Genomic DNA, 144,179 nt, shown 5'->3' with positions numbered 1-144,179 from the left:
CATAAACATGGAAATACCTACACCGCCATCTCTATGAACATGGAAATATCTACAACGCCATCTGTACGAACATGGAAATATCTACACCGCCATCTGTATGAACATGTAAATATCTACACCGCCATCTGTATGAACATGGAAATATCTACACCGCTAACTGTAGGAACATGGAAATATCTACACCGCCATCTGTATGAACATGCAAATATATACACCGCCATCTGTACGAACATGGAAATATCTATACCGCCATCTGTATGAACATGTAAATATCTACACCGCCATCTCTTTGAACATGGAAATATCTACACCGCTATCTGTATGAACATGGAAATATCTACACCGCCATCTCTATAAAGGTGGAAATATCTACACCGCTATCTGTACGAACTTCGAAATATCTACACTGCTATCTGTAAAAATTTGAAATTATCTACACCACTATCTCTATAAACATGGAAATATCTACATCGCTATCTGTATAAACACGGAAATATCTACACCGCTATCTGTATAAACATGGAAATATCTTCACCGCTATCTGTATGAACATGGAAATATCTACAACGTTATCTGTATGAACATGGAAATATCTACACCGCTATCTATATTAACATGGAAATATCTACACCGCTATCTGTATGTACATGGAAATATCTACACCGCTATCTGTATAAACATGCAAATATCTACACAGCTCTCTGTATATCAACGGAAATATCTACACTGCTATCTCTATAAACATGGAAATATCTACAGAGCTATCTGTAAAAACATGGAAATATCTACACCGCAACCGGTATGAACATGGAAATATCTACACCGCCATTTGTATGAACATGGAATATCTACACCGCCATCTGTATGAACATGGAAATATCTTCACCGCCATCTGTACGAGCATGGATATGTCTACTCTGGCATCTGGATGAACATGGAAATATCTACACCGCTATGTGCATGAACATGGAAATATCTACACAGCTATCTGAATATACATGGAAATATCTATACAGATTTCTCTATAAATATGGAAATAACTACAGTGCTATCTCTATAATCTTAGAAATATCTACACCGCCATCTGTATGAACATGGAAATATCTACACCGCCATCTGTACGAACATGGACATATCTACACCGCCAACTGTATTAAGATGGAAATATCTACACCGCCATCTGTATGAACATGGAAATATCTACACCGCCATCTGTATGAACATGGAAATATCTACACCGCTAACTGTATAAACATGGAAATATCTAAACCGCTATCAGCATGAATATGGAATTAACTACACCGCTATCTGTATGAACATGCAAATATTTACACAGATATCTGTACATCAATGGAAATATCTACACTGCTATCTCTATAAACATGGAAATAACTACACTGCTATCTGTATAAACATGGAAATATCTACACCGCCACCTGTATGAAGGTGGAAATATCTACACTGCCATCTGTACGAACATGGAAATATCTACCCCGCCATCTGAATGAACATGGAAATATCTACACCACTCTCTGTATGAACATGGAAATATCTACACCGCTATCTGTATGAACATGGAAATATCTACACCGCTATCTGAATGAAAATGGAAATATCTACACCGCTATCTGTATGAACATGGAAATATCTACACCGCTATCTGTATGAACATGCAAATATCTACACAGCTATCTGTATATCAATGGAAATATCTACACTGCTATCTCTATAAACATGGAAATATCTACACTGCTATCTGTATAAACATTGAAATATCTACACCGCCACCTGTATGAACATGGAAATATCTACACTGCCATCCGTACTAACATGGAAATATCTACGCCGCCATCTGTATGAACATGTAAATATCTTCACCGCCATCTGTACGAGCATGGATATGTCTACACTGGCATCTGGATGAACATGGAAATATCTATACCGCTATGTGCATGAACATGGAAATATCTACACAGCTATCGGAATATACATGGAAATATCTATACAGATTTCTCTATAAATATGGAAATAACTACAGTGCTATCTCTATAATCTTCGAAATATCTACACCGCCATCTGTATGAACATGGAAATATCTACACCGCCATCTGTACGAACATGGACATATCTACACCGCCAACTGTATTAAGATGGAAATATCTACACCGCTATCTGTATAAACATGGAAATATCTGCCCAACTATCTGTATAAACATGGAAATATCTTCACCGCTATCTGTATAAACATGGAAATATCTACAACGCTGTCTCTATAAAGTTGGAAATAACTACACCACTATCTCTATAAACATGGAAATATCTAAACCGCCATCTCTATAAACATGGAAATATCTACACCACCATCTGTATAAACATGGAAATATCTATACCGCTATCTGCATAAACATGAAAATATCTACACCGCCATCTCTATGAACATGGAAATATCTACACCGCCATCAGTACGAACATGGAAATATTTACACCGCCATATGTACGAACATGTAAATATCTACACCGCCGTCTGTATGAACATGGAAATATGTACACCTCTAAGTGTATGAACATGGAAATATCTAAACCGCTATCTGTATGAACATGGAAATATCTACACCGTTATCTGTATGAACATGGAAATATCTACACAGCCATCTGGATGAACATGGAAATATCTACACCGCCATCTCTATAAAGGTGGAAATATCTACACCGCTATCTGTACGAACTTCGAAATATCTACACTGCTATCTGTATAAATTTGGAATTATCTACACCACTATCTCTATAAAAATGGAAATATCTACAACGCTATCTGTATAAACACGGAAATATCTACACCGCTATCCATATAAACATGGAAATATCTTCACCGCTATCTGTATGAACATGGAAATATCTACACCGTTATCTGTATGAACATGCAAATATCTACACCGCTATCTGTATTAACATGGAAATACCTACACCGCTATCTGTACGAACATGGAAATATCTACACCGCAATCTGTATGAACATGCAAATATCTACACAGCTCTCTGTATATCAATGGAAATATCTACACTGCTATCTCTATAAACATGGAAATATCTACACCTCTATCTGTAAAAACATGGAAATATCTACACCGCAACCGGTATGAACATGGAAATATCTACACTGCCATCCGTACGAACATGGAAACATCTACACCGCCATCTGTATGAACATGGAAATATCTACACCGCCATCTGTATGAACAAGGAAATATCTACACCGCCATCTGTATGAACATCGAAATATCTACACTGCTAACTGTATAAACATGGAAATATCTACACCGCTATCAGCAAGAATATGGAATTAACTACACCGCTATCTGTATGAACATGCAAATATTTACACAGATATCTGTAAATCAATGGAAATATCTACACTGCTATCTCTATAAACATGGAAATAACTACACTGCTATCTGTATAAACATGGAAATATCTACACCGCCACCTGTATGAACATGGAAATATCTACACTGCCATCCGTACGAACATGGAAATATCTACACCGCCATCTGAATGAACATGGAAATATCTACACCGCTCTCTGTATGAACATGGAAATATCTACACCGCTATCTGTATGAACTTGGAAATATCTACACCGCTATCTGAATGAAAATGGAAATATCTACACCGCAATCTGTATGAACATGGAAATATCTACACCGCTATCTGTATGAACATGCAAATATCTACACAGCTACCTGTATATCAATGGAAATATCTACACTGCTATCTCTATAAACATGGAAATAACTACACTGCTATCTGTATAAACATGGAAATATCTACACCACCATCTCTATGAACATGCAAATATCTGCACCGCCATTTGTATGAACATGGAAATATCTACACCGCCATCTCTATGAACATGGAAATATCTACACCGCCGTCTCTATGAACATGGAAATATCTTCACCGCCATCTGTATGAACATGGATATATCTACACCGGCATCTGGATGAACATGGAAATATCTACACCGTTATCTGCATGAACATGGAAATATCTACACAGCTATCTGCATATACATGGAAATATCTACACAGATTTCTCTATAAATATAGAAATAACTACAGCGCTATCTCTATAAACTTCGAAATATCTAAACCGCCATCTGTATGAACATGGAAATATCTACACCGCCATCTGTACGAACATGGACATATCTACACCGCCGTCTGTATTAAGATTCAAATATCTACACCGCTATCTGTATAAACATGGAAATATCTGCCCAACTCTCTGTATAAACATGGAAATATCTACACCGCTATCTGTATGAACATGGAAATATCTACACCGCTATCTGCATAAACATGGAAATATCCACACCGCTATCTGTGTAAACATGGAAATGTCTACACCGCTATCTGTGTAAACATGGAAATATCTAAACGGCCATCTGTGTAAACATGGAAATATCTACACCGCCATATCTATAAACATGGAAATATCTATACCGCCATCTGTATGAACATGGAAATATCTACACCGCCATCCCTATAAATGTGGAAATATCTACACCGCTATCTGTATGAACTTGGAAATATCTACACTGCTATCTGTAAAAAATTGAAATTATCTACACCACTATCTCTATAAACATGGAAATATCTACACTGCTATCTGTATAAACATGAAAATATCTACACCGCTATCTGTATAAACATGGAAATAACTTCACCGCTATCTGTATAAACATGGAAATATCTACAACGCTGTGTCTATAAACTTGGAAATAACTACACCACTATCTCTATAAACATGGAAATATCTAAACCGCCATCTCTATAAACATGGAAATATCTACACCACCATCTGTATTAACATGGAAATATCTATACCGCTGTCTGCATAAACATGGAAATATCTACACCGCCATCTCTATGAACATGGAAATATCTACACGGCCATCTATACGAACATGGAAATATCTACACCGCCATCTGTATGAACATGTAAATATCTACACCGCCATCTGTATGAACATGGAAATATCTACACTGCTAACTGTATGAACATGGAAATATCTACACCGCACTCTGTATGAACATGGAAATATCTACACCGTTATCTGTATGAACATGGAAATATCTACACCGCTATCTGTATGAACATGGAGATATCTACACCGCTATCTGTACGAAGATGGAAATATCTACCCCGCTATCTGTTTGAACCTGGAAATATCTACACAGCTATGTGTATATCAATGGAAATATCTACACTGCTATCTCTATAAACATGGAAATAACTACACTGCTATCTGTATAAACATGGAAATATCTACTCTGCCATCTCTATGAACATGGAAATATCTACACCGCCATTTGTATGAACATGGAAATATCTACACCGCCATCTCTATGAACATGGAAATACCTACACAGCCATTTGTATGAACATGGAAATATCTACACCGCCATCAGTATGAACATGGAAATATCTACACCGCCATCACTATAAACGTGGAAATATCTACATCGCTATCTGTATGAACTTGGAAATATCTACACTGCTCTCGGTATAAAATTGAAATTATCTAAACCACTATCTCTATAAACATGGAAATATCTACACTGCTATCTGTATAAACATGGAAATATCTACACCGCTATCTCTATAAACATGGAAATAGCTTCACCGCTATCTGTATAAACATGGAAAGATCTAGACCGCCATCTCTATAAAGATGGAAATATCTACACCACAATCTGTACAAACATAGAAATATCTATACCGCTATCTGCATAAACATGGAAATATCTACACCACCATCTCTATGAACATGGAAATATCTACACCGTCATCTGTACGAACATGGAAATATCTACACCACCGTCTGTATGAACATGTAAATATCTACACCGCCATCTGTATGAACATGGAAATATCTACACCGCTAACAGTATGAACATGGAAATTCCTACACCGCTATCTGTATGAACATGGAAATATCTACACAGTTATCTGTATGAACATGGAAATATCTACACTGCTATCTGTATGAACATGGAAGTATCTACACCGCTATCTGTACGAACATGGAAATATCTACACCGCTATCTGTATGAACATGCAAATATCTACACAGCTATCTGTATATCAATGGAAATATCTACACTGCTATCTCTATAAACTTGGAAATAACTACACTGCTATCTGTATAAACATGGAAATATCTACACCGCCACCTGTATAAACATGGAAATATCTACACTGCCATCCGTACGAACATGGAAATATCTACACCGCCATCTGCATGAACATGTAAATATCTACACCTCCATCTGTATGAACATGGACATACCTACACCGCAAACTGTATGAACATGGAAATATCTACACCGCTATCTGTATCAACATGGAAATATCTACACCGCTCTCTGTATGAACATGGAAATATCTACACCGCTATCTGTATGAACATGGAAATATCTACACCGCACTCTTAAGATGGAAATATCTACACCGCTACCTGTATGAACATGGAAATATCCACTCTGCTATCTGTATGAACATGGAAATATCTACATCTCTGTCTGTAAGAACATGGAAACATCTGTATAGCTATATGTATATACATGGAAAACTCTACAGCGCTATCTCTATAAACATGGAAATAACTACACCGCTATCTCTACAAAACTGGAAATATATAGAGCGCCATCTGTATGAACATGGAAATATCTTCAGCGCCATCAGTATAAACATGGAAATATCCACACGGCCATCTGTATTAAGATGCAAATATCCACACCGCTATCTGTAGAAACATGGAAATATCTACAGCGATATCTGTATAAACATGGAAATATCTACACCACTATCTGTATAAACATGGAAATATCTACACAGCTATCTGCATATACATGGAAATATCTACACAGCTTTCTCTATAAACATGGAAATAACTACACCGCTATCTCTATAAACATGTAAATATCTTCACCGCTGTCTGTATAAACATGTAAATAACTACACTGCTATCTCTATAAACATGTAAATATTTACAATGCTATCTGTGTAAACATGGAAATGTCTACACCGCTATCTGTGGAAAGATGGAAATGTCTACAACGTTATCTGTGAAAACATGGAAATATCTACACCGCTATCTGTGTAAACATGGAAATATGTACACCGCCATCTCTATAAACATGGAAATATCTACACCGCCATTTGTATTAACATGGAAATATCTACACAGCCATCTCTATACACATAGAAATAACTACAACGCCAACTGTATGAACATAGAAATATCTACACCGCCATCTCTATAAATGTGAAAATATCTATACCGCTATCTGTATGAACTTGGAAAAAATCACACTGCCGTCTGTACGTACATGGAAATATCTACACCGCTATCTCTATAAACATGGAAATAACTACACCGCTATCTCTGTAAACATGGAAATAACTACAGCGCCATCTCTATGAAAATGCAAATAACTACACTGCCATTTGCATGAACATGGAAATATCTAAACCTCCATCTGTATGAACATGGAAGTAACTTAACCGCCATCTGTATGAACATGGAAATATCTACACCGCTATGTGTATGAACATGGAAATATCTACACAGTTAACTGCATATACATGGAAATATCTACACAGCTTTCTCTATAAACAAGAAAATGACTACACTGCTATCTTTAAAAACATGGAAATATCTACACCGCTATGTGTATCAACATGGAAATATCTACACCGCTATCTGTGTAAACATGGAAATATCTACAACGCCATCTGTATGAACATGGAAATATCTACACCGCCGTCTGTATAAACGTTGAAATATCTACACCGCTATTTGTATGAACTTTGAAATATCTACACTGCTGTCTGTATAATACTGGAATAATCTACACCGCTATCTGTATAAACATGGAAATAACTACACCGCTATCTGTATAAACAAGACAATATCTGGACCGCCATCTCTATAAACTTGTGAATATCTACACCGCTATCTGTATAAACATGGAAATATCTACACCGCTATCTGTTTAAACATGGAAATATCTTCACCGCTATCTGTATAAACGCGGAAATATCTACAACGCTGTCTCTACAAACTTGGAAATAACTACACCACTATCTCTATAAACATGGAAATATCTAGACCGCCATCTCTATAAAAATGGAAATATCCACACCGCTATCTGTGTAAACATGGAAATACCTACATCGCTATCTGTATGAACATGGAAATATCTACACCGCTATCTGTATGAACATGGAAATATCTACACTGCTATCTGTATAAACATGGAAATATCCACACCACTATATGCATAAAGATGGAAATACCCAAACCGCTATCTGTATAAAGATGGAAATATCAACACCGCTATCTGTATAAACATGGAAATATCTACACCGCTCTCTGTATAATCATTGAAATATCCACACCGCTATCTGTAATAAACATGGAAATATCAGCACCGCTAACTGTATAAACATGGAAATATCTACACAGCAATCTCCATATACATGGAAATATCTACACAGCTTTCTGTATAAACATGGAAATATCTAGAACACCATCTCTATAAACATGGAAATATCTACACCGCTATCTGTATAAACATGGAAATATCTACACCGCTATCTGTATGAACATGGAATTATCTTCACTGCCATCTGTATGAACATGGAAATATCTACACCGCTATCTGTATGAACATGGAAATATCTACACCGCTATCTGTATGAACATGGAAATATCTACACCGCTATGTGTATGAACATGGAAATATCTACACTGCCATCTGTAAGAACATGGAAATATCTACACCGCCAACTGTATGAACATAGAAATACCTAAACCGCCATCTCTAAAAAGGTGAAAATACCTATACCGCTATTTGTATGAACATGCAAATATCTACAATGCTATCTCTGCAAACTTGGAAATATCTACACCGCTTTGTCTATAAACTTGGAAATATCTACACCGCTATATGTACCAACATGGAAATACCTACACCGCTATCTGTGTAAACATGGAAATATCTAAACAGCCCTCTGTAAAAACATGGAAATAACTGCACCGCCATCTCTTTAAGCATGGAAATATCTACACCGCTATCTGTATGAACATGGAAATATCTACACCGCTATCTGTATGAACATGCAAATATCTACACAGCTATCTGTATATCAATGGAAATATCTACACTGCTATCTCTATAAACATGGAAATAACTACACTGCTATCTGTATAAACATGGAAATATCTACAACGCCATCTGTATTAAGATAGATATATCTACACCGCTATCTGTATAAACATGGAAATATCTACACCGCTATCTGTATAAACATGGAAATATCTACACTGCTATCTGTATAAACTTGGAAATATCTACAACGCCACCTGTACTAAGATGGAAATATCCACACCGGTATCTGTATAAACATGGAAATATCTACACCGCTATCTGTATAAACATGGAAATATCTACACCACTATCTCCATAAACATGGAAATACCCACACCGCTATCTGTAATAAACATGGAAATATCAGCACCGCTATCTGTATAAACATGGAAATATCTACACAGCTATCTGCATATACATGGAAATATCTACACAGCTTTCACTCTAAACATGGAAATAACTACACCGCTATCTCTATAAACATGGAAATATCTTCACCACTGTCTGTATAAACATGGAAATAACTACACCGCTATCTCTAAAACATGTAAATATTTACAATGCTTTCTGTGTAAACATGGAAATGTCTACACCGCTATCTGTGGAAAGATGGAAATGTCTACACCGTTATCTGTGTAAACATGGAAATATCTACACCGCTATCTGTGTAAACATGGAAATATCTACACCGCCATCTCTATAAACATGGAAATATCTACACCGCCAACTGTATGAACATAGAAATATCTAAACCGTCATCTATAAAAAGGTGAAAATACCTATACCGCTATTTGTATGAACATGGAAATATCTACAATGCTATCTCTGTAAACTTGGAAATATCTACACCGCTTTGTCTATAAACTTGGAAATATCTACACCGCTATATGTACCAACATGGAAATATCTACACCGCTATCTGTGTAAACATGGAAATATCTAAACCGCCCTCTGTATAAACATGGAAATATCTGCACCGCCATCTCTATAAGCATGGAAATATCTACACCGCTATCTGTATGAACATGGAAATATCTACACTGCTACCTGTATGAACATGCAAATATCTACAAAGCTATCTGTATATCAATGGAAATATCTACACTGCTATCTTTATAAACATGGAAATAACTACACTGCTATCTGTATAAACATGGAAATATCTACACCGCCACCTGTATGAACATGGAAATATCTACACTGCCATCCGTACGAACATGGAAATATCTACACCGCCATCTGTATGAACATGTAAATATCTACACCGTCATCTGTATGAACATGGAAATATCTACACCGCAAAATGTATGAACATGGAAATATCTACAATGCTATCTGTATGAAAATGGAAATATCTAAATAGCTATCTGTATGAACATGGAAATATCTACACTGCTCTGTGTATGAACATGGAAATATCTACACCGCTATCTGTATGAACATGGAAATATCTACACCGTTATCTGTATGAACATGGAAATATCTACACCGCTATCTGAATGAAAATAGAAATATCTACACCGCTCTCTGTATGAACATGGAAATATATACACCGCTATCTGTATGAACATGGAAATATCTACACCGCTATCTGTATGAACATGCAAATATCTACACAGCTATCTGTATATCGATGGAAATATCTACCCTGCTATCTCTATAAACATGGAAATAACTACACTGCTATCTGTATAAACATGGAAATATCTACAACACCATCTCTATGAACATGGAAATATCTACACCGCCATTTGTATGAACATGGAAATATCTACACCGCCGTCTCTATTAACATGGAAATATCTTCGCCGCCATCTGTATGAACATGGATATATCTACACCGGCATCTGGATGAACATGGAAATATCTACACCGCTATCTGCATGAACATGGAAATATCTACACAGCTATCTGCGTATACATGGAAATATCTACACAGATTTCTCTATATATATGGAAATAACTACAGCGCTATCCCTATAAACTTCGAAATATCTACACCGCCATCTGTAGGAATATGGAAATATCTACACCGCCATCTGTGCGAACATGGACATACGTACACCGACATCTGTATTAAGATGGAAATATCTACACCGCTATCTGTATAAACATGGAAATATCTGCCCAAATATCTGTATAAACATGGAAATACCCGCACCGCTATCGGTATAAACATGGAAATATCTACACCTCTATCTGCATAAACATGGAAATATCTACACTGCTATCTGCGTAAACATGGAAATATCTACACCGCCATCTGTGTAAACATGAAAATATCTACACCGCCATCTCTATAAACATGGAAATATCTACACCGCCATCTCTATGAACATGGATATATCTACACCGGCATCTGGATGTACATGGAATTATCTACACCGCTATCTGCATGAACATGAAAATATCTGCACCGCTATCTGTATAAACATGGAAATATCTGCCTATCTGTATAAACATGGAAATATCCGCACCGCTATCTGTATGAACATGGAAATATCTACACCGCTTTCTGCATAAACATGGAAATATCCACAACGCTATCTGTGTAAACATGGAAATTTCTACACCGCTATCTGTGTAAATATGGAAATATCTACACCGCCATCTGTGTAAACATGAAAATATCTACACCGCCATCTCTAAAAACATGGAAATATCTACACCGCCATCTGTATGAACATGAAAATATCTACACCGCCATCTCTATAAACGTGGAAATATCTACAACGATATCTGTATGAACTTGGAAATATCTACACTGCTATCTGTATAAAATTGAAATTATCTACACCACTATCTCTATATACATGGAAATATCTACACTGTTATCTGTATAAAAATTGAAATATCTACACCTCTATCTGTATAAACATGGAAATATCTTCACCGCTATCTGTATAAACATGGAAATATCTACAACGCTGTCTCTATCAACTTGGAAATAACTACACCACTATCTCTATAAACATGGAAATATCTAGACCGCCATCTCTATAAAGATGGAAATACCTACACCACCATCTGTATAAACATGGAAATATCTATACCGCTATCTGCATAAACATGGAAATATCTACACCACCATCTCTACGAACTTGGAAATATCTACACCGCCATCTGTACGAACATGGAAATATCTACACTGCCATCTGTATGAACATGTAAATAGCTACACCGCCATCTGTATGAACATGGAAATATCTACACCGCCATCTGTACGAACATGGACATATCTACACCGCAATCTGTATTAAGATGGAAATAACTATACCGCTATCTGTATAAACATGGAAATATCTACACCGCTATCTGCATAAACATGGAAATATCCACACTACTATCTGTGTAAACATGGAAATGTCTACACCGCTATCTGTGTAAACATGGAAATACCTACACCGCTGTCTCTATAAACTTGGAAATATCTACACCGCTATGTGTATCAACATGGAAATATCTACACCGCTACATCTGTAAACATGGAAATATCTAAACCACCCTCTGTATAAACATGGAAATATCTACACCGCCATCTCTATAAACATGGAAATATCTTCACCACCATATGTATGAACACGGAAATATCTACACCGTCATCTCTCTAAAGGTGGAAATATCTAAACTGCTATTTGTATATACATGGAAATATCTACACTGCTATCTGTATAAACCTGGAAATATCTACACCGCCACCTGTATGAACATGGAAATATCTACCCTGCCATCTGTACGAACATGGAAATATCTACACCGCCATCTGTACAAACATGTAAATATCTACACCGCCATCTGTATGAACATGGAAATATCTACATCGCAAACTGTATGAACATGGAAATCTCTACACCGCTATTTGTATGAACTTCGAAATATCTACACTGTTATCTGTATAATATTGGAATAATCTACAACGCTATCTGTATAAACATGGAAATATCTATACCGCTATCTGAATGAAAATCGAAATATCTACACCGCTATCAGTATGAACATGGAAATATCTACACCACTATCTGTATAAACATGGAAATATCTACACCGCTCTCTGTATAATCATTGAAATATCCACACCGCTATCTGTGTAAACATGGAAATAACTTCACCGCTATCTGTATAAACATGGAAATAACTACACCATTATCTCTACAAACATGTAAATATCTACAATGCTATCTGTGTAAACATGGAAAGGTCTACACCACTATCTGTGTAAACATGGAAATATCTACACCGCTTTCTGAATAAACATGGAAATATCTACACCGCCATCAGTATAAACATGGAAATATCGACACCGCCATCTCTATAAACATAGAAATATCTACACCGCCATCTCTATGAACATGGAAATATCTGCACCGCCATCTGTATTGACATGGAAATATCTACACCGCCATCTGTATTAAGATGCAAATATCCACACCGCTATCTGTAGAAACATGGAAATATCTAAACCGATATCTGTATAAACATGGAAATATCTATACAGTTTTCTCTACAAACATGGAAATAACTACACCGCTATCTCTATAAACATGGAAATATCTTAAAAGCTGTCTGTATAAACTTGGAAATAACTACACCGCTATCTCTATAAACGTGTAAATATTTACAATGCTATCTGTGTAAACATGGAAATGTGTACACCGCTATCTGTGGAAAGATGGAAATGTCTACAGCGTTATCAGTGTAAACATGGAAATATCTAGACAGCTAACTGCATACACATGGAAATATCTACACAGCTTTCTCTATAAACAAGGAAATAACTACACCGCTATCTCTATTGACACGGAAATATCTACACTGCTATGTGTATCAGCATGGAAATATCTACAACGCTATCTGTGTAAACATGGAAATATCTACCCCGCCATTTGTATGAACATGGAAATATCTACACCGCCATCTCTATAAACGTGGAAATATCTACACCGCTATTTGTATGAACATGAAAATATCTACACTGCTATCTGTATAAAATTGGAATTATCTACACCGCTATCTCTATAAACATGGAAAGAACTACATCGCTATCTGTATAAACAAGAGAATATCTAGACCGCCATCTCTATAAACATGTAAATATATACACCTCTATCTGTATAAACATGGAGATATCTACACCGCTATCTGTATAGACATGAAAATATATTCACCGCTATCTGTATAAACATGGAAATATCTACAATGCTGTCTCTACAAACTTGGAAATAACTAAACCACCATCTCTATCAACATGGAAATATGTAGACCGCCATCTCTATAAACATGGAAATATCTACACCGCTATCAGTATAAACATGGAAATATCTACAACGCTATCTCTATAAACAGGGAAATATCTACACCGCCATCTGGATGAACAGGGAAATATCTACACCACCATCTGTATGAATATGGAAATATCTACACCCCTACGTGTATAAACACGGAAAGATCTACACCGCTATGTGTATGAACATGGAAATATCTACACAGCTAACTGCGTATACATGGAAATATCTGCACAGCTTTCTCTATAAACAAGGAAATATCTACACCGCTATCTCTATGAACATTTAAATATCCACACTGCCATTTGTATGAACATGGAAATATCTACACTGCCATCTCTAGGAACATGGAAATATCTAGAACGCCATCTGTATTAAGATGGAAATATCTACACCGCTATCTGTATAAACATGGAAATATCTATACCGCTATCTGTATAAACTTGGAAATATCTACAACGCCACCTGTATAAACATGGAAATATCTACACCGCTATCTTTATAAACGTGGAAATATCTGCACCGCTATCTGTATAAACATGGAAATATCTGCACCGCTATCTCTATGAACATGGAAATATCTACACAGCTATCTGTATGAACATGGAAATATCTACACCGCTATCTGTATGAACATGGAAATATCTACACCGCCATCTGTATGAACATTCAAATATCTACACAGCTATCTGTATATCAATGGAAATATCTACACTGCTATCTCTATAAACATGGAAATAACTACACTGCTATCTGTATAAACATGGAAATATCTACACCGCCATCTCTATGAACATGGAAATATCTACACCGCCATTTGTATGAACAAGGAAATAACCACACCGCCATCTCTATGAACATGGAAATATCTACACCGCCGTGTGTATGAACATGGACATATCTACAGCGCCATCTGTATGAACATGGAAATATCTTCACCGCCTTCTGCATGAACATGGAAATATCTACACCGCCATCTGTATGAACATGGAAATACCTTCACCGCCATCTGTATGAACATGGATATATCTACACCGCTATCTGTATGAACTTGGAAATATCTACAACGCCATCTGTACTAAGATGGAAATATCCACACCGCTATCTGCATAAACAAGGAAATATCTATACCGCTATCTGTATAAACATGGAAATATCTGCAATGCTATCTCTATAAACTTGAAATATCTCCACCGCTTTCTCTATAAACTTGGAAATATCTACACCGCTATATATACCAACATGGAAATATCTACACCGCTATCTGTGTAGACATGGAAATATCTATACCGCCCTCTGTATAAACATGGAAATATCTGCACCGCCATCTATATAAGCATGGAAATATCTACACCACCATCCGTATGAACATGGAAATATCTACACCGCCATCCGTATGAACATGGAAATATCTACACCGCCATCTCTATGAACATGGAAATATGTACACCGCCATCTGTATGAATATGTAAATATCTTCACCGCCATCAGTATGAACATGGAAATATCTACACCGCTATCTGTATGAACATGGAAATATCAACACCGCTAACTGTATGAAGATGGAAATATCAACACCGCTATCTGTATGAACATGGAAATATCAACACCGCTATCTGTTTGAACATAGAAATATCTACACTGCTATCTGTATGAACGTGGAAATATCTTCACCGCTATCTGTATGAACATGGAAACATCTACACCGCTATCTGTATGAACATGGAAATATCAACACAGCTATCTGTATGTCAATGAAAATGTCTACACTGCTATCTCTATAAACATGGAAATAACTACACCACCATCTGTATGAACATGGAAATACCTACAATGCCATCTCAATGAACATGGAAATATCTACACCGCCATTTGTATGATCATGGAAATATCTACACCGCCATCCGCATGAACATGGAAATTCCTTCACCGCCATCTGTATGAACATGGATATATCAACACCGCCATGTGGATGAATACGGAATTATCTACACCGCTATCTGTATGAACATGGAAATATCTACACAGCTATCTGCATATACAAGGAAATATCTAAACAGCTTTCTATATAAACATGGAAATAACTACACCGCCATCTCTATAAACTTGGAAATAACTACACCGCCATCTATAGGAACATGGAAAAATCTACACCGCCATCTGTAGGAACATGGAAATATCTACACCGCCATCTGTATTAAGATGGAAATATCTGAACCGCTATCTGTATAAACATGGAAATATCTACACCGCTATCTGTATAAACATGGAGATATCCACACCGCTATATGTATAAACATGGAAATATGCACACCGCTATCTGTATAAACATGGACATATCAGCACCGCTATCTGTATAAACATGGAAATATCTTCACCGCTCTCTGCATAATCCATGAAATATCCACACCGCTATCTGTGTAAGCATGGAAATAACTTCACCGCTATCTGTATAAACACGGAAGTAACTACACCACTATCTCTATAAACATGCAAATATCTACAACGCTATCTGTTTCAACATGGAAATGTCTTCACCACTATCTGTGTAAACATGGAAATATCTACACCGCTTTCTGTATAAACATGGAAATATCTACACCGCCTTCTCTATAAACATGGAAATATCTACACCGTCATCAGTATAAACGTGGAAATATCTACACCGCCATCTCTATAAACATAGAAATATCTACACCGCTATCTGTATGAACATGCAAATATCCACTCTGCTATCTGTATGAACATGGAAATATCTACATCTCTGTCTGTAAGAACATGGAAATGTCTGCATAGCTATATGTATATACATGGAAAACTCTACAGCGCTATCTCTATAAACATGGAAATAAATACACCGTTATCTCTATAAACATGGAAATATCTTCACCGCTGTCTGTATAAACATGTAAATAACTACACCGCAATCTCTATAAACATGTAAATATTTACAATGCTATCTGTGTAAACATGGGAATGTCTACACCGCTATCTGTGGAAAGATGGAAATGTCTACACCGTTATCTGGGTAAACATGGAAATGTCTGCACTGCTATCTGTGTAAACATGGAAATATCTACACCGCCATCTCTATAAACATGGAAATATCTACTCCGCCATCTGAATAAACATGGAAATATCTACACCGCCATCTCTATAAACATAGAAACAACAACGCCAACTGTATGAACATGGAAATATCTACACCGCCATCTCTATAAAGGTGAAAATATCTATACCACTATCTGTATGAACATGGAAAAAATCACACTGCTTTCTGTATATACATGGAAATATCTACACCGCTATCTCTATAAACATGGAAATAACTACACCGCTATCTCTATAAACATGGAAATAACTACACTGCCATCTCTAAGAACATGCAAATAACTACACCGCCATTTGTATGAACATGGAAATATCTAAACCGCCATCTGTATGAACGTGGAATTAACTTAACCACCATCTGTATGAACATGGAAATATCTACACAGTTAACTGCATATACATGGAAATATCTACACAGATTTCTCTGTAAACAAGAAAATAACTACACCGCTATCTCTAAAAACATGGAAATATATACCCCGCTATGTGAATCAACATGGAAATATCTGCACCGCTATCTGTGTTAACATGGAAATATCTACACCGCCATCTGTATGAACATGGAAATATCTACACCGCCATCTGTATGAACATGGAAATATCTACACCGCTATTTGTATGAACTTCGAAATATCTACACTGCTATCTGTATAATATTGGAATAATCTACAACGCTATCTGTATAAACATGGAAATATCTACACCGCTATCTGCATAAACAAGACAATATCTAGACCGCCATCTCTATAAACTTGTGAATATCTACACCGCTACCTGCATAAACATGGAAATATCTACACCGCTATCTGTTTAAACATGGAAACATCTACACCGCTATGTGTATGAACATGCAAATATCTTCACAGCTATCTGTATACCAATGGAAATATCTACACTGCTATTTCTATAAACATGGAAATAACTACACTGCTATCTGTATAAACATGGAAATATCTACACCGCCACCTGTATGAACATGGAATTATCTACACTGCCATCCATACGAACATGGAAATATCTACACCGAAATCTGTATGAACATGTAAATATCTACACCGCCATCTGTATGAACATGGAAATATCTACACCGCTAACTGTATGACCATGGAAATATCTACACCGCCATCTCTATAAAGGTGGAAATATCTACACCGCTCTCTGTACGAACTTCGAAATATCTACACTGCTATCTGTATAAAATTGGAATTATCTACACCACTATCTCTATAAACATGAAAATATCTACACCGCTATCTGTATAAACATGGAAATATCTACACCGCTATCTGTATAAACATGGAAATATCTTCACCGCTATCTGTATAAACATGGAAATATCTACAACGCTGTCTCTATAAACTTGGAAATAATTACACCACTATCTCTATAAACATGGAAATATCTAGACTGCCATCTCTATAAACATTGTAATATCTACACCACCATCTGTATAAACATAGAAATATCTATACCGCTATCTGCATAAACATGGAAATACCTACACCACCATCTCTATGAACATGGAAATATCTACACCGCCATCTGTATGAACATGGAAATATCTACACCGCCATGTGTACGAACATGTAAATATCTACACCGCCATCTGTATGAACATGGAAATATCTACACCTCTAACTGTATGAACATGGAAATATCTAAACCGCTATCTGTATGAACATGGAAATATCTACACCGTTATCTGTATGAACATGGAAATATCTACACCGCTCTCTGTATGAACATGGAAATATCTACACCGCTATCTGTATGAACATGAAAATATCTACACCGCTATCTGTATGAACATGCAAATATCTACACAGCTATCTGTATATCAATGGAAATATCTACACTGCTATCTCAATAAACATGGAAATAACTACACTGCTGTCTGTATAAACATGGAAATATCTACACCGCCACCTGTATGAACATGGAAATATCTACACTGCCATCCGTACGAACATGGAAATATCTACACCGCCATCTGTATGAACATGGAAATATCTACACCGCCATTTGTATGAACATGGAAATATCTACACCGCAAACTGTATGAACATGGAAATATCTACACCTCTCTCTGTATGAACATGGAAATATCTACACCACTATCTGTATGAACATAGAAATATCTACACCGTTATCTGTATGAACATTGAAATATCTACACCGCTACCTGAATGAAAATGGAAATATCTACACCGCTATCTGTATGAACATGGAAATATCTACACCGCTATCTGTATGAACATGGAAATATCTACACCGCTATCTGTATGAACATGCAAATATCTACACAGCTATCTGTATATCAATGGAAATATCTACACTGCTATCTGTATAAACATGGAAATATTTACACCGCCACGTGTATGAACATGGAAATATCTACACTGCCATCCGTACTAACATGGAAATATCTACACGGCCATCTGTATGAACATGTAAATATCTACACCGCCATCTATAGGAACATGGAAATATCTACACCGCCATCTCTATAAACATGGATAAACCTACACCGCTATCTGTATGAACATGGAAATATCTACACCGCTATATGTATGAACATGGAAATATCTTCACCGCTCTCTGTATGAACATGGAAATATCTACACCGCTATCTGTATGAACATGGAAATATCTACACCGCTATCTGTATGAACATGGAAATATCTACACCGCTATCTGTATGAACATGCAAATATCTACACAGCTATCTGTATATCAGTGGAAATAACTACACTGCTATCTCTATAAACATGCAAATAACTACACTGCTATCTGTATAAACATGGAAATACCTAAACCACCATCTCTATGAACATGGAAATATCTACACCGCCATTTGTATGAGCATGGAAATATCTACACCGCCATCTCTATGAACATGGAAATATCTACACCGCCGTCTCTATGAACATGGAAAAGTCTTCACCGCCATCTGTATGAACATGGATATATCTACACTGGCATCTGGATGAACATGGAAATATCTACACCGCTCTCTGCATGTACATGGAAATATCTACACCGCCATCTCTATGAACATGGAAATATCTACACCGCCATCTGTACGAACATGGAAATATTTACAACGCCATGTGTACGAACATGTAAATATCTACACCACCATCTGTATGAACATGGAAATATCTACACCTCTAACTGTATGAACATGGAAATATCTAAACCGTTATCTGTATGAACATGGAAATATCTACACCGCTCTCAGTATGAAAATGGAAATATCTACACCGCTATCTGTATGAACATGGGAATATCTACACCGCTATCTGTATGAACATGCAAATATCTAGACAGTTATCTGTATATCAATGGAAATATCTACACTGCTATCTCTATAAACATGGAAATATCTACACTGCTATCTGTATAAACATGGAAATATTTACACCGCCACCTGTATGAACATGGAAATATCTACACTGCCATCCGTACTAACATGGAAATATCTACACCGCCATCTGTATGAACATGTAAATATCTACACCGCCATCTGTAGGAACATGGAAATATCTACACCGCCGTCTCTATGAACATGGATATACCTACACCGCTATCTGTATGAACATGGAAATATCTACACCGCTATCTGTATGAACATGAAAATATCTTCACCGCTCTCTGTATGAACATGGAAATATCTACACCGCTATCTGTATGAACATGGAAATATCTACACCGCTATCTGTATGAACATGGAAATATCTACACCGCTATCTGTATGAACATGCAAATATCTACACAGCTATCTGTATATCAGTGGAAATATCTACACTGCTATCTCTATAAACATGGAAATAACTACACTGCTATCTGTATAAACATGGAAATATCTACACCACCATCTCTATGAACATGGAAATATCTACACCACCATTTGTATGAGCATGGAAATATCTACACCGCCATCTCTATGAACATGGAAATATCTACACCGCCGTCTCTATGAACATGGAAAAGACTTCACCGCCATCTGTATGAACATGGATATATCTACACCGGCATCTGGATGAACATGGAAATATCTACACCGCTCTCTGCATGTACATGGAAATATCTACACCGCCATCTCTATGAACATGGAAATATCTACACCGCCATCTGTACGAACATGGAAATATTTACAACGCCATGTGTACGAACATGTAAATATCTACACCGCCATCTGTATGAACATGGAAATATCTACACCTCTAACTGTATGAACATGGAAATATCTAAACCGCTATCTGTATGAACATGGAAATATCTACACCGTTATCTGTATGAACATGGAAATATCTACACCGCTCTCTGTATGAACATGGAAATATCTACACCGCTATCTGTATGAACATGGAAATATCTACACTGCTATCTGTATGAACATGCAAATATCTACACAGCTATCTGTATATCAATGGAAATATCTACACTGCTATCTCTATATACATGGAAATAACTACACTGCTGTCTGTATAAACATGGAAATATCCACACCGCCACCTGTATGAACATGGAAATATCTACACTGCCATGCGTACGAACATGGAAATATCTACACCGCCATCTGAAAGAACATGGAAATATCTACACCGCCATTTCTATGAACATGGAAATATCAACACCGCAAAATGTATGAACATGGAAATATCTACACCTCTCTCTGTATGAACATGGAAATATCTACACCACTATCTGTATGAACATAGAAATATCTACACCGTTATCTGTATGAACATTGAAATATCTACACCGCTATCTGAATGAAAATGGAAATATCTACACCGCAATCTGTATGAACATGGAAATATCTACACTGCTATCTGTATGAACATGCAAATATCTACACAGTTATCTGTATATCAATGGAAATATCTACACTGCTATCTCTATAAACATGGAAATATCTACACTGCTATCTGTATAAACATGGAAATATTTACACCGCCACCTGTAGGAACATGGAAATATCTACACTGCCATCCGTACTAACATGGAAATATCTACACCGCCATCTGTATGAACATGTAAATATCTACACCGCCATCTGTAGGAACATGGAAATATCTACACCGCCGTCTCTATGAACATGGATATACCTACACCGCTATCTGTATGAACATGGAAATATCTACACCGCTATCTGTATGAACATGGAAATATCTTCACCGCTCTCTGTATGAACATGGAAATATCTACACCGCTATCTGTATGAACATGGAAATATCTACACCGCTATCTGTATGAACATGGAAATATCTACACCGCTATCTGTATGAACATGCAAATATCTACACCGCTATCTGTATGAACATGGAAATATCTACACCGCTATCTGTATGAACATGCAAATATCTACACAGCTATATGTATATCAGTGGAAATATCTACACTGCTATCTCTATAAACATGGAAATAACTACACTGCTATGTGTATAAACATGGAAATATCTACACCACCATCTCTATGAACATGGAAATATCTACACCGCCATTTGTATGAGCATGGAAATATCTACACCGCCATCTCTATGAACATGGAAATATCTACACCGCCGTCTCTATGAACATGGAAAAGTCTTCACCGCCATCTGTATGAACATGGATATATCTACACCGGCATCTGGATGAACAAGGAAATACCTACACCGCTCTCTGCATGTACATGGAAATATCTACACCGCCATCTCTATGAACATGGAAATATCTACACCGCCATCTGTACGAACATGGAAATATTTACAACGCCATGTGTACGAACATGTAAATATCTACACGCCATCTGTATGAACATGGAAATGTCTACACCTCTAACTGTATGAACATGGAAATATCTACACCGCTATCTGTACGAACATGGAAATACCTACAGCGCTAACTGTATGAACATGGAAATACCTACACCGCTATCTGTGTTAACATGGAAATGTCTACACCGCTATCTGTATGAACATGGAAATATCTACACCGCTATCTGTATGAACATGGAAATATCTACACTGTTATCTGTATGAACATGGAAATATCTACACCGCTATCTGTAACAACATGCAAATATCTACACAGCTATCTATATATCAATGGAAATATCTACACTGCTGTCTCTATAAACATGGAAAAAAATACACTGCTATCTGTATAAACTTGGAAATATCTACACCGCCATCTCTATGAACATGGAAATATCTACACGGCCATTGGTATGAACACGGAAATATCTACACCGCCATCTCTATGAAAATGGAAATATATACACCGCCATTTGTAGGAACATGGAAATATCTACACCGCCATCTGTATGAACACGGAAATATCTTCACCGCCATCTGTATGAACATGGATATATCTACACCGGCATCTGGATGAACATGGAAATATCTACACCGCTATCTGCATGAACATGGAAATATCTACACAGCTGTCTGCATATACATGGAAATATCTGCCCAACTATCTGTATAAACATGGAAATATCCGCACTGCTATCTGTATAAACATGGAAATATCTACACCGCTATCTGCATAAACATGGAAATATCCACACTGCTATCTGTGTAAACATGGAAATGTCTACACCGCTATCTGTGTAAACATGGAAATATCTACACCGCCATCTGTGTAAACATGAAAATATCTACACCGCCATCTCTATAAACATGGAAATATCTACACCGCCATCTGTATGAACATGGAAATATCTACACCGCCATCTGTACAAACATGGACATATCTACAAAGCCATCTGTATTAAAATGGAAATATCTACACCGCTATCTGTATAAACATGGAAATATCTACCCAACTATCTGTATAAACATTGAAATATCTGCACCGCTATCTGTATAAACATGGAAATATCTATACCGCAATCTGCATAAACATGGAAATATCCACACCGCTATCTGTGTAAACATGGAAATGTCTACACCGCTATCTGTGTAAACATGGAAATCTCTACACCGCCATCTGTGTAAACATGAAAATATCTACACCGCCATCTCTATAAACGTGGAAATATCTACACCGCTATCTGTATGAACTTGGAAATATCTACACTGCTATCTGTATAAAATTGAAATTATCTACACCACTATCTCTATAAACATGGAAATATCTACACTGTTATCTGTATAAACATGGAAATATCTACACCGCTATCTGTATAAACATGGAAATATCTTCACCGCTGTCTGTATAAACATGGAAATATCTACAACGCTGTCTCTATAAACTTGGAAATAACTACACCAGTATCTCTATAAACATGGAAATATCTAGACCACCATCTGTATAAACATGGAAATATCTACACCACCGTCTGTATAAACATGGAAATAGCTATACCGCCATCTCTATGAACATGGAAATATCTACACCGCCATCTGTACAAACATGGACATATCTACAAAGCCATCTATATTAAGATGGAAATATCTACACCGCTATCTTTATGAACATGGAAATATCTACACCGCTATCTGTATGAACATGGAAATATCTACACCGCTATCTGTATGAACATGGAAATATCTACACCGCTATCTGTATGAACATGGAAATATCTACACCACCATCTGTATAAACATGGAAATATCTATACCGCTATCTGCATAAACATGGAAATATCTACACCGCCATCTCTATGAACATGGAAATATCTACACCGCCATCTGTACAAACATGGACATATCTGCAAAGCCATCTATATTAAGATGGAAATATCTACACCGCTATCTGTATGAACATGGAAATATCTACACCGCTATGTGTATGAACATGGAAATATCTACACCGCTATCTGTATGAACATGGAAATATCTACACCGCTATCTGTATAAACATGCAAATAACTACACAGCTATCTGTATATCAATGGAAATATCTACACTGCTATCTCTATAAACATGGAAATAACTACACTGCTATCTGTATAAACATGGAAATATCTACACCGCCATCTCTATGAACATGGAAATATCTACACCGCCATGTGTATAAACATGGAAATATCTACACCGCCATCTCTATGAACATGGAAATATCTACACCGCCGTTTGTATGAGCATGGAAATATCTACACCGCCATCTCTATGAACATGGAAATATCTACACCGCCGTCTCTATGAACATGGAAAAGTCTTCACCGCCATCTGTATGAACATGGATATATCTACACCGGCATCTGGATGAACATGGAAATATCTACACCGCTCTCTGCATGTACATGGAAATATCTACACCGCCATCTCTATGAACATGGAAATATCTAAACCGCCATCTGTACGAACATGAAAATATTTACACCGCCATGTGTACGAACATGTAAATATCTACACCGCCATCTGTATGAACATGGAAATATCTACACCTCTAACTGTATGAACATGGAAATATCTACACCACTATCTGTACGAACATGGAAATACCTACACCGCTAACTGTATGAACATGGAAATACCTACACCGCTATCTGTGTGAACATGGAAATATCTACACCGCTATCTGTATGAACATGGAAATATCTACACCGCTATCTGTATGAACATGGAAATATCTACACTGCTTTCTGTATGAAAAAGGAAATATCTACACCGCTATCTGTAAGAACATGCAAATATCTACACAGCTATCTATATATCAATGGAAATATCTACACTTCTGTCTCTATAAACATGGAAAAAAATACACTGCTATCTGTATAAACTTGGAAATATCTACACCGCCATCTCTATGAACATGGAAATATCTACACGGCCATTTGTATGAACACGGAAATATCTACACCTCCATCTCTATGAAAATGGAAATATATGCACCGCCATTTGTAGGAACATGGAAATATCTACACCGGCATCTGTATGAACACGGAAATATCTTCACCGCCATCTGTATGAACATGGATATATCTACACCGGCATCTGGATGAACATGGAAATATCTACACCGCTATCTGCATGAACATGGAAATATCTACACAGCTATCTGCATATACATGGAAATATCTGCCCAACTATCTGTATAAACATGGAAATATCCGCACTGCTATCTGTATAAACATGGAAATATCTAAACCGCTATCTGCATAAACATGGAAATATCCACACTGCTATCAGTGTAAACATGGAAATGTCTACACCGCTATCTGTGTAAACATGGAAATATCTACACCGCCATCTGTGTAAACATGAAAATATCTACACCGCCATCTCTATAAACATGGAAATATCTACACCGCCATCTGTATGAACATGGAAATATCTACACCGCCATCAGTACAAACATGGACATATCTACAAAGCCATCTGTATTAAGATGGAAATATCTACACCGCTATCTGTATAAACATGGAAATATCTACCCAACTATCTGTATAAACATGGAAATATCCGCTCCGCTATCTGTATAAACATGGAAATATCTACACCGCTATCTGCATAAACATGGAAATATCCACACCGCTATCTGTGTAAACATGGAAATGTCTACACCGCTATCTGTGTAAACATGGAAATCTCTACACCGCCATCTGTGTAAACATGAAAATATCTACACCGCCATCTCTATAAACGTGGAAATATCTACACCGCTATCTGTATGAACTTGGAAATATCTACACTGCTATCTGTATAAAATTGAAATTATCTACACCACTATCTCTATAAACATGGAAATATCTACACTGTTATCTGTATAAACATGGAAATATCTACACCGCTATCTGTATAAACATGGAAATATCTTCACCGCTATCTGTATAAACATGGAAATATCTACAACGCTGTCTCTATAAACTTGGAAATAACTACACCAGTATCTCTATAAACATGGAAATATCTAGACCACCATCTCTATAAACATGGAAATATCTACACCACCATCTGTATAAACATGGAAATAGCTATACCGCCATCTCTATGAACGTGGAAATATCTACACCGCCATCTGTACAAACATGGACATATCTACAAAGCCATCTATATTAAGATGGAAATATCTACACCGCTATCTTTATGAACATGGAAATATCTACACCGCTATCTGTATGAACATGGAAATATCTACACCGCTATCTGTATGAACATGGAAATATCTACACCTCTATCTGTATGAACATGGAAATATCTACACCACCATCTGTATAAACATGGAAATATCTATACCGCTATCTGCATAAACATGGAAATATCTACACCGCCATCTGTACAAACATGGACATATCTGCAAAGCCATCTATATTAAGATGGAAATATCTACACCGCTATCTGTATGAACATGGAAATATCTACACCGCTATGTGTATGAACATGGAAATATCTACACCGCTATCTGTATGAACATGGAAATATCTACACCGCTATCTGTATAAACATGCAAATAACTACACAGCTATCTGTATATCAATGGAAATATCTACACTGCTATCTCTATAAACATGGAAATAACTACACTGCTATCTGTATAAACATGGAAATATCTACACCGCCATCTCTATGAACATGGAAATATCTACACCCCCATGTGTATAAACATGGAAATATCTACACCGCCATCTCTATGAACATGGAAATATCTACACCGCCGTTTGTATGAGCATGGAAATATCTACACCGCCATCTCTATGAACATGGAAATATCTACACCGCCGTCTCTATGAACATGGAAAAGTCTTCACCGCCATCTGTATGAACATGGATATATCTACACCGGCATCTGGATGAACATGGAAATATCTACACCGCTCTCTGCATGTACATGGAAATATCTACACCGCCATCTCTATGAACATGGAAATATCTAAACCGCCATCTGTACGAACATGAAAATATTTACACCGCCATGTGTACGAACATGTAAATATCTACACCGCCATCTGTATGAACATGGAAATATCTACACCTCTAACTGTATGAACATGGAAATATCTACACCGCTATCTGTACGAACATGGAAATACCTACACCGCTAACTGTATGAACATGGAAATACCTACACCGCTATCTGTGTGAACATGGAAATATCTACACCGCTATCTGTATGAACATGGAAATATCTACACCGCTATCTGTATGAACATGGAAATATCTACACTGCTTTCTGTATGAAAAAGGAAATATCTACACCGCTATCTGTAAGAACATGCAAATATCTACACAGCTATCTATATATCAATGGAAATATCTACACTTCTGTCTCTATAAACATGGAAAAAAATACACTGCTATCTGTATAAACTTGGAAATATCTACACCGCCATCTCTATGAACATGGAAATATCTACACGGCCATTTGTATGAACACGGAAATATCTACACCGCCATCTCTATGAAAATGGAAATATATGCACCGCCATTTGTAGGAACATGGAAATATCTACACCGGCATCTGTATGAACACGGAAATATCTTCACCGCCATCTGTATGAACATGGATATATCTACACCGGCATCTGGATGAACATGGAAATATCTACACCGCTATCTGCATGAACATGGAAATATCTACACAGCTATCTGCATATACATGGAAATATCTGCCCAACTATCTGTATAAACATGGAAATATCCGCACTGCTATCTGTATAAACATGGAAATATCTAAACCGCTATCTGCATAAACATGGAAATACCCACACTGCTATCAGTGTAAACATGGAAATGTCTACACCGCTATCTGTGTAAACATGGAAATATCTACTCCGCCATCTGTGTAAACATGAAAATATCTACACCGCCATCTCTATAAACATGGAAATATCTACACCGCCATCTGTATGAACATGGAAATATCTACACCGCCATCAGTACAAACATGGACATATCTACAAAGCCATCTGTATTAAGATGGAAATATCTACACCGCTATCTGTATAAACATGGAAATATCTACCCAACTATCTGTATAAACATGGAAATATCCGCTCCGCTATCTGTATAAACATGGAAATATCTACACCGCTATCTGCATAAACATGGAAATATCCACACCGCTATCTGCGTAAACATGGAAATGTCTACACCGCTATCTGTGTAAATATGGAAATCTCTACACCGCCATCTGTGTAAACATGAAAATATCTACACCGCCATCTCTATAAACGTGGAAATATCTACACCGCTATCTGTATGAACTTGGAAATATCTACACTGCTATCTGTATAAAATTGAAATTATCTACACCACTATCTTTATAAACATGGAAATATCTACACTGTTATCTGTATAAACATGGAAATATCTACACCGCTATCTGTATAAACATGGAAATATCTTCACCGCTATCTGTATAAACATGGAAATACCTACAACGCTGTCTCTATAAACTTGGAAATAACTACACCACTATCTCTATAAACATGGAAATATCTAGACCACCATCTCTGTAAGCATGGAAATATCTACACCACCATCTGTATAAACATGGAAATATCTATACCGCTATCTGCATAAACATGGAAATATCTAAACCGCCATCTCTATGAACATGGAAATATCTACACCGCCATCTGTACAAACATGGACATATCTACAAAGCCATCTATATTAAGATGGAAATATCTACACTACTATCTTTATGAACATGGAAATATCTACACCGCTATCTGTATGAACATGGAAATATCTACACCGCTATCTGTATGAACATGGAAATATCTACACCGCTATCTGTATGAACATGGAAATACCTACACCACCATCTGTATAAACATGGAAATATCTACACCGCCACTTGTATGAACAAGGAAATATCTACACCGCCATCTCTATGAACATGGAAATATCTACGCCGGCATCTGTATGAACACGGAAATATCTTCACCACCATCTGTATGAACATGGATATATCTACACCGGCATCTGGATGAACATGGAAATATCTACACCGCTATCTGCATGAACATGGAAATATCTACACAGCTATCCGAATATACATGGAAACATCTACACAGATTTCCCTATAAATATGGAAATAACTACAGCGCTATCTCTATAAACTTCGAAATATCTACACCGCCATCTGTATGACCATGGAAATATCTACACTGCCTTCTGTACAAACATGGACATATCTACACCGCCATCTGTATTAAGATGGAAACATCTACTCTGCTATCTGTATAAACATGGAAATATCTGCCCAACAATCTGTATAAACATGGAAATATCCGCACGACTATCTGTATAAACTTGGAAATATCTACACTGCTATCTGCATAAACATGGAAATATCCACACCGCTATCGGTGTAAACATGGAAATGTCTACAGCGCTATCTGTGTAAACATGGAAATCTCTACACCGCCATCTGTGTAAACATGAAAATAACTACACCGCCATCCCCATAAACATGGAAATATCTACAACACCATCTGTATAAACATGAAAATATCTATAACCCTATCTGCATAAACATGGAAATATCTACACGGCCACCTCTATGAACATGGAAATATCTACACCGCCATCTGTACGAAGATGGAAATACCTACACCGTTATCTGTATGAACATGGAATATCTACACTGCTATCTGTATGAACATGGAAATATCTACACCGCTATCTGTACGAACATGGAAATATCTACACCGCTATCTGAACATGCAAATATCTACACAGCTATCTGTATATCAATGGAAATATCTACATTGCTATCTCTATAAACATGGAAATAACGACACTGCTATCTCTATAAACATGGAAATATCTACACCGCCACCTGTACGAACATGGAAATATCTACACTGCCATCCGTACGAACATGGAAATATCTACACCGCCATCAGTATGAACATGTAAATATTTACACAGCTATCTGTATGAACATGGAAATATCTACACCGCTAACTGTATGAACATGGAAATATCTACACTGCCATCCGCATGAACATGGAAATATCTACACCGACATCTGTATGAACATGGAAATATCTACACCGACATCTGTATGAGCATGTAAATAGCTACACCGCCATCTGTATGAACATGGAAATATCTACACCGCTAACTGTATCAACATGGAAATATCTACACCGCTATCTGTATGAACATGAAAATATCTACACCGCTATCTGTATGGACATGGAAATATCTACACCGCTATCTGTAAGAACATGGAAATATCTACACCGCCCTCTGTATGAACATGGAAATATCTACACCACCGTCTGTATAAACATGGAAATATCTATACCGCTATCTGCATAAACATGGAAATATCTACGCCGCCATCTCTATGAACATGGAAATATATACACCGCCATCTGTACGAACATGGAAATATCTACACCGCCATCTGTATGAACATGGAAATATCTACACCGCTTACTGTATGAACATTGAAATAACTACACCGCTATCTGTATGAACATGCAACTATCTACACTGCTATCTGTATAAAATTGAAATTATCTACACCACTATCTCTATAAACATGGAAATAACTACACTGCTATCTGTATAAACATGGAAATATCTACACCGCCATCTCTATGAACATGGAAATATCTACACCGCCATTAGTATGAACATGGAAATATCTACTCCGCAATCTCTATGAACATGGAAATATCTTCACCGCCATCTGTATAAACAGGGAAATATCTACACCGGCATCTGGATGAACATGGAAATAACTACACCGCTATCTGCATGAACATGGAAATATCTGCACAGCTATCTGCATATACATGGAAATATCTACACAGATTTCTCTATAAATATTGAAATAACTACAGCGCTATCTCTATAAACTTCGAAATATCTACACCGCCATCTGTATGAACATGGAAATACCTACACCGCCATCTGTACGAACATGGACATATCTACACCGCCATCTGTATTAAGATGGAGATATCTACACCGCTATCTGTAAAAACATGGAAATATCTGCCCATCTGCAGAAACATGGAAATATCCGCACCGCTATCTGTATAAACATGGAAATATCTACACCGCTATCTGCATAAACATGGAAATATCCACACCGCTATCTGTGTAAACATGGAAATGTCTACACCGCTATCTGTGTAAACATGGAAATATCTACACCGCCATCTGTGTAAACATGAAAATATCTACACCGCCATCTCTATAAACATGGAAATATCTACACCGCCATGTGTATGAACATGGAAATATCTACACCGCCATCTCTATAAACGTGGAAATATCTACACCGCTATCTGTATGAACTTGGAAATATCTACATTGCTATCTGTACAAAATTGAAATTATCTACAACCTTATCTCTATAAACATGGAAATATCTACACTGTTATCTGAATAAACATGGAAATATGTACACCGCTATCTGTATAAACATGGAAATATCTTCACCGCTATCTGTATAAACATGGAAATATCTACAACGCTGTCTCTACAAACTTGGAAATAACTACACCACTATCTCTATAAACATGGAAATATCTAGACCGCCATCTCTATAAACATGGAAATATCTACACCACCATCTGTATAAACATGGAAATATCTATACCGCTATCTGCATAAACATGGAAATATCTACACCGCCATCTCTATGAACACGGAAATATCTACACCGCCATCTGTACGAACATGGAAATATCAACACCGCCATCAGTATGAACATGTAAATATCTACACCGCCATCTGTATGAACATGGAAATATCTACACCGCTAAATGTATGAACATGGAAATATCTACACTGCCATTTGTATGAACATGGAAATATCTACACCGCCATATCTATGAACATGGAAATATCTACACCGCCATTTGTATGAACATGGAAATATCTACACCGCCATCTGTATGAACATGGAAATATCTTCACCGCCATCTGTATGAACATGGATTTATCTACACCGGCATCTGGATGAAAATGGAAATATCTACACCGCTTTCTGCATGAACATGGAAATATCTACACAGCTGTCTGCATATGCATGGAAATATGTACACAGATTTCTCTATAAATATGGAAATAACTACAGCGCTATCTCTATAAACTTCGAAATATCTACACCACCATCTGTATGAACATGGAAATATCTGCACCGCCATCTGTGCGAACATGGACATATCTACACCCCCATCTGTATTAAGATGGAAATATCTACACCGCTATCTGTATAAACATGGAAATACCTGTCCAACTATCTGTATAAACATGGAAATATCCACACCGCTATCTGTATAAACATGGAAATATCTACACCGCTATCTGCATAAACATGGAAATATCCACACCGCTATCTGTGTAAACATGGAAATGTCTACACCGCTATATGTGTAAACATGGAAATATCTACACCGCCATCTGTGTAAACATGAAAATATCTACACCGCCATCTCTATAAACACGGAACTATCTACACCTCCATCAGTATGAACATGGGAATATCTACACCGCCATCTCTATAAACGTGGAAATATCTACACCGCTATCTGTATGAACGTGGAAATATCTACACTGCTCTCGCTATAAAATTGAAATTATCTACACCACTATCTCTATAAACATGGAAATATCTACACTGCTATCTGTATAAACATGGAAATATCTACACCGCTATCTGTATAAACATGGAAATATCTTCACCGCTATCTGTATAAACATGGAAATATCTACAATGCCGTCTCTATAAACATGGAAATAACTACACCACTATCTCTATAAACATGGAAATATCTAGACCGCCATCTCTATAAACATGGAAATATCTACACCGCCATCTCTATGAACATGGAAATATCTACACCGCCATCTGTACGACCATGGAAATATCTACACTGCCATCTGCATGAACATTTATATATCTACAACGCCATCTGTATGAACATGGAAATATCTACAACGCTAACTGTATGAACATGGAAATATCTACACCGCTATCTGTATGAAGATGGAAATATCTACACCGTTATCTGTATGAACATGGAAATAACTACACAGCTATCTGTATGAACATGGAAATATCTACACCGCTATCTGTACAAACATGGAAATATCTACACCGCTATCTGTATGAACATGCAAATATCTACACAGCTATCTGAATATCAATGGCAATATCTACACTGCTATCTCTATAAACATGGAAATAACTACACTGCTATCTGTATAAACATGGAAATATCTACACCGCCACCTGTATGAACATGGAAATATCTACACTGCCATCCGTACGAACATGGAAATACCTACACCGCCATCTGTATAAGCATGTAAATATCTACACCGCCATCTGTATGAACATGGAAATATCTACACCACTAACTGTATAAACATGGAAATATCTACACCGCTATCTGTATGAACATGGAAATATCTACACCGCTATCTGTATGAACATGGAAATATCTACACCGCTATTTGTATGAACATGGAAATATCTACCCCGCTCTCTGAACATGGAAATATCTACACCGCTATCTGTATAAACATACAAATATCTACACAGCTATCTGTATATCAATGGAAATATCCACACTGCTATCTCTATAAACATGGAAATATCTACACTGCTATCTGTATAAACATGGAAATATCTACACAGCCATTTCTATGAACATGGAAATATCTACAACGCCATTTGTTTGAACATGGAAATATCTACACCGCCATCTCTATGAACATGGAAATATCTACACCGCCATTTGTATGAACATGGAAATATCTACACCGCCATCTGTATGAACATGGAAATATCTTCACCGCCATCTGTATGAGCATGGATATATCTACACCGGCATCTGGATGAACATGGAAATATTTACACCGCTATCTGCATGAACATGGAAATATCTACACAGCTATCTGCATATACTTGGAAATATTTACACAGATTTCTCTGTCAATATGGAAATAACTACAGCGCTATCTCTATAAACTTCGAAATATCTACACCGCCCTCTGTATGAACATGGAAATATCTACACCGCCATCTGTACTAACATAGACATATCTACACCGCCTTCTGTATTAAGATGGAAATATCTACACCGCTATCTGCATAAACATGGAATTATCTGCCCAACTATCTGTATAAACATGGAAATATCCGCACTGCTATCTGTATAAACATGGAAATATCTACACCGCTATCTGCATAAACAAGGAAATATCCACACCGCTATCGGCGTAAACATGGAAATGTCTACACCGCGATCTGTGTAAACATGGAAATATCTACACCGCCATCTGTGCAAACATGGAAATATCTACACCGCCATCTCTATAAACATGGAAATATCTACACCGCCGTCTGTATGAACATGGAAATATCTACATCGCCATCTCTATAAAAGTGGAAATATCTACACCACTATCTGTATGAACTTGGAAATATCTACACTGCTATCTATATAAAATTGAAATTATCTACACCACTATCTCTATAAACATGGAAATATCTACACTGCTATCTGTATAAATATGGAAATATCTACACCGCTATCTGTATAAAGATGGAAATATCTGCAACGCTGTCTCTATAAACTTGGCAATAACTACACCACTATCTCTATAAACATGCAAATATCTAGACCTCCATCTTTATAAACATGGAAATATCTACACCCCCATCTCTACGAACATGGAAATATCTACACCGCAATTTGTATGAACACGGAAATATCTACACCCCCATCTCTATGAACATGGAAATATCTACACCGTTATTGGTATGAACATGGAAATATCTACGACGCTATCTGTATGAACATGGAAATATCTACACCGCTATCTGTATGAACATGGAAATATCTACACCCCGATCTCTACGAACATGGAAATATCTACACCGCTATCTGTATGAACATGGAAATATCTACACCGCTATCTGTATGAACATAGAAATATCTACACTCCTATCTGTATGAACTTGGAAATATCTACACCGCTATCAGTACGAAGATGGAAATATCTACACCGCCATCTGTATGAACATGCACATATGTACAGAGCTATCTGTATATCAATGGAAATATATACACCGCTTTCTCAATAAACATGGAAATAACTATATTGCTATCTGTACAAACATGGAAATATCTACACCCCCATCTCTATGAACACAGAAATATCTACACCGCCATCTCTATAAACATGGAAATATCTACACCGCCATCTGTATGAACGTGGAAATATCTACACCGCCATCTCTATAAACGTGGAAATATCCACTCCGCTATCTGTATGTACTTGGAAATATCTACACTGCTCTCGGTATAAAATTGAAATTATCTACACCACTATCTCTATTAACATGGCAGTATCTACTCTGCTATGTGTATAAAAATGGAAATATCTACACCGTTATCTGCATAAACATGGAAATACCTTCACCGCTATCTTTATAAACATGGAAATATCTACAGCGCTGTCTCTATAAACTTGGAAATAACAACACCACTATCTCTGTAAACATGGAAATATCTAGACCGCAATCTCTATAAACATGGAAATATCTACACCACCATCTTTATAAACATGGAAATATCTATACCGCTATCTGCATAAACATGGAAATAACTACACCGCCATCTCTATGAACATGAAAATATCTACACCGTCATCTGTACGAACATGGAAATATCTACACCGCTAACTGTATGAACATGGAAATATCTACACTGCCATCCGCATGAACATGGAAATATCTACACCGACATCTGTATGAGCATGTAAATAGCTACACCGCCATCTGTATGAACATGGAAATATCTACACCGCTAACTGTATCAACATGGAAATATCTACACCGCTATCTGTATGAACATGAAAATATCTACACCGCTATCTGTATGGACATGGAAATATCTACACCGCTATCTGTAAGAACATGGAAATATCTACACCGCCCTCTGTATGAACATGGAAATATCTACACCACCGTCTGTATAAACATGGAAATATCTATACCGCTATCTGCATAAACATGGAAATATCTACGCCGCCATCTCTATGAACATGGAAATATATACACCGCCATCTGTACGAACATGGAAATATCTACACCGCCATCTGTATGAACATGGAAATATCTACACCGCTTACTGTATGAACATTGAAATAACTACACCGCTATCTGTATGAACATGCAACTATCTACACTGCTATCTGTATAAAATTGAAATTATCTACACCACTATCTCTATAAACATGGAAATAACTACACTGCTATCTGTATAAACATGGAAATATCTACACCGCCATCTCTATGAACATGGAAATATCTACACCGCCATTAGTATGAACATGGAAATATCTACTCCGCAATCTCTATGAACATGGAAATATCTTCACCGCCATCTGTATAAACAGGGAAATATCTACACCGGCATCTGGATGAACATGGAAATAACTACACCGCTATCTGCATGAACATGGAAATATCTGCACAGCTATCTGCATATACATGGAAATATCTACACAGATTTCTCTATAAATATTGAAATAACTACAGCGCTATCTCTATAAACTTCGAAATATCTACACCGCCATCTGTATGAACATGGAAATACCTACACCGCCATCTGTACGAACATGGACATATCTACACCGCCATCTGTATTAAGATGGAGATATCTACACCGCTATCTGTAAAAACAAGGAAATATCTGCCCATCTGCAGAAACATGGAAATATCCGCACCGCTATCTGTATAAACATGGAAATATCTACACCGCTATCTGCATAAACATGGAAATATCCACACCGCTATCTGTGTAAACATGGAAATGTCTACACCGCTATCTGTGTAAACATGGAAATATCTACACCGCCATCTGTGTAAACATGAAAATATCTACACCGCCATCTCTATAAACATGGAAATATCTACACCGCCATGTGTATGAACATGGAAATATCTACACCGCCATCTCTATAAACGTGGAAATATCTACACCGCTATCTGTATGAACTTGGAAATATCTACATTGCTCTCTGTAGAAAATTGAAATTATCTACACCCTTATCTCTATAAACATGGAAATATCTACACTGTTATCTGAATAAACATGGAAATATGTACACCGCTATCTGTATAAACATGGAAATATCTTCACCGCTATCTGTATAAACATGGAAATATCTACAACGCTGTCTCTACAAACTTGGAAATAACTACACCACTATCTCTATAAACATGGAAATATCTAGACCGCCATCTCTATAAACATGGAAATATCTACACCACCATCTGTATAAACATGGAAATATCTATACCGCTATCTGCATAAACATGGAAATATCTACACCGCCATCTCTATGAACACGGAAATATCTACACCGCCATCTGTACGAACATGGAAATATCAACACCGCCATCAGTATGAACATGTAAATATCTACACCGCCATCTGTATGAACATGGAAATATCTACACCGCTAAATGTATGAACATGGAAATATCTACACTGCCATTTGTATGAACATGGAAATATCTACACCGCCATATCTATGAACATGGAAATATCTACACCGCCATTTGTATGAACATGGAAATATCTACACCGCCATCTGTATGAACATGGAAATATCTTCACCGCCATCTGTATGAACATGGATTTATCTACACCGGCATCTGGATGAAAATGGAAATATCTACACCGCTTTCTGCATGAACATGGAAATATCTACACAGCTGTCTGCATATGCATGGAAATATGTACACAGATTTCTCTATAAATATGGAAATAACTACAGCGCTATCTCTATAAACTTCGAAATATCTACACCACCATCTGTATGAACATGGAAATATCTGCACCGCCATCTGTGCGAACATGGACATATCTACACCCCCATCTGTATTAAGATGGAAATATCTACACCGCTATCTGTATAAACATGGAAATACCTGTCCAACTATCTGTATAAACATGGAAATATCCACACCGCTATCTGTATAAACATGGAAATATCTACACCGCTATCTGCATAAACATGGAAATATCCACACCGCTATCTGTGTAAACATGGAAATGTCTACACCGCTATATGTGTAAACATGGAAATATCTACACCGCCATCTGTGTAAACATGAAAATATCTACACCGCCATCTCTATAAACACGGATCTACACCTCCATCAGTATGAACATGGGAATATCTACACCGCCATCTCTATAAACGTGGAAATATCTACACCGCTATCTGTATGAACGTGGAAATATCTACACTGCTCTCGCTATAAAATTGAAATTATCTACACCACTATCTCTATAAACATGGAAATATCTACACTGCTATCTGTATAAACATGGAAATATCTACACCGCTATCTGTATAAACATGGAAATATCTTCACCGCTATCTGTATAAACATGGAAATATCTACAATGCCGTCTCTATAAACATGGAAATAACTACACCACTATCTCTATAAACATGGAAATATCTAGACCGCCATCTCTATAAACATGGAAATATCTACACCGCCATCTCTATGAACATGGAAATATCTACACCGCCATCTGTACGACCATGGAAATATCTACACTGCCATCTGCATGAACATTTATATATCTACAACGCCATCTGTATGAACATGGAAATATCTACAACGCTAACTGTATGAACATGGAAATATCTACACCGCTATCTGTATGAAGATGGAAATATCTACACCGTTATCTGTATGAACATGGAAATAACTACACAGCTATCTGTATGAACATGGAAATATCTACACCGCTATCTGTACAAACATGGAAATATCTACACCGCTATCTGTATGAACATGCAAATATCTACACAGCTATCTGAATATCAATGGCAATATCTACACTGCTATCTCTATAAACATGGAAATAACTACACTGCTATCTGTATAAACATGGAAATATCTACACCGCCACCTGTATGAACATGGAAATATCTACACTGCCATCCGTACGAACATGGAAATACCTACACCGCCATCTGTATAAGCATGTAAATATCTACACCGCCATCTGTATGAACATGGAAATATCTACACCACTAACTGTATAAACATGGAAATATCTACACCGCTATCTGTATGAACATGGAAATATCTACACCGCTATCTGTATGAACATGGAAATATCTACACCGCTATTTGTATGAACATGGAAATATCTACCCCGCTCTCTGAACATGGAAATATCTACACCGCTATCTGTATGAACATACAAATATCTACACAGCTATCTGTATATCAATGGAAATATCCACACTGCTATCTCTATAAACATGGAAATATCTACACTGCTATCTGTATAAACATGGAAATATCTACACAGCCATTTCTATGAACATGGAAATATCTACAACGCCATTTGTTTGAACATGGAAATATCTACACCGCCATCTCTATGAACATGGAAATATCTACACCGCCATTTGTATGAACATGGAAATATCTACACCGCCATCTGTATGAACATGGAAATATCTTCACCGCCATCTGTATGAGCATGGATATATCTACACCGGCATCTGGATGAACATGGAAATATTTACACCGCTATCTGCATGAACATGGAAATATCTACACAGCTATCTGCATATACTTGGAAATATTTACACAGATTTCTCTGTCAATATGGAAATAACTACAGCGCTATCTCTATAAACTTCGAAATATCTACACCGCCCTCTGTATGAACATGGAAATATCTACACCGCCATCTGTACTAACATAGACATATCTACACCGCCTTCTGTATTAAGATGGAAATATCTACACCGCTATCTGCATAAACATGGAATTATCTGCCCAACTATCTGTATAAACATGGAAATATCCGCACTGCTATCTGTATAAACATGGAAATATCTACACCGCTATCTGCATAAACAAGGAAATATCCACACCGCTATCGGCGTAAACATGGAAATGTCTACACCGCGATCTGTGTAAACATGGAAATATCTACACCGCCATCTGTGCAAACATGGAAATATCTACACCGCCATCTCTATAAACATGGAAATATCTACACCGCCGTCTGTATGAACATGGAAATATCTACATCGCCATCTCTATAAAAGTGGAAATATCTACACCACTATCTGTATGAACTTGGAAATATCTACACTGCTATCTATATAAAATTGAAATTATCTACACCACTATCTCTATAAACATGGAAATATCTACACTGCTATCTGTATAAATATGGAAATATCTACACCGCTATCTGTATAAAGATGGAAATATCTGCAACGCTGTCTCTATAAACTTGGCAATAACTACACCACTATCTCTATAAACATGCAAATATCTAGACCTCCATCTTTATAAACATGGAAATATCTACACCCCCATCTCTACGAACATGGAAATATCTACACCGCAATTTGTATGAACACGGAAATATCTACACCCCCATCTCTATGAACATGGAAATATCTACACCGTTATTGGTATGAACATGGAAATATCTACACCGCTATCTGTATGAACATGGAAATATCTACACCGCTATCTGTATGAACATGGAAATATCTACACCCCGATCTCTACGAACATGGAAATATCTACACCGCTATCTGTATGAACATGGAAATATCTACACCGCTATCTGTATGAACATAGAAATATCTACACTCCTATCTGTATGAACTTGGAAATATCTACACCGCTATCAGTACGAAGATGGAAATATCTACACCGCCATCTGTATGAACATGCACATATGTACAGAGCTATCTGTATATCAATGGAAATATATACACCGCTTTCTCAATAAACATGGAAATAACTATATTGCTATCTGTACAAACATGGAAATATCTACACCCCCATCTCTATGAACACAGAAATATCTACACCGCCATCTCTATAAACATGGAAATATCTACACCGCCATCTGTATGAACGTGGAAATATCTACACCACCATCTCTATAAACGTGGAAATATCCACACCGCTATCTGTATGTACTTGGAAATATCTACACTGCTCTCGGTATAAAATTGAAATTATCTACACCACTATCTCTATTAACATGGCAGTATCTACTCTGCTATGTGTATAAAAATGGAAATATCTACACCGTTATCTGCATAAACATGGAAATACCTTCACCGCTATCTTTATAAACATGGAAATATCTACAGCGCTGTCTCTATAAACTTGGAAATAACAACACCACTATCTCTGTAAACATGGAAATATCTAGACCGCAATCTCTATAAACATGGAAATATCTACACCACCATCTTTATAAACATGGAAATATCTATACCGCTATCTGCATAAACATGGAAATAACTACACCGCCATCTCTATGAACATGAAAATATCTACACCGTCATCTGTACGAACATGGAAATATCTACACCGCTATCTGTATGAACATGTAAATATCTACACCACCATCTGTATGAACATGGAAATATCTACACCGCTAACTGTACGAACATGGAAATATCTACACCGCTATCTGTATGAACATGGAAATATCTACACCACTATCTGTATGAACATGCAAATATCTACACCGTTATTGGTATGAACATGGAAATATCTACACAGCTATCTGCATATACATGGAAATATCTACACAGATTTCTCTATCAATATGGAAATAACTACAGCGCTATCTCTATAAACTTCGAAATATCTACACCACCATCTGTATGAACATGGAAATATCTACACCGCCATCTGTACTAACATGGACATATCTACACCGCCATCTGTAATAAGATGGAAATATCTACACCGCTATATGTATAAACATGGAAATATCTGCCCAACTATCTGTATAAACATGGAAATATCCGCACTGCTATCTCTATAAACATGGAAATATATACACCGCTATCTGCATAAACATGGAAATATCCGCACCGCTATCTGTATAAACATGGAAATATCTACACCGCTATCTGTATAAACATGGAAAAATCTTCACCGATATCTGTATAAACATGGAAATATCTAGACCGCCATCTCTATGAACTTGGAAATATCTACACCGCCATCTGTATAAACATTTAAATATCTATACCGCTATCTGCATAAACATGGAAATATCTACACCGCCATCTCTATGAACATGGAAATATCTACACCGCCCTCTGAACATGGAAATATCTACACCGCTATCTGTATGAACATGCAAATATCTACACAGCTATCTGTATATCATTGGAAATATCTACACTGCTATCTCTATAAACATGGAAATATCTACACAGCTATCTGTATAAACATGGAAATATCTACACCGCCATCTCTATGAACATGGAAATATCTACAACGCCATTTGTATGAACATGGAAATATCTAAACCGCCATCTGTATGAACATGGAAATATCTTCACCGCCATCTGTATGAGCATGGATATATCTACACCGGCATCTGGATGAACATGGAAATATCTACACCGCTATCTGCATGAACATGGAAATATCTACAGAGCTATCTGCATATACATGGAAATATCTACACAGATTTCTCTATCAATATGTTAATAACTGCAGCGCTATCTCTATAAACGTCGAAATATCTACACCGCCATCTGTATGAATATGGAAATATCTACACCGCCATCTGTACTAACATGGCCATATCTACACCGCCATCTGTATTAAGATGGAAATATCTACACCGCTATCTGTATAAACATGGAAATATCAGCCCAACTATCTGTATAAACATGGAAATATCCGCACTGCTATCTGAATAAACATGGAAATATCTATACCGCTATCTGCATAAACAAGGAAATATCCACACCGCTATCGGCATAAACATGGAAATGTCTACACCGCGATCTGTGTAAACCTGGAAATATCTACACCGCCATCTGTGCAAACATGGAAATATCTACACCGCCATCTCTATAAACATGGAAATATCTACACCAACGTCTGTATGAACATGGAAATATCTACACCGCCATCTCTATAAACGTGGAAATATCTACACCGCTATCTGTATGAACTTGGAAATATCTACACTGCTATCTGTATAAAATAGAAATTATCTACACCACTATGTCTATAAACATGGAAATATCTACACTGTTATCTGTATAAAAATGGAAATATCTACACCGCTATCTGTATAAACATGGAAATATCATCACCGCTATCTGTAAAAACATGGAAATATCTGCAACGCTGTCTCTATAAACTTGGCAGTAACTACACCACTATCTCTATAAACATGCAAATATCTAGACCTCCATCTCTATAAACATGGAAATACCTACACCACCATCTGTATAAACATGGAAATATCTATACCGCTGTCTGAATAAACATGGAAATATCTACACCGCCATCTCTATGAACAAGGAAATATCTACACCACTAACTGTATGAACATGGAAATATTACACCGCTATCTCTATGAACATGGAAATATCTACACCGCTATCTGTATGAACATGGAAATATCTACACCGCTATCTGTATGAACATGGAAATATCTACACCGCCCACTGAACATGGAAATATCTACACCGCTATCAGTATGAACATGCAAATATTTACACAGCTATTTGTATATCAATGGAAATATCTACACTGCTATCTCTATAAACATGGAAATATCTACACTGCTATCTGTATAAACATGGAAATATCTACACCGCCATCTCTATGAACATGGAAATATCTACACCGCCATCTGTATGAACATGGGAATATCTACACCGCCATCTGCATGAACATCTAAATATCTACACCGCCATCTGTATGAACATGGAAATATCTACAACGTTAACTGTATGAACATGGAAATGTCTACACCGCTATCTGTATGAACATGGAAATATCTACACCGTTATCTGTATGAACATGGAAATATCTACACCGCTATCTGTATGAACATGGAAATATCTACACCGTTATCTGTATGAACATGGAAATATCTACACCGCTATCTGTATGAACATGCAAATATCAACACAGCTATCTGTATATCAATGGAAATATCTACATTGCTATCTCTATAAACATGGAAATAACTACAATGCTATCTGTATAAACATGGAAATATCTACACCGCCACCTGTATGAACATGGAAATATCTACACTGCCATCCGTACGAACATGGAAATATCTACACCACCATCTGTATGAACATGTAAATATCTACACCGCCATCTGTATGAACATGGAAATATCTACACCGCTAACTGTATGAACATGGAAATCTCTACACCGCTATCTGTATGAACATGGAAATATCTACACCGCTATCTGTATGAACATGGAAATATCTACACCGCTATCTGTATGAACATGGAAATATCTACACCGCCCTCTGAACATGGAAATATCTACACCGCTATCTGTATGAACATGCAAATATCTACACAGCTATCAGTATATCAATGGAAATATCTACACTGCTATCTCTATAAACATGGAAATATCTAGACTACTATCTGTATACACATGGAAATATCTACACCGCCATCTCTATGAACATGGAAATATCTACAACGCCATTTGTGAACATGGAAATATCTTCACCGCCATCTCTATGAACAAGGAAATATCTACACTGCCATTTGTATGAACATGGAAATATCTACACCGCCATCTGTATGAACATGGAAGTAGCTTCAACGCCATCAGTATGAGCATGGATATATCTACACCGGCATCTGGATGAACATGGAAATATCTACACCGCTATCTGCATGAACATGGAAATATCTACACAGCTATCTGCATATACATGGAAATATCTACACAGATTTCTCTATAAATATGGAAATAACTACAGCGCTATCTCTATAAACTTCGAAATAACTACACCGCCATCTTTATGAACATGGAAATATCTACACCGCCATCTGTATGAACATTTACATATCTACACCGCCATCTGTATTAAGATGGAAATATCTACACCGCTATCTGTATAAACATGGAAATATCTGCCCAACTATCTGTATAAACATGGAAATATCCGCACCGCTATCGGTATAAACATGGAAATATCTACACAGCTATCTGCATAAACATGGAAATATCCACACCGCTATCTGTGTAAACATGGAAATGTCTACACCGCTATCTGTGTAAACATGGAAATATCTACACCGCCATTTGTGTAAACATGAAAATATCTACACCGCCATCTCTATAAACATGGAAATATCTACACCGCCATCTGTATGAACATGGAAATATCTACACCGCCATCTCTATAAACGTGGAAATATCCACACCGCTACCTGTATGAACTTGGAAATATCTACAGTGCTCTCGGTATAAAATTGAAATTATCTACACCACTATCTCTATAAACATGGAAATATCTACTCTGCTATCTGGAAAAACAAGGAAATATCTACACCGCTATCTGCATAAACATGGAAATATCTTCACCGCTATCTGCATAAACATGGAAATATCTACAGCGCTGTCTCTATAAACTTGGAAATAACTACACCACTCACTCAGTAAACATGGAAATATCTAGACAACCATCTCTATAAACATGGAAATATCTACACCACCATCTGTATAAACATGGAAATATCTATACCGCTATCTGCATAAACATGGAAATATCTACATCGCCATCTCTATGAACATGGAAATATCTACACCGCCATCTGTACGAACATGGAAATATCTACACCGCCATCTCTATGAACATGGAAATATCTACACCACCATCTGCATGAACATGGAAATATCTACACGGCTAACTGTATGAACATGGAAATATCTACACCGCTATCTGTATGAACATGGAAATATCTACACCGTTATCTGTATGAACATCGAAATATCTACACCGCTATCTGTATGAACATGGATATATCTACACCGCTATCTGTATGAACATGCAAATATCTACACAGCTATCTGTATATCAATGGAAATATCTACACTGCTATCTCTATAAACATGGAAATAACTACACTGCTATCTGTAAAAGCATGGAAATATGTACAACGCCATCTCTATGAACATGGAAATATCTACACCGCCATTTGTATGAACTTGGAAATATCTACACTGCCATCTCTATGAACATGGAAATATCTACACCGCCATTTGTATGAACATGGAAATATCTACTCCGCCATCTGTATGAACATGGAAATATCTTCACCGCCATCTGTATGAACATGGATATATCTACACCGGCATCTGGATGAACATGGAAATATCTACACCGTTATCTGCATGAACATAGAAATATCTACACAGCTGTCTGCATATGCACGGAAATATCTACACAGATTTCTCTATAAATATGGAAATAACTACAGCGCTGTCTCTATAAACTTCGAAATATCTACACCGCCGTCTGTATGAACATGGAAATATCTACACCGCCATCTGTACGAACATGGACAAATCCACACCGCCATATGTATTAAGATGGAAATTTCTACACCGCTATCTGTATAAAGATGGAAATATCTGCCCAACTATCTCTATTAACATGGAAATATCCGCACCGCTATCTGTGTAAACATGGAAATGTCTACAACGCTATCTGTGCAAACATGGAAATATCTACACCGCCATCTGTGTAAACATGAAAATATCTACACCGCCATCTCTATAAACATGGAAATATCTACACCGCCATCAGTATGAACATGGAAATATCTACACCGCCATCTCTATAAATGTGGAAATATCTACACCGCTATCGGTATGAACTTGGAAATATCTACACTGCTCTCGTTAAAAAATTGAAATTATCTACACTACTATCTCTATAAACATGGAAATATCTACACTGCTATCTGTAAAAACATGGAAATATCTACACAGCTATCTGTATAAACATGGAAATATCTTCACCGCTCTCTGTATAAACATGGAAATATCTAGACCGCCATCTCTATAAACATTGAAATATCTACACCACCATCTGTATAAACATGGAAATATCTATACCGCTATCTGCATAAACATGGAAATATCTACACCACCATCTGTATAAACATGGAAATATCTATAACGCTATCTGCATAAACATGGAAATATCTACACCGCCATCTCTATGAACATGGAAATATCTACACCGCCATCTGTACAAACATGGACATATCTACAAAGCCATCTATATTAAGATGGAAATATCTACACCGCTATCTGTATGAACATGGAAATATCTACACCGCTATCTGTATGAACATGGAAATATCTACACCGCTATCTGTATGAACATGGAAATATCTACACCGCTATCTGTATACACATGCAAATAACTACACAGCTATCTTTATATCAATGGAAATATCTACACTGCTATCTCTATAAACATGGAAATAACTACACTGCTATCTGTATAAACATGGAAATATCTACACCGCTATCTCTATGAACATGGAAATATCTACACCGCCATTTGTATGAACATGGAAATATCTACACCGCCATCTCTATGAACATGGAAATATCTACACCGCCATTTGTATGAACATGGAAATATCTACGCCGGCATCTGTATGAACATGGAAATATCTTCACCACCATCTGTATGAACATGGATATATCTACACAGGCATCTGGAGGAACATGGAAATATCTACACCGCTATCTGCATGAACATGGAATTATCTACACAACTATCCGAATATACATGGAAACATCAACACAGATTTCCCTATAAATACGGAAATAACTACAGCGCTATCTCTATAAACTTCAAAATATCTACACCGCCATCTGTATGAACATGGAAATATCTACACTGCCATCTGTACAAACATGGACATATCTTCACCGCCATCTGTATTAAGATGGAAACATCTACACTGCTATCTGTATAAACATGGAAATATCTGCCCAACTATCTGTATAAACATGGAAATATCCGCACGACTATCTGTATAAACTTGGAAATATCTTCACTGCTATCTGCATAAACATGAAAATATCCACACTGCTATCTGTGTAAACATAGAAATGTCTACAGCGCTATCTGTGTAAACATGGAAATATCTACACCGCCATCTGTGTAAACATGAAAATAACTACACCGCCATCCCCATAAACATGGAAATATCTACACCACCATCTGTATAAACATGAAAATATCTATACCCCCATCTGCATAAACATGGAAATATCTACACCGCCACCTCTATGAACATAGAAATATCTACACCGCCATCTGTACGAAGATGGAAATATCTACACCGTTATCTGTATGAACATGGAATATCTACACTGCTATCTGTATGAACATGGAAATATCTACACCGCTATCTGTACGAACATGGAAATATCTACACCGATATCTGAACATGCAAATATCTACACAGCTGTCTGTATATCAATGAATATATCTACATTGCTATCTCTATAAACATGGAAATAACGACACTGCTATCTGTACAAACATGGAAATATCTACACCACCACCTGTACGAACATGGAAATATCTACACCGCAATCAGTATGAACATGTAAATATTTACACCGCCATCTGTATGAACATGGAAATATCTACACCGCTAACTGTATGAACATGGAAATATCTACACCGCTATCTGTGTGAACATGGAAATATCTACACCGCTAACTGTATGAACATGGAAATATCTACACCGCTATCTGTGTGAACATGGAAATATCTAAACAGCTAGCTGTATGAACATGGAAATATCTACACCGCTATCTGAAGGAACATGGAAATATCTACACCGCTATCTCTATGAACATGGAAATATCTACACTGCTATCTGTAAGAACATGAAAATATCCACACAGCTATCTGTATATCAATGGAAATATCTACACTGCTATCTCTATAAACATGGAAATAACTACACAGCTATCTGTATAAACATGGAAATGTCTACACCGCCATCTCTATGAACATGGAAATATCTACACCGCCATTTGTATGAACACGGAAATATCTACACCGCCATCTCTATGAACATGGAAATATATACACCGCCATTTGTATGAACATGGAAATATCTACACCGCCATCTGTATGAAGATGGAAATATCTTCACCGCCATCTGTATGAACATGGATATATCTACACCGGCATCTGGATGAACATGGAAATATCTACACCGCTATCTGCATGAACATGGAAATATCTACACAGCTATCTGCATATACATGGAAATATCTACACAGATTTCTCTATAAATATGGAAATAACTACAGCGCTATCTCTATAAACTTCGAAATATCTACACCGCCATCTGTATGAACATGGAAATATCTACACCGCCATCTGTACAAACATGGACATATCTACAAAGCCATCTGTATTAAGATGGAAATATCTACACCGCTATCTGTATAAACATGGAAATATCTGCCCAACTATCTTTATAAACATGGAAATATCCGCACCGCTATCTGTATAAACATGGAAATACCTACACCGCTATCTGCATAAACATGAAATATCCACACCGCTATCTGTGTAAACATGGAAATGTCTACACCGCTATCTGTGTAAACATGGAAATATCTACACCGCCATCTGTGTAAACATGAAAATATCTACACCGCCATCTCTATAAACATGGAAATATCTACACCGCCATCTGTATGAACATGGAAATATCTACACCGCCATCTCTATAAACGTGGAAATATCTACACCGCTATCAGTATGAACTTGGAAATATCTACACTGCTATCTGTATGAAATTGAAATTATCTACACCACTATCTCTATAAACATGGAAATATCTACACTGTTATCTGTATAAACATGGAAATATCTACATCGCTATCAGCATAAACGTGGAAATATCTTCACCGCTATCTGTATAAACATGGAAATATCTACAACGCTGTCTCTATAAACTTGGAAATAACTACACCACTATCTCTCTAAACATGGAAATATCTAGACCGCCATCTCTATAAACATGGAAATATCTACACCACCATCTGTATAAACATGGAAATATCTATACCGCTATCTGCATAAACATGGAAATATCTACACCGCCATCTCTATGAACATGGAAATATCTACACCGCCATCTGTACAAACATGGACATATCTACAAAGCCATCTATATTAAGATGGAAATATCTACACCGCTATCTGTATAAACATGGAAATATCTGCCCAACTATCTGTATAAACATGGAAATATCCTCACCGCTATCTGTATAAACATGGAAATATCTACACCGCTATCTGCATAAACATGGAAATATCCACACCGCTATCTGTGTAAACATGGAAATGTCTACACCGCTATCTGTGTAAACATGGAAATATCTACACCGCCATTTGTGTAAACATGAAAATATCTACACCGCCATCTCTATAAACATGGAAATATCTACACCGCCATCTGTATGAACATGGAAATATCTACACCGCCATCTCTATAAACGTGGAAATATCCACACCGCTACCTGTATGAACTTGGAAATATCTACAGTGCTCTCGGTATAAAATTGAAATTATATACACCACTATCTCTATAAACATGGAAATATCTACTCTGCTATCTGTAAAAACAAGGAAATATCTACACCGCTATCTGTATAAACATGGAAATATCTTCACCGCTATCTGCATAAACATGGAAATATCTACAGCGCTGTCTCTATAAACTTGGAAATAACTACACCACTCACTCAGTAAACATGGAAATATCTAGACAGCCATCTCTATAAACATGGAAACATCTACACCACCATCAGTATAAACATGGAAATATCTATACCGCTATCTGCATAAACATGGAAATATCTACACCGCCATCTCTATGAACATGGAAATATCTACACCGCCATCTGTACGAACATGGAAATATCTACACCGCCATCTCTATGAACATGTAAATATCTACACCACCATCTGTATGAACATGGAAATATCTACACGGCTAACTGTATGAACATGGAAATATCTACACCGCTATCTGTATGAACATGGAAATATCTACACCGTTATCTGTATGAACATCGAAATATCTACACCGCTATCTGTATGAACATGGATATATCTACACCGCTATCTGTATGAACATGGAAATATCTACAACGCTATCTGCATGAACATGCAAATATCTACACAGCTATCTGTATATCAATGGAAATATCTACACTGCTATCTCTATAAACATGGAAATAACTACACTGCTATGTGTATAAACATGGAAATATCTTCACCGCTGTCTGTATAAACGTGGAAATATCTACAACGCTGTCTCTATAAACTTGGAAATAACTACACCACTATCTCTATAAACATGGAAATATGTAGACCGCCATCTCTATAAACATGGAAATACCTACACCACCATCTGTATAAACTTTGAAATATCTATACCGCTATCTGCATAAATATGGAAATATCTACACCGCCATCTCTATGAACATGGAAATATTTACACCGCCATCTGTACGAACATGGAAATATCTACACCGCCATCTGTATGAACATGTAAATATCTACACCGCCATCTGTATGAAAATGTAAATATCTACACCGCTAACTGTATGAACATGGAAATATCTACACCGCTATCTGTATAAAACTGGAAATATCTACATCGCTATCTGTAAGAACTTGGAAATATCTACACTGCTCTCGGTATAAAATTGAAATTATCTACACCACTATCTCTATAAACATGGAAATATCTACACTGCTATCTGTATAAACATGGAAATATCTACACCGCTATCTGTATAAACATGGAAATATCTTAACCGCTATCTGTACAAACTTGGAAATAACTATACTGCTATCTGTAAACATGGATATATCTACACCGCCTCCTGTATGAACATGGAAATATCTACAATGCCATCCGTACGAACATGGAAACATCTACACCACCATCTGTATGAACATGGAAATATCTACACCGCTAACTGTATGGACATGGAAATATCTACACCGTTATTGGTATGAACATGGAAATATCTACACCGCTATCTGTATGAACATGGAAATATCTACACCGCTACTTGTATGAACATGGAAATATCTACACCACTATCTGTATGAACATGGAAATATCTACACCACTATCTGTATGAACATGCAAATATCTCCCCAGCTATCTGTATAAAATTGAAATTATCTACACCGCTATCTCTATAAACACGGAAATAACTACACTGCTATCTGTATAAACATGGAAATATCTACACCGCCATCTCTATGAACATGGAAATATCTACACCGCCATTTGTATGAACATGGAAATATCTACACCGCCATCTCTATGAACATGGAAATATCTACACCGCCATTTGTATGAACATGGAAATATCTACACTGCCATCTGTATGAACATGGAAATATCTTCACCGCCATCTGTATGAACATGGATATATCTACACCGGCATCTGGATGAACATGGAAATATCTACACCGCTATCTGCATGAACATGGAAATATCCACACAGCTGTCTGCATATGCATGGAAATATCTACACAGATTTCACTATAAATACGGAAATAACTACAGCGCTATCTCTATAAACTTCGAAATATCTACACCACCATCTGTATGAACATGGAAATATCCACACCGCCATCTGTACGAACATGGACACATCTACACCGCCATCTGTATTAAGATGGAAATATCTACACCGCTATCTGTATAAACATGGAAATATCTGCCCAACTATCTGTATAAACATGGAAATATCTACACCGCTATCTGCATAAACATGGAAATATCCACACCGCTATCTGTGTAAACATGGAAATGTCTACACCGCTATCTCTGTAAACATGGAAATATCTACACCGCCATCTGTGTAAACATGAAAATATCTACACCGCCGTCTCTATAAAGATGCAAATATCTACAACGCCTTCAGTATGAACATGGAAATATCTACACCGCCATCTCTAAAAACGTGGAAATATCTACACCGCTATCTGTATGAACTTGGAATTATCTACACTGCTCTCGGTATAAATTTGAAATTATCTACACCACTATCTCTATAAACATGGAAATATCTACAATGCTATCTGCATAAACATGGAAATATCTACACCGCTATCTGTATAAACATGGAAATATCTAGACCGCCATCTCTATGAACATGGAAATATCTACACCGCCATCTGTATAAACATGGAAATATCTATACCGCTATCTGCATAAACATGGAAATATCTACACCGCCATCTCTATGAACATGGAAATATCTGCACCGCCATCTGTACCAACAAGGAAATATCTACACCGCCATCTGTATGAACATGTAAATATCTACACTGCCATCTGTATGAACATGGAAATATCTACACCGCTAACTGTATGATCATGGAAATATCTACACCGCTATCTGTATTAACATGGAAACATCTACACCGTTATCTGTATGAACATGGAAATATCTGCACCGCAGTCTGTATGAACATGGAAATATCTACACCGGCATCTGCATGAATATGGAAATATCTACACAGCTATCTGAATATACATGGAAATATCTACACAGATTTCCCTATCAATATGGAAATAACTACAGCGCTATCTCTATAAACGTCGAAATATCTACTCCGCCATCTGTATGAACAAGGAAATATCTAAACCGCCATCTGTACTAACATGGACATATCTACACCGCCATCTGTATTAAGATGGAAATATCTACACCGCTATCTGTATAAACATGGAAATATCAGCCCGACAATCTGTATAAACATGGAAATATCCGCACTGCTATCTGTATAAACATGGAAATATCTACACCGCTATCTGCATAAACAAGGAAATATCCACACCGCTATTGGCGTAAACATGGAAATGTCTACAACGCGATCTGTGTAAACCTGGAAATATCTACACCGCCATCTGTGCAAACATGGAAATATCTACACAGCCATCTCTATAAACATGGAAATATCTACACCGCCTTCTGTATGAACATGGAAATATCTACACCGCCATCTCTATAAACGTGGAAATATCTACACCGCTATCTGTATGAACTTGGAAATATCTACACTGCTATCTGTATAAAATAGAAATTATCTGCACCACTATGTCTATAAACATGGAAATATCTACACTGTTATCTGTATAAAAATGGAAATATCTACACCGCTATCTGTATAAACATGGAAATATCTTCACCGCTATCTGTGTAAACATGGAAATATCTTCACCGCTATCTGTATAAACATGGAAATATCTGCAACGCTGTCTCTATAAACTTGGCAATAACTACACCACAATCTCTATAAACATGCAAATATCTAGACCTCCATCTCTATAAACATGGAAATACCTACACCACCATCTGTATAAACATGGAAATATCTATACCGCTATCTGAATAAACATGGAAATATCTACACCGCCATCTCTATGAACAAGGAAATATCTACACCACTAACTGTATGAACATGGAAATATTACACCGCTATCTCTATGAACATGGAAATATCTACACCGCTATCTGTATGAACATGGAAATATCTACACCGCTATCTGTATGAACATGGAAATATCTACACCGCCCACTGAACATGGAAATATCTACACCGCTATCAGTATGAACATGCAAATATTTACACAGCTATTTGTATATCAATGGAAATATCTACACTGCTATCTCTATAAACATGGAAATATCTACACTGCTATCTGTATAAACATGGAAATATCTACACCGCCATCTCTATGAACATGGAAATATCTACACCGCCATCTGTATGAACATGGGAATATCTACACCGCCATCTGCATGAACATCTAAATATCTACACCGCCATCTGTATGAACATGGAAATATCTACAACGTTAACTGTATGAACATGGAAATGTCTACACCGCTATCTGTATGAACATGGAAATATCTACACCGTTATCTGTATGAACATGGAAATATCTACACCGCTATCTGTATGAACATGGAAATATCTACACCGTTATCTGTATGAACATGGAAATATCTACACCGCTATCTGTATGAACATGCAAATATCAACACAGCTATCTGTATATCAATGGAAATATCTACACTGCTATCTCTATAAACATGGAAATAACTACAATGCTATCTGTATAAACATGGAAATATCTACACCGCCACCTGTATGAACATGGAAATATCTACACTGCCATCCGTACGAACATGGAAATATCTACACCACCATCTGTATGAACATGTAAATATCTACACCACCATCTGTATGAACATGGAAATATCTACACCGCTAACTGTATGAACATGGAAATCTCTACACCGCTATCTGTATGAACATGGAAATATCTACACCGCTATCTGTATGAACATGGAAATATCTACACCGCTATCTGTATGAACATGGAAATATCTACACCGCCCTCTGAACATGGAAATATCTACACCGCTATCTGTATGAACATGCAAATATCTACACAGCTATCTGTATATCAATGGAAATATCTACACTGCTATCTCTATAAACATGGAAATATCTAGACTACTATCTGTATACACATGGAAATATCTACACCGCCATCTCTATGAACATGGAAATATCTACAACGCCATTTGTGAACATGGAAATATCTTCACCGCCATCTCTATGAACAAGGAAATATCTACACTGCCATTTGTATGAACATGGAAATATCTACACCGCCATCTGTATGAACATGGAAGTAGCTTCAACGCCATCAGTATGAGCATGGATATATCTACACCGGCATCTGGATGAACATGGAAATATCTACACCGCTATCTGCATGAACATGGAAATATCTACACAGCTATCTGCATATACATGGAAATATCTACACAGATTTCTCTATAAATATGGAAATAACTACAGCGCTATCTCTATAAACTTCGAAATAACTACACCGCCATCTTTATGAACATGGAAATATCTACACCGCCATCTGTATGAACATGGACATATCTACACCGCCATCAGTATTAAGATGGAAATATCTACACCGCTATCTGTATAAACATGGAAATATCTGCCCAACTATCTGTATAAACATGGAAATATCCGCACCGCTATCGGTATAAACATGGAAATATCTACACAGCTATCTGCATAAACATGGAAATATCCACACCGCTATCTGTGTAAACATGGAAATGTCTACACCGCTATCTGTGTAAACATGGAAATATCTACACCGCCATTTGTGTAAACATGAAAATATCTACACCGCCATCTCTATAAACATGGAAATATCTACACCGCCATCTGTATGAACATGGAAATATCTACACCGCCATCTCTATAAACGTGGAAATATCCACACCGCTACCTGTATGAACTTGGAAATATCTACAGTGCTCTCGGTATAAAATTGAAATTATCTACACCACTATCTCTATAAACATGGAAATATCTACTCTGCTATCTGCAAAAACAAGGAAATATCTACACCGCTATCTGTATAAACATGGAAATATCTTCACCGCTATCTGCATAAAAATGGAAATATCTACAGCGCTGTCTCTATAAACTTGGAAATAACTACACCACTCACTCAGTAAAAATGGAAATATCTAGACAGCCATCTCTATAAACATGGAAATATCTACACCACCATCTGTATAAACATGGAAATATCTATACCGCTATCTGCATAAACATGGAAATATCTACATCGCCATCTCTATGAACATGGAAATATCTACACCGCCATCTGTACGAACATGGAAATATCTACACCGCCATCTCTATGAACATGGAAATATCTACACCACCATCTGCATGAACATGGAAATATCTACACGGCTAACTGTATGAACATGGAAATATCTACACCGCTATCTGTATGAACATGGAAATATCTACACCGTTATCTGTATGAACATCGAAATATCTACACCGCTATCTGTATGAACATGGATATATCTACACCGCTATCCGTATGAACATGCAAATATCTACACAGCTATCTGTATATCAATGGAAATATCTACACTGCTATCTCTATAAACATGGAAATAACTACACTGCTATCTGTAAAAGCATGGAAATATGTACAACGCCATCTCTATGAACATGGAAATATCTACACCGCCATTTGTATGAACTTGGAAATATCTACACTGCCATCTCTATGAACATGGAAATATCTACACCGCCATTTGTATGAACATGGAAATATCTACTCCGCCATCTGTATGAACATGGAAATATCTTCACCGCCATCTGTATGAACATGGATATATCTACACCGGCATCTGGATGAACATGGAAATATCTACACCGTTATCTGCATGAACATAGAAATATCTACACAGCTGTCTGCATATGCACGGAAATATCTACACAGATTTCTCTATAAATATGGAAATAACTACAGCGCTGTCTCTATAAACTTCGAAATATCTACACCGCCGTCTGTATGAACATGGAAATATCTACACCGCCATCTGTACGAACATGGACATATCCACACCGCCATATGTATTAAGATGGAAATTTCTACACCGCTATCTGTATAAAGATGGAAATATCTGCCCAACTATCTCTATTAACATGGAAATATCCGCACCGCTATCTGTGTAAACATGGAAATGTCTACAACGCTATCTGTGCAAACATGGAAATATCTACACCGCCATCTGTGTAAACATGAAAATATCTACACCGCCATCTCTATAAACATGGAAATATCTACACCGCCATCAGTATGAACATGGAAATATCTACACCGCCATCTCTATAAATGTGGAAATATCTACACTGCTATCGGTATGAACTTGGAAATATCTACACTGCTCTCGTTAAAAAATTGAAATTATCTACACTACTATCTCTATAAACATGGAAATATCTACACTGCTATCTGTAAAAACATGGAAATATCTACACAGCTATCTGTATAAACATGGAAATATCTTCACCGCTCTCTGTATAAACATGGAAATATCTAGACCGCCATCTCTATAAACATTGAAATATCTACACCACCATCTGTATAAACATGGAAATATCTATACCGCTATCTGCATAAACATGGAAATATCTACACCACCATCTGTATAAACATGGAAATATCTATAACGCTATCTGCATAAACATGGAAATATCTACACCGCCATCTCTATGAACATGGAAATATCTACACCGCCATCTGTACAAACATGGACATATCTACAAAGCCATCTATATTAAGATGGAAATATCTACACCGCTATCTGTATGAACATGGAAATATCTACACCGCTATCTGTATGAACATGGAAATATCTACACCGCTATCTGTATGAACATGGAAATATCTACACCGCTATCTGTATACACATGCAAATAACTACACAGCTATCTTTATATCAATGGAAATATCTACACTGCTATCTCTATAAACATGGAAATAACTACACTGCTATCTGTATAAACATGGAAATATCTACACCGCTATCTCTATGAACATGGAAATATCTACACCGCCATTTGTATGAACATGGAAATATCTACACCGCCATCTCTATGAACATGGAAATATCTACACCGCCATTTGTATGAACATGGAAATATCTACGCCGGCATCTGTATGAACATGGAAATATCTTCACCACCATCTGTATGAACATGGATATATCTACACAGGCATCTGGAGGAACATGGAAATATCTACACCGCTATCTGCATGAACATGGAATTATCTACACAACTATCCGAATATACATGGAAACATCAACACAGATTTCCCTATAAATACGGAAATAACTACAGCGCTATCTCTATAAACTTCAAAATATCTACACCGCCATCTGTATGAACATGGAAATATCTACACTGCCATCTGTACAAACATGGACATATCTTCACCGCCATCTGTATTAAGATGGAAACATCTACACTGCTATCTGTATAAACATGGAAATATCTGCCCAACTATCTGTATATACATGGAAATATCCGCACGACTATCTGTATAAACTTGGAAATATCTTCACTGCTATCTGCATAAACATGAAAATATCCACACTGCTATCTGTGTAAACATAGAAATGTCTACAGCGCTATCTGTGTAAACATGGAAATATCTACACCGCCATATGTGTAAACATGAAAATAACTACACCGCCATCCCCATAAACATGGAAATATCTACACCACCATCTGTATAAACATGAAAATATCTATACCCCTATCTGCATAAACATGGAAATATCTACACCGCCACCTCTATGAACATAGAAATATCTACACCGCCATCTGTACGAAGATGGAAATATCTACACCGTTATCTGCATGAACATGGAATATCTACACTGCTATATGTATGAACATGGAAATATCTACACCGCTATCTGTACGAACATGGAAATATCTACACCGCTATCTGAACATGCAAATATCTACACAGCTGTCTGTATATCAATGAATATATCTACATTGCTATCTCTATAAACATGGAAATAACGACACTGCTATCTGTACAAACATGGAAATATCTACACCGCCACCTGTACGAACATGGAAATATCTACACTGCCATCCGTACGAACATGGAAATATCTACACCGCCATCAGTATGAACATGTAAATATTTACACCGCCATCTGTATGAACATGGAAATATCTACACCGCTAACTGTATGAACATGGAAATATCTACACCGCTATCTGTGTGAACATGGAAATATCTACACCGCTAACTGTATGAACATGGAAATATCTACACCGCTATCTGTGTGAACATGGAAATATCTAAACAGCTATCTGTATGAACATGGAAATATCTACACCGCTATCTGTAGGAACATGGAAATATCTACACCGCTATCTGTATGAACATGGAAATATCTACACTGCTATCTGTAAGAACATGAAAATATCCACACAGCTATCTGTATATCAATGGAAATATCTACACTGCTATCTCTATAAACATGGAAATAACTACACAGCTATCTGTATAAACATGGAAATGTCTACACCGCCATCTCTATGAACATGGAAATATCTACACCGCCATTTGTATGAACACGGAAATATCTACACCGCCATCTCTATGAACATGGAAATATATACACCGCCATTTGTATGAACATGGACATATCTACACCGCCATCTGTATGAAGATGGAAATATCTTCACCGCCATCTGTATGAACATGGATATATCTACACCGGCATCTGGATGAACATGGAAATATCTACACCGCAATCTGCATGAACATGGAAATATCTACACAGCTATCTGCATATACATGGAAATATCTACACAGATTTCTCTATAAATATGGAAATAACTACAGCGCTATCTCTATAAACTTCGAAATATCTACACCGCCATCTGTATGAACATGGAAATATCTACACCGCCATCTGTATGAAAATGTAAATATCTACACCGCTAACTGTATGAACATGGAAATATCTACACCGCTATCTGTATAAAACTGGAAATATCTACATCGCTATCTGTAAGAACTTGGAAATATCTACACTGCTCTCGGTATAAAATTGAAATTATCTACACCACTATCTCTATAAACATGGAAATATCTACACTGCTATCTGTATAAACATGGAAATATCTACACCGCTATCTGTATAAACATGGAAATAACCGCTATCTGTATAAACATGGAAATAACTATACTGCTATCTGTAAACATGGATATATCTACACCGCCTCCTGTATGAACATGGAAATATCTACAATGCCATCCGTACGAACATGGAAACATCTACACCACCATCTGTATGAACATGGAAATATCTACACCGCTAACTGTATGGACATGGAAATATCTACACCGTTATTGGTATGAACATGGAAATATCTACACCGCTATCTGTATGAACATGGAAATATCTACACCGCTACTTGTATGAACATGGAAATATCTACACCACTATCTGTATGAACATGGAAATATCTACACCACTATCTGTATGAACATGCAAATATCTCCCCAGCTATCTGTATAAAATTGAAATTATCTACACCGCTATCTCTATAAACACGGAAATAACTACACAGCTATCTGTATAAACATGGAAATATCTACACCGCCATCTCTATGAACATAGAAATATCTACACCGCCATTTGTATGAACATGGAAATATCTACACCGCCATCTCTATGAACATGGAAATATCTACACCGCCATTTGTATGAACATGGAAATATCTACACCGCCATCTGTATGAACATGGAAATATCTTCACCGCCATCTGTATGAACATGGATATATCTACACCGGCATCTGGATGAACATGGAAATATCTACACCGCTATCTGCATGAACATGGAAATATCTACACAGCTGTCTGCATATGCATGGAAATATCTACACAGATTTCTCTATAAATACGGAAATAACTACAGCGCTATCTCTATAAACTTCGAAATATCTACACCACCATCTGTATGAACATGGAAATATCCACACCGCCATCTGTACGAACATGGACACATCTACACCGCCATCTGTATTAAGATGGAAATATCTACACCGCTATCTGTATAAACATGGAAATATCTGCCCAACTATCTGTATAAACATGGAAATATCTACACTGCTATCTGCATAAACATGGAAATATCCACACCGCTATCTGTGTAAACATGGAAATGTCTACACCGCTATCTCTGTAAACATGGAAATATCTACACCGCCATCTGTGTAAACATGAAAATATCTACACCGCCGTCTCTATAAAGATGCAAATATCTACAACGCCATCAGTATGAACATGGAAATATCTACACCGCCATCTCTAAAAATGTGGAAATATCTACACCGCTATCTGTATGAACTTGGAATTATCTACACTGCTCTCGGTATAAATTTGAAATTATCTACACCACTATCTCTATAAACATGGAAATATCTACAATGCTATCTGCATAAACATGGAAATATCTACACCGCTATCTGTATAAACATGGAAAAATCTTCACCGCTATCTGTATAAACATGGAAATATCTAGACCGCCATCTCTATGAACATGGAAATATCTACACCGCCATCTGTATAAACATGGAAATATCTATACCGCTATCTGCATAAACATGGAAATATCTACACCGCCATCTCTATGAACATGGAAATATCTGCACCGCCATCTGTACGAACAAGGAAATATCTACACCGCCATCTGTATGAACATGTAAATATCTACACTGCCATCTGTATGAACATGGAAATATCTACACCGCTAACTGTATGATCATGGAAATATCTACACCGCTATCTGTATTAACATGGAAATATCTACACCGTTATCTGTATGAACATGGAAATATCTGCACCGCAGTCTGTATGAACATGGAAATATCTACACCGGCATCTGCATGAATATGGAAATATCTACACAGCTATCTGAATATACATGGAAATATCTACACAGATTTCCCTATCAATATGGAAATAACTACAGCGCTATCTCTATAAACGTCGAAATATCTACTCCGCCATCTGTATGAACAAGGAAATATCTAAACCGCCATCTGTACTAACATGGACATATCTACACCGCCATCAGTATTAAGATGGAAATATCTACACCGCTATCTGTATAAACATGGAAATATCAGCCCAACAATCTGTATAAACATGGAAATATCCGCACTGCTATCTGTATAAACATGGAAATATCTACACCGCTATCTGCATAAACAAGGAAATATCCACACCGCTATTGGCGTAAACATGGAAATGTCTACAACGCGATCTGGGTAAACTTGGAAATATCTACACCGCCATCTGTGCAAACATGGAAATATCTACACAGCCATCTCTATAAACATGGAAATATCTACACCGCCTTCTGTATGAACATGGAAATATCTACACCGCCATCTCTATAAACGTGGAAATATCTACACCGCTATCTGTATGAACTTGGAAATATCTACACTGCTATCTGTATAAAATAGAAATTATCTTCACCACTATGTCTATAAACATGGAAATATCTACACTGTTATCTGTATAAAAATGGAAATATCTACACCGCTATCTGTATAAACATGGAAATATCTTCACCGCTATCTGTGTAAACATGGAAATATCTTCACCGCTATCTGTATAAACATGGAAATATCTGCAACGCTGTCTCTATAAACTTGGCAATAACTACACCACAATCTCTATAAACATGCAAATATCTAGACCTCCATCTCTATAAACATGGAAATACCTACACCACCATCTGTATAAACATGGAAATATCTATACCGCTATCTGAATAAACATGGAAATATCTACACCGCCATCTCTATGAACAAGGAAATATCTACACCACTAACTGTATGAACATGGAAATATTACACCGCTATCTCTATGAACATGGAAATATCTACACCGCTATCTGTATGAACATGGAAATATCTACACCGCTATCTGTATGAACATGGAAATATCTACACCGCCCACTGAACATGGAAATATCTACACCGCTATCAGTATGAACATGCAAATATTTACACAGCTATTTGTATATCAATGGAAATATCTACACTGCTATCTCTATAAACATGGAAATATCTACACTGCTATCTGTATAAACATGGAAATATCTACACCGCCATCTCTATGAACATGGAAATATCTACACCGCCATCTGTATGAACATGGGAATATCTACACCGCCATCTGCATGAACATCTAAATATCTACACCGCCATCTGTATGAACATGGAAATATCTACAACGTTAACTGTATGAACATGGAAATGTCTACACCGCTATCTGTATGAACATGGAAATATCTACACCGTTATCTGTATGAACATGGAAATATCTACACCGCTATCTGTATGAACATGGAAATATCTACACCGTTATCTGTATGAACATGGAAATATCTACACCGCTATCTGTATGAACATGCAAATATCAACACAGCTATCTGTATATCAATGGAAATATCTACATTGCTATCTCAATAAACATGGAAATAACTACAATGCTATCTGTATAAACATGGAAATATCTACACCGCCACCTGTATGAACATGGAAATATCTACACTGCCATCCGTACGAACATGGAAATATCTACACCACAATCTGTATGAACATGTAAATATCTACACCACCATCTGTATGAACATGGAAATATCTACACCGCTAACTGTATGAACATGGAAATCTCTACACCGCTATCTGTATGAACATGGAAATATCTACACCGCTATCTGTATGAACATGGAAATATCTACACCGCTATCTGTATGAACATGGAAATATCTACACCGCCCTCTGAACATGGAAATATCTACACCGCTATCTGTATGAACATGCAAATATCTACACAGCTATCTGTATATCAATGGAAATATCTACACTGCTATCTCTATAAACATGGAAATATCTAGACTACTATCTGTATACACATGGAAATATCTACACCGCCATCTCTATGAACATGGAAATATCTACAACGCCATTTGTGAACATGGAAATATCTTCACCGCCATCTCTATGAACAAGGAAATATCTACACTGCCATTTGTATGAACATGGAAATATCTACACCGCCATCTGTATGAACATGGAAGTAGCTTCAACGCCATCAGTATGAGCATGGATATATCTACACCGGCATCTGGATGAACATGGAAATATCTACACCGCTATCTGCATGAACATGGAAATATCTACACAGCTATCTGCATATACATGGAAATATCTACACAGATTTCTCTATAAACATGGAAATAACTACAGCGCTATCTCTATAAACTTCGAAATAACTACACCGCCATCTTTATGAACATGGAAATATCTACACCGCCATCTGTATGAACATGGACATATCTACACCGCCATCTGTATTAAGATGGAAATATCTACACCGCTATCTGTATAAACATGGAATTATCCGCCCAACTATCTGTATAAACATGGAAATATCCGCACCGCTATCGGTATAAACATGGAAATATCTACACAGCTATCTGCATAAACATGGAAATATCCACACCGCTATCTGTGTAAACATGGAAATGTCTACACCGCTATCTGTGTAAACATGGAAATATCTACACCGCCATTTGTGTAAACATGAAAATATCTACACCGCCATCTCTATAAACATGGAAATATCTACACCGCCATCTGTATGAACATGGAAATATCTACACAGCCATCTCTATAAACGTGGAAATATCCACACCGCTACCTGTATGAACTTGGAAATATCTACAGTGCTCTCGGTATAAAATTGAAATTATCTACACCACTATCTCTATAAACATGGAAATATCTACTCTGCTATCTGCAAAAACAAGGAAATATCTACACCGCTATCTGTATAAACATGGAAATATCTTCACCGCTATCTGCATAAACATGGAAATATCTACAGCGCTGTCTCTATAAACTTGGAAATAACTACACCACTCACTCTGTAAACATGGAAATATCTAGACAGCCATCTCTATAAACATGGAAATATCTACACCACCATCTGTATAAACATGGAAATATCTATACCGCTATCTGCATAAACATGGAAATATCTACATCGCCATCTCTATGAACATGGAAATATCTACACCGCCATCTGTACGAACATGGAAATATCTACACCGCCATCTCTATGAACATGGAAATATCTACACCACCATCTGCATGAACATGGAAATATCTACACGGCTAACTGTATGAACATGGAAATATCTACACCGCTATCTGTATGAACATGGAAATATCTACACCGTTATCTGTATGAACATCGAAATATCTACACCGCTATCTGTATGAACATGGATATATCTACACCGCTATCTGTATGAACATGCAAATATCTACACAGCTATCTGTATATCAATGGAAATATCTACACTGCTATCTCTATAAACATGGAAATAACTACACTGCTATCTGTAAAAGCATGGAAATATGTACAACGCCATCTCTATGAACATGGAAATATCTACACCGCCATTTGTATGAACTTGGAAATATCTACACTGCCATCTCTATGAACATGGAAATATCTACACCGCCATTTGTATGAACATGGAAATATCTACTCCGCCATCTGTATGAACATGGAAATATCTTCACCGCCATCTGTATGAACATGGATATATCTACACCGGAATCTGGATGAACATGGAAATATCTACACCGTTATCTGCATGAACATAGAAATATCTACACAGCTGTCTGCATATGCACGGAAATATCTACACAGATTTCTCTATAAATATGGAAATAACTACAGCGCTGTCTCTATAAACTTCGAAATATCTACACCGCCGTCTGTATGAACATGGAAATATCTACACCGCCATCTGTACGAACATGGACATATCCACACCGCCATATGTATTAAGATGGAAATTTCTACACCGCTATCTGTATAAAGATGGAAATATCTGCCCAACTATCTCTATTAACATGGAAATATCCGCACCGCTATCTGTGTAAACATGGAAATGTCTACAACGCTATCTGTGCAAACATGGAAATATCTTCACCGCCATCTGTGTAAACATGAAAATATCTACACCGCCATCTCTATAAACATGGAAATATCTACACCGCCATCAGTATGAACATGGAAATATCTACACCGCCATCTCTATAAATGTGGAAATATCTACACCGCTATCGGTATGAACTTGGAAATATCTACACTGCTCTCGTTAAAAAATTGAAATTATCTACACTACTATCTCTATAAACATGGAAATATCTACACTGCTATCTGTAAAAACATGGAAATATCTACACAGCTATCTGTATAAACATGGAAATATCTTCACCGCTCTCTGTATAAACATGGAAATATCTAGACCGCCATCTCTATAAACATTGAAATATCTACACCACCATCTGTATAAACATGGAAATATCTATACCGCTATCTGCATAAACATGGAAATATCTACACCACCATCTGTATAAACATGGAAATATCTATAACGCTATCTGCATAAACATGGAAATATCTACACCGCCATCTCTATGAACATGGAAATATCTACACCGCCATCTGTACAAACATGGACATATCTACAAAGCCATCTATATTAAGATGGAAATATCTACACCGCTATCTGTATGAACATGGAAATATCTACACCGCTATCTGTATGAACATGGAAATATCTACACCGCTATCTGTATGAACATGCAAATATCTACACCGCTATCTGTATACACTTGCAAATAACTACACAGCTATCTTTATATCAATGGAAATATCTACACTGCTATCTCTATAAACATGGAAATAACTACACTGCTATCTGTATAAACATGGAAATATCTACACCGCTATCTCTATGAACATGGAAATATCTACACCGCCATTTGTATGAACATGGAAATATCTACACCGCCATCTCTATGAACATGGAAATATCTACACCGCCATATGTATGAACATGGAAATATCTACGCCGGCATCTGTATGAACATGGAAATATCTTCACCACCATCTGTATGAACATGGATATATCTACACAGGCATCTGGAGGAACATGGAAATATCTACACCGCTATCTGCATGAACATGGAATTATCTACACAACTATCCGAATATACATGGAAACATCAACACAGATTTCCCTATAAATACGGAAATAACTACAGCGCTATCTCTATAAACTTCAAAATATCTACACCGCCATCTGTATGAACATGGAAATATCTACACTGCCATCTGTACAAACATGGACATATCTTCACCGCCATCTGTATTAAGATGGAAACATCTACACTGCTATCTGTATAAACATGGAAATATCTGCCCAACTATCTGTATAAACATGGAAATATCCGCACGACTATCTGTATAAACTTGGAAATATCTTCACTGCTATCCGCATAAACATGAAAATATCCACACTGCTATCTGTGTAAACATAGAAATGTCTACAGCGCTATCTGTGTAAACATGGAAATATCTACTCCGCCATCTGTGTAAACATGAAAATAACTACACCGCCATCCCCATAAACATGGAAATATCTACACCACCATCTGTATAAACATGAAAATATCTATACCCCTATCTGCATAAACATGGAAATATCTACACCGCCACCTCTATGAACATAGAAATATCTACACCGCCATCTGTACGAAGATGGAAATATCCACACCGTTATCTGTATGAACATGGAATATCTACACTGCTATCTGTATGAACATGGAAATATCTACACCGCTATCTGTACGAACATGGAAATATCTACACCGCTATCTGAACATGCAAATATCTACACAGCTGTCTGTATATCAATGAATATATCTACATTGCTATCTCTATAAACATGGAAATAACGACACTGCTATCTGTACAAACATGGAAATATCTACACCGCCACCTGTACGAACATGGAAATATCTACACTGCCATCCGTACGAACATGGAAATATCTAAACCGCCATCAGTATGAACATGTAAATATTTACACCGCCATCTGTATGAACATGGAAATATCTACACCGCTAACTGTATGAACATGGAAATATCTACACCGCTATCTGTGTGAGCATGGAAATATCTACACCGCTAACTGTATGAACATGGAAATATCTACACCGCTATCTGTGTGAACATGGAAATATCTAAACAGCTATCTGTATGAACATGGAAATATCTACACCGCTATCTGTAGGAACATGGAAATATCTACACCGCTATCTGTATGAACATGGAAATATCTACACTGCTATCTGTAAAAACATGAAAATATCCACACAGCTATCTGTATATCAATGGAAATATCTACACTGCTATCTCTATAAACATGGAAATAACTACACAGCTATCTGTATAAACATGGAAATGTCTACACCGCCATCTCTATGAACATGGAAATATCTACACCGCCATTTGTATGAACACGGAAATATCTACACCGCCATCTCTATGAACATGGAAATATATACACCGCCATTTGTATGAACATGGAAATATCTACACCGCCATCTGTATGAAGATGGAAATATCTTCACCGCCATCTGTATGAACATGGATATATCTACACCGGCATCTGGATGAACATGGAAATATCTACACCGCTATCTGCATGAACATGGAAATATCTACACAGCTATCTGCATATACATGGAAATATCTACACAGATTTCTCTATAAATATGGAAATAACTACAGCGCTATCTCTATAAACTTCGAAATATCTACACCGCCATCTGTATGAACATGGAAATATCTACACCGCCATCTGTACAAACATGGACATATCTACAAAGCCATCTGTATTAAGATGGAAATATCTACACCGCCATCTGTATGAACATGGATATATCTACACCGGCATCTGGATGAACATGGAAATATCTACACCGCTATCTGCATGAACATGGAAATATCTACACAGCTATCTGCATATACATGGAAATATCTACACAGATTTCTCTATAAATATGGAAATAACTACAGCGCTATCTCTATAAACTTCGAAATATCTACACCGCCATCTGTATGAACATGGAAATATCTACACCGCCATCTGTACAAACATGGACATATCTACAAAGCCATCTGTATTAAGATGGAAATATCTACACCGCTATCCGTATAAACATGGAAATATCTGCCCAACTATCTGTATAAACATGGAAATATCTGCAACGCTGTCTCTATAAACTTGGCAATAACTACACCACAATCTCTATAAACATGCAAATATCTAGACCTCCATCTCTATAAACATGGAAATACCTACACCACCATCTGTATAAACATGGAAATATCTATACCGCTATCTGAATAAACATGGAAATATCTACACCGCCATCTCTATGAACAAGGAAATATCTACACCACTAACTGTATGAACATGGAAATATTACACCGCTATCTCTATGAACATGGAAATATCTACACCGCTATCTGTATGAACATGGAAATATCTACACCGCTATCTGTATGAACATGGAAATATCTACACCGCCCACTGAACATGGAAATATCTACACCGCTATCAGTATGAACATGCAAATATTTACACAGCTATTTGTATATCAATGGAAATATCTACACTGCTATCTCTATAAACATGGAAATATCTACACTGCTATCTGTATAAACATGGAAATATCTACACCGCCATCTCTATGAACATGGAAATATCTACACCGCCATCTGTATGAACATGGGAATATCTACACCGCCATCTGCATGAACATCTAAATATCTACACCGCCATCTGTATGAACATGGAAATATCTACAACGTTAACTGTATGAACATGGAAATGTCTACACCGCTATCTGTATGAACATGGAAATATCTACACCGTTATCTGTATGAACATGGAAATATCTACACCGCTATCTGTATGAACATGGAAATATCTACACCGTTATCTGTATGAACATGGAAATATCTACACCGCTATCTGTATGAACATGCAAATATCAACACAGCTATCTGTATATCAATGGAAATATCTACATTGCTATCTCAATAAACATGGAAATAACTACAATGCTATCTGTATAAACATGGAAATATCTACACTGCCACCTGTATGAACATGGAAATATCTACACTGCCATCCGTACGAACATGGAAATATCTACACCACAATCTGTATGAACATGTAAATATCTACACCACCATCTGTATGAACATGGAAATATCTACACCGCTAACTGTATGAACATGGAAATCTCTACACCGCTATCTGTATGAACATGGAAATATCTACACCGCTATCTGTATGAACATGGAAATATCTACACCGCTATCTGTATGAACATGGAAATATCTACACCGCCCTCTGAACATGGAAATATCTACACCGCTATCTGTATGAACATGCAAATATCTACACAGCTATCTGTATATCAATGGAAATATCTACACTGCTATCTCTATAAACATGGAAATACCTAGACTACTATCTGTATACACATGGAAATATCTACACCGCCATCTCTATGAACATGGAAATATCTACAACGCCATTTGTGAACATGGAAATATCTTCACCGCCATCTCTATGAACAAGGAAATATCTACACTGCCATTTGTATGAACATGGAAATATCTACACCGCCATCTGTATGAACATGGAAGTAGCTTCAACGCCATCAGTATGAGCATGGATATATCTACACCGGCATCTGGATGAACATGGAAATATCTACACCGCTATCTGCATGAACATGGAAATATCTACACAGCTATCTGCATATACATGGAAATATCTACACAGATTTCTCTATAAACATGGAAATAACTACAGCGCTATCTCTATAAACTTCGAAATAACTACACCGCCATCTTTATGAACATGGAAATATCTACACCGCCATCTGTATGAACATGGACATATCTACACCGCCATCTGTATTAAGATGGAAATATCTACACCGCTATCTGTATAAACATGGAATTATCTGCCCAACTATCTGTATAAACATGGAAATATCCGCACCGCTATCGGTATAAACATGGAAATATCTACACAGCTATCTGCATAAACATGGAAATATCCACACCGCTATCTGTGTAAACATGGAAATGTCTACACCGCTATCTGTGTAAACATGGAAATATCTACACCGCCATTTGTGTAAACATGAAAATATCTACACCGCCATCTCTATAAACATGGAAATATCTACACCGCCATCTGTATGAACATGGAAATATCTACACCGCCATCTCTATAAACGTGGAAATATCCACACCGCTACCTGTATGAACTTGGAAATATCTACAGTGCTCTCGGTATAAAATTGAAATTATCTACACCACTATCTCTATAAACATGGAAATATCTACTCTGCTATCTGCAAAAACAAGGAAATATCTACACCGCTATCTGTATAAACATGGAAATATCTTCACCGCTATCTGCATAAACATGGAAATATCTACAGCGCTGTCTCTATAAACTTGGAAATAACTACACCACTCACTCTGTAAACATGGAAATATCTAGACAGCCATCTCTATAAACATGGAAATATCTACACCACCATCTGTATAAACATGGAAATATCTATACCGCTATCTGCATAAACATGGAAATATCTACATCGCCATCTCTATGAACATGGAAATATCTACACCGCCATCTGTACGAACATGGAAATATCTACACCGCCATCTCTATGAACATGGAAATATCTACACCACCATCTGCATGAACATGGAAATATCTACACGGCTAACTGTATAAACATGGAAATATCTACACCGCTATCTGTATGAACATGGAAATATCTACACCGTTATCTGTATGAACATCGAAATATCTACACCGCTATCTGTATGAACATGGATATATCTACACCGCTATCTGTATGAACATGCAAATATCTACACAGCTATCTGTATATCAATGGAAATATCTACACTGCTATCTCTATAAACATGGAAATAACTACACTGCTATCTGTAAAAGCATGGAAATATGTACAACGCCATCTCTATGAACATGGAAATATCTACACCGCCATTTGTATGAACTTGGAAATATCTACACTGCCATCTCTATGAACATGGAAATATCTACACCGCCATTTGTATGAACATGGAAATATCTACTCCGCCATCTGTATGAACATGGAAATATCTTCACCGCCATCTGTATGAACATGGATATATCTACACCGGCATCTGGATGAACATGGAAATATCTACACCGTTATCTGCATGAACATAGAAATATCTACACAGCTGTCTGCATATGCACGGAAATATCTACACAGATTTCTCTATAAATATGGAAATAACTACAGCGCTGTCTCTATAAACTTCGAAATATCTACACCGCCGTCTGTATGAACATGGAAATATCTACACCGCCATCTGTACGAACATGGACATATCCACACCGCCATATGTATTAAGATGGAAATTTCTACACCGCTATCTGTATAAAGATGGAAATATCTGCCCAACTATCTCTATTAACATGGAAATATCCGCACCGCTATCTGTGTAAACATGGAAATGTCTACAACGCTATCTGTGCAAACATGGAAATATCTTCACCGCCATCTGTGTAAACATGAAAATATCTACACCGCCATCTCTATAAACATGGAAATATCTACACCGCCATCAGTATGAACATGGAAATATCTACACCGCCATCTCTATAAATGTGGAAATATCTACACCGCTATCGGTATGAACTTGGAAATATCTACACTGCTCTCGTTAAAAAATTGAAATTATCTACACTACTATCTCTATAAACATGGAAATATCTACACTGCTATCTGTAAAAACATGGAAATATCTACACAGCTATCTGTATAAACATGGAAATATCTTCACCGCTCTCTGTATAAACATGGAAATATCTAGACCGCCATCTCTATAAACATTGAAATATCTACACCACCATCTGTATAAACATGGAAATATCTATACCGCTATCTGCATAAACATGGAAATATCTACACCACCATCTGTATAAACATGGAAATATCTATAACGCTATCTGCATAAACATGGAAATATCTACACCGCCATCTCTATGAACATGGAAATATCTACACCGCCATCTGTACAAACATGGACATATCTACAAAGCCATCTATATTAAGATGGAAATATCTACACCGCTATCTGTATGAACATGGAAATATCTACACCGCTATCTGTATGAACATGGAAATATCTACACCGCTATCTGTATGAACATGCAAATATCTACACCGCTATCTGTATACACTTGCAAATAACTACACAGCTATCTTTATATCAATGGAAATATCTACACTGCTATCTCTATAAACATGGAAATAACTACACTGCTATCTGTATAAACATGGAAATATCTACACCGCTATCTCTATGAACATGGAAATATCTACACCGCCATTTGTATGAACATGGAAATATCTACACCGCCATCTCTATGAACATGGAAATATCTACACCGCCATTTGTATGAACATGGAAATATCTACGCCGGCATCTGTATGAACATGGAAATATCTTCACCACCATCTGTATGAACATGGATATATCTACACAGGCATCTGGAGGAACATGGAAATATCTACACCGCTATCTGCATGAACATGGAATTATCTACACAACTATCCGAATATACATGGAAACATCAACACAGATTTCCCTATAAATACGGAAATAACTACAGCGCTATCTCTATAAACTTCAAAATATCTACACCGCCATCTGTATGAACATGGAAATATCTACACTGCCATCTGTATGAACATGGACATATCTTCACCGCCATCTGTATTAAGATGGAAACATCTACACTGCTATCTGTATAAACATGGAAATATCTGCCCAACTATCTGTATAAACATGGAAATATCCGCACGACTATCTGTATAAACTTGGAAATATCTTCACTGCTATCCGCATAAACATGAAAATATCCACACTGCTATCTGTGTAAACATAGAAATGTCTACAGCGCTATCTGTGTAAACATGGAAATATCTACTCCGCCATCTGTGTAAACATGAAAATAACTACACCGCCATCCCCATAAACATGGAAATATCTACACCACCATCTGTATAAACATGAAAATATCTATACCCCTATCTGCATAAACATGGAAATATCTACACCGCCACCTCTATGAACATAGAAATATCTACACCGCCATCTGTACGAAGATGGAAATATCCACACCGTTATCTGTATGAACATGGAATATCTACACTGCTATCTGTATGAACATGGAAATATCTACACCGCTATCTGTACGAACATGGAAATATCTACACCGCTATCTGAACATGCAAATATCTACACAGCTGTCTGTATATCAATGAATATATCTACATTGCTATCTCTATAAACATGGAAATAACGACACTGCTATCTGTACAAACATGGAAATATCTACACCGCCACCTGTACGAACATGGAAATATCTACACTGCCATCCGTACGAACATGGAAATATCTAAACCGCCATCAGTATGAACATGTAAATATTTACACCGCCATCTGTATGAACATGGAAATATCTACACCGCTAACTGTATGAACATGGAAATATCTACACCGCTATCTGTGTGAGCATGGAAATATCTACACCGCTAACTGTATGAACATGGAAATATCTACACCGCTATCTGTGTGAACATGGAAATATCTAAACAGCTATCTGTATGAACATGGAAATATCTACACCGCTATCTGTAGGAACATGGAAATATCTACACCGCTATCTGTATGAACATGGAAATATCTACACTGCTATCTGTAAGAACATGAAAATATCCACACAGCTATCTGTATATCAATGGAAATATCTACACTGCTATCTCTATAAACATGGAAATAACTACACAGCTATCTGTATAAACATGGAAATGTCTACACCGCCATCTCTATGAACATGGAAATATCTACACCGCCATTTGTATGAACACGGAAATATCTACACCGCCATCTCTATGAACATGGAAATATATACACCGCCATTTGTATGAACATGGAAATATCTACACCGCCATCTGTATGAAGATGGAAATATCTTCACCGCCATCTGTATGAACATGGATATATCTACACCGGCATCTGGATGAACATGGAAATATCTACACCGCTATCTGCATGAACATGGAAATATCTACACAGCTATCTGCATATACATGGAAATATCTACACAGATTTCTCTATAAATATGGAAATAACTACAGCGCTATCTCTATAAACTTCGAAATATCTACACCGCCATCTGTATGAACATGGAAATATCTACACCGCCATCTGTACAAACATGGACATATCTACAAAGCCATCTGTATTAAGATGGAAATATCTACACCGCTATCTGTATAAACATGGAAATATCTGCCCAACTATCTGTATAAACATGGAAATATCCGCACCGCTATCTGTATAAACATGGAAATACCTACACCGCTATCTGCATAAATATGAAATATCCACACCGCTATCTGTGTAAACATGGAAATGTCTACACCGCTATCTGTGTAAACATGGAAATATCTACACCGCCATCTGTGTAAACATGAAAATATCTACACCGCCATCTGTATGAACATGGAAATATCTACACCGCCATCTCTATAAACATGGAAATATCTACACCGCCATCTGTATGAACATGGAAATATCTACACCGCCATCTCTATAAACGTGGAAATATCTACACCGCTATCTGTATGAACTTGGAAATATCTACACTGCTATCTGTATGAAATTGAAATTATCTACACCACTATCTCTATAAACATGGAAATATCTACACTGTTATCTGTATAAACATGGAAATATCTACATCGCTATCAGCATAAACGTGGAAATATCTTCACCGCTATCTGTATAAACATGGAAATATCTACAACGCTGTCTCTATAAACTTGGAAATAACTACACCACTATCTCTCTAAACATGGAAATATCTAGACCGCCATCTCTATAAACATGGAAATATCTACACCACCATCTGTATAAACATGGAAATATCTATACCGCTATCTGCATAAACATGGAAATATCTACACCGCCATCTCTATGAACATGGAAATATCTACACCGCCATCTGTACAAACATGGACATATCTACAAAGCCATCTATATTAAGATGGAAATATCTACACCGCTATCTGTATAAACATGGAAATATCTGCCCAACTATCTGTATAAACATGGAAATATCCTCACCGCTATCTGTATAAACATGGAAATATCTACACCGCTATCTGCATAAACATGGAAATATCCACACCGCTATCTGTGTAAACATGGAAATGTCTACACCGCTATCTGTGTAAACATGGAAATATCTACACCGCCATTTGTGTAAACATGAAAATATCTACACCGCCATCTCTATAAACATGGAAATATCTACACCGCCATCTGTATGAACATGGAAATATCTACACCGCCATCTCTATAAACGTGGAAATATCCACACCGCTACCTGTATGAACTTGGAAATATCTACAGTGCTCTCGGTATAAAATTGAAATTATATACACCACTATCTCTATAAACATGGAAATATCTACTCTGCTATCTGTAAAAACAAGGAAATATCTACACCGCTATCTGTATAAACATGGAAATATCTTCACCGCTATCTGCATAAACATGGAAATATCTACAGCGCTGTCTCTATAAACTTGGAAATAACTACACCACTCACTCAGTAAACATGGAAATATCTAGACAGCCATCTCTATAAACATGGAAACATCTACACCACCATCTGTATAAACATGGAAATATCTATACCGCTATCTGCATAAACATGGAAATATCTACACCGCCATCTCTATGAACATGGAAATATCTACACCGCCATCTGTACGAATATGGAAATATCTACACTGCCTTCTGTATTAACATGTAAATATCTACACCGCCATCTGTATGAACATGGAACTATCTACACCGCTATCTCTATGAACATGTAAATATCTACACCACCATCTGTATGAACATGGAAATATCTACACGGCTAACTGTATGAACATGGAAATATCTACACCGCTATCTGTATGAACATGGAAATATCTACACCGTTATCTGTATGAACATCGAAATATCTACACCGCTATCTGTATGAACATGGATATATCTACACCGCTATCTGTATGAACATGGAAATATCTACACCGCTATCTGCATGAACATGCAAATATCTACACAGCTATCTGTATATCAATGGAAATATCAACACTGCTATCTCTATAAACATGGAAATAACTACACTGCTATGTGTATAAACATGGAAATATCTTCACCGCTGTCTGTATAAACGTGAAAATATCTACAACGCTGTCTCTATAAACTTGGAAATAACTACACCACTATCTCTATAAACATGGAAATATGTAGACCGCCATCTCTATAAACATGGAAATACCTACACCACCATCTGTATAAACTTTGAAATATCTATACCGCTATCTGCATAAATATGGAAATATCTACACCGCCATCTCTATGAACATGGAAATATCTACACCGCCATCTGTACGAACATGGAAATATCTACACCGCCATCTGTATGAACATGTAAATATCTACACCGCCATCTGTATGAAAATGTAAATATCTACACCGCTAACTGTATGAACATGGAAATATCTACACCGCTATCTGTATAAAACTGGAAATATCTACATCGCTATCTGTAAGAACTTGGAAATATCTACACTGCTCTCGGTATAAAATTGAAATTATCTACACCACTATCTCTATAAACATGGAAATATCTACACTGCTATCTGTATAAACATGGAAATATCTACACCGCTATCTGTATAAACATGGAAATATCTTAACCGCTATCTGTATAAACATGGAAATAACTATACTGCTATCTGTAAACATGGATATATCTACACCGCCTCCTGTATGAACATGGAAATATCTACAATGCCATCCGTACGAACATGGAAACATCTACACCACCATCTGTATCAACATGGAAATATCTACACCGCTAACTGTATGGACATGGAAATATCTACACCGTTATTGGTATGAACATGGAAATATCTACACCGCTATCTGTATGAACATGGAAATATCTACACCGCTACTTGTATGAACATGGAAATATCTACACCACTATCTGTATGAACATGGAAATATCTACACCACTATCTGTATGAACATGCAAATATCTCCCCAGCTATCTGTATAAAATTGAAATTATCTACACCGCTATCTCTATAAACACGGAAATAACTACACTGCTATCTGTATAAACATGGAAATATCTACACCGCCATCTCTATGAACATGGAAATATCTACACCGCCATTTGTATGAACATGGAAATATCTACACGGCCATCTCTATGAACATGGAAATATCTACACCGCCATTTGTATGAACATGGAAATATCTACACCGCCATCTGTATGAACATGGAAATATCTTCACCGCCATCTGTATGAACATGGATATATCTACACCGGCATCTGGATGAACATGGAAATATCTACACCGCTATCTGCATGAACATGGAAATATCTACACAGCTGTCTGCATATGCATGGAAATATCTACACAGATTTCTCTATAAATACGGAAATAACTACAGCGCTATCTCTATAAACTTCGAAATATCTACACCACCATCTGTATGAACATGGAAATATCCACACCGCCATCTGTACGAACATGGACACATCTACACCGCCATCTGTATTAAGATGGAAATATCTACACCGCTATCTGTATAAACATGGAAATATCTGCCCAACTATCTGTATAAACATGGAAATATCTACACCGCTATCTGCATAAACATGGAAATATCCACACCGCTATCTGTGTAAACATGGAAATGTCTACACCGCTATCTCTGTAAACATGGAAATATCTACACCGCCATCTGTTTAAACATGAAAATATCTACACCGCCGTCTCTATAAAGATGCAAATATCTACAACGCCATCAGTATGAACATGGAAATATCTACACCGCCATCTCTAAAAACGTGGAAATATCTACACCGCTATCTGTATGAACTTGGAATTATCTACACTGCTCTCGGTATAAATTTGAAATTATCTACACCACTATCTCTATAAACATGGAAATATCTACAATGCTATCTGCATAAACATGGAAATATCTACACCGCTATCTGTATAAACATGGAAAAATCTTCACCGCTATCTGTATAAACATGGAAATATCTAGACCGCCATCTCTATGAACATGGAAATATCTACACCGCCATCTGTATAAACATGGAAATATCTATACCGCTATCTGCATAAACATGGAAATATCTACACCGCCATCTCTATGAACATGGAAATATCTGCACCGCCATCTGTACGAACAAGGAAATATCTACACCGCCATCTGTATGAACATGTAAATATCTACACTGCCATCTGTATGAACATGGAAATATCTACACCGCTAACTGTATGATCATGGAAATATCTACACGGCTATCTGTACTAACATGGAAATATCTACACCGTTATCTGTATGAACATGGAAATATCTGCACCGCAGTCTGTATGAACATGGAAATATCTACACCGGCATCTGCATGAATATGGAAATATCTACACATCTATCTGAATATACATGGAAATATCTACACAGATTTCCCTATCAATATGGAAATAACTACAGCGCTATCTCTATAAACGTCGAAATATCTACTCCGCCATCTGTATGAACAAGGAAATATCTAAACCGCCATCTGTACTAACATGGACATATCTACACCGCCATCTGTATTAAGATGGAAATATCTACACCGCTATCTGTATAAACATGGAAATATCAGCCCAACAATCTGTATAATCATGGAAATATCCGCACTGCTATCTGTATAAACATGGAAATATCTACACCGCTATCTGCATAAACAAGGAAATATCCACACCGCTATTGGCGTAAACATGGAAATGTCTACAACGCGATCTGTGTAAACCTGGAAATATCTACACCGCCATCTGTGCAAACATGGAAATATCTACACAGCCATCTCTATAAACATGGAAATATCTACACCGCCTTCTGTATGAACATGGAAATATCTACACCGCCATCTCTATAAACGTGGAAATATCTACACCGCTATCTGTATGAACTTGGAAATATCTACACTGCTATCTGTATAAAATAGAAATTATCTGCACCACTATGTCTATAAACATGGAAATATCTACACTGTTATCTGTATAAAAATGGAAATATCTACACCGCTATCTGTATAAACATGGAAATATCTTCACCGCTATCTGTGTAAACATGGAAATATCTTCACCGCTATCTGTATAAACATGGAAATATCTGCAACGCTGTCTCTATAAACTTGGCAATAACTACACCACAATCTCTATAAACATGCAAATATCTAGACCTCCATCTCTATAAACATGGAAATACCTACACCACCATCTGTATAAACATGGAAATATCTATACCGCTATCTGAATAAACATGGAAATATCTACACCGCCATCTCTATGAACAAGGAAATATCTACACCACTAACTGTATGAACATGGAAATGTCTACACCGCTATCTGTATGAACATGGAAATATCTACACCGCCCACTGAACATGGAAATATCTACACCGCTATCTGTATGAACATGCAAATATTTACACAGCTATTTGTATATCAATGGAAATAACTACACTGCTATCTCTATAAACATGGAAATATCTACACTGCTATCTGTATAAACATGGAAATATCTACACCGCCATCTCTATGAACATGGAAATATCTACAATGCCATTTGTATGAACATGGAAATATCTACACCGCCATCTGTATGAACATGGAAATATCTTCACCGCCATCTGTATGAGCATGGATATATCTACACCGGCATCTGGATGAACATGGAAATATCTACACCGCTATCTGCATGAACATGGAAATATCTACACAGCTATCTGCATATACATGGAAATATCTACACAGATTTCTCTATCAATATGGAAATAACTACAGCGCTATCTCTATAAACTTTGAAATATCTACACCGCCATCTGTATGAACATGGAAATATCTACACCGCCATCTGTACTAACATGGACATATCTACACTGCCATCTATATTAAGTTGGAAATATCTACACCGCTATCTGTATAAACATGGAAATATCTGCCCAAATATCTGTATAAACATAGAAATATCCGCACTGCTATCTGTATAAACATGGAAATATATACACCGCTATCTGCATAAACATGGAAATATCCACACCGCTATCGGCGTAAACATGGAAATGTCTACACCGCGATCTGTGTAAACATGGAAATATCAACACCGCCATCTGTGCAAACATGGAAATATCTACACCGCCATCTCTATAAACATGGAAATATCTACACCGCCGTCTGTATGAACATGGAAATATCTACACCGCCATCTCTATAAACGTGGAAATATCTACACCGCTATCTGTATGAACTTGGAAATATCTACACTGCTATCTGTATAAAATTGAAATTATCTACACCACTATCTCTATAAACATGGAAATATCGACACTGTTATCTGTATAAAAATGGAAATATCTACACCGCTATCTGTATAAACATGGAAATATCTGCCCATCTGTAGAAACATGGAAATATCCGCACCGCTATCTGTATAAACATGGAAATATCTACACCGCTATCTGCATAAACATGGATATATCCACACCGCTATCTGTGTAAACATGGAAATGTCTACACCGCTATCTGTGTAAACATGGAAATATCTACACCGCCATCTGTGTAAACCTGAAAATATCTACACCGCCATCTCTATAAACATGGAAATATCTACACCGCCATCTGTATGAACATGGAAATATCTACACCGCCATCTCTATAGACATGGAAATATCTACACCGCTATCTGTATGAACTTGGAAATATCTGCACTGCTATCTGTATAAAATTGAAACTATCTACACCCTTATCTCTATAAACATGGAAATATCTACACTGTTATCTGTATAAACATGGAAATATCTACACCGCTATCTGTATAAACATGGAAATATCTTCACCGCTATCTGTATAAACATGGAAATATCTACAACGCTGTCTCTATAAACTTGGAAATAACTACACCACTATCTCTATAAACATGGAAATATCTAGACCGCCATCTCTATAAACATGGAAATATCTACACCACCATCTGTATAAACATGGAAATATCTATACCGCTATCTGCATAAACATGGAAATATCTACACCGCCATCTCTATGAACATGGAAATATGTACACCGCCATCTGTACGAACATGGAAATATCTACACGGCCATCTGTATGAACAAGTAAATATCTACACCGCCATCTGTATGAACATGGAAATATCTACACCGCTAACTGTGTGAACATGGAAATATCTACACCGCTTTCTGTATGAACATGGAAATATCTACACCGTTATCTGTATGAACATGGAAATATCTACACCGCTATCTGAATGAACATGGAAATATCTGCACCGCTATCTTTACGAACATGGAAATATCTACACCGCTATCTTTATGAACATGCAAATATCTACACAGATATCTGTATATCAATGGCAATATCTACACTGCCATCTCTATAAACATGGAAATATCTACACTGTTATCTGTATAAACATGGAAATATCTACACAGATTTCTCTATAAATATGGAAATAACTACAGGGCTATCTCTATAAACTTTGAAATATCTACACCGCCATCTGTGTGAACATGGAAATATCTACACGGCCATCTGTACAAACATGGACATATCTACACCGCCATCTGTATTAAGATGGAAATATCTACACCGCTATCTGTATAAACATGGAAATATCCGCCCAACTATCTGTATAAACATGGAAATAACCGCACCGCTATCTGTATAAACATGGAAATATCTACACCGCTATCTGCATAAACATGGAAATATCCACACCGCTATCTGCATAAACATGGAAATAACTACACCGCCATCTCTATGAACATGGAAATATCTACACCGCCATCTCTACGAACATGGAAATATCTATAGCGCCCTCTGTATGAACATGGAAATATCAACAATGCTAGCTGTATGAACATGGAAATATCTACACCGCTATCTGTATGAACATGGAAATATCTACACCGCTATCTTTATGAACATGGAAATATCTACATCGCTATCTGTACGAAAATAGAAATATCTGCACCACTATCTGTATAAACATGGAAATATCTGCACCGCTCTCTGTATAAACATGGAAATATCTACACCGCTATCTGTATAAACATGGAAATATCCACACCGCTATCTGTGTCAACATGGAAATATCTTCACCGCTATCTGTATAAACATGGAAATAACTATACCGCTATATCTACAAACATGTAAATAACTACAACGCTATCTGCGTAAACATGGAAATGTCTGCAGTGCTGTCTGCGTAAACATGGAAATATCTCCGCCGATATCTGTTTAAACATGGAGATATCTACACCGCCATCTCTATAAATATGGAAATATCTACACCGCCATCTGTATAAACATGGAAATATCTACACCGCTATCTGTATGAACATGGAAATAACCACACTGCTATCTGTATAAAATTGGAATTATCTACGCCACTATCTCTATGAACATGGAAATATCTACACCGCTATCTGTACAAACATGGAAATATCTATAATGCCATCTGTATAAACATGGAAATATCTACAACGATATCTCTATAAAAATGGAAATATCTACTCCGCTATCTCTATAAACTTCGAAATATATAAATCGCTATATGTATCAACATGGAAATATCTACACCGCTATCTGTGGAAACATGGAAATATCCAAGCTGCCCTCTGTAAAAACATGGAAATATCTACACTGCCATCTCTATAAACATGGAAATATCTACACCATCATCTGCATGAACGTGGAAATATCTACACCGCCATCCATATGAATTGCAAATATCTACACCGCCATCTCTATGAACATGGAAATATCTACACTGCCATCTCTATGAACATGGAAATATCTACATCGCTATCTGTATGAACATGGAAATATCTACATAGCTATCTGTATATACATGGAAAACTCTACACCGCTATCTCTACAAACATGGAAATAACTACACTGCTATCTCTATAAAACTGGAAATATATACACCGCCATCTCTATGAACATGGAAACAGCTGCACCGCCATCTCTATGAACATGGAAATATCTACACCGCCATCTGTATTAAGATGCAAATATCCGCACTGCTATCTGTAGAAACATAGAAATATCTACACCGATATCTGTATAAACATGGAAATATCTACACCTCTATCTCTATAAACTTGGAAATAACTACACCACTATCTCTATAAACTTGGAAATATCTAGACCGCCATCTCTATAAACATGGAAATATCTACACCGCCATCTGTATGAACATGGAAATATCTACACCGCTATCTGTATGAACATGGAAATATCTACACCACTATCTGTATGAACATGCAAATATTTACACAGCTATCTGTATATCAATGGAAATATATATACTGCTATCTCTATAAACATGGCTATAACTACACTGCTATCCGTATAAACATGGAAATATCTACACCGCCATCTCTATGAACATGGAAATCGCTACACCGCCATTTGTATGAACATGGAAATATGTACACCGCTATCTGTATGAACATGGAAATATCTACACCGCTATTTGTATGAACATGCAAATTCCTACACCGCTATCTGTATGAACATGCAAATATCTACACCGCTATCTGTATAAACATAGAAATAACTACACCACTATCTCTATAAACATGCGAATAACTACAACGCTATCTGTGTAAACATGGAAATGCCTATACCACTATCTGTGTAAACATGGAAATATCTACACCGCTATCTGTGTAAACATGGAAATATCTACACCGCTACCTCTGTAAACATGGAAATATCTACACCGCTATCTGTATAAACAAGGAAATATCTACACCACCATCTCTATAAACATGGAAATACCTACACAGCTATCTGTATGAACATGAAAATATCTACAGCGCCATCTGTATGAACATGGAAGTATCTACACGGCTATCTCTATAAACATGAAAATATCTAAACCGCCATCTCTATAAACACGGAAATATCTACACCGCCATCTTCATAAACACGGAAATATCTATACCGCCCTCTCTATGAACATGGAAATATCTACAACACCATCTTTACAAAGATGGAAATATGTACACCGCCATCTGTCTAAACATGGAAATATCTACACCGCTATCTCTATAAACATAGAAATATCTACAACGCTATCTGTGTATACATGGAAATATCTACACTGCCATCTGTGTAAACATGGAAATATCTACACCGTCATCTGTATGAACATGGAAATATATACAGGGCCATCTGTATAAAGATGGAAATATCTACACCGCCATCTCTATAAACATGGAAATATCTACACCGCCATCTGTATAAACATGGAAATATCTACACCGCCATCTGTATAAACATGGAAACATCAACACCGCCCTCTCTATAATCATGGAAATATCTACACCGCCATCTGTATGAACATTTAAATATCTACACTGCCACTTGCATAAAGATGCAAATATCTACACCGCTATCTGTATGAACATGGAAATACCTACACTGCTATCTGTATAAACATGGAAATATCTACACCGCAATCTCTATGAACATGGAAATATCTTCACAGCTATCTGTATAAACAAGAAAATATCTACACCGCCATCTCTATAAACATGGAAACACCTACACCGCTATCTGCATGAACATGAAAATATCTACAGCGCCATCTGTATAAACATGGAGGCATCTACAACGCTATCTCTATAAACATGGAAATTACTCCGCCATCTGAATGAACATGTAAGTATCTACAACGCTATCTGTATGAACATGGAAATATCTACACTGCTATCTGTATGAACATGGAAATATCTACGGCGCTATCTGAACGAACATGGAAATATCAACTCCGCTAACTCTCTAAACATGGAAATAACTACACCGCTATCTCCATAAAAATGAAAATATCTAGACCGCCATCTCCATAAACATGGAAATACGTACACCGCCATCTGTATAAACATGGAAATATCTACACCGCCATCTGTATAAACATGGAAATATCTACAAGGCTGTCAGTGAAAACATGGAAATATCTACACCACTATCTGTATAAACCTGAAAATATCTAAACCGCTGTCTGTATGAACATGGAAATATCTACACCGCTATCTTTATAAACGTGGAAATATCTTCACAGCTATCTGTATAAACATGGAAATATCTACACCGCTATCTCTATAAACATGGAAATACCTACAACGGTATCTGTGTAAACATGGAAATGTCTACACCGCTATCTGTGTAAACATGGAAATTTCTACACCGCCATCTGTTTGAACATGGAAATATCCACAGCGCCGTCACTATAAAGATGGAAATACCTACACCGCTATCTGTATAAACATGGAAATATCTACACCGCTATCTGTATAAACATGGAAATATCTACACCGCTATCTGTATAAACATGGAAATATCTACACCGCTAAGTGTATAAGCATGGAAATATCTACAACGCTATATGTATAAACATGGAAATATCTACACCGCTATCTGTATAAACATGGAAATATCAACACTGCTATCTGTAAAACAGGGAAGTGTCTACACCGCTATCTCTATAAACATGGAGATATCTACACTACTATCTGTATGAACATTGAAATATCTACACCGCTATCTGTAGAAACATGGAAATATCTAGAATGTTATCTCTATTAACATGGAAATGTCTACACCGCTGTCTCTATAAACATGGAAATATTTACACCGCTATGTTCATAAACATGGAAATATCTACACCGTTATCTCTATAAACATGGAAATATCTGCACCGCCATCTGTATAAACATGGAAATATCTACACCACCATCTCTATAAACATGGAAATATCTACTCTGCCATCTGTATGAACTTGGAAATATCTACACCGCCATCTCTATAAACATGGAAATATCTAAACCGCTATCTGTATGAACATGGAAATATCTACACCGCTATCTCTATAAAGATGGAAATATCTTCACCGCAATCTGTATGAACATGGAAATATCTACACCGCTATCTGTATAAAATGGAAATATTTACACCGCCATCTGAATAAAAATGGGAATACCTACACTGCCATCTGTATAAACATGGAAATATCTTCACCGCAATCTCTATAAACATGGAAATATCTACACCGCCATCTGTATGAACATGGAAATATCTACACCGCCATCTGTATGAACTTGGAAATATCTACCGCGAAATCTGTATGAACTTGGAAATATCTACACCACCATCTGTATGATCATGGAAATATGTACACATACATCTGTATGAACATGCAAATATCTTCACCGCCATCTGTATGAACATGGAAATACCTACACCGCCATCTGTAGGAACATGGAAATATCTACACCGCCATCTCTATAAACATGGAAATATCTACACTGCCATCTGTATAAACATGGAAATATCTACACCGCTATCTGTATATACATGGAAATATCTGCACCGCTATGTGTATAAACATGGAAATATCTATACCGCTATCTCTATAAACATGGAAATATCTACACCACTATCTGTATAAACATGGAAATGTCCACACCGCTATCTGTATAGACATGGAAATATCTACACTGCTAACTGTATAAACATTGAAATATCTACACCGCTATCGGTATAAACATCCGTATTTGCTCTTAATTTATACCCAAGGCTGGGATGTTTCATATGAAAAAAGACCAAGTACGTAATTAGTCTATATTTGGTCTGGCAATTGATCTCTGCAATAATGAAACCTCAAAGACAATCAAATCTGAAATCTAAGCTACATATTAAATAGCTTGGTTTTCAGGTAGCACATTGCTGTGTATGCTGGCTTCATGGAACATGCAAGTAGCAATGGCCATTTTTAATATTCATTAGCCTTGAAGTTCTCCTAATTTTGAATCACATAGAAATAGAAATCTAATCTCACTAGATTTTTTTTTTTGAAACAGTGTCTGGCTTCGTTGCCCAGGGTGAAGAGCAGCGCATGATCTTGGCTCACACCTCTGCCTCTCGGACTCAAGCCATCCACCCACCTCAGACTTGGGGTAGCTGGGACCACAGGCATGTGCCACCATATCCAGCTAATATTTTTATTTTTGTACAAATGGGGTTTGTCATCTTTCCCAGGCAGGCCTCAAACTCCAAGACTCAAGAAATCCACCTGCCTTGAATTCCCAAAGTACTGGGTTTACAGGTGACAGCCATTACGCCCAGCAACTAAACTTCTAAAAATCAATTTTACATAAAATTATCTAAGCGTGCAAGGAAAGATAAGAAGCCTAAGGAACCAGTGAGTTGAAGAATAAATGCAGTTTAAATCATACATGTAAACAACATGATGTGATGTGGTAGGAATCATCTAACATGCTTTAAAGCATGAGTAAAAGGTCTTTTCTTAGAAAACTGGATCTTAGTTTAGGATATCTTTAGATAAGAGTATGAAAAGTCATATCACATTGATAAGTGAAGTGCTTCCTTTGGCTAATTTTAGGGATAGGACATTTACTTTCATATAATTCATAGGAATCTTAGACTTAAAAATAAAATTTCCCTTCTCAAATCCTTACTTTCATACATTTTTTGCATTTCTTTCACTTTTGTGTTAATGGCCTATGTCTCAACATATTCTATTAAGCCTTCTGGAAACACATACTTTGTTTCCAGCCTCTTCAGAGAACAATCACTCCACTTCCTAGGCTTCTGAAGAAGCAGACCCAAGCTTATAGTTATTACATATTTCTAAATCTAGGTGACCAAGAAAAATTGATACTTTTCCCATCATACCTTTAAGTTAATAATCAGGTGAATGCTGAGAGGTAAAGACCCAAGAGTGTTGGTTGTCTAATTGTGCAGCTGTATAAACAAATCTTAATGCTTGAAAATATTCAAAGGTTATTCTCACGTTGATTGTTGGTAACTATGTGTAACAACATGAAAAGAAAAAAAATCAAAGAATTACGTCTGAGGATAATACACAATCTCTAAGGGTAAGAAGAGCAACAAAAATTCTGCTTCAATTACCACTGAAATAATATATTTATCCTGTAAAATCTATGGTGGCTGGTTGTAAAAATTAGGCATTAGCAAACTGATAAAGACTTTTTAATGAAAACATTATGAAACATAGTTTTTAAAAAGTTAAATACACCCACACCAGTTTTTCACATTCTTTGGCCTGCTTTAATGCTGCCATTAAATAATTGATTTAGTTGTGACATAGATCCTATGTTCCATTGAGTCTACCATTCATAAAGATGCAATGTAAGGTAACAAAAGTATAAATTGTGTGTGTGAGGGGGAGAAGTCAAGAGTATTTTTATGTGACAGAAGTTAAGTTGTTATCAGTGTAAAATAGTCTGTTACAAATACAGGACTCTGTATGTTAGTTTCACTTACCAGAAAGAAATAAATTACAGCAGATACACACACACACACCAAAAAAGGGAAAAGAAACAAAGCTTAGCACCACAGAAAACCACCAAACTAGAGAGATGAACAATAAGAAAGGAAGAAGTGAACAAGTAATCTAAAAAACAACTAATGAAATGGTAGAAGGAAGTCCTAATTTATCAATAATAAACTTGAATAGAAGTGGATTAAACTCTACTTAAAAGATATAAATTGGATGAATGGATTCAGATAGCAAAACACACCTATGTGCTGCCTACATGATACTTACCTCACTATTAAAGACAAATAGACTGAAAGTGAAGAGATGGAAAAATATATTTTATGCAAACAAATGAAAAGCAAGCAGGAGTAGCCACAGTCATGTCATATTTTAAAAGGCTTTAAATAAAAAAAACTATATAAAAAAAGAATGTCACTGTATAATGAAATGATAAAAGGTCCAATTCAATAAGAGGACGTAACATATATGTTACTTAGGTGTAACTATATATGTACCCAACACCAGAACAACCAGATATGTAAAGCAAATATTAGATTTAAAGGTAGAGATGGACTGCAATACAATATTAGTAGGAAATTTCAACACTCCACTTTAAAAATGGACAGATTATATGAAGAGAAAATCAACCAAAAAATGACAGACTCAAACTATACCATAGACCAAATGGACCTAGCAGGTAAAGAAGATCTCACCTGATATGGTTTGGCTGTATATCCCCACCGAAATCTCATCTTGATTATAGCTCCCATAATTCATACATGTTGTGGGAGGGAACCAGTGGGAGATAATTGAATCATGGGGGCGGTTTCCCCCATACTGTTCTTGTGGTAGTGAATACGTCTCACAAGATCTGATGGTTTTATTAGGGGGAACCCTTTCACTTGGTTCTCAATTCTATTTTGTTTGCTACCATGTAAGATGTGCCTTTCGCCTTCCATCATGATTGGGAGACCTCCCCAGCCACGTGGAACTATGAGTCCACTAAACCTCTTTTTCTCTGTAAATTACCCAGTCTCGGGTATGTCTTTATCAGCAGTATGAAAGCAGACTAATACATCATCCAGCAGCTGCAGAATACAAATTATTCTCAACTGTACACCAAACATTCTCTAGGACCAATCATGCATTATGACACATAATAAGTCTTAACAAACTTAAGAAGACAGATATCATATGAAGTATCTTTTCTGATTACAGTGATATAAAGCCAGAAATCAACAACAGGAAAGCCCTTGGAAATTTTATAAAAACATGGAAATTAAATAGCATGCACCCAAGAAATCAATAGGTCTCATTAAGACATTAATAGGAAAATTTCAAAAGTCACTGAGACAAGTAAGAATGAAAATCCAACATACCCAAACCTATGGAACGTAGCAAAAGCAGTTCTAAGAGGGAAATTTATAGCAATAAAAGCCTACACCAAAAATGAAGAAAGATTTTCAAATCACAAAGCAAAATTATACACTTCAAGTAACTAGAACATCAAAAACAAACTAAACCCAAAATTGGTAGAAGGAAGGAAATAATAAAGCTCACAGCAGATATAAAGGAAACAGACACTAAAAAATATTTCAAAAGATAAATAAGACAAAGTGTAAAGGTAAAACTGACAAACCTTTAGCTAAACTAAGACAAAAGGAGAGAAAATTCAAATAAATAAAAGATGAAAAAGGAGACATTACAACTGATACACCACAGAAATATAAGGGATTGTAAGACATTACTCATAACTATATGCCAACAAATTTGATAATGTAGAATAAAATGAATAAATTTCTGCACACATACAACTACCCAGATTAAATTGTGAGGAAATATAACATCTGAACACATCAATAATGAGTTTGGAAATTGAATCAATAATAAAACATCTTCCATCAAAACAACAACAACAACAACCAACACCCAGGACCTGATGTCTTCACTGCTGAATTCTACCAAACAGTTAAAGAATAACTACCAATTCTCCACAAACTTTTCCACAAAAGTAATGAGGAAGGAATACTTCCATACTCATCTTATGAGGCTCGCAATATCCTGATTCTAAAACCAGACAAAGACACGCACAAAATGAAAATAACAGGCCAATATTCCTGAAGAACATAGATACAAAAATTCTCAACAAGATACAAGTGAACTGACTTCGACAGCACACTAAAAAGAGTATTCACTATAATCAAGTGGGATTCATCCCAGGGATGAAAGGATGGCTTAACATGCACAAATCAGTAAATATGATACACCACCACAATAGAAAGAAAAACAAAAACCATGTGATCATTTCAACAGATGCAAAAAGAACACTTGACAAAAGTCAACATTCGTTTATGATAAAAACTGTCAAGAAAGTAGGTATAGGAGTGTACCTCAACGCAGTAAAGGCCATATGTGACAAACCCACAGCTAACATCTTATTTATGGTGAATAGTTAAATGCTTTTCCTCTATGATATGGAGGAAGACAAGGATGTCAACTTCTACCACTTCTATTTAGCATAGTACTGGAGGTCAGAGCCAGAGCAATTAGACAAAAGAAATAAATAAGAGGGATCCAAACTGGAAAGAAGGAAGTCAGATTGTTTCTGTTTGTAGAAAATGTGATCTCACATACATATGTATACATCTATATATATGATCATATAGATATATATGATCTCTCTCTCTTTAGGGTTCTTTCTATATATACTTATATAGAGTGAGAACCCTAAAGACTTGACCAAAAACTACTAGAAATCATAAATAAATTCAGTAAAGTTGTAGTATACAAAATCAACACAGAAAATTCAGTGGTGTTTCTATACACTAATAGTGAACTATCTGAAAAAGTCATCAGGAAAGGAATTCCATTTACAATAGCTACCAAGAAATCTGCAGATAAATTTAATCAAGGTCGTGAAAGATCTCTTCAATGAAAACTATAACACACTGATGGAAAAATTTACAATCACAAAAAATGGACACTATATACTCATGGAATGGAAGAACTGATACTATTGAAATGACCATACTAACAAAATGTCCTACAGATTCAATGCAATCCCTATCAAAATAACAATGAAATTCTTCACAGAAATAGAAAAAAATACCCTAAAATTTGTATGAAACCAGAAAAGACCCCAAATAACCAAAGCAATCCTGTGCAAAAATAACAAAGTTGGAGGCACCACACTACCTGACTTCAAAATATACTACAAAGCCATAGTAAGCAAAACAGCATGGCACTGCCATAAAGCAAACACATAGACCAATGGAAGAGAATATACAGCTCAGAAATAAATTCTCATACCTAAAGTCAACTGATTTTCAAAAAAGGAGTCAAGAGCACACACAGGGGTAAAGACAGTGTCTTCACTAAATGGTACTGAGAAGATTGGATATCTATATGTGGGATAATGAAATCAGACCCCTATCTTTTACCTTATACAAAAATCAACTCAAATGCGATTAAAGACCTAAAGGTAAGATTGAAAACTATGAAAAACTACTAGAAGATAACATGTGGGAAATTCTCTATAACTTTGGGTTGTACAAGGATTTTTTAAATGAGACGTCAAAAGCACAGGCAACAAAAGCAAAAATAGATAAATGGGGTTTCATCAAACTAAAATGCTTTTGCACAGCAAAGGAAACTTAACAGAGTGAAAAAAACAACTTACAGAATGGGATACAATATTTGCAAACTATACATCTGCTAAGGAGTTAATGCCCAGATTATATAAGAAACTTAAACAACTCAACAGCAAAAACATAAATAACTTATTTAAAAATGGGCAAAACTGGGAGGCTGAGGCAGGTGGATTGCCTGAGGTCAGGAGTTTGAGACCAGCCTGACCAATATGGTGAAATCATTTCTCTACTAAAAATACAAAAATTTAGCCAAACATGATGGCGTGTGCCTGTAACCCCGGCTACTCAGCAGGCTGAGGCAGGGGAATTGCTTGAACCAGGGAGATGGAGGTTGCCGTGAGCCCCGATTGCACCACTGTACTCCAGCTTGGGCAACAGAGCAAGACTCCTTCTCAAAAAAAAAAAAAAAAGGACAAAATAAACTAAAAGACATGCTACAAGAGAAAATATAGAAATGGTCAAGACGAATATATAATAAAATCATGTTCAACATCACTAACCATCAGGGAAATGCAAATCAAAACCACAATGAGATACCAGTTCACCCATTAGAATGGCTATTACCAAAAAGGTAAAAGATAACAAGAGTTGGCAAGGAAGTGGAGAAAAGGGAACACTTACACACTATTGATGGGGTTGTAAACTAGTACAACCATTAAGCAAAAGTTTATGGAAATTCGCTAAAAAATAAAAAGAAAACAAAAAAACAATCATTCGATCACATAACCCAGCAATCCCACTACTGGGTATACATCCATAGGAAATGAAATCATTGTGTTTGAAAAATATCTGCACTCTTATGTTTACTGTAGCACTATTTCTAATAATCAGATATGGAATCAATCTATGTGTCTAAAAACAAACAAGTGAATTATATATATACAGTATATATTATGTATATCATATATAATATATATTATGTATATCATATATAATATATATTATGTATATCATATATAATATATATTATGTATATCATATATAATATATATTATGTATATCATATATAATATATATTATGTATATCATATATAATATATATTATGTATATCATATATAATATATATTATGTATATCATATATAATATATATTATGTATATCATATATAATATATATTATGTATATTATATATAATATATATTATGTATATTATATATAATATATATTATGTATATTATATATAATATATATTATGTATATTATATATAATATATATTATGTATATTATATATAATATATATTATGTATATTATATATAATATATATTATGTATATTACGTATAATATATACTATGTATATTACGTATAATATATATTATGTATATAATATATATTATATATATTATACATAATATATATTATATATATTATACATAATATATATTATATATATTATACATAATATATATTATATATTATACATCATATATATATATATATACTATGTATATTATATAATATATATTATGTATATTATATAATATATATGATGTATATTATATATAATATATATTATGTATATTATATGTAATATATATTATGTATACTATACATAATATGTTATGTATATTATATACATAATATATATTATGTATATAATATACATAATATATTATGTATATTATATATAATATATAACGTATAATATATATGCATACATATATAATACATATATACATATATAATATACATAACGTATATTATGTATAATATACATAACGTATATTATGTATATTATATATATTACATATAATGTATATTATTATATGTATAATTACATATAATTATAATTATATATAATTTTATGTGTAATTATAATTATACATAAAATTAATTATATATATATATATGTATATGGACACACACACAATGAACTACTATTCAGCCACAAAAAAAGAATGAAATTCTGCCAGTTGCAACAACATGGATGACCCTGCAGGATACAATGTTAAGTGAAATAAGCCAGACACAGAAAGCAAATACCGCATGATCTCTCTCATATGTGAAATCTTAAAAAAAAAAGTTAATAGAGAAGTAGAGTAGAATAGTGGTTACCAAACAGTGAGGAAGAAGTGGGGAGGGCAAAATGGAGATAGATTGGTTAACAGTTATGAAATCACAATTATATAGGAAGAATAAGTTGAAGTGTTCTTTGCAAAGCAGGGTGACTATAGTTAAAAGTAAAGTATTGTATATTACAATGTATCTAGAAGAAAGGATTTTGAAATTTCTTATTAAAAAGAAATGATGAATGCATGAGGTAATTAATACACTAAGTATCCTTATTGGATCATTAGACAACATACATATTCATTGAAACATCAAATTGTATCCTATAAATCTATATAATTACAATGTGAAAATTTTTTAAAAATAAATTAATGAATTAAATAACAATTTTAAAATGTTCTCAATCACCAATGCAAAGTTTAGGAGCTTTGTTCTTGACTCAGCCTTAAGACTGAAAACTAATGTGTTAGAAATATTTGTAGATCCTCTCAATTTTGAAAGAATCCTAGCTAAACTACTGAAATATAAAATATATTCTATGTAATATGCTCTTAGGTATGATCTTAGGTGAACTCTGCTTTTAGATGAAGCTTATAAAAAGGAAAAACGTTTCTGAAATAAAATTTTAAAGTATTTGGAAAATTACACCTTAATCTATTAAAGACAAATTTTCTATACGTAACCTTTTTATATGCTTTTGAAATGGGATATACAATTATTTTCCCTGATGTGAAACAAAATATAGAAAGTTGGCATTTTATCTAAGAAGTTAACTAAGGAAGAAAGAGTGAGAGGCAGTGGAATGAGGGAAGAAAGGAAGGCTGATGATGGGATACCTTATCAAGTTGCCTAATGCTGTATTGGAACCTAATAGGCCTTCTAAGGAGTTTTATTACATAATGCAAGACTCCTCAATCTGGGAGGAGGAAAGGGCTTTATTTTTGAGTGGTCACAGGTTGCCCCATGGGCATAAACTCTACCAAGCTTCTAGGTTACACCTACAGGAGCATCCCACCTGCTTAAGTGAGAGCAGCCACAAACTGTGGGCCATTCCAGGTAAGTGTCATATCACACCTGCACCAACTAGTCAAAGCCTGGGTCAAAGCCTGTGCAGAACTGATTGCTACAGCAGAGGCTAAAATAAGAAATGGGGCTAAGAGAATGAAAAGCAGTGCCCATATGTATCCAAAAACAGGTTGAAGATATCTTTAGGAAGGAACAGATAATTTTTTTTATTCATACAATAACAGATGCATATGAACTCCTCGAGTAGTCACCCATTCCTGTCAGCCCTTGGGCTTCATAACTAAATCATTCTTCCTTTGTAATCCAGTCCCACATTTTCAGCTATCTCTCTATGTTTATTATCTTAAATATTTCTTTGCTCTATACTCTTCCCCTAGTCTTCAACCAATTTCTTTCTTTATTGTCCCAACCCACAGACTGTTATTTCCACTTCGATGTCCCATAGAAGCTTCAAGGGTTTGAAATACCTAAAAAAATCATCTTTCTCCCTAAAACACCCTCTCCTTCTCCAACTCCAAAATTTCAACTAATGGCTCCCCCTGTTATTCCCACCAGAATCCTGAATGATCCGTTTCTCCTCATTCACTCCATACATGTAAATCTCATTAACGTTACTTTCTAGATATTTCATGAATCCTTTCCATTCATTCTGTACTAGAAAGTGTTCCCAGTTTAGACCCTGGTGGTTGGTGGCCTGTTACCGAGGCGCTCTCTCTCTCTCTCTCTCTGTGGGTGTGGGTGTGGGTGTGTGTGTCCTGAGAATTTATTTACTTCTGGTTTTTGTTTGTTTTTTAGTATCCAGAATCTACAGGGAACTTAAATCAATTAGAAAAAAAAATAACCCAATTAAAAAATGGGCAAAGGACATGAACAAACACTTCTCAAAAGAACATATACAAATGGCCAACAAATACACGAAAAAAAAAATGCTTAGAATCACTAATCATCAGAAAAATGCAAATCAAAACACAATGAGATACCATTTCATACCGGTTGGAATGGCTATTATTAAAAAGTCAAAATACAACAGATGCCAGCAGGGCTGTAGACAAGAGGAAGTGTCTGTATATTTTTAGCTATAGCCCTACTTCAAACGTGTCCCCCTTACAGCCAAAAGAGCGGCCTATCTAAAGGACTGTTCTGATCAGCTCACTTACCTGACTGAAACCTTCAGTGACTCCCATGGCCTGCAGGTCAATGCACTAATTCATGACTATAACATGTGAGATATCCTTGATCTGGCTACTGGTCTAGCCCTCTCTGACTCACGCTTTATAAACCATGCATTCTGGAACTTTTTAGTTGTTTCCCACATCAGCATGCTACTTCCCATCCATGTAGATTTGCAGAGACCTCTTCATCTTTTTAATTCCCAGTTCCCACTCTCAACATGGGCCATCTCCTACCCACACTTCAAAACCTAAGCAAAACAACACCTTCCGTGACACCTCCATGCTGAGTCAGATGCCATCCCCTTTGTATTGTAGTTCTTTGCTTGTGTGCCTTTGTCTCACTTTGTTCTCTTTAAAATAAACTCCATGAGGACAATGATCACCTGCTATTTGTGTTAATATCTGCACCAAGTGGCATAGTGTCTGGAGTATAGTAGGATCTATTTTCAAGGAACAAAAGATTGTATCTATACCAATAGACATGAATTAGCGCTTTTTTTTTAAAGATAAGCTCCCTTTGAACTAAGTCAATGTTTACAAGAAGAGTTATACTAAAAGGTTCACTTTTGCTGCTTACGTTTCATTTATTTCAGGCAATTAATTCATTGTTATTGGTAAATCGATACTTTTTATTGATACTGAAAAGAGAGAAATAAACTAATGACTATCTCTGTTAGAGTAGATTTGTTCATATCTATCAGTAAAATGTTAATTATCTGAAAGTCAATAATAAAACATAAACTGTGATCTTAAATGTTTTTTAGGGGCTCAAAAATAATTAGAATTCATGTCAGCATATAAAAAAGATCAGAGTATTTTTAAGATATGATAAAATTTTATTTTAGTTTCTTAGGGATTTTTGTGACCTTATAGAGTTCAACTAATTATAATTTTAAAAATAGGATTGATAGAGTTTTAGAATTAGAAACAATTTATAGATTATTTTATTTTTCTTTTGAGGAATCAGGTCATCAGAAGATCAAGGAACACCTATAATGTCACTAGATCCTAATTTAATTTAAATTTTAGAATCCAGGTATTCTAACTCCTGTCTTGATACTATTTCTACTTCATTATGTTGCTTCCCAGGGCTTTAAAAAATAAAAGCTGGGAAATTACATTTGCTTTGCATATACAGCACCAATTATCAAATTCAGCATAAAAGCATAACATGTATACATCAAAAAGAAAACATAAAAACTTCATATTAAAAGCATCTCAAAACAATTGAATATAATAGGGAAACCTTATACAAATGCAACACTCCCCCATTAATAAAAAGAAACCAATTGGAGAAAAAAGAAATTCAATATAAACATGTTGGAATATAACCTAATTCATTTTAATCCAATGCTTCAAATTGAAAAAAATTAGCACTAATGTTATTTTCCTTCATCATTACAATCTTGCTTTTCATTACATTATGCTATGTTTTGTATTAAACATAAAATCAATTTTTCACCTTAACACATGCTAGAAATACAGTCACCATGTTGGAAATCAGTAGAAAGTGTCTTTGTTTCTACTTTTTTTTTCTCTGAAAAAGCTTTGGGAAAAAAAATCATTTACAATGTTTAATTTTAATAACTTAAAGAATGTAATTGATTTTTGTTTGTTTTTGACATGGAGTTTCACTCTTGTCACTCAGGCTGGAGTACAATGGCATGATCTCGGCTCACTGTAACCTCCACCTCCCAGGTTCAAATGATTTTTCTGTCTCAGGCTCCCGAGTAGCTGGGATGACAGGCACTCGCCACCACACCTGGCTAATTTTTGTATTTTTAGTAGAGATGGGGTTTCATCATGTTGGCCAGGCTGGTCTCAAACTCCTGACCTCAGGCGATCCGCCCCCCTTGGCCTCCCAAAGAGCTGGGACTACAGGCGTGAGCCACCGCGCCCAGCCAATTGAATAGTTTGTAACTCAGAGGATAAATGCTTGAGGGGATGGAAAGCCCATTCCTCATGATGTGATTATTTCACACTGCATGCCTGTATCAAAACATCTCATGTACCCCACAAATATATAAACCTCCTATGTACCCACAAAAGTTTTATAAAATAATGAAAATATTTTAAAACTAAAAAAAATTGTTTTTTAATTAAGCAACTTTATTTAAATAAAATCATTCTTCCTCATCCTCAGTCCTGGGATCTACCAGAAAGAATTAGCAACATCTTAAAGATGACAAAGTGTTAAAGATAAGCTGCTATTAAGTAAAAGTGTGAAGTGTGGAGGGGACAAGCTGGATGCCTGAACCATTTTGTTCTATCTTTAGGACAGTGAAAGAGCAAGAAGCAGGGATGGGGTGGAGGACACATATTCTGTTGAGCATTGTCACCACTATATTCACTGAAATTCATCTGCATGCTTGTATGTATACTTTTGATTCGCCTGATACACTGAAAATTATATGAAATTGTTCTCTATTCTTTAGATAATTATAATCTAAGTGCTAATATGAAGCTTAGAATTTATATGAAATATTTATGCCCACAACAAGACATTTCAGCTATTTCCTAGATAATAATCTCACTTCACCCTGCACAAAACAGGCACATGATCATGTCACTCTGACCTGGTTTGAGTCCAAGGAGGCTTTTGTTTTTAAAATAATTTAGGTTAGTAGTTAAAATATGAACTTTGGGCCAGGAGTGGTGGCTCATGCCTATAATCCCAGCACTTCGGGAGGCTGAGGCGGGCGGATGACTTGAAGTCAGGAGTTGGAGACTGGCCTGGCCAACATGCTGAAACCCCATCTCTACTAAAAAAAAAAATACAAAAATTAGCTGGGTGTGGGGGGGGGGGCACCTATAATCCGAGCTACTTGGGAGACTGAGGGGGAGAATTGCTTGAGCCTGGGAAGTGGAGGTTGCAGTGAGCAGAGATAATACCACTACACTCCAAAACAAACAAAAAAATTCTAGAGTCACACTGAAAATCTCAACAAGCTGCTTCTACTCATTTTTTTAATTTTTATTTTGACCTGACTTTAGATTGATAGTAAAATGCACAAATAACACAAAGTGCCCCCTATGTCCCTCACCCTACTTCCCCTAATACTAACATTTTCAGAGCCATCCTTATTTTCTCTATAAAAGAGCAGAATTCTCCTTTTAGAGATTTGGAAAGATTATTAAAAGATAAGTTACAAAATACAGTACCTGACACGTATAAAATATTAAATAAATATTAGGCATGCTTAATTATTTTGTTTTAAGTCTATATGAGTCAAGTTTTAGTAGAAATATGGGCTAGAAAAAAAAAGAAACAGAAAGCGGGACTCTGTGATCCGACTTGGGCTTATAGAACAGACTGTACTAGTTTGTTCTCATGCTGCTAATAAAGTCCTACCCAAGACCGGGTAATTTATAAAGGAAAGAGGTTTAATGAACTCACAATTCCACATGGCTGGGGAGGCCTCACAGTCACGGCAGAAGGCAAAAAAGAAGCAAAGGCACATCTTAAATGGTAGCAGAGAAGAAAGCTTGTGTAGGAAAACTCCCATTTTAAAAGCATCAGATCTCGTGAGACTTATTCGCTACCAGGAGAACAGTAGGGGGAACCCGCCCCTATGATTCAATTATCTCCACCTGACTCCATCCTTGACATGCGGGGATAATTACAATCAAGGTGAGATTCGGCCGGAGACACAGCCGAATCATATCAATGACTAATGAGAGTTATGTCCAGAACCTAATGAAAACCTGTCTGAGGCCACATTCCCTGTAAAGCAGATTTGAGATAGAGATTTGTGTAGAGAACATTTAACTGGGTAAAATCCTAGGAACCAACAACTGTGGCGAAAAAGCTGAACTGGATAAAGGGAGTTGAGATGTGAGGCAGTCACAACAAATACCTCAGCTAATCTCAAGGGGGAGCTGAGAAGCTGGGGTGACCCTTCAGAGTTGCCCTAAATTGAGGCAGGAGTATGGAGTTTTAATACCTTTCACTGACCATTCTTCAGATACGAGTTGTCCCCAAGGATGGACATCAGCTTGACAAGTTATTAATTAGATCTCCTGAGAATAAATTCTAGAGAGAATAGGTGAGAGGCATGAATTGCCAACACTCCCAATAGCTGGGCAAACTTCAGTTTTGAGGGAGGATTTGGGTCACACACAAAAGTCTCCACAACCAATTATTCATGGGAAATTCTATGTAGGCAGAGCTATTTCATGGCCAGTTAATCAAAACTACATAATCTATTTGGTTAAGCAAAAGAAATTAAAAAGATAAAATAAAATCTATATATTAACACTCAAAAGTTTTTAATGCATTTGCCTTGCATTTCTTGTGTTTTGCCTTCCATTTCAAATGTTTTGCCTTGCATTTGTTTATTTGCTTTTAAGAACCTTTAGAGAACAATAATTACCAATATAATATGGAGTAGCACAGCATAGACGAGGGAAGCTAACTCTCTCCCTTTTCCCAGAACCTGGAACAGCTAAAGATCCTAAGCATTGTCAGCTTTGGTATCTGACATAGTTTGGATGTTTGTCCCCTTCAAATCTCACGTTAAAATGTGATCCCCAATGTCGGAGATAGATGCCTCCTGAATGGCTTGGTGCTGTCCTCTTGGTAATGAATGAGTTCTTACCCTGTGAGTTCATGCGATATCTGGTTGTTTAAAAGAGACTGACACCTCCTCCCTGTCTCTCTTGCTTCCTCTCTCACCATGTGATATGCTGGTTTCCCTTCACCTTCCACCATGATTGGAAGGTTCCTGAGGCCCTCCCTGGAAGCAGGTGCCAGTACTATGCTTCATGTACAGCCTTCAGAACAAGGAGCCAAATAAACCTCATTTCTTTATAAATTACCCAGCCTCAGGTATTTCTTTATAACAATGCAAATGGGCTAACAGAGTATCATTCATGGACAGTGAGTGTATTAGTCAATTTTCATGCTGCTGATAAAGACATACCCAAGACTGGGTAATTTATAAAGAAAAAGAGGTTTAATGAATTCACATATCTGCACCGCTACCTGTATAAATATGGAAATATCTTCACCGCTACCTGTACAAACATGGAAATATCTACACCGCTACCTGTATAAACATGGAAATATCTACACCGCTATCTGTATAAACATGGAAATAACTACACCGCTATCTCTATAAATATAGAAATATCTACACTGCTGTCTCTATAAACATGGAAATATCTACCACGCTATCTGTAGAAACATGGAAATATCTACACCGCTATCTCTATAAATATGGAAATATCTACACCACTATCTGTATAAACATGGAAACATCCACACCGCTATCTGTATAGACATGAAAATATCTACACCGCTATCTGTATAAACATGGAAATATCTACACCACTATCGGTATAAACATCCGTACTTGCTCTTAATTTATACCCAAGGCTGGGATGTTTCATATGATAAAAAGACCAAATACAGAATTAGTCTATATTTGGTCTGGCAATTGATCTCTGCAATAATCAAACCTCAAAGACAATCAAACCTGAAATCTAAGCTACATATTAAATAGCTTGGTTTTTAGGTTGCACGTTGCTGTGTATGCTGGCTTCATAGAAAATGCAAGTAGCAATGGCCATTTTTTAATAGTCATTAGCCTTGAAGCTCTCCTAGTTTTGAATCACATAGAAATAGAAATCAAATCTCACTAGATTTTTTTTTTTGAAACAGGGTCTGGCTTCTTTGCCCAGGCTGAAGAGCAGGGCATGATCTTGGCTCACACCTCTGCCTCTCGGACTCAAGTCATCCTCCCACCTCAGCCTTGGAGTAGCTGGGACCACAGGCATGTGCCACCATATCCAGCTAATATTTTTATTTTTGTACAAATGGGGTTTGTCATCTTTCCCAGGCAGGCCTCAAACTCCAAGACTCAAGCAATCCACCTGCCTTGAATTCCCAAAGTACTGGGTTTACAGGTGACAGCCATTACGCCCAGCAACTAAACTTCTAAAAATCAATTTTACATAAAATTATCTAAGCGTGCAAGGAAAGATAAGAAGCCTAAGGAACCAGTGAGTTGAAGAATAAATGCAGTTTAAATCATACATGTAAACAACATTATGTGATGTGGTAGGAATCATCTAGCATGCTTTAAAGCATGAGTAAAAAGTCTTTTCTTAGAAAACTGGATCTTAGTTTAGGATATCTTTAGATAAGAGTATGAAAAGTCATATCATATTGATAAGTAAAGTGCTTCCTTTGGCTAATTTTAAGGATAGGACATTTACTTTCATATAATTCATAGGAATCTTAGACTGAAAAATAAAATTTCCCTTCTCAAATCCTTACTTTCATACATTTTTTGCATTTCTTTCACTTTTGTGTTAATGGCCTATGTCTCAACATATTCTATTAAGCCTTCTGGAAACACATACTTGGTTTCCAGCCTCTTCAGAGAACCATCACTCCACTTCCTAGGCTTCTGAAGAAGCAGACCCAAGCTTATAGTTATTACATATTTCTAAATCTAGGTGACCAAGAAAAATTGATACTTTTCCCATCATACCTTTAAGTTAATAATCAGGTGTATGCTGAGAGGTAAAGACCCAAGAGTGTTGGTTGTCTAATTGTGCAGCTGTATAAACAAATCTTAATGCTTGAAAATATTCAAAGGTTATTCTCACGTTGATTGTTGGTAACTATGTGTAACAACATGAAAAGAAAAAAAAATCAAAGAATTACGTCTGAGGATAATACACAATCTCTAAGGGTAAGAAGAGCAACAAAAATTCTGCTTCAATTACCACTGAAATAATATATTTATCCTGTAAAATCTATGGTGGCTGGTTGTAAAAATTAGGCATTAGCAAACTGATAAAGACTTTTTAATGAAAACATTATGAAACATAGTTTTTAAAAAGTTAAATACACCCACACCAGTTTTTCACATTCTTTGGCCTGCTTTAATGCTGCCATTAAATAATTGATTTAGTTGTGACATAGATCCTATGTTCCATTGAGTCTACCATTCATAAAGATGCAATGTAACGTAACAAAAATATAAATTGTGTGTGTGGGGGGGGAGAAGTCAAGAGTATTTTTATGTGACAGAAGTTAAGTTGTTATCAGTGTAAAATAGTCTGTTACAAATACAGGACTCTGTATGTTAGTTTCACTAACCAGAAAGAAATAAATTACAGCAGATACACACACACACACCAAAAAAGGGAAAAGAAACAAAGCTTAGCACCACAGAAAACCACCAAACTAGAGAGATAAACAATAAGAAAGGAAGAAGTGAACAAGTAATCTAAAAAACAACTAATGAAATGGTAGAAGGAAGTCCTAATTTATCAATAATAAACTTCAATAGAAGTGGATTAAACTCTACTTAAAAGATATAAAGTGGATGAATGGATTCAGATAGCAAAACCCACCTATATGCTGCCTAAATGATACTTACCTCACTACTAAAGATAAATAGACTGAAAGTGAAGAGATGGAAAAATATATTTTATGCAAACAAATGAAAAGCAAGCAGGAGTAGCCACAGTCATGTCATATTTTAAAAGGCTTTAAATAAAAAAAACTATATAAAAAAAGAATGTCGCTGTATAATGAAATGATAAAAGGCCCAATTCAATAAGAGGACATAACATATATATTACTTAGGTGTAACTATATATGTACCCAACACCAGAACAACCAGATATATAAAGCAAATATTAGATTTAAAGGTGGAGATTGACTGCAATACAATATTAGTAGGAAATTTCAACACTCCACTTTAAAAATGGACAGATTATATGAAGAGAAAATCAACCAAAAAATGACAGACTCAAACTATACCATAGACCAAATGGACCTAGCAGGTAAAGAAGATCTCACCCGATATGGTTTGGCTGTATATCCCCACCGAAATCTCATCTTGATTATAGCTCCCATAATTCATACATGTTGTGGGAGGGAACCAGTGGGAGATAATTGAATCATGGGGGCGGTTTCCCCCATACTGTTCTTGTGGTAGTGAATACGTCTAACAAGATCTGATGGTTTTATAAGGGGGAACCCTTTCACTTGGTTCTCAATTCTATTTTGTTTGCTACCATGTAAGATGTGCCTTTCGCCTTCCATCATGATTGGGAGACCTCCCCAGCCACGTGGAACTATGAGTCCACTAAACCTCTTTTTCTCTGTAAATTACCCAGTCTCGGGTATGTCTTTATCAGCAGTATGAAAACAGACTAATACATCATCCAACAGCTGCAGAATACAAATTATTCTCAACTGTACACCAAACATTCTCTAGGACCAATCATACATTATGACACATAATAAGTCTTAACAAACTTAAGAAGACAGATATCATATGAAGTATCTTTTCTGATTACAGTGATATAAAGCCAGAAATCAACAACAGGAAAGCCCTTGGAAATTTTATAAAAACATGGAAATTAAATAGCATGCACCCAAGAAATCAATAGGTCTCATTAAGACATTAATAGGACAATTTCAAAAGTCACTGAGACAAGTAAGAATGAAAATCCAACATACCCAAACCTATGGAACGTAGCAAAAGCAGTTCTAAGAGGGAAATTTATAGCAATAAAAGCCTACACCAAAAATGAAGAAAGATTTTCAAATCACAAAGCAAAATTATACACTTCAAGTAACTAGAACATCAAAAACAAACTAAACCCAAAATTGGTAGAAGGAAGGAAATAATAAAGCTCACAGCAGATATAAAGGAAACAGACACTAAAAAATATTTCAAAAGATAAATAAGACAAAGTGTAAAGGTAAAACTGACAAACCTTTAGCTAAACTAAGACAAAAGGAGAGAAAATTCAAATAAATAAAAGATGAAAAAGGAGACATTACAACTGATACACCACAGAAATATAAGGGATTGTAAGACATTACTCATAACTATATGCCAACAAATTTGATAATGTAGAATAAAATGAATAAATTTCTGCACACATACAACTACCCAGATTAAATTGTGAGGAAATATAACATCTGAACACATCAATAATGAGTTTGGAAATTGAATCAATAATAAAACATCTTCCATCAAAACAACAACAACAACTACCAACACCCAGGACCTGATGTCTTCACTGCTGAATTCTACCAAACAGTTAAAGAATAACTACCAATTCTCCACAAACTTTTCCACAAAAGTAATGAGGAAGGAATACTTCCATACTCATCTTATGAGGCTCGCAATATCCTGATTCTAAAACCAGACAAAGACATGCACAAAATGAAAATAACAGGCCAATATTCCTGGAGAACATAGATACAAAAATTCTCAACAAGATACAAGTGAACTGACTTCGACAGCACACTAAAAAGAGTATTCACTATAATCAAGTGGGATTCATCCCAGGGATGAAAGGATGGCTTAACATGCACAAATCAGTAAATATGATACACCACCACAATAGAAAGAAAAACAAAAACCATGTGATCATTTCAACAGATGCAAAAAGAACACTTGACAAAAGTCAACATTCGTTTATGATAAAAACTGTCAAGAAAGTAGGTATAGGAGTGTACCTCAACGCAGTAAAGGCCATATGTGACAAACCCACAGCTAACATCTTATTTATGGTGAATAGTTAAATGCTTTTCCTCTATGATATGGAGGAAGACAAGGATGTCAACTTCTACCACTTCTATTTAGCATAGTACTGGAGGTCAGAGCCAGAGCAATTAGACAAAAGAAATAAATAAGAGGGATCCAAACTGGAAAGAAGGAAGTCAGATTGTTTCTGTTTGTAGAAAATGTGATCTCACATACATATGTATACATCTATATATATGATCATATAGATATATATGATCTCTCTCTCTTTAGGGTTCTTTCTATATATACTTATATAGAGTGAGAACCCTAAAGACTTGACCAAAAACTACTAGAAATCATAAATAAATTCAGTAAAGTTGTAGTATACAAAATCAACACAGAAAATTCAGTGGTGTTTCTATACACTAATAGTGAACTATCTGAAAAAGTCATCAAGAAAGGAATTCCATTTACAATAGCTACCAAGAAATCTGCAGATAAATTTAATCAAGGTCATGAAAGATCTCTTCAATGAAAACTATAACACACTGATGGAAAAATTTACGATACACAAAAAATGGACACTATATACTCATGGAATGGAAGAATTGATACTACTGAAATGACCATACTAACAAAATGTCCTACAGATTCAATGCAATCCCTATCAAAATAACATGAAATTCTTCACAGAAATAGAGAAAAATACCCTAAAATTTGTATGAAACCAGAAAAGACCCCAAATAACCAAAGCAATCCTGTGCAAAAATAACAAAGCTGGAGGCACCACACTACCTGACTTCAAAATATACTACAAAGCCATAGTAAGCAAAACAGCATGGCACTGCCATAAAGCAAACACATAGACCAATGGAAGAGAATATACAGCTCAGAAATAAATTCTCATACCTAAAGTCAACTGATTTTCAAAAAAGGAGTCAAGAGCACACACAGGGGTAAAGACAGTCTCTTCATTAAATGGTACTGAGAAGATTGGATATTTATATGTGGGATAATGAAATTAGACCCCTATCTTTTACCTTATACAAAATCAACTCAAATGCGATTAAAGACCTAAAGGTAAGATTGAAAACTATGAAAAACTACTAGAAGATAACATGTGGGAAATTCTCTATAACTTTGGGTTGTACAAGGATTTTTTAAATGAGACGTCAAAAGCACAGGCAACAAAAGCAAAAATAGATAAATGGGGTTTCATCAAACTAAAATGCTTTTGCACAGCAAAGGAAACTTAACAGAGTGAAAAAACAACCTACAGAGTGGGATGCAATATTTGCAAACTATACATCTGCTAAGGAGTTAATGCCCAGATTATATAAGAAACTTAAACAACTCAACAGCAAAAACATAAAAAACTTATTTAAAAATGGGCAAAACTGGGAGGCTGAGGCAGGTGGATTGCCTGAGGTCAGGAGTTTGAGACCAGCCTGACCAATATGGTGAAATCATTTCTCTACTAAAAATACAAAAATTTAGCCAAACATGATGGCGTGTGCCTGTAACCCCAGCTACTCAGCAGGCTGAGGCAGGGGAAATGCTTGAAAGAGGGAGATGGAGGTTGCCGTGAGCCCCGATTGCACCACTGTACTCCAGCTTGGGCAACAGAGCAAGACTCCTTCTCAAAAAAAAAAAAAAAAGGACAAAATAAACTAAAAGACATGCCACAAGAGAAAATATAGAAATGGTCAAGACGAATATATAATAAAATCATGTTCAACATCACTAACCATCAGGGAAATGCAAATCAAAACCACAATGAGATACCAGTTCACCCATTAGAATGGCTATTACCAAAAAGGGAAAAGATAACAAGAGTTGGCAAGGAAGTGGAGAAAAGGGAACACTTACACACTGTTGATGGAGTTGTAAACTAGTACAACCATTAAGCAAAACTTTATGGAAGTTCGCTAAAAAATAAAAAAAAACAAAAAACAATTATTCGATCACATAACCCAGCAATCCCACTACTGGGTATATATCCATAGGAAATGAAATCATTGTGTTTGAAAAATATCTGCACTCTTATGTTTACTGTAGCACTATTTCTAATAATCAGATATGGAATCAACCTATGTGTCTAAAAACAAAGAAGTGAATTATATATATATAATATATATTATGTATATTATACATAATATATATTATGTATATTATACATAATATTTATCATGTACATTATGTATAATATATATCATGTATATTATATATAATATATATCATGTATATTATGTATAATATATATCATGTATATTATACATAATGTATATCATGTATAATATATATAATATATATTATATATAATATATATAATATACGTTATGTATATTATATATAATATACGTTATGTATATTATATATTACATATAATATATATTATTATTATATATATAATTATATATAATTATAATTATAATTATATATAATTTTATGTGTAATTATAATTATACATAAAATTAATTACAATTATATATAATTTTATGTGTAATTATAATTATACATATTATTATATATAATATATATATATATGGACACATACACAATGAAATACTATTCAGCAATAAAAAAAGAATGAAATTCTGCCAGTTGCAACAACATGGATGACCCTGTAGGATACAATGTTAGGTGAAATAAGCCAGACACAGAAAGCAAATACCGCATGATCTCTCTCATATGTGGAATCTTAAAAAAAAATGTTAATAGAGAAGTAGAGTAGAATAGTGGTTACCAAACAGTGAGGAAGAAGTGGGGAGGGCAAAATGGAGATAGATTGGTTAACAGTTATGAAATCACAATTATATAGGAAGAATAATTTGAAGTGTTCTTTGCAAAGCAGGGTGACTATAGTTAAAAGTAAAGTATTGTATATTACAAAGTATCTAGAAGAAAGGATTTTGAAATTTCTTATGAAAAAGAAATGATAAATGCATGAGGTAATTAATACACTAACTATCCTTATTGGATCATTAGACAACATACATCTTCATTGAAACATCAAATTGTATCCTATAAATCTATATGATTACAATGTGAAAATTTTTTAAAAATAAATTAATGAATTAAATAACAATTTTAAAATGTTCTCAATCACCAATGCAAAGTTTAGGAGCTTTGTTCTTGACTGAGCCTTAAGACTGAAAACTAATGTGTTAGAAATATTTGTAGATCCTCTCAATTTTGAAAGAATCCTAGCTAAACTACTGAAATATAAAATATATTCTATGTAATATGCTCTTAGGTATATTCTTAGGTGAACTCTGCTTTTAGATAAAGCTTATAAAAATGAAAAACGTATCTGAAATAAAATTTTAAAGTATTTTGAAAATTACACCTTAATCTATTAAAGACAAATTTTCTATACAGTAACCTTTTTATGTGTTTTTGAAATGGGATATACAATTATTTTCCCTGATGTGAAACAAAACATAGAAAGTTGGCATTTTATCTAAGAAGTTAACTTAGGAAGAAAGAGTGAGAGGCAGAGGAATGAGGGAAGAAAGGAAGGCTGATGATGGGATACCTTATCAAGTTGCCTAATGCTGTATTGGAACCTAATAGGCCTTCTAAGGAGTTTTATTACATAATGCAAGACTCCTCAATCTGGGAGGAGGAAAGGGCTTTATTTTTGAGTAGTCACAGGTTGCCCCATGGGCATAAACTCTACCAAGCTTCTAGGTTACACCTACATGAGCATCCCACCTGCTTAAGTGAGAGCAGCCACAAACTGTGGGCCATTCCAGGTAAGTGTCATATCACACCTGCACCAACTAGTCAAAGCCTGGGTCAAAGCCTGTGCAGAACTGATTGCTACAGCAGAGGCTAAAATAAGAAATGGGGCTAAGAGAATGAAAAGCAGTGCCCATATGTATCCAAAAACAGGTTGAAGATATCTTTAGGAAGGAACAGATAATTTTTTTTATTCATACAATAACAGATGCATATGAACTCCTCGAGTAGTCACCCATTCCTGTCAGCCCTTGGGATTCATAACTAAATCACTCTTCCTTTGTAATCCAGTCCCACATTTTCAGCTATCTCTCTATGTTTATTATCTTAAATATTTCTTTGCTCTATACTCTTCCCCTAGTCTTCAACCAATTTCTTTCTTTATTGTCCCAACCCACAGACTGTTATTTCCACTTCAATGTCCCATAGAAGCTTCAAGGGTTTGAAATACCTAAAAAACATCTCATCTTTCTCCCTAAAACTGCCTCTCCTTCTCCCACTTCAAAATTTCAACTAATGGCTCCCCCTGTTATCCCTACCAGAATCCTGAATGATCCCTGTTTCTCCTCATTCACTCCATACATGTAAATCTCATTAATGTTACTTTCTAGATATTTCATGAATCCTTTCCATTCATTCTGTACTAGAAAGTGTTCCCAGTTTAGACCCTGGTGGTTGGTGGCCTCTTACCTAGGCGCTCTCTCTCTCTCTCTCTCTCTGTGGGTGTGGGTGTGGGTGTGTGTGTCCTGAGAATTTATTTACTTCTGGTTTTTGTTTGTTTTTTAGTATCCAGAATCTACAGGGAACTTAAATCAATTACAAAAAAAATAACCCAATTAAAAAATGGGCAAAGGACATGAACAAACTCATTTCAAAAGAGCACATACAAATGGCCAACAAATACAAAAAAAAAATGGTTAGAATCACTAATCATCAGAAAATTGCAAATCAAAACACAATGAGATACCATTTCATACCGGTTGGAATGGCTATTATTAAAAAGTCAAAATACAACAGATGCCAGCAGGGCTGTAGACAAGAGGAAGTGTCTGTATATTTTTAGCTATAGCCCTACTTCAAACGTGTCCCCCTTACAGCCAAAAGAGCGGCCTATCTAAAGGACTGTTCTGATCAGCTCACTTACCTGACTGAAACCTTCAGTGACTCCCATGGCCTGCAGGTCAATGCACTAATTCATGACTATAACATGTGAGATATCCTTGATCTGGCTACTGGTCTAGCCCTCTCTGACTCACGCTTTATAAACCATGCATTCTGGAACTTTTTAGTTGTTTCCCACATCAGCATGCTACTTCCCATCCATGTAGATTTGCAGAGACCTCCTCATCTTTTTAATTCCCAGTTCCCACTCTCAACATGGGCCATCTCCTACCCACACTTCAAAACCTAAGCAAAACAACACCTTCCGTGACACCTCCATGCTGAGTCAGATGCCATCCCCTTTGTATTGTAGTTCTTTGCTTGTGTGCCTTTGTCTCACTTTGTTCTCTTTAAAATAAACTCCATGAGGACAATGATCAATTGCTATTTGTGTTAATATCTGCACCAAGTGGCATAGTGTCTGGAGTATAGTAGGATCTATTTTCAAGGAACAAAAGATTATATCTATACCAATAGACATGAATTAGCGCTTTTTTTTAAAGATAAGCTCCCTTTGAACTAAGTCAATGTTTACAAGAAGAGTTATACTAAAAGGTACACTTTTGCTGCTTACGTTTCATTTATTTCAGGCAATTAATTCATTGTTATTGGTAAATCGATACTTTTTATTGATACTGAAAAGAGAGAAATAAACTAATCACTATCTCTGTTAGAGTAGATTTGTTCATATCTATCAGTAAAATGTTAATTATCTGAAAGTCAATAATAAAACATAAACTGTGATCTTAAATGTTTTTTAGGGGCTCAAAAATAATTAGAATTCATGTCAGCATATAAAAAAAGATCAGAGTATTTTTAAGATATGATAAAATTTTATTTTAGTTTCTTAATAGGGATTTTTGTGACCTTACAGAGTTCAACTAATTACAATTTTAAAAATAGGATTGATAGAGTTTTAGAATTAGAAACAATTTATAGATTATTTTATTTTTCTTTTGAGGAATCAGGTCATCAGAAGATCAAGGAACACCTATAATGTCACTAGATCCTAATTTAATTTAAATTTTAGAATCCAGGTATTCTAACTCTTGTCTTGATACCATTTCTACTTTATTATGTTGCTTCCCAGGGCTTTAAAAAATAAAAGCTGGGAAATTACATTTGCTTTGCACATACAGCACCAATTATCAAATTCAGCATAAAAGCATAACATGTATACATCAAAAAGAAAACATAAAAACTTCATATTAAAAGCATCTCAAAACAATTGAATATAATAGGGAAACCTTATACAAATGCAACACTCCCCCATTAATAAAAAGAAACCAATTGGAGAAAAAAGAAATTCAATATAAACATGTTGGAATATAACCTAATTCATTTTAATCCAATGCTTCAAATTGAAAAAAATTAGCACTAGTGTTATTTTCCTTTATCATTACAATCTTGCTTTTCATTACATTATGCTATGTTTTGTATTAAACATAAAATCAATTTTTCACCTTAACACATGCTAGAAATACAGAGTCACCATGCTGGAAATCAGTAGAAAGTGTCTTTGTTTCTACTTTTTTTTTTCTTTGAAAAAGCTTTGGGAAAAAATATCATTTACAATGTTTAATTTTAATAACTTAAAGAATGTAATTGATTTTTGTTTGTTTTTGACATGGAGTTTCACTCTTGTCACTCAGGCTGGAGTACAATGGCATGATCTCGGCTCACTGTAACCTCCACCTCCCAGGTTCAAATGATTCTCCTGTCTCAGCCTCCCGAGTAGCTGGGATGACAGGCACTCGCCACCACACCTGGCTAATTTTTGTATTTTTAGTAGAGATGGGGTTTCATCATGTTGGCCAGGCTGGTCTCAAACTCCTGACCTCAGGCGATCCGCCCACCTCGGCCTCCCAAAGAGCTGGGACTACAGGCGTGAGCCACCGCGCCCAGCCAATTGAATAGTTTTTAACTCAGAGGATAAATGCTTGAGGGGATGGAAAGCCCATTCCTCATGATGTGATTATTTCACACTGCATGCCTGTATTAAAACATCTCATGTACCCCACAAATATATAAACCTCCTTTGTACCCACAAACATTTTATGAAATAATGAAAATATTTTAAAACTAAAAAAATTGTTTTTTAATTAAGCAACCTTATTTAAATAAAATCATTCTTCCTCATCCTCAGTCCTGGGATCTACCAGAAAGAATTAGCAACATCTTAAAGATGACAAAGTGTTAAAGATAAGCTGCTATTAAGTAAAAGTGTGAAGTGTGGAGGGGACAAGCTGGATGCCTGAACCATTTTGTTCTATCTTTAGGACAGTGAAAGAGCAAGATGCAGGGTTGGGGTGGGGGACACTTATTCTGTTGAGCATTGTCACCACTATATTCACTGAAATTCATCTGCATGCTTGTATGTATACTGTTGATTCACCTGATACACTGAAAATTATATGAAATTGTTCTCTATTCTTTAGATAATTATAATCTAAGTGCTAATACGAAGCTTAGAATTTATATGAAATAATTATGCCCACAACAAGACATTTCAGCTAATTCCTAGATAATAATCTCACTTCACCCTGCACAAAACAGGCACATGATCATGTCACTCTGACCTGGTTTGAGTCCAAGGAGACTTTTGTTTTTAAAATAATTTAGGTTAGTAGTTAAAATATGAACTTTGGGCCAGGAGTGGTGGCTCATGCCTATAATCCCAGCACTTCAGGAGGCTGAGGCGGGCGGATGACTTGAAGTCAGGAGTTGGAGACTGGCCTGGCCAACATGCTGAAACCCCATCTCTACTAAAAAAAAAATACAAAAATTAGCTGGGTGTGGTGGCAGGCACCTATAATCCCAGCTACTTGGGAGACTGAGGCAGGAGAATTGCTTGAGCCTGGGAAGTGGAGGTTGCAGTGAGCAGAGATCTTACCACTACACTCCAAAACAAACAACAAACAAAAAAATTCTAGAGTCACACTGAAAATCTTAACAACCTGCTTCTACTTCTCATTTTTTTTTATTTTGACCTGATTTTAGACTGATGGTAAAATGCACAAATAACACAAAGTGCCCCCTATGTCCCTCACCCTGCTTCCCCTACTACTAACATTTTCAGAGCCATCCTTATTTTCTCTATAAAAAAGCAGAATTCTCCTTTTAGAGATTTGGAAAGATTATTAAAAGATAAGTTACAAAATACAGTACCTGACACGTATAAAATATTAAATAAATATTAGGCATGCTTAATTATTTTGTTTTGAGTCTTTATGAGTCAAGTTTCAGTAGAAATATGGGCTAGAAAAAAAAAGAAACAGAAAGCGGGACTCTGTGATCCGACTTGGGCTTATAGAACAGACTGTACTAGTTTGTTCTCATGCTGCTAATAAAGTCCTACCCAAGACCGGGTAATTTATAAAGGAAAGAGGTTTAATGAACTCACAATTCCACATGGCTGGGGAGGCCTCACAGTCACGGCAGAAGGCAAAAAAGAAGCAAAGGCACATCTTAAATGGTAGCAGAGAAGAAAGCTTGTGTAGGGAAACTCCCATTTGAAAACCATCAGATCTCGTGAGACTTATTCGCTACCAGGAGAACAGTAGGGGGAACCCGCCCCTATGATTCAATTATCTCCACCTGACTCCATCCTTGACATGCGGGGATAATTACAATCAAGGTGAGATTCAGGCAGAGACACAGCCAAATCATATCAATGACTAATGAGAGTTATGTCCAGAACCTAATGAAAACCTGTCTGAGGCCACATTCCCTGTAAAGCAGATTTGAGATAGAGATTTGTGTAGAGAACATTTAACTGGGTAAAATCCTAGGAACCAACAACTGTGGCGAAAAAGCTGAACTGGATAAAGGGAGTTGAGATGTGAGGCAGTCACAACAAATACCTCAGCTAATCTCAAGGGGGAGCTGAGAAGCTGGGGTGACCCTTCAGAGTTGCCCTAAATTGAGGCAGGAGTATGGAGTTTTAATACCTTTCACTGGCCATTCTTCAGATACGAGTTGTCCCCAAGGATGGACATCAGCTTGACAAGTTATTAATTAGATCTCCTGAGAATAAATTCTAGAGAGAATCAGCTGAGAGGCATGATTTGCCAACACTCCCAATAGCTGGGCAAACTTCAGTTTTGAGGGAGGATTTCGGTCACACACAAAAGTCTCCACAAATAATTATTCATGGGAAATTCTATGTAGGCAGAGCTATTTCATGGCCAGTTAATCAAAACTACATAATCTATTTGGTTAAGCAAAAGAAATTAAAAAGATAAAATAAAATCTATACATTAACACTCAAAAGTTTTTAATGCATTTGCCTTGCATTTCGTATGTTTTGCCTTGCATATCATATGTCTTGCCTTGCATTTGTTTATTTGCTTTTAAGAACCTTTAGAGAAAAATAATTACTAATATAATATGCAGTAGCACAGCATAAATGAGGGAAGCTAACTCTCTCCCTTTTCCCAGAACCTGGAACAGCTAAAGATCCTAAGCATTGTCAGCTTTGGTATCTGACATAGTTTGGATGTTTGTCCCCTTCAAATCTCACGTTAAAATGTGATCCCCAATGTTGGAGACAGATGCCTCCTGAATGGCTTGGTGCTGTCCTCTTGGTAATGAATGAGTTCTTACCCTGTGAGTTCATGCGATATCTGGTTGTTTAAAAGAGACTGACACCTCCTCCCTGTCTCTCTTGCTTCCTCTCTCACCATGTGATATGCTGGTTTCCCTTCACCTTCCACCATGCTTGGAAGGTTCCTGAGGCCCTCCCTGGAAGCAGGTGCCAGTACTATGCTACACGTACAGCCTTCAGAACAAGGAGCCAAATAAACCTCATTTCTTTACAAACCACCCAGCCTCCGGTATTTCTTTATAACAATGCAAATGGGCTAACAGAGAATCATTCATGGACAGTGAGTGTATAGGTCAATTTCCATGCTGCTGATAAAGACATACTCAAGACTGGGTAATTTATAAAGAAGAAGAGGTTTAATGAATTCACATATCTGCACCGCTACCTGCATAAATATGGAAATGTCTTCACCGCTACCAGTACAAACATGGAAATATCTACACCGCAATCTCTATAAAAATGGAAATATCTACACCGCCATCTGTATAAACATGGAAATATCTATACCGCCATCTCTATAAACATGGAACTATCTAAACCGCCATCTGAAGGAACATGGAAATATCTACAACGCTATCTCTATAAAGGTTGAAATATCAACACCGCCGTCTGTATAAACATGGAAATATCTACACAGCTATCTGTATAATGATGGAAATATCTACACCACCATCTCTATAAACGGGGAAATATCTACACCGCCATCCGTATGAACATGGAAATATCTACACCGCCGTCTGTATGAACATGGAAATATCTACACCGCCATATCTAGGAACATGGAAATATCTACACCGCCATCTGTATGAACATGGAAATATCTACACTACTATCTGTATGAACATGGAAATATCTACACCGCTATCTGTATAAACATGGAAATATCTACACCGCTATCACTAAAAACATGGAAATATCCACACCGCTATCTGTATCAACACGGAAATATCTACACCGCCATCTCTATAAACATGGAAATATCTACAATGCAATCTGCATAAACATGGAAGTATCTACACCGCTATCTGTATATACATGGAAATATCTACACCGCTATCCATATAAACATGGAAATATCTACACCGTTATCTGTATAAATGTGGAAATAACTACACCGCTCTGTCTACAAACACGGAAATATCTACACCGCTATCTGCATAAACATGGAAATATCTACACCGCCATCTCTATGAACATGGAAATAACTACACAGCCATCTGTACGAACATGGAAATATCTACACCACAATCTGTATGAACATGTAAATATCTACACCGCCATCTGTATGAACACGGAAATATCTACCCCGCTATCTGTATGAACATGGAAATATCTATACCGCTATCTGTATGAACATGCAAATATCTACACAGCTATCTGTTTATCAATGGAAATATCTGCACTGCTATCTCTATAAACATGGAAATAACTACACTGCTATCTGTATAAACATGGAAATATCTACACCGCCACCTGTATGAACATGGAAATATCTACACTGCCACCCGTACGAACATGGAAATATCTACACCGCCATCTGTATGAATATGTAAATATCTACAATGCCATCTGTATGAACATGGAAATACCTACACCGCTGACTGTATGAACATGGAAATATCTACAATGCTATCTGTATGAACATGGAAATATCTACACCACTATCTGTATGAACATGGAAATATCTACAACGCTATCTGTATGAACATGGAAATATCTACACTGCTATCTGTATGAACATGGAAATATCTTCACCGCTATCTGTATGAACATGCAAATATCTACACAGCTATCTGTATATCAATGGAAATATCTACACTGCTATCTCTATAAACATAGAAATAACTACACTGCTATCTGTATAAACATGGAAATATATACACCGCCACCTGTAGGAACATGGAAATATCTACACTGCCATCCATACGAACATGGAAATACCTACACCGCCATCTGTAAGAACATGTAAATATCTACACTGCCCTCTGTATGAACATGGAAATATCTACACCGCTAACTGTATGAGCTTGGAAATAACTGCACCGCCATCTGTACGAATATGGACATATCTACACGGCCGTCTGTATTAAGATGGAAATATCTACACCGCTATCTGTATAAACATGAGAATATCTGCAACACTATCTGTATAAACATGGAAATATCCACACCGCTATCTGCATGAACATGGAAATATCTACACCGCTATCTGCATAAACATGGAAATATCCACACCGCTATCTGTGTAAACATGGAAATGTCTACACCGCTATCTGTGTAAACATGAAAATATCTACACCGCCATCTCTATAAACACGGAAATATCTACACCGCCATCTGTATGAACATGGAAATATCGACACAGCCATCTCTATAAACGTTGAAATATCTACACCGCTATCTGTATGAAATTGGAAATATCCACACCGCTATCTGTATAAAATTGAAATTATCTACACCGCTATCTCTATAAACATGGAAATATCTACACCGCTATCTGTATAAACATGGAAATATCTACACCGCTATCTGTATAAACATGGAAATATCTTCACCGCTATCTCTATAAACATGGAAATATCTACAACGCTGTCTCTTTAAACTTGGAAATAACTACACCACTATATCAATAAACATGGAAATATCTAGACCGCCATCTCTATAAACATGGAAATATCTACACCACCATCTGTATAAACATGGAAATATCTACACCGCCATCTCTATGAACGTGGAAATATCTACATCGCCATCTGTACGAACATGGAAATATCTACACCGCTATCTGTAAGAACATGGAAATATCTACACCGCTATGTGTATGAACATGAAAATATCTACACAGCTATCTGTATATCAATGGAAATATCTACACTGCTATCTCTATAAACATGGAAATAACTACATTGCTATCTGTATAAACATGGAAATATCTACACCGCCATCTCTATGAACATGGAAATATCTACACCGCCATTTGTATGAACACGGAAATATGTACACTAACATCTGTATAAAATTGGAATTATCTACACCACTGTCTCTATAAACATGGAAATATCAACACCGCTATCTGTATAAACATGGAAATATCGACACCGCTATCTCTATAAACATGGAAATATCTTCACCGCTATCTGTATAAACATGGAAATATCTACAACACTGTATCTATAAACTTGGAAATAAATACACCACTATCTCTATAAACATGGAAATATCTAGACCGCCATCTCTATAAACATGGAAATATCTGCACCACCATCTGTATAAACATGGAAATATCTATACCGCAATCTGCATGAACATGGATATATCTACACCGCCATCTCTATGAACATGTAAATATCTACACCGCCATCTGTATGAACACGGAAATATCTACCCCGCTATCTGTATGAACATGGAAATATCTATACCGCTATCTGTATGAACATGCAAATATCTACACAGCTATCTGTTTATCAATGGAAATATCTGCACTGCTATCTCTATAAACATAGAAATAACTACACTGCTATCTGTATAAACATGGAAATATCTACACCGCCACCTGTATGAACATAGAAACATCTACATTGCCACCCGTACGAACATGGAAATATCTACACCGCCATCTGTATGAATATGTAAATATCTACAATGCCATCTGTATGAACATGGAAATACCTACACCGCTGACTGTATGAACATGGAAATATCTACAATGCTATCTGTATGAACATGGAAATATCTACACCACTATCTGTATGAACATGGAATATCTACACCGCTATCTGTATGAACATGGAAATATCTACACTGCTATCTGTATGAACATGGAAATATCTTCACCGTTATCTGTATGAACATGCAAATATCTACACAGCTATCTGTATATCAATGGAAATATCTACACTGCTATCTCTATAAACATAGAAATAACTAAACTGCTATCTGTATAAACATAGAAATAGATACACCGCCACCTGTAGGAACATGGAAATATCTACACTGCCATCCATACGAACATGGAAATACCTACACCGCCATCTGTAAGAACATGTAAATATCTACACTGCCCTCTGTATGAACATGGAAATATCTACACCGCTAACTGTATGAGCTTGGAAATATCTGCACCGCCATCTGTACGAATATGGACATATCTACACGGCCGTCTGTATTAAGATGGAAATATCTACACCGCTATCTGTATAAACATGGGAATATCTGCAACACTATCTGTATAAACATGGAAATATCCACACCGCTATCTGCATGAACATGGAAATATCTATACCGCTATCTGCATGAACATGGAAATATCCACACCGCTATCTGTGTAAACATGGAAATGTCTACACCGCTATCTGTGTAAACATGAAAATATCTACACCGCCATCTCTATAAACACGGAAATATCTACACCGCCATCTGTATGAACATGGAAATATCTACACAGCCATCTCTATAAACGTTGAAATATCTACACTGCTATCTGTATGAAATTGGAAATATCCACACCGCTATCTGTATAAAATTGAAATTATCTTCACCGCTATCTCTATAAACATGGAAATATCTACAACGCTGTCTCCATAAACTTGGAAATAACTACACCACTACATCAATAAACATGGAAATATCTAGACCGCCATCTCTATAAACATGGAAATATCTACACCACCATCTGTATAAACATGGAAATATCTATACCGCTATCTGCATAAACATGGAAATATCTACACCGCCATCTCTATCAACGTAGAAATATCTACATCGCCATCTGTACGAACATGGAAATATCTACACCGCTATCTGTATGAACATGGAAATATCTACACCGCTATGTGTATGAACATGAAAATATCTACACAGCTATCTGTATATCAATGGAAATATCTACACTGCTATCTCTATAAACATGGAAATAACTACATTGCTATCTGTAAAAACATGGAAATATCTACACCGCCATCTCTATGAACATGGAAATATCTACACCGCCATTTGTATGAACACGGAAATATGTACACTGCCATCTGTATAAAATTGGAATTATCTACACCACTGTCTCTATAAACATGGAAATATCTACACTGCTATCTGTATAAACAAGGAAATAACGACACCGCTATCTCTATAAACATGGAAATATCTTCACCGCTATCTGTATAAACATGGAAATATCTACAACACTGTCTCTATAAACTTGGAAATAACTACACCACTATCTCTATAAACATGGAAATATGTAGACTTCCATCTCTATAAACATGGAAATATCTGCACCACCATCTGTATAAACATGGAAATATCTATACCGCAATCTGCATGAACATGGATATATCTACACCGCCATCTCTATGAACATGGAAATATCTACACCGCCATTTGTATGAACATGGAAATATCTACACCGCCATCTGTATGAACATGGAAATACCTTCGCCGCCATCTGTATCAACATGGATATATCTACAACGGCATCTGGATGAACATGGAAATATCTACACCGCTATCTGCATGAACAAGGAAATATCTACACAGCTATCTACATATACATGGAAATATCTACACAGATTTCTCTATAAATATGGAAATAACTACAGCGCTATCTCTATAAACTTCGAAATATCAACACCGCCATCTGTATGAACATGGAAATATGTACAACGCTATCTGTACGAACATGGACATATCTACACTGCCTTCTGTATTCAGATGGAAATATCTACACCGCTATCTGTATAAACATGGAAATATCTGCCCAACTATCTGTATAAGCATGGAAATATCCGCACTGCTATCTGTATAAACATGGAAATATCTACACAGCTATCTGCATAAACATGGAAATATCCACACCGCTATCTGTGTAAACATGGAAATGTCTACACCGCTATCTGTGTAAAGATGGAAATATCTACAACGCCATCTGTGTAAACAAGAAAATATCTACACCGCCATCTCCATAAACATGGAAATATCTACACCGCCATCTGTATGAACATGGAAATATCTACACCGCCATCTCTATAAACGTGGAAATATCTACACCGCTATCTGTATGAACTTGGAAATATCTACACTGCTATCTGTATAAAATTGGAATTATCTACATCACTATCTCTATAAACATGGAAATATCTACACCACTATCTGTATAAACATGGAAATATATTCATCGCTATCTGTATAAACATGGAAATATCTACAACGCTGTCTCTATAAACTTGGAAATAACTACACCACTATCTCTATAAACATGGAAATACCTAGACCGCGATCTGTATAAACATGGAAATATCTACACCACCATCTGTATAAACATGGAAATATCTATACCGCTATCAGCATAAAGTTGGAAATATCTACACCGCCATCTCTATGAACATGGAAATATCTACACCGCCATCTGTACGAACATGGAAATATCTGCACCGTCATCTGTATGAACATGCAAATATCTACACCGCCATCTGTATGAACATGGAAATATCTACACCGCTAACTGTATGAACATGGATATATCTACACTGCTATCTGTATGAACATGGAAATATCTACACCGTTATCTGTATGAACATGGAAATTTCTACACCGCTATCTGTACAAACATGGAAATATCTACACAGCTATCTGTATATCAATGGAAATAACTACACTGCTATCTGTATAAACATGGAAATATCTACACCGCCATCTCTATGAACATGGAAATATCTACACCGCCATTTGTATGTACATGGAAATATCTACACCGCCATCTCTATGAACATGGAAATATCTACACCGTCATTTGTATGAACATGGAAATATCTACACCACCATCTGTATGAACATGGACATATCTTCACCCCCATCTGTATGAATATGGATAAATCTACACCGGCATCTGGATGAACATGGAAATATCTAAACCGCTATCTGCATGAACATGGAAATATCTACACAGCTATCTGCATATACATGGAAATACCTACACAGATTTCTCTATAAATATGGAAATAACTACAGCGCTATCACTATAAACTTCGGAATATCTACACCGCCATCTGTATGAACATGGAAATATCTACACCGCCATCTGTACGAACACGGACATATCTACACCGCCATCTGTAATAAGATGGAAATATATACACCGCTATCTGTATGAACATGGAAATATGTGCACCACTATCTGTATAAACATGGAAATATCCGCACCGCTATCTGTATAAACATGGAAATATCTACACCGCTATCTGCATAAACATGGAAATATCCACACCGCTATCTGTGTAAACATGGAAATGTCTACACCCCTATCTGTGTAAACATGGAAATATCTACACCGCCATCTGTGTAGACATGAAAATATCTACACCGCCATCTCTATAAACATGGAAATATCTACACCGCCATCTGTATGAACATGGAAATATCTACACCGCCATCTCTATAAACGTGGAAATATCTACACCGCTATCTGTATGAACTTGGAAATATCTACACTGCTATCTGTATAAAATTGGAATTATCTACACCACTATCTCTATAAACATGGAAATATCTACACTGTTATCTGTATAAACATGGAAATATCTAAACCGCTATCTGTATAAACATAGAAATATCTTCATCGCTATCTCTATAAACATGGAAATATCTACAACGCTGTCTCTATGAACTTGGAAATAACTACACCACTATCTCTATAAACATGGAAATATCTAGACCGCCATCTCTATAAACATGGAAATATCTACACCAACATCTGTATAAACATGGAAATATCTATACCGCTATCTGCATAAACATGGAAATAGCTACACCGCCATCTCTATGAACATGGAAATATCTACACCGCCATCTGTACGAACACGGACATATCTACACCGCCATCTGTAATAAGATGGAAATATCTACACCGCTATCTGTATGAACATGGAAATATGTGCACCACTATCTGTATAAACATGGAAATATCCGCACCGCTATCTGTATAAACATGGAAATATCTACACAGCTATCTGCATAAACATGGAAATATCCACACCGCTATCTGTGTAAACATGGAAATGTCTACACCGCTATCTCTGTAAACATGGAAATATCTACACCGCCATCTGTGTAGACATGAAAATATCTACACCGCCATCTCTATAAACATGGAAATACCTACACCGCCATTTGTATAAACATGGAAATATCTACACCGCCATCTCTATGAACATGGAAATAACTACACTTCCATTTGTATGAACATGGAAATATCTACACCGCCATCTGTAAGAACATGGAAATATCTTCACTGACATCTGTATGAACATGGATATATCTACACCGGCATCTGGATGAACATGGAAATATCTACACAGCTATCTGCATATACCTGGAAATATCTATACAGATATCTCTATAAATATGGAAATATCTACAGCGTTATCTCTATAAACTTCGAAATACCTACACAACCATCAGTATGAACGTGGAAATATCTACACCGCCATCTGTACGAACATGGACATATATACACCGCCATCTGTATTAAGATGGAAATATCTACACCGCTATCTGTATAAGCATGGAAATATCTGCACCACTATCTGTATAAACAAGGAAATATCCTCACCGCTATCTGTATAAAAATGGAAATACCTACTCCGCTATCTGTATAAACATGGAAATATCCACACCGCTATCTGTGTAAACATGGAAATGTCTACACCGCTATCTGTGAAAACATGAAAATATCTACACCGCCATCTCTATAAGCATGGAAATATCTACACCGCCATCTGTACGAACATGGAAATATCTACACCGCCATCCCTATAAACGTGGAAATATCTACACCGCTATCTGTATGAACTTAGAAATATCTACACTGCTATCTGTATAAAATTGCAATTATCTACACCGCTATCTGTATGAACATGGAAATATCTACACCGCTATCTGTATGAACATGCAAATATCTGCACCGCTATCTGTATGAACTTAGATATATCTACACTGCTATCTGTATAAAATTGGAATTATCTACACCGCTATCTGTATGAACATGGAAATATCTACACCGCTATCTGTATGAACATGGAAATATCTACACCGCTATCTGTATGAACATGGAAATATCTACACCGCTATCTGTATGAACATGGAAATATCTACACCGCTATCTGTATGAACATGCAAATATCTACACCGGCATCTGGATGAACTTGGGAATATCTACACCGCTATCTGCATGAACATGGAAATATCTACACAGCTATCTGCATATACATTTAAATATCTACACAGATTTCTCTATAAATATGGAAATAACTACAGCGCTATCTCTATAAACTTTGAAATATCTACACCGCCATCTGTATGAACATGGACATATCTACACCGCCATCTGTACGAACATGGACATATCTAAACCGCCATCTGTATTAAGCTGGAAATATCTACACCGCTATCTTTATAAACATGGAAATATCTGCCCAACTATCTGTATAAACATGGAAATAACTACACCGCTATCTGTATAAACATGGAAATATCTAAACCGCTATCTGCATAAACATGGAAATATCCGCACCGCTATCTGTATAAACATGGAAGTATCTACAACGCTATCTGTATAAACATGGAAATATCCACACCGCTATCTGAGTAAACATGGAAATGTCTACACCGCTATCTGTGTAAACATGGAAATATCTACACCGCCATCTGTGTAAACATGCAAATATCTACACCGCCATCTCTATAAACATGGAAATATCTACACCGCCATCTGTATGAACATGGAAATATCTACACCGCCATCTCTATCAACGTGGAAATATCTACACTGCTATCTGTATGAACTTGGAAATATCTACACTGCAATCTGTATAAAATTGAAATTATCTACACTGCTATCTCTATATACATGGAAATATCTACACTGCTATCTGTATAAACATGGAAATATCTACACCGCTATCTGTATAAACATGGAAACATCTACAACGCTGTCTGTATAAACTTGGAAATAACTACACCACTATCTCTATAAACATGGAAATATCCAGACTGCCATCTCTATAAACAGGGAAATATCTACACCACCATCTGTATAAACATGGAAATATCTATACTGCTATCTGCATAAACATGGAAATATCTACACCGCCATCTCTATGAACATGGAAATATCTACACCGCCATCTGCATGAACATGTAAATATCTACACCGCCATCTCTATGCACATGGAAATATCTACACCGCTAACTGTATGAACATGGAAATATCTACACCGGTATCTGTATGAACATTTAAATATCTACACCGTTATCTGTATGAACATGGAAATATCTACACCGCTATCTGTATGAACATGGCAATATCTGCACCGCTATCTGTACGAACATGGAAATATCTACACTGCTATCTGTATGAACATGCAAATACCTACACAGCTATCTGTATATCAATGGAAATATCTACACTGCTATCTCTATAAACATGGAAATAACTACACTGCTATCTGTATAAACATGGAAATATCTACACCGCCATCTCTATGAACATGGAAATATCTACACCGCCATTTGTATGAACATGGAAATATCTACACCGCCATCAGTATGAACATGGAAATATCTACACCGCCATCTCTATAAACGTGGAAATATCTACATCGCTATCTGTATGAACTTGGAAATATCTACACTGCTCTCGGTATAAAATTGAAATTATCTACACCACTATCTCTATAAACATGGAAATATCTAGACCGCCATCTCTATAAACATGGAAATATCTACACCACCATCTGTATAAACATGGAAATATCTATACCGCTATCTGCATAAACATGGAAATATCTACACCGCCATCTCTATGAACATGGAAATATCTACATCGCCATCTGTACGAACATGGAAATATATCCACAGCTATCTGCATATACTTGGAAATATCTACACAGATTTCTCTATAAATATGGAAATAACTACAGTGCTATCTCTATAAACTTCGAAATATCTACACCGCCATCTGTATGAACATGGAAATATCTACACCGCCATCTGTACGAACATGGACATATCTACACCGCCATCTGTAATAAGATGGAAATATCTACACCGCTATCTGTATAAACATGGAAATATCTCCACCACTATCTGTATAAACATGGAAATAACCGCACCGCTATCTGTATAAACATGGAAATATCTACACCGCTATCTGCATAAACATGGAAATATCCACACCGCTATCTTTGTAAGCATGTAAATGTCTACACCGCTATCTGTGTAAACATGGAAATATCTACACCGCCATCTGTATGAACATGGGTATATCTACACTGCCATCTCTATAAACGTGGAAATATCTACACCACTATCTGTATGAACTTAGAAATATCTACACTGTTATCTGTATAAAATTGGAATTATCTACACCAATATCTCTATAAACATGGAAATATCTACACTGCTATCTGTATAAACATGGAAATATATACACCGCTATCTGTATAAACATGGAAATAACTTCACCGCTATCTGTATAAACATGGAAATATCTACAACGCTGTCTCTATAAACTTGGAAATAACTACACCACTGTCTCTGTAAACATGGAAATATCTAGACTGCCACCTCTATAAACGTGGGAATATCTACAACACCATCTGTATACACATGGAAATATCTATACCGCTATCTGCATAAACATGGAAATATCTACACCGCCATCTCTATGAACATGGAAATATCTACACCGCCATCTGTACGAACATGGAAATATTTACACCGCCATCTGTACTAACATGTAAGTATCTACACCGCCATCTGTATGAACATGGAAATATCCACACCGCTATCTGAAGGAACATGCAAATATCTACACAGCTATCTGTATATCAATGGAAATATCTACACTGCTATCTCTATAAACATGGAAATAACTACACTGCTATCTGTATAAACATGGAAATATCTACACCGCCACCTGTATGAACATGGAAATATCTACACTGCCATCCGTATGAACATGGAAATATCTACACCGCCATCTGTATGAACATGGAAATATCTACACCGCTAACTGTATGAACCGCGAAATACCTACACCGCTATCTGTATGAACATGGAAATATCCACACCGCTATCTGTATGAGCATGGAAATATCTACACAGCTATCTGTATGAACATGGAAATGTCTGCACCATTATCTGTATGAACATGGAAATATCTACACCGCTATCTGTATGAACATGGGAATATCTACACCACTATCTGTATGAACATGCAAATATCTACACAACTATCAGTATATCAATGAAAATATCTACACTGCTATCTCTATAAACATGGAAATAACTACACTCCTATCTGTATAAACATGGAAATATCTACACCGCCATCTCTATGAACATGGAAATATCTACACCGCCATTTGTATGAACATGGAAATATCTTCACCGCCATCTGTATGAACATGGAAATATCTACACCGCCATCTGTATGAACATGGAAACATCTACACCGTCATCTGTAGGAACATGGGAATATCTACACCGCTATCTCTATAAACATGGAAATATCTACACTGCCATCTGTATAAAAATGGAAATATCTACACCGCCATCTCTATGAACATGGATATATCTACACCGCCATCGGGATGAACATGGAAATATCTACACCGCTATCTGTATAAGCATTGAAATATCAACACAGCTATCTGCATATAGATTGAAATATCTACACAGCTTTCTCTATATACATGGAAATAACTACACCGCTATCTGTATGTACATGGAAATATCTACACCGCCATCTGTAGGAACATGGAAATATCTACACCACCATCTGTAGGAACATGGAAATATATACACCGACATCTGTATGAACATGGAAGTATCTTCACCGCCATCGGTATGAACATGGAAATATCTACAAAGCTAACTGAATGAACATGGAAATAGCTACACCGCCATCTGTTTGAACATGGAAATATCTACACCGCCATGTGTAGGAACATGAAAATATCTACACCGCCATCTGCATGAACATGGAAATATCTACACCGCCATCTATTTGAACATGGAAATATCATCACCGCCATCTGTATGAACATGGAAATATCTACACCACCATCTGTAGGAACATGGAAATATCTACACCACCATCTGAATGAACATGGAAATATCTACACCGCTATCTGTATGAACATGGATATATCTACACAGCTCTCTGTATACCAATGTAAATATCTACACTGCTATCTCTATAAACATGGAAATAACTACACCGCTATCTGTATAAACATGGAAATATCTACACTGCTATCTGTATGAACATTGAAATATCAACACAGCTATCTTCATATACATGGAAATATCTACACAGCTTTCTCTAAATACATGGAAATAACTACACCGCTATCTGTATGAACATGGAAATATCTTCACCGCCATCTGTAGGAACATGGAAATATCTACACAGCCATCTGTATGTACATGGAAATATCTACACCGCCATCTGTATGAACATGGAAATATCTTCACCGCCATCTGTATGAACATGGAAATATCTACACCGCCAACTGTATGAACATGGAAATATCTACACCGTCATCTGTATGAACATGGAAATATCTACACCGCCATCTGTATGAACATGGATATATCTACACCGCCATCTGCACTAACATAGAAATATCTACACCACCATCTGCATGAACATGGAAACATCTACACCGCCCTCTGTATGAACATGGAAATATCTTCACCGCCATCTGTATGAGCATGGAAATATCTACACCGCGATCTGCATGAACATGGAAATATCTACACCGCCATCTGTATGAACAGGGAAATATCTACACCGCCATCTGTATGAACATGGAATTATCTTCACCGCCATCTGTATGAAAATGGAAGTATCTACACCGCTATCTGTATGAACATGCAAATATCTACACCGCTATCTGTATGAACATGGAAATATCTACACCGCTATCTGTATGAACATGGAAATATCTACACCACTGTCTGTATGAACATGGATATATCTACACACCTATCTGTATATCAGTGGAAATATCTACACTGCTATCTCTATAAACATGGAAATAACTACACCCTTATCTGTATAAACAAGGAAATATCTACACCGCCATCTCTATGAACATGGAAATATCTTCACCGCCATCTGTATGAACATGGAAATATCTACACCGCCATTTATGTGAAAATGGAAATATCTACACGGCCATCTGCATGAACATGGAAATATCTTCACCGACATCTGTATGAACATGGATATATCTACACCGCCATCTGGATGAACATGGAATTATCTACACCGCTTTCTGCATGAACATTGAAATATCAACACAGCTATCTGTTTATAAATGGAAATATCTACACAGCTTTCTCTATATACATGGAAATAACTACACCGCTATCTTTATGAACATGGAAATATCTACACCGCCATCTCTATGAACATGGAAATATGTACACCGCCATCTGTTTGAACATGTAAATATCTTCACCGCCATCTGTTTGAACATGGAAATATGTACACCGCCATCTGTTTGAACATGTAAATATCTTCACCGCCATCTGTTTGAACATGGAAATATCTATACCGCCATCTGCATGAACATGGAAATATCTACACCACTAAATGAACGTGGAAATATCTACACCGCTATCTGTATGAGCATGGAAATATCTAAACCGCTATCTGTATGAACTTGGAAATATCTACACCGCTATCTGTATGAACATGGAAATATCTACACCGCTATCTGTCTGAACATGGAAATATCTACACCGCTATCTGTATGTACATGGATATATCTACACAGCTATCTGTATATCAATGGAAATATCTGCACTGCTATCTCTATAAACATGGAAATAACTACACCGCTATCTGTATAAACATGGAAATATCTACTCCGCCATCTCTATGAACATGGAAATATCTACACTGCCATTTGTATGAAGACGGAAATATCTACACCGCCATCTCTATGAACATGGAAATATCTACACCACCATTTGTATGAACATGGAAATATCTACACCGCCATCTCTATGAACATGGAAATATCAGCACCGCCATTTGTATGAACATGGAAATATCTACACCGCCATCAGTATGAACATGGATATATCTCTGCCGCCATCTCTATAAACGTGGAAATACCTACATCGCTATCTGTATGAACTTGGAAATATCTAAACTGCTCTCGATATAAAATTGATATTATCTACACCACTATCTCTATAAACATGGTAATATCTACACTGCTATCTGTATAAACATGGAAATATCTACACCGCTATCTGTATAAACATGGAAATATCTTCACCGCTATCTGTATAAACATGGAAATATCTAGACCGCCATCTCTATAAACATGGAAATATCTACACCACTATCGGTATAAACATGGAAATACCTATACCGCTATCTGCATAAACATGGAAATATCTACACCACCATCTCTATGAACATGGAAATATCTACACCGCCATCTGTACGAACATGGAAATATCTACACCGCCATCTGTATGAACATGTAAATATCTACAGAGCCATCTGTATGAACATGGAAATATCTACACCGCTAACTGTATGAACATGAAAATATCTACACCGCTATCTGTATGAACATGGAAATATCTACACCGCTATCTGTACGAACTTGGAAGTATCTACACCGCTATCTGTATGAACAGGCAAATATCTATACAGCTATCTGTATATCAATGGAAATATCTACACTGCTATCTCTATAAACATGGAAATAACTACACAGCTATCTGTATAAACATGGAAATATCTACACCGCCACCTGTATGAATATGGAAATATCTACACTGCCATCCGTACGAACATGGAAATATCTACACCGACATCTGTATGAACATGTAAATATCTACACCGCCACCTGTATGAACATGGAATTATCTACAACGCTAACTGTATGGACATGGAAATATCTACACCGCTATTGGTATGAACATGGAAATATCTATACCGCTATATGCATCAACATGGAAATATCTACACCGCTATCTGTATGAACATGGAAATATCTACACCGCTATCTGTATGAACATGGAAATATCTACACCGCTGTCTGTATGAACATGCAAATATCTACACAGCTATCTGTATAAAATTGAAATTATCTACACCACTATCTCTATAAACATGGAAATAACTACACTGTTATCTGTATAAACATGGAAATATCTACACCGTCTTCTCTATGAACATGGAAGTATCTACACCGCTATCAGTATGAACATGGAAATATCTACACCGTTATCTGTATGAACATGGAAATATCTACACCGCTATCTATATGAGCATGGAAATATCTACACCGCTATCTGTACGAAGATGGAAATATCTACACCGCTATCTGTATGAACATGCACATATCTACACAGCTATCTGTATATCAATGGAAATATCTACACTGCTATCTGTATAAACATGGAAATAACTACACTGCTATCTGTATAAACATGAAAATACCTACACCGCCATCTCTATGAACATGGAAATATCTACACCGCCATCTGTATGAACATGGAAATATCTTCACCGCCATCTGTATGAACATGGATATATCCACACAGCTATCTGCATATACATGGAAATATCTACACAGATTTCTCTATAAATATGGAAATAACTACAGCGCTATCTCTTTAAACTTCGAAATATCTACACCGCCATCTGTATGAACATGGAAATATCTACACCGCCATCTGTACGAACATGGACATATCTACACCGCCATCTGTACTAAGATGGAATTATCTACACCGCTATCTGTAAAAACATGGAAATATCTACACTGCTATCTGCATAAACATGGAAATATCCACACCGCTATCTGTGTAAACATGGAAATGTCTACACCGCTTTCTGTGTAAACATGGAAATATCTACACCGCCATCTGTATGAACATGGAAATATCTACACCGCCATCTCTATAAACGTGGAAATATCTACACTGCTATCTGAATGAACTTAGAAATATCTACACTGCTATCTGTATAAAATTGGAATTATCTACACCACTATCTCTATAAACATGGAAATATCTACACCGCTATCTGTATAAACATGGAAGTATCTACACCGCTATCTGTATAAACATGGAAATATCCTCACCGCTATTTGTATAAACATGGAAATATCAACAACGCTGTCTCTATAAACTTGGAAATAACTACACCACTGTCTCTGTAAACATGGAAATATCTAGACTGCCACCTCTATAAACATGGGAGTATCTACAACACCATTTGTATAAACAAGGAAATATCTATACCGCTATCTGCATAAACATGGAGATATCTACACCGCCATCTCTATGAACATGGAAATATCTACACCGCCATCTGTACGAACATGGAAATAATTACACCGCCATCTGTACGAACATGTAAGTATCTACACCGCCATCTGTATGAACATGCAAATATCTACACAGCTATCTGTATATCAATGGAAATATCTACACTGCTATCTCTATAAACATGGAAATAACTACACTGCTATCTGTATAAACATGGAAATATCTACACCACCACCTGTATGAACATGGAAATAACTACACTGCCATTAGTACGAACATGGAAATATCTACACCGCCATCTGTATGAACATGGAAATATCTACACCGCTAACTGTATGAACAGCGAAATACCTACACCGCTATCTGTATGAACATGGAAATATCCACACCACTATCTGTATGAGCATGGAAATATCTACACCGCTTTCTGTATGAACATGGAAATGTCTGCACCGTTATCTGTACGAACATGGAAATATCTACACCGCTATCTGTATGAACATGCAAATATCTACACAGCTATCTGTATATCAATGAAAATATCTACTCTGCTATCTCTATAAACATGGAAATAACTACACTGCTATCTGTATAAACATGGAAATATCTACACCCCCATCTCTATGAACATGGAAATATCTACACCGCCATTTGTATGAACCTGGAAATATCTACACCGCCATCTCTATGAACATGGAAATATCTACACCGCCATCTGTATGAACATGGAAATATCTACACCGCCATCTGTATGAACATGGAAATATCTACACCGCCATCTCTATAAACGTGGAAATATCTACACAGCTATCTGTATGAACTTGGAAATATCTACACTGCTCTCGGTATAAAATTGAAATTATCTACACCACTATCTCTATAAACATGGAAATATCTACACTGCTATCTGTAGGAACATGGAAATATCTACACCGCTAACTGTACGAACATGGAAATGTCTACACCGCTATCTGTATGAGCATGGAAATATCTACACAAATATCTGTATATCAATGGAAATATCTACACTGCTATCTCTATAAACATGGAAATAACTACACTGCTATCTGTATAAACATGGAAATATCTACACCGCCATCTGTATGAACATGGAAATATCCACAACGCTAACTGTATGGTCATGGAAATATCTACTCCGCTATCTGTATGAACATGGAAATATCTACACCGTTAACTCTATGAACATGGAAATATCTACACCGATATCTGTATGTACATGGAAATATCTACACAGCTATCTGTATGTCAATGGAAATATCTACACTGCTACCTCTATAAACATGGAAATAACTACACTGCTATCTGTATAAACATGGAAATATCTACACCGCCACCTGTATGAACATGGAAATATCTACACTGCCATCCGTACGAACATGGAAATATCTACACCACCATCTGTATGAACATGTAAATATCTACACCGCCATCTGTATGAACATGGAAATATCTTCACCGCTCACTGTATGAACATGGAAATATCTACACCGCTATCTGTATGAACATGGAAATATCTACACCGCTATCTGTATGAACATGGAAATATCTACACCGCTATGTGTATGAACATGGGAATATCTACACCACTATCTGTATGAACATGCAAATATCTACACAGCTATCTGTATATCAATGAAAATATCTACACTGCCATCTCTATAAACATGGAAATAACTACACTGCTATCTGTATAAACATGGAAATATCTACACCGCCATCTCTATGAACATGGAAATATGTACACCGCCATTTGTATGAACATGGAAATATCTACACCGCCATCTCTATGAACATGGAAATATCTACACCGCCATTAGTATGAACATGGAAATATCTACACCGCCATCTGTATGAACATGGAAATATCTACACCGCCATCTCTATAAACTTGGAAATATCTACACCGCTGTCTGTATGAACTTGGAAAAATCCACACTGCTCTCAGTATAAACTTGAATTTATCTACACCACTATCTCTATAAACATGGAAATATCTACACTTCTATCTGTATAAACATGGAAATATCCACACCGCTATTTGCATAAACATGGAAATATCTTCACCGCTATCTGTATAAACATGGAATTATCTACAACGCTGTCTCTATAAACTTGGAAATAACTACACCACCATCTCTGTAAACATGGAAATATCTAGACCGCCATCTCTATAAACATGGAAATATCTACACCACCATCTGTATAAACATGGAAATATCTATACCGCTATCTGCATAAACATGGAAATATCTACACCGCCATCTCTATGAACATGGAAATATCTACACCACCATCTGTACGAATATGGAAATATCTACACCGCCTTCTGTATGAACATGTAAATATCTACACCGCCATCTGTATGAACATGGAACTATCTACACCGCTAACTGTATGAACATGGAAATATCTACACCGCTATCTGTATGAACATGGAAATATCTACACCGCCATCTTTGTAAACATGAAAATATCTACACCGCCATCTCTATAAACATGGAAATACCTTCACCGCCATCTGTATGAACATGGAAATATCTACACCGCCATCTCTATAAACGTGGAAATATCTACACCGCTATCTGTATGAACTTGGAAATATCTACACTGCTATCTGTATAAAATTGAAATTATCTACACCACTATCTCTATAAACTTTTAAATATCTACACTGTCATCTTTATAAACATGGAAATATCTACACCGCTATCTGTATAAACATGGAATTATCTTCACCGCTATCTGTATAAACATGGAAATACCTACAACGCTGTCTCTATAAACTTGGAAATAACTACACACTATCTCTATAAACATGGAAATATCTATACCACCATCTGTATAAACATGGAAATATCTATACCGCTATCTGCATAAACATGGAAATATCTACACCGCCATCTCTATAAACATTGAAATATCTACACCGCCATCTGTACGAACATGGAAATATCTAACCGCCATCTGTATGAACATGTATATGTCTACACCACCATCTGTAAGAACATGGAAATATCTACACCGCTAACTGTATGAACATGGAAATATCTACACCGCTATCTGTATGAACATGGAAATATCTACACCGCTAACTGTATGAACATGGAAATATCTACACCGCTATCTGTATGAACATGCAAATATCTATACAGCTATCTGTATATAAATGGAAATATCTACACTTCTATCTCTATAAGCATGGAAATAACTACACTGCTATCTGTATAAACATGGAATTATCTACACCGCCACCTGTATGAACATGGAAATATCTACCCTGCAATCCGTACGAACATGTAAATATCTACACGGCCATCTGTATGAACATGGAAATATCTAAACCGCTAACTGTATGAACAAGGAAATACCTACACCGCTATCTGTATGAACATGGAAATATCTACACCGCTATCTGTATGAACATGGAAATATCTACACCGCTATCTGTATGAACATGGAAATATCTACACCGCTAACTGTATGAACATGGAAATACCTACACCGCTATCTGTATGAACATGGAAATATCTACACCGCTATCTGTATAAACATGGAAATATCTGCCTATCTGTATAAACATGGAAATATCCGCACCGCTATCTGTATAAACATGGAAATATCTACACCGCTATCTGCATAAACATGGAAATATCCACAACGCTATCTGTGTAAACATGGAAATGTCTACACCGCTATCTGTGTAAACATGGAAATATCTACACCGCCATCTCTATAAACATGAAAATATCTACACCGCCATCTCTATAAACATGGAAATATCTACACCGCCATCTGTATGAACATGGAAATATCTACACCGCCATCTCTATAAACGTGGAAATATCTACACCGCTATCTGTATGAACTTGGAAATATCCACACTGCTATGTGTATAAAATTGAAATTATCTACACCACTATCTCTATATACATGGAAATATCTAAACTGTTATCTTTATAAAAATGGAAATATCTACACCGCTATCTGTATAAACATGGAAATATCTTCACCGCTATCTGTATAAACATGGAAATAACTACAACGATGTCTCTATCAACTTGGAAATAACTACACCACTATCTCTATAAACATGGAAATATCTAGACCGCCATCTCTATAAAGATGGAAATACCTACACCACCATCTGTATAAACATGGAAATATCTATACCGCTATCTGCATAAACATGGAAATATCTACACCGCCATCTCTATGAACATGGAAATATCTACACCGCCATCTGTACGAACGTGGAAATATCTACACCGCCATCTGTATGAACATGTAAATATCTACACCACCATCTCTATCAACATGGAAATATCTACACTGCCATCTGAACGAACATGGACATATCTACACCGCCGTCTGTATTAAGATGGAAATAACTATACCGCTATCTGTAAAAACCTGGAAATATCTACACCGCTATCTGCATAAACATGGAAATGTCCACACTGCTATCTGAGTAAACATGGAAATGTCTACACCGCTATCTGTGTAAACATGGAAATATCTTCACCGCCATCTGTGTAAACTTGAAAATATCTACACCGCCATCTCCATAAACATGGAAATATCTACACCGCTAACTGTATGAACATGGAAATACCTACACCGCTATCTGTATGAACATGGAAATATCTACACCGCTATCTGTATAAACATGGAAATATCTGCCTATCTGTATAAACATGGAAATATCCGCACCGCTATCTGTATAAACATGGAAACATCTACACCGCTATCTGCATAAACATAGAAATATCCACAACGCTATCTGTGTAAACATGGAAATGTCTACACCGCTATCTGTGAAAACATGGAAATATCTACACCGCCATCTCTATAAACATGAAAATATCTACACTGCTATCTGTATATCAATGGAAATATCTACACAGCTATCTCTATTAACATGGAAATAACTACACTGCTATCTGTATAAACATGGAAATATCTACACCGCCATCTGTATGAACATGGAAATATCTACATCGCTAACTGTATGAACATGGAAATATCTACACCGCTATCTGTATGAACATGGAAATATCAACACCGCCATCTGTATGAACATGTAAATATCTACACCGCCATCTGTATGAACATGGAAATATCTACACCGCTAACTGTATGAACATGGAAATATCTACACCGCTATCTGTATGAACATGGAAATATCTACACCGCTATCTGTGTATACATGGAAATATCTACACCGCTACCTGTATAAACATGGAAATATAAGCACCGCTATCTGTATGAACATGGAAATATCTACACAGCCATCTGGATGAACATGGAAATATCTACACCGCTATCTGCATGAACATGGAAATATCTACACAGCTATCTGAATATACATGGAAATATCTACACAGATTTCTCTATAAATATGGAAATAACTACAGCGCTATCTCTATAAACTTCGAAATATCTACACCGCTATCTGTATGAACATGGAAATATCTACACCGCCATCTCTATGAACATGGAAATATCTACACCGCCATCTGTACGAACATGGAAATATGTTTTCCGCCCTCTGAATGAACATGTATATATCTACACCGCCATCTGTATGAACATGGAAATATCTACACCACTACCTGTATGAACATGGAAATATCTACAACGCTGTCTGTATGAACATGGAAATATCTACACCGTTATCTGTATGAACATGGAAATATCTACACCGCTATCTGTATGAACATGGAAATATCTACACCGCTATCTGTACGAACATGGAAATATCTACACCGCTATCTGTATGAACATGCAAATATCTACACAGCTATCTGTATATCAATGGAAATATCTACACAGCTATCTCTATTAACATGGAAATAACTACACTACTATCTGTTTAAACATGGAAATATCTACACCGCCACCTGTATGAACATGGAAATATCTACACTGCCATCCGTACAAACATGGAAATATCTATACCGCCATCTGTATGAACATTTAAATATGTTCACCGCCATCTGTAAGAACAAGGAAATATATACACCGCTAAATGTATGAACATGGAAATGTCTACACCGCTATGGGTATGAACATGGAAATATCTACACCGCTATCTGTTTGAACATGGAAATATCTACACCACTATCTGTATGAACATGGAAATATCTACACCGCCATCTGTATGAACATGGAAATATCTACACCGCCATCTGTATGAACATGGAAATATCTACACCGCCATCTGTATGAACATATAAATATCTACACAGTTATCTGTATATCAATGGAAATATCTACACTGCTATCTAAATAAACATGGAAAAAACTACACTGCTATCTGTATAAACATGGAAATATCTACACCGCCATCTCTATGAACATGGAAATATCTACACCGCCATTTGCATGAACCTGGAAATATCTACACCGCCATCTCTATGAACATGAAAATATATACACCGCCATTTGAATGAATATAGAAATATCTACACCGCCATCTGTATGAACATGGAAATATCTTCACTGCCATCTGTATGAACATGGATATATGTACACCAGCATCTGCATGAACATGGAAATATCTACACAGCTATCTGAATATACATGGAAATATCTACACAGATTTCTCTATAAATATGGAAATAAGTACAGAGCTATCTCTATAAACTTCAAAATATCTACACAGCCAACTGTATGAACATGGAAATATCTACACCGCCATCTGTACGAACATGGACATATCTACACCGCCATCAGTAATAAGATGGAAATATCTACACCGCTATCTGTATAAACATGGAAATATCTCCACCACTATCTGTATAAACATGGAAATAACCGCACCGCTATCTGTATAAACATGGAAATATCTACACCGCTATCTGCATAAACATGGAAATATCCACACCGCTATCTGTGTAAACATGGAAATGTCTACACCTCTATCTGTGTAAACATGGAAATATCTACACCGCCATCTGTGTAAACATGAAAATATCTACACCGCCATCTGTATAAACATGGAAATATCTACACCGCCATTTGTATGAACATGGAAATAACTACACCGCCATCTCTATAAACGTGGAAATATCTACACCGCTATCTGTATGAACTTGGAAATATCTACACTGCTCTCTGTATAAAATTGAAATTACACCACTATCTCTATAAACATGGAAATATCTACACTGCTATCTGTATAAACATGGAAATATCTACACCGCTATCTGTATAAACATGGAAATATCTTCACCGCTATCTGTATAAACATGGAAATATCTACAACGCTGTCTCTATAAACTTGGAAATAACTACACCACTATCTCTGTAAACATGGAAATATCTAGACCGCCATCTCTATAAACATGGAAATATCTACACCACCATGTGTATAAACATGGAAATATCTATACCGCTATCTGCATAAACATGGAAATACCTACACCGCCATCTCTATGAACATGGAAATATCTACACCGCCATCTGTACGAACATGGAAATATCTATACCGCCATCTGTATGAACATGTAAATATCTACACCGCCATCTGTATGAACATGGAAATATCTACACCGCTAACTGTATGAACATGGAAATATCTACACCGCTATCTGTATGAACATGGAAATATCTACACCGCCATCTGTACGAACATGGAAATATCTATACCGCCATCTGTATGAACATGTAAATATCTACACTGCCATCTGTTTGAACATGGAAATATCTACACCGCTAACTGTATGAACATGGAAATATCTACACCGCTATCTGTATGAACATGGAAATATCTACACCGCCATCTGTACAAACATGGAAATATCTATACCGCCATCTGTATGAACATGTAAATATCTACACTGCCATCTGTTTGAACATGGAAATATCTACATCGCTAACTGTATGAACATGGAAATATCTACACCGCTATCTGTATGAACATGGAAATATCTACACCGCTATCTGTATGAACATGGAAATAACTACACCGCCATCTGTATGCACATGGAAATATCTACACCGCCATCTGTATGAACATGGAAATATCTACACCGCCATCTGTACGAACATGGAAATATCTACACTGCTCTCTGTATAAAATTGAAATTATCTACACCACTATCTCTATAAACATGGAAATATCTACACTGCTATCTGTATAAACATGGAAATATCTACACCGCTATCTGTATAAACATGGAAATATCTTCACTGCTATCTGTATAAACATGGAAATATCTACAACGCTGTCTCTATAAACTTGGAAATAACTACCCCACTATCTCTGTAAACATGGAAATATCTAGACCGCCATCTCTATAAACATGGAAATATCTACACCACCATCTGTATAAACATGGAAATATCTATACCGCTATCTGCATAAACATGGAAATACCTACACCGCCATCTCTATGAACATGGAAATATCTACACCGCCATCTGTACGAACATGGAAATATCTATACCGCCATCTGTATGAACATGTAAATATATACACCGCCATCTCTATGAACA

This window comes from Gorilla gorilla, chromosome 20, assembly GCF_029281585.2.
Source record: "Gorilla gorilla gorilla isolate KB3781 chromosome 20, NHGRI_mGorGor1-v2.1_pri, whole genome shotgun sequence".
NCBI lineage: Eukaryota > Metazoa > Chordata > Mammalia > Primates > Hominidae > Gorilla > Gorilla gorilla.
The sequence above is the reverse complement of the archived record's forward strand: the minus strand, read 5'-3'. Positions refer to the sequence as shown.